This window comes from Asterias rubens, chromosome 2, assembly GCF_902459465.1.
Source record: "Asterias rubens chromosome 2, eAstRub1.3, whole genome shotgun sequence".
Taxonomy (NCBI): Eukaryota; Metazoa; Echinodermata; class Asteroidea; order Forcipulatida; family Asteriidae; genus Asterias; species Asterias rubens.
This window is the reverse complement of record NC_047063.1, coordinates 21,901,821-22,026,935: the sequence shown is the minus strand read 5'-3', so window position 1 is coordinate 22,026,935 and position 125,115 is coordinate 21,901,821. Positions and strand designations below refer to the sequence as shown.

Sequence of the window (125,115 nt, the reverse complement as noted above, 5' to 3'; positions counted from 1 at the left end):
TATTTTTAGTGCATTGGAAATGATTTTGGATTTTGGTCATGTTCAAGTAAAATGACACAAAAGTCGAAGCCTTCTTTCTTCTACTGAAGGTAGAATACATGCACTTTTAAAGCAAACCAACATCACTTCATGGATAAATGCATGTAACTCATACATCTGTAATAATATTCATGACCATACATATATTACATTGGCTAATTTGTTTTTATAACCTGACAACCTTCACAAGAGCGTGACATTTTGCAGGAGAGGGATTTCGAGAATTGATGGGCGATTTGAACAAATTTGGCCTTGGGTTTTCTTCTGGTACATGATGAACATGATGGATTGTATGAAATGACTCCGCTGTTTAAATTACTTGGTTGTACATGTAGAATTGATAAAGAAACAGAATGAATTACTATATTGACAGACTCGTGCTCATTGCTAGATTCCACAGGCCAGAATTTAATAACTGTAAAATGGAGGTTGGTTATTTCAGTGTACAATGTATGTACATGTATTTCTTTTTGCAAATTGAACAATGTACATGTATTTCTTTTTGCAATTTGTGCGTTGTAATGATGGCTGAAACTAGTGTCTAGGTAATTGGTTTGTTGTATGATTGTACTAAACACAGTGTGCACTGTGCACGTTGACTTCATTTACAAACAAATGTCGTGGGAAAAAAAGAAAATACATGTATTTATTTTGTTGCTAGGTCCACATTTTATACCATGTTGTCTGCGTGGTTACATTGAAGTGTTGTAACACTTCATAACATTTCAATTTTGTATATTTTACTGATTAAATTTCTGGTACAAGTTTGATATATTTTGAACTTTGCCCCCCACCTTGATTGTGACTAAACAAAAACCAGCAGGTATTGTTGAATTAATCTGTACAGCTCACAACACCCAGAAATAGACACAAATTCATCGGCTGTTTGTTTTATAATGTATATTTTGGATGATTTTTTTTAACATCCTTGAAAATGTTGGGTAATTTTACTGCAATGTGAATGATGTACAGCGGATCTTTATGTGGAACCAAAAAGAATTTAACTCTGTATGTTTTCATGGAGTGTTCAATATTTTAGAAGGACAATTTTAATAACATTTTATACAATGCTGTCACATTATTCAGAAAGTGTGTGGTTTTGATTAATGTTTGTGGGTTGTTGAAGGTGTCTTAAAAAAACTTGCACGAGTTATATGAATTCAGCTCTCCGTCCAAAAAACAACAACTGCTCCACGACCAAAGTGTTGGGTTGTTATATTGAGTAAATGCCAGTTTAAGTGCAATTAAAGCACAGCATTTTGGTATTTTTTGTTTGTATAGGTGCATGGATGTGTGTGTAGAACCTTGGATTATGTTGACTATGTTAATAGTTTATTAATTACACTTAAACAGCATTTTACACATCAACTTATGGTTTAAATTTTCATGCAGTTTTTTGATTTTTCCCATGTACTGTACATGCATTAAATTTGATAATACATGTCAACACCAAAAACAGTTCTTGTTTGACTTTTCTTGATTTAGATTTATTCATGGCTACTGAGTAATATGGGGTACTTGCACTTGTGATAGATGATGATCGCAGACTCTCCAATGTGCACGTACATGTAACTGCGACGCCCCTTGTCCCCCCCCCCCCTCCCCCAATGTCAGATCACTTCTCTGGAGTAGTGAACGCCATTGATGACAGACAAAAGTCAGACATCAGTGGTACGGTTTGCTTAAAGACACTGAACACTATTGGTAATTATCAAACACCAGTCTTCTCACTTGCTTTATCTCAACATATGCATAAAATAACAAACCTGTGAAAATTTGAGCTCAATCGGTCATCGAAGTTGAGAGATAATAATGAAAGAAAAAACACTCTTGTCACACGGAGTTGTGTGCTTGATTTGGAGACCTCAAATTCTAAATCTGAGGTCTCGAAATCAAATTCGTGGAAAATTACTTCTTTCTTGAAAACTACTCCATTTTAGAGGGAGCCGTTTCTCATAGTGTTTTATACTATCAACCTCTCCCAATTACTTGTTACCAAGTAAGGTTTTATGCTAATAATTATTGCGAGGAATAACCAATAGTGTCTACTGCCTTTAAACATTCTGAAATCAATACAATACAATGGGTTTTTATATAGGGCCATTTCATTTAGACCACAGCGCTTTAAACGAACAATAGCATTGCAGATAATACAACAAATGAACAATAAAGCAATAAACAGAGGTTATAAGAGTTTTTTACTCTTCCACAAGGACAGACGGCCACTTCAAGATGTGGGGGTGGGGGAGTTCTGAGAGAAAGATAACAGCAGGAAGTTTACATAATTGTTATGACATTAAAACTATTCAAGAGTAAAACAAATTTTCTAATATCATGGGAAAACGTTATCTTTATAATTATCACCAATGGTCAATTACTAAAGCAAGGACATTGAAATTCAACATCCTATTTTGCAAAACTTCCAAAACTTCATGGAAAGAGAATCAATGTGAAAATAATGCTCTGCTGCACTCCAATAAGATGACCATTATACTGAATTTATGATTTAATTTTACAAATGTATTCAATACATGATGGATTTTGGTTCTTGGTTGGTGCATGTTTCCTGGGTTTTTCTTTTCAGTTTCCGGATAAATAAGAGAAGACCCACAACAAAAACACAATCACAAAAAATACATTTTGAAGGAAGTCAAACAGCTTATATTTATAAGAATTTGAAAACAAAATGTGCTTGCATTTTCAAAAAGATCTTTGAAATTGATGGTAGCACTAAGCAGCCATTTTGTTCATTTTCAATTCAAGAGGGCAGGGCCAACCGAGGATGAGGGGCACATTTTCACTTGTTTTAAAATAAGAATCGGCGTGTAATGTGATTGTTCCTGTTCCATGGATTGGTAGGCATTGACGACGATCCAAGATGGCGACATCATGCATAATTAACGTGGGCTATTATGTGTATACAATTTATGCATAGTTAGGCGAGCAGTGGCTATTTCTTTAGGGAAGCACACCTCAAGGCATTTCGATACCAGTTTTAATTATAACATTTCAAGGAACCTGTCAGAACCTTCTCCTACTGATACAGTATAAAAGCGCCCAGATTGAAGTCTGCATCACCCTTGTCTGGCTGGCTATACGCGTGATTGGATTTTACAATGTAAAGCCAGATTGGATACTCTCCACGGTATTCGCGTCACAGTCAATTTCCCCTTCGACGGGTCTGACCCGCGTTCAGAATGCATAGAAAAGGGCACATGACAAAGAGTGACTGCAATGCAGTTTTACATTTTCTTGGGTCATTATGTTTTGCCATCCACCAGGGGCTCAGTAGTTGCCCATGTATCAGTTTATTCTACGTTTACGAACTTCGCGCTGCACTGCACGGACCTCGTATGCATATTATTAATTGTTCTGAATTATGAACACTACCTATTTTTTGATAGTAGAAAATGAGAATTTATTTTCAATTAAAACAATTTTTTCGAAATCTTCATTTTCTGCTTGCAGAAATTTGGAATTTACTTTTTGCCAGTGACACGCGGTCGAAAAGTAGACAACCCAAATTTTCAAATTTGTACTAGCAGAAATTTGGATTTTACTTTTTAAATTTCCAATTTTCTACTAAAAGGTAAATTCAAAATTTCTGCTAGCAGAAAATGAAGATTTTGAAAAAAAAAATGGTTTTTCTTGAAAGTAAATTCTCATTTTCTACTATCAAAAAAATGGAAAATGGCGTTGTCCACATTTGGTCCTTCATAATAGTGCAAGTACAAACACGCTCAGCGATAATTTGACGGTCCAGTGTTGTTGAATTTTATCGCCATTGGAGTTCAGTATGTCAATGAATAAAACACATTCCATTCTCATTCCATACATTCAATAAACGTTGTTCATCGATGACTATAAAAACAAAATTGATATATCGTGATACACAAAAAAAAGAATAATGTTTGCCACGACATTTCCTGAACAAAGTATGTCTGCTCAAGGAAGTTATTTTTTGTTGGTAGTTTCCTCAATCTGGGTGTTATTGTTTGAACATGTCTTGACGAGGGGCTGTCCCGGTGTTGGTGAAAACATGGAGGAAGGAAAAGTCCTCCATGGTGAAAACAATACATCGGTCACAATTACTTCAGTTGGGTAGCAACCCAATACAGTACAATTTCTGTGTCTTCCCGATCTCCTGTCCAGCTTCATTTAGGTTACTGACCTCGCCATGGTCAAGTGCACGCATGCACTCTCCATGCACGATACATCATAACATTAACTGCCGGTGCCATAGTAATGGCGTAACTCAGGTATTGGGCTTTCCTTTCAACAAATCATGGATTGTTAAAAATGGGCTTCCCACTCTTTGACTATACAAAAATAACTGAAAATGTTTTGTGTACCATAGAGTAAAAAAATCAAGCAAAACAAAACTTTTTTTTAATTCGAGGTTTCGATAACAAAATAATTGCGTTTACATTGACTTTCGACTGTTAAAGACAGGGTATAAACTTTGATAATTAGATTACTCCACTTGAGTTGATGACCGTAACAACTTGGTAAAAAACGAGCAACGGAGAGCTGTTGATCATCACGTCACAAAGCAAGGAAAACACAATGTTAGACACGACCCCCTTTAAGCTTTTGATAGCGAAAGAAGTAATTTTTCTAGTCTTTCTCAGGCATCTGAAAGCACAGGTGTTTTTGTATTTTTTTTCTTTGATTATTTTCTTGCAACTTCAATGACCAATTGAGCCCAAATTGTGCACAGGTCTGTAATTATTTCATGCATAATGTTTGGATACATAAATCAAGGACATGGTGTTTGACAATTACCAAAAGAATATGCATTTGCATAATAAAAGCATTGTAATAAAACACAATTGGAAAATGCTTAAAATTATAATTTTGTCACACGTGTGCGAGTGTGAATACAATGAGAAATGAAACATAATGGACTTCACAACTTAAGGCAATTCGTCCTTTACTTGACCTCACCCCTCCCATGCATTTGTAACGAGAGTTTGCAATATTTGGGTGTGTCTATGAAACTACATAAATAATTTATCTGCAGGTAGCATAAATATTTCTCCTGTTTTGCAAACAGTCTATTTACCGGAAAATCTTGTTTGTTTAATGACATGTTTATTTTCAGTGTAAAAAGTGTAATCTTTTGACGCCTGTTCAGTACAAATGCATTATGCGGGCAAGTGTTCGAGCAATAGGCCTATTATGTTTTTTAAAAGGAGCTTTCTAAAAATTGTTCTAGAGTAGGTATCTCTTGTATTGAAACAAAGGCCTAGCCTGTTTGCATAAAAAACGAAAGTAGAATTATGCAAGGATAGTCTAGTTTAATTATGCAAATCGTCATCGTTTCTCACTTTCCCATTGTGTTCAAGCAAAGCCACAATATTCATAAGCCATTGTTGTCACTATATGACCCATGAATTAGTTATTAACTGCAAAAAATGTGGATGCGACTGTAATTAGTTAGGAATGCCTGGGTGATGACTGTACACCCGGGCGGGTCGTAATTTTATGCAAAGCCGACCAGGTCCGTGAAAAAACAGACAATGAATAAACATTGGGTGTGTCACAAAAGACTTATGCATGAGGGGATAATGTATAGGCCTAATGGACAGTGTGTCTAATCTAATATGCTGCATAATCGGCTGTAGAACAAGACTTTCACCCGGACAACCGGCATTGGCTTATTGAGAAATAGAAAAGACAATAATATTGTGAACGGCGTAAAATGTTCTACAGGGAATGTATTTGCTTAGAAACAGAGACATGAAGATTAATCGCATAACATTTTAGCTGATATGGGCCGTTTTCGCCACGTTAATTTTTGGGGCTCATAAGCAGGATTTCTGTGTGTTTGCTGTTATGTCGCGTAGGAACGTCCTTATACAAATTAAACAAACTAAAATCCCAAGCTCGAGGAAAAACGATGATTGCTGAAAACGCATTTTCATCCAGTCAGTAAGATTTTGCCCAAGAATCATAGATAATATTTTAGTCAGAATTACATTTAACGTATAGGGAAAATGTTTTGCATAATTTATAGAAAAAAATGTGTTTATTTCAAGGAACTTTGCAGAATATATTTTTAATACATAACTTTGAGAACCTTCTCAGTTTCAAATTTTGGGGCATAAAAAGGGATATGTTTTTAATAACCTCAAGTGAAATGTTTTCTCAAGACGCGTTTTAGCTGGAATGTCTCAGTCCGTTTCCGCAGCGGCTACGGTCAGTACATCTATACGACTGCGCAGCTGTAGGACCCTTGTCGCATGCAATTATGTCCTCTATGCAATACTATCCGGAGGACATTATTGCATATTGTCCGCCCGGACACATTTGCATATGCAATCGTGTCCGTCCTGCAGTGAATTAAACGCCATTGGTCGACGGAATACGTTCGCCATTTTTAATGTTCGGCCGTTGGGTATTTAAATAGGTGCATACAAATTATATTTCCAGAACCACCCAACTCATTAGAGATTTGGTGTTACCGCAAACCTTTCCATCGTATTTCCACCATGCAAAGTTTCAAATCCTACTTAGAAATAGCTGTGGCAAACTTAGAATTAGCTGGTGCAAACTGTTTTTATTACCAATCAACTTACAGGACACTTAAAATGCAGACAAATCGTTAATGGACGTTTCGACCTTACCAGCGTCTTTCTCCAAGGCTAAAACGTTCGAATAATATTGTTGTTATACAAAACTGGCACGTTTGCTTAAGTCATCTTTCATGTCCAGTTCTTTCAATGGCAAGGTGTCTGTAAAGTCACTCATGTTTTTCAACAGGGAGCAGTATCTTTATTATTTGGCTGGCGGATCGTTGTCTGCTGATGGGGCACCTCATAAAAGGGCAAGGCAAAAGGGCGTTTGATGGTGTGGGGATGGTTAATTAAAGTTTGGTTATCAGCTTAAAAACCAACTTCACTTCAATAGAACAATGACCCGCTCTGCCAATTTAAGAAGATACAAAAGGCCATTGTCAACCATATTGCTCTGTGTTACGTAATGTTGCTTTCCGGCGCTCTTTCTGTTTTTTTAGCCGTTGTTTGTCCAGTCTCCCGTCAAAAGAGAGTGGCGCTATTTTTTTAGCGGATCTCTATACCTGTAGCACTAAAAACATCTGATTCCCGTTGATGTCGCGATTATGAAGGGGGCAATAAATGTTCCATCCATCGCTCCCCTGCAACTCTGATGTTAAATAAGCAGCACACGCAGGCCTTCTTTCATGGCGCGACGCATTACATCATAACGTTGCAGAGGTTTGGTAAACAGCAACACCATCACAACGTGCATTTTCTTTTCCGCTATCACGGCTGGATCCACCGCCTCTCATCATGCGCCTTAGCATGGAGGTAGGGTGTCAGATGCAATTGTGTCCGCCATGCAATACTGTCCGCTCCGGACACTTTTGCATATGCAATCGTGTCCGGGGCTATGCAAAAACCGTCCGGTGAACATGTACATGACTGTACATGAGCGCGCATGCACTGAACCTTATGTGATGTACTATATGCAGCAGGTAACCGTTGGTTTCAACTCATTTCTAAGTTTGCAACAGCGTTTATATTGTCATTCAGGATTACCCTGGTATTATTTACGGCAAAGTCGCAGCTATTTGTTGTAAGTAGGTGTTCTCATCGCACTCGCTTAAAAAAGGGCGAGTCAATCATTGTAATCTCACCACACCTACTATTAAAATGATTACTCATTTTGCTCGGCTACTACACCTATACACGCTAATCACCATTGTCAACGATCCGTGACTTTTATGGCTGATATGCTACACGCTGTGTGTGGCGGGAAATTCTGTCTGTAAAATCATAGAGGTAGAAATACATTTATGGCAAATCATGTAGAAATTTCGTCCGACAGCGCCCTCTTTTGAGTCCAACTCGGAGTCCTTCAGACCATGTCAATATTTACCGTATCGAGGAGACACAATGGACACACATGCAAGGCAACAAATTGGCAACACTAGCAATGCCCATTTAAGAAACAAAATGCTTCGGCTTATGCGCAGTGCCAATTCAGAGCCAACCAAGCAAAAACCCTGGTTTTGAAAAGGGCTTTCTAGACTTCTTGCTCTATCATCATAATATCCAATCTACTGACCGTATACAAAGTTGTTATTGCCATAACGTAGGCCTATACTTTCCCTTACTCCTGTTGAGTATTTGTTTCATGAGAATAATTTAATTATAAGTTGGAAACTGCTTACCAAACCAAAAGACCTAGGCATAAATGCAAATATACCTAATTGCCCAATGTTTCGACAGAGAATTTCCCGAAGGATAAAATCTGTAATTTTTAAATTAGAAAATAAACCTACAAATTAATGAATGTATGGATGGAAATGCACATCTCGCTCACAAAAAAGGACATTGCTCTATGGCATAACAAAATGCCACCATCCAAATGAATTGAGCACACCTTCGTCGACATGGTGACAAACAATTCAATTCCATGATGGATTATAAGGTAAACCGTAAACTTCCAGAGCTTGTTTTGGACTGCGGCAGTCACAATCAATAAAGGCTTAAGCACATAAGAAGGGTTGATCGATCACTACTTGATCGCCAGCCTGTTCTTAAACTGTCAATGAGAAGGCTTCTGTTTATTAAAAGCTGACGCGAAGGCAGCCCAAACAAGCTAACAGGTGTCTGTATTAAAATAGGATGACATAATCTCTGGACTGAGCCCATATATTTAGAACAGCCTGCCATTATTATATATTTCTGGACATTAAACCAAGGATACCTCTTAAGTGATGGTCAATAACAAGCTCTAAATATGTACACAAATTAGGTGCTTGCTACACATGCATACCTATAATGTTAACAATTAAAACTTATGCAGTATTAAAGGCAGGGGACACTATTGGTAATTGTCAAAGACTAGCCTTCACAGTTGGTGTATCTCAACATATGCATAAAATAACTAACCTGTGAAAATTTGAGCTCAATCGGTCCTCAAAGTTGCGAGATAATAATGAAAGAAGAAAACACCCTAGTCACACGAAGTTGTGTGCGTTTAGATGGTTGATTTCGAGACCTCAAGTTCTAAACTTGAGGTCTCGAAATCAAATTCGTGGAAAATTACTTCTATCTCGAAAACTACTCCACTTCAGAGGGAGCCGTTTCTCAAAATGTTTTATACTGCCAACCTATCCCCATTACTCTTTACCAAGTGAGGTTTAATGCTAATAATTATTTTGAGTAATTACCAATAGTGTCCACTGCCTTTAAGTTTTAATTATTTATTTTAATGAGGGATTTGGCATAATTCTTGTCTTCTAAAAACACACACACTCACACACCCCAAAGCAAAAATGACAAAACATTTTTATCTCAGGCGTCTGCCCTTGTGATACAACTGAGAATAAAAAGCTGTTAGTTACTTCTGCTAAAACAAAACATAGAAGTATCAACATGAACTATTTCTAGACCACTCCATTAGTATCTGTGAACATAAATGAAAATCACTCAAGCATAGAACTGATAAAATTGGGACCACTTGACATCTCTTCAAATTATACACAAACCTGTATGACATTACATGTATTGCCTATTTTGTAACAATGAGCAAAGTCTCATGCCTGCGCATTGACCTTTTGACATTTCCTTTATTTGCAAACATTGGCCACCATTTTGTATGGATTACATGCAAGTCCCAAAACATTTAAACACGTTTTTAACAAAGATTGAAGCTGCGTCTGAATTGATGACTTCAGGAGTGGCTATGGCTGGAACGCCTAAAATTCTTCAACATTGTTACTGCAGTCAATGGCCATGAGTTATAGCCGTAGCCAAAGGTGCTGTTTGTTTTGGGTAGCACAGTGACATTAATCCATCAGTGATATAGGTAATTTTTTTTATATAATATATACGGCATTTGTATTCAATGTTTATTTACTTTTCATGGTACTATAAAATACTTTGCTAAACAAAACTTTATTGAGTAATTACCAATAGTGTCCACTGCGTTTAACCATGTGTAAATCTCTTTTGTGAGAGTGTTGGAGATGAGAAGAGCCGGTGTGGTCTTGACCTTCCGAACATACTGTTCAACAGTATACTCTGCTCATCTTCATGGGTCACAACAAACCTGCAAGACTTCATTCGCTTGGGTACACTATCGACATTAACCCAAGCAACACCCTGTATAAAGTACAAGTAAAGCCATGCATCTAAACATTACACAATCCAGGGGTTTGATTTCACAAGACTTAAAGACAGTGGACACTATTGGTAATTGTCCAAGACCGCTTTTCTCACTTGGTGTATCTCAACATATGCATAAAATAACAAACCTGTGAAAACTTGAGCTCATTTGGTCGTCGAAGTTCAAGATAATAATGAAAGAAAAAACACCCTGGTCACACAAAGTTGTGTGCTTTCAGATACTTGATTTCGTGACCTCAAATTCTAAACCTGAGGTCTCGAAATAAAATTTGTGGAAAATTAATTCTTTCTCAAAAACTACATCACTTCAGAGGGAGCCGTTTCAATGTTTAATGCTACAAACCTCTCCCCATCACTCGTTACCAAGTGAGGTTTTATGCTGATAATTATTCTGAGTAATTACCAATAGTGTCCACTGCCTTTAAGATTGATCATTAGCAAAGTGTGATGTCACAACACAAATCACTATGGTGTTACCATGGAGATATTGTTATACTGACAAATCATACTAAGATGAATCTTCAGGCTTTGTGAAATCGACGCCAGGACACTGCTAGGCTTACAAGAGAAAGTTTGATTACATTTTTAAATAAACAGTAATCCATTAGCCTGGGCCCAATTTTAATAGAGCTGCTTTAGCAGCAAATATTGCTTAATAATTTTGTATGATTGTACATGCATGCTGGTATCTCGGCTGGTAACATCATTCTGGTAAGCATAATTTTGTTGCGCTTAGACCTGGGCCCAATTTCATGGCTCTGCTTACCACCGAATTCTGCGCTTACGATCACGATTTCCCACTTACGTGCAAGCGCCGAATTTCTGCGCTAGCCTTGTAAGCGTAGAACGCCTAGTAATGTGAAGTACGCATGCGCAGAAGTTAAAATTCGCCGCTAACCCGTGAAATACGCTTGCTGTAAGCACCGATTCTGTGCTTACGGTAAGCAGAGCCATGAAAGTGGGCCCTGCTCTGTAAGGGCCTTGGTCACAATCGGTCATTGAAGTTGCGAGAAAACAATGAAAGAAAAACACCCTTGTTGGACGAATTTGTTTGCTTTCAGATAGGAATAAAAGACTTCTAGCTAGAAGTCTTTAATTATTTTAGTGAGAAATTACCCCTTTCTCAAAAACTACATTACTTCAGAGGAAGTCGGTTCCCACAATGTTTTATACTATCAACGACTCTCCAATGCTCGTTACCAAGTCAGTTTTCAAGTTAGTATTTGCTTTGACCAAACGTGTACCTTCCCTTTAACAGTGACACACATTTTTAAATCGGTGTATTTGTCACCAGTGCCTTGAGTTTTATAACCCCCCCCCCAACCAAGATTTGTTTGAATTACATTGTCCAATCAAAATTATTGAGTCAGGGTGTTCCTTTTCTTATGAAAGAATCAAAAGATTTTGAAGTTTATAGATATTAAATAATCTTGAATAACATAATACATCAGACAGTTTCAAAGTAAGCTGATGACTAGCACAAGTCTATTTTTTCACTCTGCCTAAAAAGCAATTATAGTATTACCTAAAATCAGCGACGAAAATTATCATAGTCATAATACTACCTCTGCAGGTCATCAAATAAAAGCTGTTTTAATGTTCCCGTAAACATGCAAAATGAGTCGTTTGTCGACCCAGGACTTTTTTTTATACATTTGAAAAGAGCATACTATGACTGTAATACGACTGTTGATACCATCTTTGGTTCAAAAGTTGTTTAAGTATAAAGACCAAGAAATGCAAGAGAACAAAACTGAGAAAAAGTAAACAATTTTTTAAAACCATTTTAGGTGTTATTTATCAGGGAAGAAGCTGCCAATGAAAAATAAAATATTTTTGCGTATTCAAATTTACAAAATTTGGTTGTTGAAATATTCACCCCTGTTGGCCTGTTTTGGCTTGTTTTGGCTTGTTTTGGCTTGTTTTGTCTTGTTTTGGCTTGTTTCTCCATACTGATTTTTTTTTTTGACAAATGACTCATTTAGCTTTACCATATTACAATATCAAAAATGTCTGGAATGCACAATTGTCCAGACAGCTTTGAGGAATGACTATATTACGTAAATAACCAAAGATTGCTATATTTATTCTTTTCAATTTAAACCCTTTCTTAAATTATGCTTTAAATACACTTTGATCTCTGATGATGAATTGTGAAGACTTGTTGTCTACTTCTACGCCAATCCCTTGTAAATCTTGTTGAAAGTTCTTGCCAGTCTTTGTTCATCGGAAACTAAAATAAAAAAATTGAAGAAAAAAAAAACACCTATATCAGTACAACCAACCCCCAAAAATCAAAGATTGTGTCTAAGCCTGGGCAACTGGTGCAACTAGTAATGTAGTCGCGACTACTGATTGCTTTGCCAACTCGCGACTACCTGTTTTTCATCCACTCAGTCAATCGTGCCGCCTCGATCACTACAAAAATAGTCGCGACTGCTTTCTACAAAAATAGTCACAACTACCTATTAGGTGAACCAATAACATGGCTCATGACTATTCAAGACATGTTTAATTACGAAAAACAATCAGACATTGATGGTAATCCTTAAATCCTTTCAGCGTGAATTTTACCATTGTACCTGGGGCAAAGCATCTTGGGAATTTAAGAGGTCGGAGACGCAACCATTTGAGGCGCGACTAGCGCGAGAAGTAAATTTCCCTAGGCTTGATTGTTTGATTGTATCTACGACTGATAATTTATCAAAAAACTCTCTCCGCAGATCAGATGAGACATGGAGGTTGACCCTGAATGATTATCATGATTTCTTTCAGTGTCACTCTTCTAGTAATTATCCATCAAGGTTCACCCAGGAAAACAGCTGAGCCATTTTTCCCCCTTTTTTTCTTATTTTTTCCCTGAACCATTGATAAAATTATAAAACATGGGGATTTTGTTTTAAAGTGCCATGATTTAAAAGTTGTAAAAAACAACAACTTTTACCCCTGATTTTGTTTAAAGACCCTGGACACAATTGGTAATTGTCAAAGACCAGTCTTCTCACTTGGTGTATCTCAACATTAATGCATAAAATGAAAAACCTGTGAAAATTTGAGCTCAATTGGTCGTCGAAGTTGCGAGATAATAATGAAAGAAAAACACCCTTGTTACACAAAGTTGTGTGCTTTCAGATGCTTGATTTTGAGACCTCAAAATCTAAATCTGAGGTCTCAAAATCAAATTCATGGAAAATTACTTCTTTCTCGAAAACTACGTCACTTCAGAGGGAGCTGTTTCTCTCAGTGTTTTATACTATCAACATCTCCAATCACTCGTTACAAAGTAAGGTTTTATGCTAGTAATTATTTCATGGCGTTCTATATACCCTCATATTTATTTAGTTGATTTTATCACGGCATGAACAAGAAAGTATTATTATTGTTATTAACTATTATTATTATTGCTTTATTAAAAATCAAACTTGTATCCCATGGGCTAAACTGTGTTTAATATACATAATACACCACAGATTAAAATAATATCAGGGATTAAGAACAAATAAACAATATCAACAGTTTGGGTGTTGGGTTGACAAGAGTTCATCAGTTTGGATGTTGAGTTTATGTTATCGGATTTTGTTGAGTGAGGAAGGATTCTAGCGAAACCACTCGAGGGGGGTTGAGGGTTAATCAATAGAAATCTTCCACATTGTACTAACAGCACCTGAATCAATATTAGAATCATTGGCTTGTATAAAATCTATCGATCTTTAGGAATAAATTTAAGCGTGCAAAGGATATTGTAAATGATTTCCATGGAAACTAACTACATGTATAGACTAGGGCTATTATTATTGCGATTTTGTTTCCTTCATAGGAATAATCAATGTATGTGGGACCAAAGTGGTATAAAAATGTTATAATAAAGCACAAGACATGCAAGGTCTATTATTTGAATTGATACTATAAAGGAGGTGGCTGGGGAATCAATGTTTTATGCACTAGCCAGAATTTGTTAAAGGAACACGTTGCCTTTGGATTGGTCGAGTTGGTCTTTAAAAAGCGTTTGTAATTGTTTGTTATAAAATGCATATGGCTAGAAAGATGTTTTGAAAGTAGAATACAATGATCCACACAAGTTTGCCTTGGAACTGCGTGGTTTTCCTTTTACTTTGAGAACTAACACTCAGGAAAACCACGCAATTTTGGGTGATACTTGTGTGGAATCTTTATAATCGTATGCATTTTATAACAAACGGTTACAAACGCTTTTCAAAGACCAACTCGACCGCTCCAAGGCAACGTGTTCCCTTAAAAGGGTGCCAAATATTGCTGGAAACTTAAAAACTGGGTGTCCAAATTGTTTACTTACAGTACATATTACATGTACATGACAGATAAAACAGGTATCACATAAAACAGGTGTCCAAAAGACTCCTCTGGCTAACACTATGTAGAAAATGATTTTTTGAAAGTATCGGGCGCATGGTGCTAGAAATATACGAGTTTCTTTAGGTCGTCAAAATTGTAAAACCATTGTACACTCTTTCAGGTACATACATGCGATATTGCAGAGTATCTATTTAGTCAATGCAGGTGTTAAATCTCAACATCCTGGCTAAAATCATGATTTAGTAGTAAAGGTCAACATGATTAAGTAAACGCCAATGGCGTAAAGGTCATTTGGATTAAGTGAAAGCCAGTAAGAATAAGTGAAGGTCACAGAGGATTTCATAATCCTCTGCCTCTTAACCCTCCTACTGTCTGACCATTTAATATATCATTCATGTAATTTTAAATTATAGACAAACTTTGCAGCCTGTAAATGTGATGAATGCATCTACACCACACACAGTCAACCCTCCTACTGGTTAACCATTCAATATCATTCACAAGAATTGAATGATAGATAAATTGACGCAGCCTGCAACATTTAGTTGATAGCATCAACTGTGCCCAGATAGTTGTGCATACACACTTGTTCTATCAAACCAAATCCATGATTTTGTTTTTTTTGAGATATCAAGCGGCAGGACTGCCACATCAAGGCAAGGGCTACATTAACTGAGCAAGGCTGTCAACTCGAGTCAACTGCCACCAGGGGCATATTGCCACCTACTCCTGGGGCCGAAACAGGCGTATCCTCTTCACAGTCCATAAGGATGAGGCATGGCATCATCCACAAGGAACCTGGCTGGCAGAGCAGAATGCTCTACCTTCCAACTTTTTACGAAGCAAATGGTTTAAGTGCCTTGCTCAAGGACACAAGTGACATGACCAGTATATGAACCCACACTCTGCTACCGACAGCAACAGAGCTTGGGTCCAGCAATCTACAATGCTGGGCCACGACATGCCACCAATGGTTGAATGGCTACGGCAGGGTTAGAAATTAGCGGTCACCCGATTGCCAAATGTGAGTGAAAATAGCGGCGGGCGAGTGAAAACGCTTTCTCACTAGCCTGCCGGGCGAGTCAAATGTTTGTTCCTTTTCACATATAAATGAGGATGCAGTGACAAAATCCCAAAGAAAACTTTTACTAAAGCTTTGAAAATAATAAGTCTGACAATACTAGATATTTGCTGAATTTAATTTGGCCGCGATCAGGATCTGAATTGCTATCGTAGTAACGCTCATTTCGGAATACACTTACAATCATTGAAAACACGATGGAAAAAACCACATCGTGCCGAGTATGGGAGTATCCTCACAGTACACATTCGCCCACTGGTCCATGCAGTATGCACAGCACATACACAACACGCACAGTCGTTCCAAAGTCCATTCTGACCAACATTCCTGACGCTGTGATTGGCCGTTGATGGCTGTTGATAATTCCATATTCATGATCTTCTTGACTAGACTTCAATGCTGTACACATTAACGAACGGAGTAAAGAATTGCGGCACGTTGTGGCATTATGCCTGCAGACTGTGCACAATTAAATAAATTTAGTTAATAAAAAGATAAAGCCCTCCAAAATCAATTTTAAGGGCTTCACTTCTGTGTTTTTGTTGTATTTTTGTTTTCGTTTCAAAATTTTTGCGGGCGATCGCGAATTTTGGTTGACTCGCCCAGCGGGCTATTGACAATTTTATTTTAAGGGAAACCCCTGTACGGATAGTAGGTCAACTCGACAAGCAAATATTATTGAAAAGAGAAACGTACCTCACCTTCCCAGGCTCTACTCGCCACTACGGCAACACACCAAGTTACTACACTGAAGATTCTGGCAGCCGCTGGCCGTGTCTGGGTACGGACCCTCTAGAATGTTATCACAGTAGAAGAACTCCTCCTGAACGATGCCGTGACAGACCGTTGCCAGCTGGTTGAGTCCAGCCGATGTGACGTTGAGGCATCCTGATAGGTCAAGATGCTTCAGATGAGGGAGCCCTCCATTAGTGGCTAACAATCTACAAAAACGCAAACAAAATGACATTTATTGAAGAAAAAACAAATTTCATATTGACCCAATTCACCTGATCACCAAATAGTGGACTCAATGTTCCTATGTGAAATACACTTAAATGGGAATCAAAGTGTGGTGAAGAGGTTTTCAACTAGTGGTTTAAACCAAACGAGGCCTGGTTCTTGATAATTTTACCGAGACGAAAATTTTACCGGGGTCTCGAAATCAAGCATGTGAAAGCACACAACTTCGTGTGACAAGGGTGTTTTTTCTTTCATTATTATCTCGCAACTTCGACGACCGATTGAGCTCAAATTTTCACAGGTTGGTTATTTTATGTTTATGTTGAGATACACCGAGTGAGAAGACTGGTCTTTGACAATTACCAATAGCGTCCTCGTGTCTTTAAAAACGACCTCACCCAGTCATTGATGCAGAACTCTTGGTAGTGCATTGTATAGCAAATCCAGCATACTCATGTATTCATGATAGACACTATAAACAGGCATGATATTGGTCATTGAAAAAAAAGAGGAATGCTTATCGAGTACAAGGGCTGACCTACATGTACATACGCCATGGGCTTCAGAGGACTTTTAAGTCTATTTAATCAAAGTTTTTCTGATTTTTTCCCAAGGGCAAAAAAATCAGATTAAAGACCTGCTTGAACGAAAATGTCAAGTCGTGAACTTTGCTGAGTTCCACTTAAAATGTTTGCGATGAATAAGGAAATCTAGTCATATGATTATAAATAGGTTTCAATTGTGTAAAAAAACAATAATTTTGTATGCCCTTGTCCAGAGCTTTTCTGCGAGAATTGCGAAAAGCCCCGTTACGTAATCACTCTCAAAACGTCATAAGTAGATAAAGCCGCTTTGTTGCAGCGTGGATGTATAACAAAGCAAGCTCCCACAAATGACGTCAGCGGCATTGTCCTTTGACGCTCTCAACGGCAGAAGTGTTTTTAGGTTTTCAAAAAACCTTTAGGTAGGGGCCTGATTTTTTACTCGATAATTACGAAAAGTTCAGAAGTGTACACATATCAAAATTACATTAAAATGGTGAACAAGTGCATTATAAACAAGTAAAAATACCATTTCTGTTGAAAACATTCCGCTCAGGTAGCTGTTTTAAAAGGTAGATATAAATATCAACCCTGCACGAAACATGGTACAGAATATCTAATACCATCTCACCTTAGCCCATTATCAGTGATCTTATAGCATCCAGCAAGGCTTAGGAACTCCAATTGACTCCGCCCCTCAGTATCATTGCCTTCCTGATTAATAATAATAGTGTCTTTTATTGAGTGGGTGTTGGAGCTACAAGTCCTTGGGGCCACTATGGCACCTCTGTCATTGCTCAAACCACCCTCTGTCCTGTAAGATGTGACATCAGCGTCACACTGAGTCATGTCATGGCGAATCACATCAGCGTCACGCTGGGTCACATCAGCGTCACGCTGGGTCACATCTGCGTCATTCAAGATAACATTTATTCTCTCTCTAGTACTGCTCAGTCTGGTAACAGTACTTGTCGGGTTAGCAATCTCTGATCCATTGACTGTGTGTTTGTGGCACCGCACCATCGGTCGGCCATTTTTGTCGGTCGGTAACTCGTCGCTGGCGTTCATGCCACGGCAATGGCTGTTACATTCACTGCCGGTGCAGGATATCTCATTAGACCTTTTTGTGTTGTCACATTTTGGCTGTTGTTTTTCCATCGGGGGTGCAATAGCAGCCGCGAGTCTCCTCAGAGTGGAGTCGGAGATGCTGGTGGATCCGGCGAGGTTCAGATATTTCAGCTGCCGTCCGGAGCCATTCTTGCCAAATCTAAAACGAGAAAAGTTTTACATTTGTAGCAAACAGACTTTGTGTTTTATTTATTTAGTTGACCAATAATTTCTCTTAGTGTTCGCCTCATTGTGATGTCCCGCTATGTTATTGTTAGTTTAACCCTTAGGCCTTGTCCTAATTTATTGTTTTAAGTTGCGTCTCTCTTTAGCCACTTTAGTTCACATATTCTTCTAATGTTCTGTTTCTTGGGCTTTTTATGTGTGTGCATAAATTTGCTTTCTATTGTATTTAATTTCAATTTTTATTGTAAAGCGCATTGGTCTACTTTGGAAATGCGCTATATAAATCTTGTTTAATAATAATAATAATAATGGAGTCTATTCTGTCCTAGTTAAATATCAATAATACTCTACCTGGCAAGTAGATACACACATTGTGTTACCGCAAACCAAATACATATTGATACCTCACCATGCAATGCCTCAAATCATATACTCATACTGCACTTGTTATGTTAGATCATTTGTGTTTTTGTGTTGTCCAGGTATACGTCCCACAAGCTTAGTCTTTTCTGGCTATGCCCCCATTTCCATTAATCCTCTCACTGTTCTTTGTTATTGGTATTATGATTATCTACTGGAATTGAAATAAATGTCTTAAAGATGCTATGTCAGATTTTTGGCCCGAAACATTAAAAAATTGTTTTTTTTTGAGTGAATGGTGTTTCAAAGAGTATCACCCGCTCTGACGGAAAAAAGTATAACGTTTACTTTTAATGGTCAGGAACCATGACAACAATTTTAAACGTTTCTTATAAAACACATAATAATTGGTCACGTGATATATTGTTGGGATCCCGACAAACACTAATTTTGAGCACTTTATTTCACTGCTACTTATAATTGGCAGACTTTTTCGAGCAATGGCTCAAATGAAAGCTTGTAACTTTCTCGACCCCCATCAAAATACCTTTTTGGGTTCAATCGGCCAAAAATCTGACATAGCATCTTTAAAATGAAAAATTAAACTTATGGAGTGAAATTTGAAACTGACATTAGCAGCTCCTAGACAGGATGGAAGACCTAGGTTGACTTCCTAAGCTGGACACCCATGGTACAGATGAACATACTATTATTCATTCACCACTCTGTACACACATACTCAAACTCACACACACACTGTACGTTTTCCTGTTGGCATCTCACTAACTAAATTAGAAGGTATCAAAGCTAGCATGGATCACATGCAAAATATTTCAGACCGGTATGATGTAAACAATAACAAGGGGAAAACTGTAACCATATAATATAATAATAAAAACAACAACAACAACAATAACATTTTTATAGAGTGCCTAATGCGAGGGTCTCAATGCACTTCACATGTAAAAACAAAAGCAAAAATTTAAGTAAACAGCAAAAGTTAGGCCAAAATACAAATCACAAGAGACAAGTCAGTAAAAATGACACAGTAAAAACACACAAAGCCTAAAAGAAAGGAAACAAAAAAATAATGAAATGCTAGAAGAAAAGATGTGACATGAAATTAAAATGTTAGCAAGCACACACACTGTTTCTTCCTACACCTAAACAACTGGTGCCTATGTTTATGTTTACTTCTTCCTCTGTTGACAAAACTTCAGTTGTAGAATATTTCTAGTATATTTATTATCAACACAATCAAAATGACACAGGTGGCCAAAAGCTAATAGCGATTCAGTGTACAAAGTAAAAAGATAAAAAATTGCATTAAGTCCAAAAAATGCAAAAACACAACAAATCCAAGAGCCAAGTAGTTACAGCCATGCAGCAAATTGAAAAGAACTCAACTTGAGACTAAAAAACAACAACATATACAAACATGAAGCACTTGGATTTTGTTTGGATAGTTGTATATATTTCTTCCAAGGCCAGAAGATCACTCAAAGGGCATTAAAAAAAAATAAAAAAAAGTAAGTTCTAAACAGGCAGAAAAAAACAAGGAAAATAATTCTGTCTTACCCTTTGAAAGCAATATCCGAGACCTTGGTGAGTGACAAATCTAGATGTTTCAAGTTGGGTGTGTTGGCCAGCAATCGGTAAACCTGCATAACATCCAATTTAAAGAAAAAGTACTGGATTTGTAGTTTTTTTAAAACAAAAGAACCCATCAGGGTCAGTATAAATTATTGGCTGACACTGAAAGAGTTGCAAAATCTCTTTACAATGCCGATTGTTTGATTTTAATTAGATGTTACATCAAAACGTAAACATTTTGGATAAGTTTAGATAATTCAAGTATTTGTTTGATTTTGCAAGAACATGTCCCAAATACCTCCAATTTGACATTTTCAATGATTCTTTTAAAACACATATTTGTAGTATGAAAAATTGCACTTTAACAGCAACCAATACATTTCCAGTGCTCTTAATTTGCAAAACAACATTGAAAGAAGATTGAGTAATAGGTATACAGTATATAAGAACACAGCAAGGGTAAATAATAAATAAATAAATGTGAATTATAAAGCTGCATATACATATTTTGATTAAAGGCAGTCGATACTATTGGTAATTACTCAAAATAATTATTAACATAAAACGAGTAATGGGGAGAGGTTGATGGTATAAAACACTGTGAGAAACAGCTCCCTCTGAAGTAACGTAGTTTGAGAAAGAAGTAATTTTCCATGAACTTGATCTAGAGACCTCAGGTTTAGAATTTGTGGTCTCAAAACCAAGCATCTTAAAGCACACAACTTCATGTGACAAGGGTGTTTTTTTCTTTCGTTATTATCTCGCAACTTCGACGACCGATTGAGCTCAAATTTTCACAGGCTTGTTATTTTATGGATAGGTTGAGATACACCAACTGTGACGGCTAGTCTGTGACAATTACTAATAGTGTCCAGTGTCTTTAACAGTTAAAAGCAACATCAACAATAGTTTATGCATATTGAGTTAAACAATACAACTGACTTGCTATCACTGCAACCAGATACATGTACATGTCTGATAACCCTTTAATGAAATGAAAATGAACACAAAATTGAAATCTATCAAAATAATCACCAGGGTATACTGGCAAGCCTGAAATTAAAAGGAGGCCCTGGCCTCTGTTGCCCTTGGCATTGGTGCCACTTCAATAGATTTTCTATTGGAAGTGCCCTTTGCAGAATGAAAATGGCCTTGCCCTCTCAAAGTTCAAATTCCAGGCTTGGCAGGCCGTGTCCAAGTTACTTCTACAATGTTGTTGCTGCTGGCAATGGCAGCAATGGCCATAGCTACAGTCCCTTGTTTTAGGCAAAGCCTTAGTGCTTACACCACAAAGCAAACATGTCTCATTCTTGCCATGCGAGGGGAGCAAGCTGACACTTACCGCTGCATTATTAAGTCCTCTACTCTGCGATAGATTCAATCTCTCCACTCCGTGACCCACCACAGGAATAAGGTATTTAGCGATCCCTTCCAGCATCTTCGTTTCTCGTCGGATACTCGTTACTGATTGGTTGACTGCATGGTTGTTCTTCTCATCGCTGTCCGCTGACGCTTCCGATTCGTCAAAGTCTGCGTCTTCATCTTTGGTCACGTAGATGTCTTCTTCGTCGTCTTCGGGAGGGATGTCTTGGAGTTCGGCGTCCGATTCGTCAAAGTAGAAACTCCAATCACCTGTGAATACAAAGGAGTGTAATGCTCAACTCAATCCTACAGACTCATTACTCTATGATGTTTAAATGATTCTGAATGACATTTCGCCAGTCAGCGTTATGACAAGAGCCCATGGACTGCAGGTCCGAGGTAAGTGATTATTATTGTGTTTTGGGAAGCTCCTTAGGGTTTAGGTAGGGTTAGTGGGTTTAAGTATGGGAACATTTGGGGGACAGCCTTATATCAGGGATGGTATCAGCCCTAACCTTGTGCCCATCTGACTGGGTAGAGATTCTTCCACAATGATCCATCCAGTGCCATTTCATTCCAGTGAGAGGAGACCTGAGCACAGTGACTGAGATCCTTAGGGTTCAGGTAGGAGAAGATCTGAAGGAGAGTCTCCGATGGGAGGCCTGATACCCTGCATGTCACCTTGTCCTCAACGTCCTCTTTCAGTCCATCCACCTTCTCTGCTGGTAAAAATTGTATACAATTGCAAATATCAGAGATGAAACGGCAAGTTGTTATTCAGAAATATTAGTATGGAGAAACAAGCCAAAACGGGGGTGAAATTTTCACAAATATGTTAAAAATGCAAAATTTATCTTATTTTATATTGCCAACTTCCTTTCTGATAAATAACATCAGAAAGGGGTTAATATTTGAATTTGAAGAAAAAGTGCCGCAAAAAGGGGTTAATATTTGAATTGAAAGAAAACGTGCCGCATAAGTTCAATAATCAATATTAATTTTGGTTTTTAACCCATACACCGAGGTGTGTTAGCACTGTATACTCAGTACTTTCCCAGAGTCCTGTGAAAAAAATATCACAGGCATGTTACTCGGGTGGGATTCGAACCCACGACCCTTGCAATTCTAAAGCAGTGTCTTACCAACTAGACTACCGAGATTGCCCAGCTTTGAACGGTAGATAGTCAAGATGGCGACACCCTAATGAGGCAGTTCTTTTTCCCCGATGCAAATTTAACATCTCTTATAATTCAACAATCAACTCATCTTTAAAACCCATTTTTTTTTAAGTATCATTTTGTCTCACCTCTTGGAGTGTCTACCTTGACAACTTTTGAACCAACTGTGGTATCAACATGGGGTTTTAACAGTATGTAAGTAGAGAATGCTCTTTTCAAATGTATAATTTGTTTCTTCTTAAATTACCTAGGTCGACAAATAACTCATTTTACTTGTGAACATTCCTGAAATTGGCTTGTTGGCCTGGGTTCACCCGTTAATCTAGCCCAAGAACCTCCCAGATGTTATTGGAAAAAAAAAAAAAAAAAACGCCAGAATTGAACACAATGCAGATTATTTCTTTCTACCTCCATTTCTTTCTTCCTCCAGCATCGGCATGGTTACATGGCTTTGAACGGTAGATAGTCAAGATGGCGACACCCTAATGAGTTTCTTACCTGAGGTATTCTCATGAGACGACTCCTTGTCTTGTTCGAGGTTATACTTAGTGTGTAGAGAATGCTTCTCAATCACATTATATCGAATCTCTTTCAGCTCGTCATATGTGAAATACTGCATCAATAACGGCTGGAAAAACTGCAGACACAAAAAAAAGACGGGCTAGATTGTAGACTGGTGTCTAGTGGGAATCATAACTAGTAAAACTAACATGGTCGGCCATTAATGGGAGTCAAATTTTTGACTCCCATAAATGGCCGACCGTGTTAGTTCGCGGAGTAAAAGGAAAACCACGCAATTTCGAGGCAAGTTTGTGTGGATCATTGTACATGTATTCTACTTTTAAAACATCTTTCTACCCAAGTGCATTTTATAACAAACGGTTACAAACGCTTTTTATACACCAACTCGTCCGCTCCAAGGCAACTTGTTCCTTTAACCATTCAACACCATCCACTGTAGTTTTAAATGATAGATAAACTATGCCAGCCTGTAATTTGATTGTGTTAATGTAAAGCACTTTGAGGTTTGCATAAAGTGCTCACCAAATCCATTGTTATTATTATTACCACGTGGTGAACGATAAACTTTGTCAGCTAAAATCTGATTTAATTTGGTGAATGCATAGAACATGGTCAACCCTCCTACTGTCTAACCATTCTACATCATTCACTGTGGTTTTGAATGATAAACCATGCCAACCACCCTGCAATCTGATATCATGTAGTGCATGCATCAACACAGGACCCAGTCAACACTCCTACTGTCTGACCGTTCTATAGACCAATCCAGTTGCGCAAGTGCTGGGCGCTGCCATGGGTGCCGCGCGCCACTGCTGCGGTGTCTTTGTGCCCAATTTTGTGCACAAAGACATGATAAAATCGTTTTCCTTTTCACTCGACAATCTATGCAGTTTCCCTGACATGGCTACATGATATAACGATGTACTACATTCTTAATAAATTTTTTAAAGTTAAGCACAAAGTAAAATACTGAAATTCTGACAAAATGTGACGCATTTTAGCGACTTTTAAGCAGTTTACGTGTCTTTTTCCTTAACTCACCTAAGACAATCAACGTTTTCAAGATGATTTGGTTTCTATTTAGATGCAAATATTTGTGGTCAGTGATCTTCATTAGTGTATCATGATGTCCTGGCAAGGAAATTGTGTAAGTCGTTGAGGAAAACATTAAATTTCCATAAAGAGTGAAAAGGACCATGATTTCCTCATGTCTTTGTGCACAAAACTAGGCACATGTACACCGCAGCAGTGGCGCGCGGTGCTCAACAGCTGTGCACCCGGTGCGCGCCTGGATTTGTGTATATCATCCACTGTGATTTTGAATGATAATTATATCAGCCTGCAATATGATACCACATGGTGAATACATCCACACAGGACACCGGTTAACACAATTATTACTGTGCACATTCCAGCCACTTGTTTCAAAAGCATAATTGATCATACATTCATGTAAATTAAACTTTTACTTGGTTTACCATGCAAAGTGTTTTTATTCAGGGGGACATAAGCAAAGATTCAACTCAAGGGTAAGTATACTCAGCTAACCAAGAAAAGATAAATAACTTTTTGATGGGCTCTGTGAAAATGAGTCACAAGGGGGAAAATGAACTTTTGACATATCACACTTTATTATGTCATTTATGTCATTTATCTGACAATAACCCAAACTGGAGAAACAGCCAGTTAAAAAAAAAATCACCTATTAAAGACTAAGGATTAACAAAAAGAACATGTTAAATTCACCTTTATCAATAAAAAAAACATTATTTAAGAAAATTAGAAAATATAGATCCTAGAGTTCTAAGCATAAAACCACATAAAAAAAAAAAAAAAAAAAAAACCCAGCCCCGTACTGAACTGCGAGTTGTGCGACAAGCGACTCATTTTTGTACAGCCCGTCACATTTACGAGACTGAAAGTCAACATCTGAAAACAAGAAATTATAAAGTAGAAAAACTCAAAAATATATCAGAAATAAAAAAGTGCAGGACAGCAAAACAGCAACTGTACCTCCTCCTCCTCCTGCATATGAGGTAGGAAATTCTTGGTGAAGACTTCCAGAGCGTCTTTGATCTGACTCCCGATGGTTCTCATCTCACTGGGTGACTGGAGATGCTCCGTCCTATGACATCCATCCTCCAGGAGCCCTTGCATGTCACTCAGACGGTTGTCCGAATGCACTTTGTACACGGCTTGATTCTCAACCTATAGAAACAAACAACATAACTTTAAAGACTCTGGACACTATTGGTAGTTGTCAAAGACCAGTCTTCTCACTTGCTGTATCTCAACATATGCATAAAATAACAAACCGGTGAAAATTTGAGCTCAATTGGTCGACAAAGTTGCGAGAAATTAATGAAAGAAAAAACACGAAGTTGTGTCCGTTTAGATGGTTGATTTCGAGACCTCAAATTCTAAATCTGAGGTCTTGAAATCAAATTCATGGAAAATTACTTCTTTCTCGAAAACTATGTCACTTCAGAGGGAGCCGTTTCTCACAATGTTTTATACCATCAACCTTTCCCCATTACTCGTCACCAAGTAAGGTTTTATGCTAATAATTATTTGGAGTAATTACCAGCAGTGTCCACTACCTTTAAGTGAAACTTTACATTTAAAGATGTTATTTTAATAAAAGTTATGACACATCATAGAACTTGACCTCGTCCATGTCTGGCTTCTTGTAAACAATAACAAATTTTGCCAGGCTGACAATCAAATCATTCATCCTATGTAGTATCATAAAAACTATGTAAGCTTGCACAAATTTAGGCATGATTGCCACATGTATGGGTCTCCAAAAAATATGAATCCTGATCCCTATTTTAAAGTTTGTTTTATGTTTATTTTTGACAAAGTGTTTGTATCATAAACAAATTAAAACAGTATTTATAAAAAATTTCCTTAGGTATCTTTATTTTCAAGAAACTTGTATAAATATAATTAAAGAGAAGATTTTATTTTTGGTAGAGCAGCCAGATTTGTCTTCTCTGACTATCGAACAACAACTTATGTTACACAGCTTGTAGAACGTTTAAACTGGGATCTACTTCACACTCGCCGTCTGATTCAATAATACACACTGTACTACAAAATTCACTGCAGCTTTGTCAATATTACATTCCCACAGTGCTTTCAACATGCTACCAATATCTCACGACGAGTCGATCACCCACTCAATTCCAACCATTAATGCATACAAATATGCCTTCTTTCCAAGGGCTATGTCAGTTTGGAACAGGCTCCCACCATCTGCTGTCCTACACATAGCTCCATGCGTACAGGTCTTCCAAACATCAGCCATCCCTGCCATCAAAGCAATGCAGCCTCTTAAATTGTCCTTTAAATTCTTTCCTTCTTTTTCTGCACCTGTAAAAAGTGCACCTTTAATCTTTTTTCTTTTGGCACCTTATCCACCTGGCTGTTGACGTCACTTTCCCACCATCCCAGTTTAGCCCAAATGGGGCTGTAAAGGGATTAACTAACCAAGAACCAAGAACCAAGATAAAAATATAGTATTTGTTTGAGTTGTATTATCGTTTTTTTCCCAAGGGCTAAAAATGCACAGTCTACATGTATTGGGCCCTAGGCTCAATTTCTCAGAGCTGCTAGAGCAAAAAAAAACCACACTTTTCTGTTTATCGCAAAAGAGCCGGATACCAGTCATAGATGGTACATAAGAAATTGTATTTTGGCTGGTAGCCATATCTGTAAGCATAATTTTGTTGTGCTTAGCTAATTTTGGTGCTTAAGCAGCTCCATGAAATTTGGCCATGATGACATACATTACACAATCTTGAGTTGCATGAGAAACATAAAAAAACTGAACCATACCTTGAGAAAATCAAGCCTGTGTTTGAGTTTCTGCATAATGCACTCATTCTCAATACACTCATGAGTTTGAAACTCTCTGAATGTCGATCGTAGACTCCAAAGTAACTCCCTCAGGTCAGCATAGTTAGAGAAGTCTGTTACAGTCAACTGTTAGCAAAAAGATGGGAATGAGAAAAACATTGAATGTCATTACGCTGAATGAGAGATCATGGTCTATACAGTACAATGACATGGCTTGGGACAAGTTGTAACGTCATTGGGCACACAAATTTGATTGGCAGGAGGCCGAAGGTTACCAGACTCGGTGCACACTAACGGAGCGAAATGGTCCAACACGTACAATTTTGACTCAAGTCGACAGACTGGTAACCGTTTAAAAAACCATTGTCAAGAGGGGAGTTACGTTATCGCAACTTCTCCTGAAGGTACTTGGGTGTAGAGCTAAAAGAAGTGGAGAGAGTTGCGTACGGGCAGAGTTCAGACAACTCATCCGTTGGAAAACTTGATGGTTTGGACATCTTGAGGGTTGACAGAACTCAACGGATTGGACAACTCGTCGCTGAGACAACTCGACGGATGGCTGATAGTGATAGCTCCGTTAGTGACAATGACATGTTTACACAAATTTCCTGTTAGAGTCTTGTATTTCTGCAGTTCTTGCGTGAACCGTATAATAGCATATAAGGAGACCCAACATGCCCAACATTTCTAGAAGTTGTATGTAGGGACAAAAATTCAACAGAATCAGCCTATTAAGGTTTATCGCTAATAGCAAAATATCAAAAGAGGGCGCTGTTGAACCCACACAATCACAAAGGTATAGGCGTTGCGTGCGCGAGTCGTAGAAACTGCATAGAAACCGCCCCATATTCCTTCCCACAACGCATTGCGGTTCTGAATTGCGATAAACCTTATTATATAACCCTTCAATTCAATTCAATTCAATTTCAATCTTCATTTTAGAATTCAATTAGTTCAAACTTCAATAATAATTGTTCTAAACCCCAAGGTTTATTGCGAAAACAAAATATCAAGAGAGGGCGCTGTTGAACCCACACAAAAGGTATAGGCGTTGCGTGCGCAGTTCGTAGAAACTGCATAGAAACCGCCCCATATTCCTTCCCACAATGCATTGCGTTTCTGAATCGCGATAAACCTTAATATGGTTTAAGGGGTACCGGACACTTCGGCACCTTGCAAACTCGGCACCAGCAAACTCGGCACCTCGCAAACTCGGCACCCACTCGGCACCAAACAAACTCGGCACCGGCCTATTTTGGTCCAACAAACTCGGCACCAAACAAACTCGGCACCGGCCTATTTTGGTCCAACAAACTAGGCACCACCCGAAGAGTAAAGTACTCAAACAAGTTAAGTACGTGTACTTAACACCATAAAAACTGGTTTGAATTTAGTTAGAATAATTAGTAGTTATGCTAGCTTATATGACGTGACCATATAACCGCTTCCGAACTTTCAAAAAATTGGCATCAGAGATTTTTTTCCCGGAAACTTTACGTCCGCAAGTTCAGTTTTTAAAAAGTTGTTTAATATTATTATGCCTCCACGAATTTGTTTTCATGTTGGTGAAAGTGCATTGCTATTTTTTGATGTATTGGGCTTTGAAAATGTTAGCGTTTGGTTGAGAATGACTTTTTGATTTTGAAGGGAGTGTGATTTGGGAGCGTATTTTGCCTACATGGCGGCTGTCGGCCGTAGGGGACTTTTGCCCCACCACACGGCGCGGCGGCAGCGACAGTTCAGTGTGCTCACCCGGTGTTTAGTGGATTCGTGCAATTATCTCAGCAGCCGTAACTAAAGTGGCTTACGATTTGTATTTCTTTGGTATTCTGGTTATTTTGGTTACGAAAATTATTAGCACCCGTTTTTAAAATAATATTTGTTATCTTATTGAATTATTTATTTTAAAAACTACTAGCTCGTATTCCATTCCCGCCTTCCATTCCCGCCTTCTGCCTTAGATCTATTCGGGCTGTGACGTCAGTTGCAAAAGAAACTAAGTCAACCATGAAGTGCACGACAGTCTGTAACAGATTTGATTGATTTACACCATAATTTATTCCTCCATGTTTACACGTACTCTTTATTTTGAATTAAATGTTTTATTTGATCAAAGTTTCGTGTACATGTTCCCAAAAAATAATTGTGAAATTTGACATTGAAATTAAGTATTTTTGACTCAATTAATGTCAAAAACGTCTTGAAAAGGGCGCACTCACTTTGTCAATTTACACAAAATAATGATTAATTATTTGATACAGATCTTTGAAAACGGCGACCTCACTATGACAGTTTAACAAAAAATACATATTAATTATTAGGGATGTATCGTCGAACGTCGAACCTGTCGATAAACACACGGCGAGGATCGGGATTTATTTCAAATTCCAACTGGGTGCCGAGTTTGCAACAGTGGTAGATTGAGCGTTTTCAACTAGGTGCCGAGTTTGTGGGTGCCGAGTTTGCAAGGTGCCGAGGTTGTGGGTGCCGAGTTTGAGAGGTGCCGAGTTTGCTGGTGCAGAGTCTTCAAGGTGCCGAAGTGTCCGGTATTCGTTTTAATGATGCACTACAAGTAGAACTTAGAAGTACAACAATTACAAGCATACATTGAAGACGATGTAGGAAATCCATGACTTAATATCACGCATAATTCTCTCTTTTAAATGAATATGATGAATTATGATGATGACACTTTTGAGTCAAAATTTGACAGACACATGTATTACAGATGAGATGGCAAATAAGTTGTCAATGTAAAAAAAACTTGCAGAGAGAACAACATCAGTCATCACGAAATCATGATGAAATAGTAAATACTTCACATTCAAATAAGTTTTCCTTGGCTTTTTAGCTCTCAACACAGAGTTAAACTTTATTCAGATGAAACTATACAAACCACTATATCTTACCTTGTTTGAATAAATGCGAACAAGTTCTTTCATGCGACTGTGTGGTCCCGAAAAAACATCAACTTCACTTGGAGCGGGCGCCATTGCGGCCAAACGTCCATATTTTGTGGTCTGGTAATTGCCGCATGCTTTATTGTGCCTGATTTATCAATGCACTATGGATCCGGGTATGGACCGTGAGCAGACTGTCTATTGGAAAGTCTGTTGACATCTTTGACGTCATTCTGCAAGAGAGCGATAGTTTGACAACCGCCCTCTTGCGGTAAGGCTCGACACACACACTACACACATGTGCATTGTTTTATACGCGGCCATGGTAACAGAGACCGCGTAGACTTTTCACACACACTCCAGACTGGCAGTAAGTGTTGACTAAAGGTGTGTGACAAATGAGGCAGAAACTTGTTTTTTGAGCATAAAAAACACACAAGTTGCTGGTAAAGAATCCTGATCATAAACAACAATCATGAGCAGGGAATTGTTCGACGTTCAACGCCAGAACTTCTGGACTGAGTCTATCCATAAGGAGGCCTACACCCGCCTGGCATGGCACGAAAAATACAGCAAGGAATTCGCCAGGGAGTCTCGGCAAGGGGTTGCCCGTAAAAACCGCCCAGACATGGTGCCCAAAGTTCACCATTTCCCGACCAAGAAGAACCAGAAGCAACCAGATGCATCACAGAGTCTGGGAGAACTTGCTGCCAAGAAAGAAGCGAAGAAGGCGGACTTGGCAAATATGGACGCGGACGCTCTCCTAGTTGAGATGAGATCAGTCACTCCTCAAGTTAAAACTCAACTGTATAAAGGTTTCAGCAAGGAGGGAACCGGCCGATACGCCTACCTACAAATCAGAAAGCTCAAGAAGCCGGAGACGAAATACGACTTCCCGATAACCAGTTCCTGGGAGTATGGTTGGAGATTAGATGACGTCGTCAAGGAGTTCCGAGCACCAGCATTCGGCCGATCTCGCATTGTCAAAGACTCTTTCTACCGGACCAATGGCATTTTTTAAGTCGTCGAAATACAGAACTTTGTGCCTTTTGAACATTGAAATTCTGATGGAGCAGTGTGATCCCTCAACCAAAGCGTTAAACACTAATAGATTTAATTAAATCATGTTCAAGGGAATAATCTCCCTGTTAATTTATTATTTTGTCAAAATTGTAGCTGTGAATGCGATGTTTTGATGTCACAAATTTTGATGTCACAAAAAAGCAAGGAATAATTCGCCCCAGTTGATTTTTGTTCAACTCCTGCCTAAAATTTGCTGCGAAAACAGCCATGAGACGTCAAAATTTGTACCAGGTTCGCAGGAAGTATGCACCAGGCTAAAGACCGTATCACGAATACCACCTGGATGATTTCGCACAATGGCCAAAAGGCATTGTGGAAAGGAAAAGGGAGCACTGTTGCACCTTTTCCCTTCCCACAGTGCCTTTGTGCCGTTTCAGCAAAGTCAACCAGGCAGTATTTCCGATAAACATTATTCTGGTCTTTTAAAGTAAATAATTTAAGATATCAGAAATTATGTTGATGTAATAAAATAAGACCAGAGAACAGTTTCTTTACACTTAAATTTTAAAAAAGCTAGTTTTATTTCAGTCACTTTACTTTTTTTAAATATTTTGTTTAAATTTCAATGCCTCACAGGTAATTTGATATCCAGCTTATTTTGAGAAATATGAATGTGAAATAGTTCCTTTTGAAATAGCTTAGTTTACAAATTCGAGTTGCTAACAAATTAAATTGTTGTTTTTTATGGATGGTGCAACAAAAAACAAGTTCAAAATTAGCATTGGTCACAAAACGAACCTAATTTCTTAGACCAATTTACATGTGCCTCACTAAGCAGAGCTGAAAAGTACAAAAAAATTATTCTTACCAGAACAGGGTTACCAGCCAAAATACCATGTACCATGTTTGACTGGTATCCTGCTACATCATAAAATTGTCAAGCAATATTTTCTGCAAAAGCAGCGGTATGAAACTAGACCCCGTGGAGATTGGTGGATGCATGTCAAGACAAAACAAACAGAAAAAAAAGGTTATGAACAACCATCAAACTCGCTGGATTAGAAAAGAAGAAAAAATTCAACAGTTAAAAATAGCCATTTGAACTTTTTGAAGAACAATAACTGTAATACCGTCACTTTTTATAGAATTCTAAAAAATAATCATTTATTTTCATTCTCAATGGATCTTTGCTAAGAACAATCAAACCTGATGTAATTTTCCAAAGAACTTTAGACCAATCCATTTTTAAAATGTAAAGACCATAATTTTCTTGTGACAGCAAATACCTGTGCAAAATCTGTAGCAATATTTTTCTGTGCTCAGGAAGTTTTTTGTGCTTACAGGCCCAAATGTTTTACAAACATGTTAAAATTATATTATTTCTTTGACATTCATGAACTGTATATTTTAATGGCACTGTACACTATTGGGTAATTACTCAGTATAATTGTTTAGCATAAAACTTATTTGGTAATGAGCAATGGAGAGCTTTTGATAGTATAAAAATATTGTAAGAAATGGCTCCCTCTGAAGTAACGTACAATGTAGTTTTTGAGAAAGAGGTAATTTCGCGCTCAAATAATAATAGGATTCAGCCTTTTATTATGCATCTGAAAGCACACAAAGTAATGCAACAAGGGTGTTTGTCTTTCATTCTTTCTATATTTGCATTATTTGTTGGCAGCTTATGTCATCTGAGAGGCGAAGGCTGTCGTTATTTAAAGGCAGTGGACACTATTGGTAATTACTCAAAATAACTATTAGCATAAAACCTTTCTTGGTGATGAGTAATGGAGAGAGGTGGTTGGTATAAAACATTGTGAGAAACAACTGCCTATGAAGTGCCGTAGTTTTCGAGAAAGAAGTAATTCTCAACGAATTTGATTTCGGGACCTCAGATATAGAACTTGAGGTCTCGAAATCAACCATCTATACGCACACAACTTCTCGTGTTAAGGATGTTTTTTTCTTTCATTAATAAGTTCGATGACCGATTGAGCTCAAATTTTCACAGGTTTGTTAAATTATGCACATGTTGAGATACACCAACTGTGAAGGCTAGTCTTTGACAATTTCCAATAGTGTCCACTGCCTTTAAGCAGTTTCTTTGGTCTACTGGGCTTACTGGATTGGTCTCTAATTCTTTTATTTTTTAATAAAGAATAATGTCAATCAAGATAAACAATGATTAAACCCTGTATTTTTTTACAGCTTGTTATAACAAAATGATGTAGAATATTAACTTTTACCACAGAATGTAGTTTTTGTCACTAAAAAAAAAAATTTGTTTGAAAGTTGTCATCCGATGAGCCGATTTTCTCATTTATTTTTTTATTTTTTGGCGTCATAGAAAATTGAAGAAAAAAAAACCTGCAAATAGTTTAGTGTGCTGGGCACTGTAAATTTTCTTTTAACTCTTAAAACAAAGTAGTATACCTAAAAAACCGAATTGATTCTGATATCTTAACTTAAACTGTTTTCAATACCATCAAAATCGCTTAGCTGTTTTTGTTAAACTCTGTTGCACCCAAGCCACAGTCCAGCAAAGAGAACATTCACTTGACTTTGTTGGGATTCCAAACAATTTGAAAACAGTAAAATCTCCACCATTTGGTCTTTAAAAGACTGTAAGTGATGTTTTGTAACTCTTTGTTTTTAATTGTTTGTGAAAGTCGGTCTCTTACATTTTAACATGCAGTCTTTTTACCCCATAGAATACAATTTTAAATAAAATTTAAGTCACAGGTGTGAAGAGATTCCAAAGCTGTCAGAGACATTCTGGCGACATGTAGTTTGTTTTGAAGTTGATATGAAGTCCCTTTATCTCAACTTGTTTCTGAAAGATATAATACAATGATAACATTTTGTATTAAATATTACATTGAATAATTGATCATTCAACGAGAAAGCAAAACTCTTCCTTAACTTGTAAATCATGTATATTCGTTGATTATTGATAAGCAGTGACTGTGTGACTTGATGTTCTAATTTCATAAGAATGTAAAATTATAAATATCTTGGAAAATTTTTATAATTTTGATAAACTATTGATTTGATGTGAAAACTACCTTGTTCTGTAATAAATCCGATACCACCGTTTCATATCATAATATTTTAAAAACGTTGTACCAAAATGTATCATTTCTTTTCATTTCATTTATTAATTTGTATTGGGTGGGAAGCCAAGGACTCGTTTATACTAACCAAAAACCCCATGGAGAGAATACAAGGTTTTAGTTTTAGATGTGGGAGGAAAACCCAAGAGAAATTATTCCAGGCATGCCAGGGGGAAACCCACACAGTCAGGTAGGGACTGAAAACCCAATCCACATAGTGACCCCAGTGAGATTCAAAACCGGGGTCATAGAGGTGGAAGGCAAGGAAAGATACCACTACACCAACCTGACCCCCTGTAAAAGCATCTGCTAGAAAGCTTAACAAGTCGTTGGTGATTTGAGGTTGAATTTTTTTCAAAAGCGCATGACGAGTTTTAAAATATGCACAGAATGGAAAAACAAGATATTAAAGAAACAAAACTGGTCACTGTGATTTGGGCGTACATCTATCCCGCCTAATATAGTTACTTATTACATCTAGGCCTAAACCCTGTTGTCATCGGTAATGTTTTGATCTTTTCAGGAGGCAGACATCTCTAACCCTACCTACCTAAGCAAACAAATCTTAAACTGACATGTACGCTACAGATGAAAAACAACGGAAGAAGAAAAAAATAACCACAAACGAACAATCCAAACAATTTACCTTTGTTGCTAGTTGGAGTTACTCCCACTTTCCTCTTGCTAGAATCATTGATGTTGTCTCCTGTAGTTTGACTGACTCTGGGCGAGGTCGCTTCATCGCTGACCTCATTATCCTCATCGCTATAGCAACAAAACATAAACATCTTTTACCACTCACTCTCCGAATTCAAGTAATAGACTCTGCAAGTCTCAAATGTATTCAAACATTGGGACCTATTAAAGTGCACTTAAGTTTATTTCCTTACTGCATAAAGCAATGTACCTGGGTCCACAGTGGTCCCTAAAAAAATGAATACAAGAGAGACTTGCACGATACAGGTTTATTGTTATCCAGAAAAAATAGAGAATTTATCTCATGTAAAGAAAGTTTAACTTGAGATGTGGAAAATACAGGCACAATACTTGGTCCTTGGAAAAAACATTGAAAAATTTTATCAAGCACAAAAGCTGACCTACATGGTGTATGCTTTGATAGACATTTAAGGCTATTCAAACACAAATTTTTTCCAGATTTTTCCAAGAGCAAACAAATTGGCAAATCAGACTTAAAGGAACGTTACAGAATTGGTAAAAAACAAAATCGTGAAAATCAAAGATTTACATAAAACTTACACAGTCTAATGATGATGATAGTTGAAAACATCCCTTGAAATATTTCTGTCTGAAATGTCATATTTGATGAGAAATAAATAATTTAACTTCGCGTTTGGAGTTTATCGCTCAGTGAGCGATTTTCTTAATTTTTACTTTGGCATCAATGCAATGCAAAATTTGTAATCGGTTTTTCACTATTCTCTCGTGACCCAGATGACCGATCGATCTCAAATTTCAACAGGTTTGTCAGTTTATGTATATGGTGGATTACATAAAGTGCTTACACTGCCAGCAACTGTGTTGTTAGCAAAAACCAATTCTGTAATGTTTCTTTAAGTAGGAAGAACATCATGCCTGAAAATACCGTCTAAATTTTCCCAGACAGCTTTAAATGCTAAACTCGGATCTGCAGATTTGGCATGTTCATCATTTTATTGTCAATTTGGTGATGATGGTGGTCGGGGTGGGAGGCGAAGGGGGGGTAAATGACTTTACAGACCTAATACTTCCTGGAGGCATGCGTAAAGAGCTATCATTGGCCAAGTGTCACGCAGAGCGCTTTAAAGTGTGCACGCTTCCATTGTTTGTCATAAAAGGCAAAAAGGCTGTATTTCTTCATGTGTTGACATCATGAAATTCAAATCAAAGTTTGTCTTTGAAAACTTACCTGTCCAGATAGGAGTCTGTGAACAGAGACTTCTCCATGGAATCGTCAAAGTCTGGGATGAGGTAGTATTGTAAGGGATTGCTCCACAGGTCATCACGGATAACCTACAACAACAAAGCAATCTAGAATGAGATACTGTGGTATTGTAAGGGATTGCTCCACAGGTCATCACGGATCAATCTAGAGTGTGGGGTGTCGTGGCCGAGCAATTAAGAGCACCGAATTCAAGCTCTGCTGATTCTGTTCAGCAGTGTGTGGGTTCGAATCCCGGTCGTGACACTTGTGTCCCTGAGCAAGACACTTAACCATTATTGCTTCTCTCGACCGAGGGGTAAATGGGGACCTGTGAGGGCAGAGATGGTTCTTGTGATTGATTTAGCCGAGTAGCGCATTTGTTGCACGAGGCTGTATACTCCCCAGGGAGCTGAGATGGTTTAAGGAGTGAATTAAGGCCCAGTGACCAGGGGTAATAATTTGAAGCGCTTTGAGACACCCATTCGGGAGTGAAAAAGCGCTATATAAACTCAAATATTATAATGAGATACTGTGGTATTGTAAGGGATTGCTCCACAGGTCATTATGGATAACCTACAACAACAAAGCAATCTAGAATGAGACACTGTGGTATTGTAAGGGATTGCTCCACAGGTCATCACGGATAACCTACAACAACAAAGCAATCTAGAATGAGATACTGTGGTATTGTAAGGGATTGCTCCACAGGTCATTACGGATAACCTACAACAACAAAGCAATCTAGAATGAGACACTGTGATATTGTAAGGGATTGCTCCACAGGTCATCACGGATAACCTACAACAACAAAGCAATCTGGTGTGAGATACTGTGGTATTGTAAGGGTTTGCTCCACAGGTCATCACGGATAAACTTACAACAACAAAACAATCTAGAATGAGACACTGTGGTATTGTAAGGGATTGCTCCACAGGTCATCCGAGATAACCTACAACAACAAAGCAATCTGGTGTGAGATACTGTGGTATTGTAAGGGTTTGCTCCACAGGTCATCACGGATAACCTACAACAACAAAACAATCTAGAATGAGACACTGTGGTATTGTAAGGGATTGCTCCACATGTTTGGTATTGTTCTGGTAAGCATAATTGTGTTGTGCTTAGCTACTTTTTGCGCTTAAGCAGCTCTATGACATTGAGGCCTGAGCCCAACTTCATAGAGCTAAGGGCATAACAAAAAAAGTTCAGCACAAAAGATCAAAACAATTGTGCTTACCACATTTAGGTTACCAAACAAAATACCATGGCTTGAATACCATTTGTGACTGGTATAATTGCTAATTTTGGCTTGAAGCAAAAATTTGTTAAGCAATATTTTTGCTTAAGCAGCTCTATGAAATTGGGCTTTGGTCGAAGGCAACAGTCATGTAGTGAGGATATTTGTTTTGAGGTTTTTGTCAAGTTTTATTTGTTTACAGTGGACACTGAACATCAAAACAAATTCATTATAATGTGTACAACAAATAAATTCAGTTCATTACAATCTATCTATTCTTAAAGGCACTGTACACGTTTGGTAGTTACTCAAAATATATATTAGCATAAAACCTTACTTGGTAACGAGCAACAGAGAGCTGTTGATTGTATAAAACATTGTGAAAACGGCTCCCTCTGAAGTAACCTAGTTTTTGAGAAAGAGGTAATTTCTCAGTAAAATATTAAAACACTTCTGGCCAGAAGCCTTTTAGTCCTATCTGAAAGCACACTGTTTTGAACAACAAGGGCGTTTTTTTTTCTTTCAAAATTTTCTTGCAACCTCAATGACCAATTGAGTCAAAATTTTCACAGGTTGTTATTTTATGCATATAATGTTGGGATCCACCAAGTGAAAATACTGTCTTGGCGGACACCTACCAAACGTGTTCAGTCTCTTAAGTTTGGAGATATTTTTGCACAAAAGTTACAAAGGAGATTTTTGATCCTTACATCTGCAATCTCATCATTCCCTGCGTCGAGATGATCACTGAACCACGTAAAGAAACTGAAGCATTTAACTTCCAACTTGGATTTCTTCTTTCTTGGCACTTTCTTGGTGAGGTCCATGCCAGGTTTCCATCGTATGATGTCACACTTACTGGTGGGTTCTCCTGTACAAGTTAAAAAAGAGTATTTTGACAATTTGACATAAAGGCAAAGTTTACTTTTGGTTTCTGCAGCCGTTTGATTGTTTAAACCCTGTATGAATGTAGATGTATACAATAAAAGTGAACTGTGAAAATTTCATTGCAAAAGGTGGTTTTTAAAATATATTCGAAAATCAGGAGTGGTTCAGTCCATGCAGGAAGAAAATTCCTTAATAGGAATACACAGTCTGAGAAGAATTACTGGAGTGACACTTCTCAGATTCAAATTTTGGGGCGTGAAAACTTTTAAACCGCATTACTTCAAGGTGAAATGTTTCTCAAAAGGCTTTATACTTTTTAAAGCTGGTGTACTTCACACCAAGTAAGTTTTTATTGCCATCAGTTTTAGAGAGATTACAACATGTATACCTTCCCTTTTAAAGACAGTGGACACTATTGGTAATGGTCAAAGACCAGTCTGCTCACTTGGTGTATCTCAACGTATGCATAAAATAACAAAACGGTGAAAATTTGAGCTCAATCGGTCGTCAAAGTTGCGAGATAATAACGACAGAAAAAAATACCCTTGTCACACGAAGTTCTGTGCTTTCAGATGCTTGATTTCGTGACCTCAAATTCTAAATCTGAGGTCTCGAAATCAAATTCGTGGAAAATTACTTCTTTCTCAAAAACTACGTCTCTTCAGAGTGAGCCGTTTCTCATAATGTTTTATACTATCAACCTCTCCCCATTACTTGTTACCAAGTGAGGTTTTATGCTAAATAATAATTTTGAGTAATTACCAATAGTGTCGACTGCCTTTAAGGCAGGGTTTACTATAGTCATTATCGCAGACCAGTATCCTCACTTGATGTATCCCAACATAAGCATCACATCTTTTTACATCCACATTACTTTAAAGTGAAATATTTCTCAAAATGCTTTATACTATCGAAAGCTGCTCAAGGCTTCTAACCAAACCTTTTTTATTGACATCCATTTTAAGAGTGATTACCAGATGTATACCTTCCCATTAAAGCCCGGTTCATACATTTGTACTTACTGTGAATGCGAATGCAAAGCGAATTTGACGCCACAACTCCGTTTTCGCAGCGAATGTTTCGCAAGAATCATTCATTACAAATTTGTGACGTCTACATTCACTCTGCATTCACATTCGCAGGAGGTATGAACCACGCTTAGGACACTCTGTGTAGAATAAAGAGGAAAACGGCTTTCCCATTCTTACCGTCTTCAGAGAAACTGAATTCCTTGCAGATGGTTTTATTTTCAAGAAAGGGATTTTCGGCAAAGTGGAATGTGATTCGGAAGCCCGTCTTGAGGTCCTCGTAGTGATCGATGTCGAGCCGTCTCAGATAATGAAGGCATTCTTCATCTTCTTCGTTTAATCGTGGAGCAATCTGAGGATGGTTAACAAACTGATGCAAAAAAAAAATCAAGGGTTAAGGAAAAGTCCCTTAGAATTTTGTTACGAGGTCCAATTATTCTTACAGTAAAAATGCAGCAGGCTTTGAATTTCTTTGATGAATCGGTGAAAATGCATTCAAATTTTAATAATAATAATAATAATAATAATTGTGGCTTCTATATAGCGCACATGCCCGTCACTCAGTGACGCTCCTGGCGCTGTAACATACAATATTTCCTGCAAGATGTGGGACTCGATTGAATTATGAGACCTAATTCTGATAGCACCATGCAATATTTTACAAGGTTCTGTGGGGCAATTTGCTGTCGATTGGACCAGGAACCCCGGGCGAACCCTTTCTCTTTTCAATAAGTGCACTGGGTTCTTTTTCATGCGTTACATAACACATGGGACCAATGGCTTAACGTCCCATCCGAAGGACGAAGCAATGGTGATGTGTCTTGCTTAAGGACACAAGTGTCACGGCTGGGATTCGTACCCACACTCTGCTGATCAGAAACACCAGAGTTTGAATTCGGTGCTCTTAACTGCTCGGCCACGACATTCCAAAGGGATTTTGAAAAGGTATTTTAATTTTCAGGTATAACGAAACACTTTGATTGAGTTTTAACACCATCAGCTCTTTTCACCACAAACCTCTCTAGGTTGTGAGCTGTAAGCAAAAAAAAAAATACCAGTTGATCGTCCGGAGTTGTCCAAAAACACAAGGATGAGGGCCTTTTTATTTTGTATTTTTAAATTTTTTTTCAAGATGGCTGCATAGTATTTCAAATCAAACAGGCCACCAATTCTTCAGTTTGAACCCGACGCAAAACTTATCTTATATTTATTTGTTGCATGAGGACCCGGGTTCAAGCCATTGGACACTTTCGGTAAACAATATTATCCAAAGCCCACACTTCGTGTAGCACAACTTATATTATATTTTATAAATTAACAAACCTGTGAAAATTTATGCTCAATCGGTCATCGGAGTCGGGAAAAAATAACGGGAAAACCCACCCTTGTTTCCGCACGTTTCGCCATGTCATGACATGTGTTTAAAATAAATCCGTAATTCTCGATATCGAGAATTGATATTGTTTTAACGTTTTCTCAAAAAGTAAAGCATTTCATGGAATAATATTTCAAGGGAAGTCTTTCACCATTACCTTCTGTAAACCCTGTAAGTTATTTGTAAATCTGTGAACTTTTAATTTTGTTTCTGTTCCGAAAGTGTATAATGGCTTTAACAGGGTGGGATTATTACACTAAAAAGATTTGGTAGGTAAGGCCTGCACTAATTTTGTTTTATGGAACAGAGGGTTACACGTGTTCGAGAGCATCACGTTAGATTTGGGTAAAACCCCTAGGCAAGTCCTTTTCCATGGTGCTACCACAGGAATGTTTTTGAATCTAGAATGTGCCAGACTTTTAAGATGCTCCCTAAATAATATTCCTATTTACCTCCCATTGCTCTCCGGCAAATTATTTTCCAAACTGGGTATTTAGTAGCTGAATATTTCAAGGATACAGTGCAGATCCAGAAGTTTGGTATTTTCTGAATGAACTCGTTGCGTTTATCGGTGAACGGTTTCCGTAGTCTGTTGTACCTTTCTTCGATGCGTATGATTTCTTCGCTTGCAGATTCGTTCAAGTTCTCAATTTCCCCCTGACAATTGTCGATCTGTTCAAGAATCTCCAGCGTATCGTCCTGCTCGATGGAGTCTTTGTCTCCTCCAGAAATTGAAGGGATGGGTTCCTCGGGCTTTGATGTCGTCGGTGTTTCTGATGGACTCTGTTCCGAGTCTATGATTTTAGCCTGTTTGGAAGGTGATGGACCGTCCATTTTCCTGTTAGTGATTGTCTTTGTTGCTAATCTACGAAAATAAAATTTGATAAATAAAAACTTAGTTTTGTTACAAAATATTCCGCTTTCCCGTCCAAATAGGTAATACTAAAGTAGCTAAAGTTGTAGGCATCACAAAAACTAAGTCAAAAAGAAAAAGTGCCAACTGATATTAATTATTAAATTTAAAATTATTATTTAAACAAATTACCTTGTTTCTTGTTAAAGCCATTGGACCCTTTCGGTAAACAGTATTGTCCAAGGCCCACACTTCGTGTATCACAACTTCTATATCAAATAACAAACCTGTGAAAATTTGGGCTTAATCGGTCATCGGAGTCGGGAGAAAATAACGGGAAAACCCACCCTTGTATCCGCGCGTTTCGCCGTGTCATGACATGTGTTTAAAATAAATCCGTAATTCTCGGATAAAGGGTCCAATGGCTTAAAGCCATTGGACCCTTTCGGTACAGAAAAAAAAAAAAGTTCACATATTTACAAATAACTTACAGGGTTTACAGAAGGTAGTGGTGAAATACTTCTCTTGAAATATTAGTCCATGAAATGCTTTACTTTTTGAGAAATAGGTAAAACAATATCAATTCTCGTTAACGAGAATTACGGATTTATTTTAAACACATGTCATGACACGGCGACACGGTTTTCCAGTTATTTTCTCCCGACTCCGATGACCGATAAAGCCCAAATTTTCACAGGTGTGTTATTTGATATAGAAGTTGTGATACACCTTGGACAATAGGCCTACTGTTTACCGAAAGGGTCCAATGGCTTTAATGTTATATATGAATTATAATTGATTGACTTTCATTCAAGATATTTTGAAAATAATTATTATATCACTTATATATAAGCGTTTTAAATAAGGCAATAGTTCACTAACAATGGATTTTTGTTTTAATTATGTCGCATTTATAAATTACAATCACAATTACCCCTTTTTTTTTTTTTTTTTTTTTTTTTTTTTTTTTATAGAACCAACAAGTATGGCACCCGAACGACCATGACGACTATCACATTAAAAAGACCGACGGTACCTGAACAAAATGTGTTTTTAGTAGGACCACTGATTTCTAAAAAGGCACTCCGTCCGGTTATTTGATATAAACTTAATATCTGGAAATTTCTTCCACATATATTGAAAACATAAATAACATGGATGGTCAATTATTGTCAACAGATAATGATAAGATCGTTCTGCCGGAAGGATTGCAATTCAAGGTAACTCATTAAGTTTTGAATATTAAAACATTAAAATAATTTTGTCTCGTGTGACGTGTGTCAGTTTCCTCATCAAATCCTAAAATTCCTATCCCTCGAATTCGCCTCCAAGTCTTTCATCCAGCTGGTCTAAATACTCAGCCATTTGCATGATCTTACACTTATGATGTTTGTACCGAATTCCTCATTCACTCTTTTTTTCTCCATGAAGAGATTCAACCAGAATCGTACAATCTCCCGTATGTATACGGATTAAAACATTTTGACACTGAGTCAGTGAAGATTATTTTGACGGCAGCGCCGATTCAGTCACAATCCATTTGCCCACGAGAGGGCGCTATATATGCTTAGTGGTCTTATTTTTTGGTGAATTTGAGGATCAGTAAAAATTTATTGAAAGTTAATGTACCCCGCCTCCTCAGATTCAAAAGGTCGAAGTTTTCAAAAGTTCAAAATCATGCAACAAAAGGCCATATCCCTCCTTATTACTAATAATATTAGGTGATTTCATTGTTTCTTTTACCAGTACAAACTTCCCTTTTTATAAAAAAAAAATTGAAAATTAATTTTAACATGAACAGGTGTTTTGTTTAAGATCATTTAACAAACTGACAGGAAAACATATTGTATCGCGAATTTTATGGTGATATTATTACAAAATCATTGTGGCACCCGCTGCTAGTTAAGTGCTAACACAGGATTCAAAGTGCATGCCCCTACCGTGGTCTAGTAGGCCGATATAGTGGAGACCTGCTCTAGTAGGTTCGAATCCTACCAAAGTGATTTTCCTTTGGATTTTTGTCATAGAACTCAGAAAAAAATACTGAGTATTACAGCGCTAAAAAACACCACGGTGTAAGGGTTAAAAAAAGGTAACTGCTCTTTATTGTGACATCCGACTGATACACTAGGTTTAGGGTTATGGTTAGGATTATAGAGTATTAGGCATATAGGGATGTTGGAACATACAACATAGGGGTGTTCCGTACGTACGGCACAGACACTGTGAGAAAACGGGACAAACATTGGGAGCTGCAATATTATTTCACGAAAAGGACGGATTTGAGAGGAATATATGACAACCAAAAAATACCAAATGAAAGAGAATTTAATTGAGATTTTTTTTCTTTCCAGTACTCATCCATTAATATGCCTGGACCTGCACTAGAATCCCATCCAAATGAAATCATCTTTGATGGTTGCGTGTGCCTCCAGGCATCATGTCCACCAGACTGTCCATGCATACAGCGATTCGGGGCAAACTACAACACCAAAGGGCAATTTCTTAAAGGCCCTGGCATCAGCCAGTCACAGCCGATCTTCGAATGCAACAGCAGCTGCCGTTGCGGACAAGAATGCGTCAACAGGGTTGTGCAGAACGGCGTCAAACACAAGCTTGAGGTGTTTCAATCCAACGCTGGGAAAGGTTACGGAGTAAGAGTTTCAGAGACGATACAAAAGGATTGTTTCATTTGCGAGTACGCCGGGGAGATTTTAACGTTAAAGGAAGCAAAGAGACGAACTCTGGCGATGACTGCAGATGATATGAACTTCATTATGATCGTCCGGGAATGTCTCGCCGACGGGAAGGTCATAAGGACTCATATCGATCCGTCAGCGACCGGGAATATCGGACGGTTTATCAATCACTCTTGCGAGCCGAATCTTTATCAAATTGTGGTACGCGTCGATAACGATATACCAAAGGTTGCTCTTTTTACGAGGAGGCCGATTGAGGTTGACGAGGAATTGACGTATAGTTATTGGGGCGACCAGCAACCGACGAGTCTCCTCGATGGGAGGACTTCTGATGATGGGAAGATGAAACCGTGTCTCTGTGGGAGCGATAAATGTCTTGGGTTCTTGCCGTTTAATGAGAGTTTGTACGAGACGGAGTCAAAGTAGGACAAGTATTTGCAAGGGGGCCTACATTAGAGTGCCTCTTACCAAAGAGCAAGGAACTCTATAAAAGCTTTCACCGGGGTGGGGGAGGGATGGGGGTTGGTGGAGAGTGTCATTTGCATTGTTTTAAAATCCAATGAGCCAGGCCCAATTTCATAGCGCTGCTTAATGGTAAGCAAATTTTCGTGCTTACCGTGCAAGCGTAATTCACATGTTAGCAGAAAAAATGGGCAGTCATATTGTGCGTTTACCATTGATTTGCATTATGACGTCATTTGTTTTTGTGCGGTAAGCACCGGAAGGTTAGCATGCCTTTTCTGTGCTTACAGTTAGCAGTGCTATGAAATGGAAATCGCACAGTAAGCAAAATAAATTTGCTGTTAAGCAGCACTATGAAATTGGGCCCTGGTGTGTGGGGGGGGGGGGGGGACTTCCTTAAATCAATCATGCTAATTTAAAACAAGACTACATACTAGGCGTACTTTACAGTGGTGTTGAAAAACCTTCCCCACATCTTTGATTTCCCCCGGCCTCCCCCAAGTCAAAATGTTTGGTTACGCAATTGGTTCTTCACAAAGGCTGCAATAAATATATATTTTCTCTCCCCACAAGACAGGAAATTAACAATTCTCAACTGAAGAGGAAAAAACAGCGCCTGCCTGCAGTCTCTGCAAATTATTTTCAATCATTTTATTGAAAAATTACAATCGGACGAAACAGTGCTGTAGTACCAAGTACAATCTTCAATTACAACCCAAATAAATTTCATAAGAAAATTACACTTTTAGGTTTTGACCAATAAACAAGTTCACCCATGCACAACAATTACGGTGATTGAACCACATACCTCAACATTATAACCTTGTAACCTTTATACAGGCCTATTATAAAATAAAGTTTTCATTGAAAAGTTTCAAGTACTTATGTTTTAAATGATAATATCTTTATACTGTTTGTTTCTCCATGAGCAACCCAGTGCATTATTTCTTTGACCTCTTCTAGATCATGGCTTCAGCAAAAAAAATAAAAAATGTTGAGTAACTTTAGTCAAATAAATCAATCGTTTAACCCTTGGAATCCCCAACTCCAACATTGTGTTTTGTTTGATTTTTTTGGACTGAGGAACTGCACCAGGAAACTGATTATCATGGTTTGTCGATTTCACAAATCACCAAGATTCACCTCAAGATGAGTCGTCAGTATCGCCTTAGCGATTTATATTGTGACATCACACTTTGCTTTGAAATTAAGATTGATTCGCAGTTAGGTTTAATCTTAGCTTTTTGTGAAATCAGCCCCAGCATAGTAGGGTACTACTATAATAAGAATTTAACAGTTTGGGTGTTGTGTCACAATAATATGGTGTTTGACTTTAGCGTGAGAAAAAACTCTAGAAACACTCTTGAGAGTGTTGGGGGTTCTGTCCATTTAAAGGGACACATCAACAACTTTTTGTATTTAATTTTGTTTTATTTTATGCAAATTCGCCCCAAAAAGGCTAAAAGCCACTCTTGGTAATTACAAGGGGCTGGCAGAAGAAAGTATTTTTAAAGATGAAAATAACTGGGGTTAGCTAAAGGTAGGAATTAATATTCCTCTTAATACAGTCTAGATTGTAGGAAGGAGGGAAACATGCACTAGGCAAGGGGTTCCAAACAAAGATATAGAATATAATTCCCAGATCGGTCGCGCGTACATACGCGCCGTTAGCCGTACACTCACATTTCTGGTTCTTCATGGACGCGCTAAAAGGTCACGTGCTGGTGGTAACACACAGAAAATGAACATGGGAGAAAGGCCATAAAGGCCGAGTTATAGTCGGTCGCGCGATGGTCGGGCGTCGGAAATCTCGACGCGCGATCATAAAAAGACACGGTTTTTAGGCCTCAGTCTTAGGATTGCGCGGCGGATCTTTTCTATATCTATGGTTCAAAAGTGGTGCAGCACATGGAATAAAGTTGTTGGAATGGCTCCTTGTTGTACATCTCAGCAAATCAAGAGTGTATGGGTGAGAAGAAGCAGAAAGCCTGGTTGCCACTCAAATACCCCGATAGGAAGAAACCGGGTCGGACACACTGGTGGCACATTTACCATGAAAATATCGCTAAATATCTAGATGGATAAAAAGCTCCCTGAAATCCATTTTGCATAATTATAATTTCACATGAAGAAAAGCAACTCTGAACAAAAGTTTACAATTAATGGCAGGACAAGTTGTTAAATGACTTCATTAAAAGTACATAAGGATACTTGTAATTCTAATCTACTAATTATTCCGCATACAAAATATAAGTTCTATTTATGAGAAAATTGTACAAAACTTTCAAATTAATTTTGTGCATTTTTGTGTCCATTTAAAAATGTTTAACGTTTAATGCGATACATATAATTTATACAATAAAAGGCTGACAATTTAATGATAAAGAGATTTTAAATAGGAATTCCTGTTTGTCACACTAGTGGGTTTTGAATCTAAAACATTGTTTGAAATCACTTGAGTATAAATAGAATAGGTTAGTATTAATTAGTAATTTGATAAATTTTCTGATATATGATTGTTCTTTTTTTTTTAAGGCTGACACTTTAAGACAGTTAAAGAAACATTAGTAATTTGTAACACAAATTTTACTTGTGAAGAATAACATAACAAAAGGCTGAACAAAAACATCTTTAAACAATTGGATATGAATTAAAGGCAGTGGACACTATTGGTAGTTACTCAAAATTCTTATTATCATAAAACCTTTCTTGATTACGAGTAATGGGGAGAGGTTGATAGTATAAAACATTGTGAGAAACAGCTCCCTCTGAAGTGACATAGTTTTCAAGAAAGAAGTATTTTTTCAGGAATTTAATTTTGAAACCTCAGATTTAGAATTTGAGGTCTCTAAATCAAGCATCTGAAAGCACACAACTTCGTGTGACCATGATGTTTTTTCTTTCATTATCATCTCGCAACTTCGATGACCGATTGAGCTCAAATTTTCACAGGTTTGTTATTTTATGCATATGTTGAGATACAGCAAGTGAGAAGACTGGTCTTTGACAATTACCAATAGTGTCCAGTGTCTTTAAAGTTATAATAACACACTCTGGTTGGGATATTGTGCATAATTATTTCATCATTAAAACAAATAGGCAAGGCTCATTGAGCACAGGGCCTGACCAACACATAGTATAAACTCTAAGTTTTTTTTTTTTAAACTTATCTTCCGACATAATTAAAAACAAAAACAAACAAAAAAGAACAACTGGAAATCTGATTAAAATTGGAAGAATGGCATACATCTGATTAGCGTTTGGCATTCTTTTAGTACGAAACAAAACACAAAAAGTCCACAGATTTACATTAAACTTAAACGGTTTAAAGATAATGATGGTAGAAAGCTTCCCTTAAAATATTACTTGCTGTAGTTTTGCTGTAGTTTTGAGAAACAATTTTTTTTTTATTTTGGGGGTTGGACAAAGAATTTAATAAAGTGGGATTCGAACCATCGACCTCTAAATAAACGTGCCAGCGCTCAACCAACTGAGCTATCTAGCCCGCGTTGGCGGTCTCCCTATTTTGTCAATATCTTTGTTCGAGGGTGCCAGTCAGAAGGCATACAACCGTTAACTACCGTGTAGTTAGGGATCACACCCAAATTACAATACAAAAAATATTTTACGCGACTCTCCTAAAAACATTGGTCTGTGATGTTACCATTTTTTTCTCAAAAACTTGACTACTAATGTGGCTGAAACTTCTAAAGATAAATGATATCACATACATCTTCATTCACAATTAGTAGGGATTTATGTCATGGCCAACAAATTGATCTACAAAAGGTATCAAAAAACCCTTTAACCCAAGTTGAGAACTACAACTAATATCTACATTTTGAACAACATTTTAGCAAATCAGCAAAACTGAAGTCCAGGTCCAGTGCGATATAAATTGGCAAAAAAACACCTTATGCCCATGAAACCCGTCGCCATTTGAGTAGGGCGCCCTCGGCATGGTGCTCACTGGCTCGTTAATCTCCACCCTGTACGCGATTAATACTGGATCTTAAAATTCCAAAATAACTATATAAACTCGGACTATTTTGGTAATTTTTAGTTAGTTTGAATTCCCCCCACTTATTATGTTACATAAACGTACACAAAAATACAAACAAATTACACAAGACCCAACTTCCTAAATTGCAACTGTCTCATATTGAGGTTAATTCCAACATAATTGACCTTCAATATGCCGTAAAACAAGATCTGTTTTGTTCTCCGTTTGAAAACATGAATATTAATTATGATAGTATACACAGGAACCACACTTTTTCCCCTTCAAGCCTCATATTGGTTATACATTGATTTCAATGAAAGAGCAATCCAAAATGGCTGCCCAAAGCTCTATGTAAAAGTCCCCCCATCATACTAGGGTTGTGTATAAATTGGTGGCTACAGCTATCGCTATGGCTAGAAGTACAGTACATTACATCCTTATGGCAACACTAAAGCACCAGCCGTCGTTTCCACAAAACTCTTCCTAACTTAGAATTAATCTTGGGACTTTAGGATGAGTTCAGTTCCGTATCTGAAGACATTAGGATGAATTGAACCCATCTTAAGTTAGGATGGGTTACTTGTCCTAACTCGAGATAAGCAGGTCCTAACTCTTTGTGAAATCAACGGCAGTCCTAGCTGTAGCCACCAATTTGAATAGGGTCTAGCATTCAGCGGAGTCATAGGATCCAATGGCCACAGCTGATTGGTTAGCTTCAATCATATGATCCAATGGCCACTGCTGATTGGTCTAGCTGGAGTCATGTAATCCAATGGCCACTGCCGATTGGTCTAGCTGGAGTCATGTGATCCAATGGACACTGCTGATTGGTCTGGCTGGAGTCATGTGATCCAATGGCCTCATGCTAATTGGTCTAGATTCAATCATGTGATCCGATCTTGGATAGTATCCTCATGGCCTCAGTTCGTTGATTAGGATTAAGTTGTTGACTGATGTGCACAATGGAATCCATAGCAATCTCCGGATTGTCTTGAATGATCCTAAAAAAATCAAAAATCAAATCCTTAGAATTAATTCATAGTCAACAGATATTAATTTAAATTTTTTTTTACCATCCACAGACAAGTGGTTAATAACAATGTTTCTGAGTTATAAAGATATCCCAAGAAAGTATACATCAATATAATTTGAGGCATTGCATGGTGAGGTATCAATACATATTTGGCTTGTGGTAACACCGTGTGTGTATCTACTTGCCAGGTACAGTTTGTTCTTCTGTAGTTTTTCGGATTTCTTGGGAGACTTCTCAGTTCTGAAAAGAACTGTCCTGCTTTTTAGCTACTACTTGGGCGGAAGGTAGAAAGTTGACTGGGACTACTACTTTTTTACATTGGGTGTGTTTATACATAATTTAATTACTTGGGTCATACAACTTAATGGATGAGCAATGTATCTGCCTGGAGCAGTCAGCAGCCCTATTGGTTTGTGCCTGGTGTGACAAGGCCCTCAGTGCTATTTTGTAAAGCTACAACGCTTCAGCTGTGACACAACCACAGTTTCTCTTTTTGTTGATAAATCAATGAGTGATGGACATATAACCCTACGTCTATTCAACAAAGGAGTTACTTTCAAGATTCTGATTCAACTTACTGTTTGATGTGCTGTATAACTTGATCTCTCTTGATGGCTTTGATGTTGTCCAAGATGGCCGACTGACTGTCTTCTCTCTCCTGTCTCTCTTGATCCAACAACCAATCAGAGGCAGCTTTGTTGTCCTCCCAGAGATAAGACTGTGAAACAATCAATTTCATTGGATGAATGGCGAGAATTGCATTTTGGATGTTGTCTGTATTTTTGTGAATGGTTTGTGGATGAAATAACATCATTTTGTGCACAAAGAACCTCAAACAAAATAATATTCTCTTTTTAAATCTTTATTATACATTGTTTAGTTTCTGAGTGGATAAAACTAATTCAGTTACTACAGCATCCACTCACTTGTAAAATGGTTAGAGGCGGTACTAGACAAATATTTTATACTTCAATTTGTTGTTGTTCGCTTTAGGACCAGCTGGAGAGGAGAGCCTCTAGACAGGAACTGTGTTTCTTTGAGGCAATCCTTCGGGCTCCAGCTAAGCTTGGGCAAATTCCTTTGTTTACCCGGTTCTACCCGGTTCCAAATTGAGCACCGAACTCACAGGTCCACTCTTTTGAGGAACCAAGTACTCGCTTTTGTCGGTTCCGATTTTGAAAGACCGAGTCCCATTTTTAAAAGACCAAGTTTTTTGAGCGGCTCAATTGTGTGTGTGTGAGCTCGGGACAGGGCTGCTTATGTTTTATATTGAATTTAGTGGAACCAGGTACGACTCAGAACCTAGTTTTCTTTTCAGAACCCGTACTGAGTCCCAGATTTCTGGAACCACCCAAGCTTAGCTTCATCAGCTGTTTCTTTTTCCTTCCTCTGCATTTAAATTGCTCATTGCTGTATCTTTTTAGCTAATTAATGTGCATTATCGTAATTTTTATCTACCCGAGAAATAAAATAAGTTAGATTGGATTATATTATGTTTTAGTCTGGTTGGTAAGACACTGCTCTAGAATTACAAGGGTCATGGGTTCGAATCCCACCCGAGTAACATGCCTGTGACACAGGACTCGGGAAAGTACCGAGTATACAGTGCAAACACACATCGGGGTATGGGTAAAAACCAAAATTAATATATTATTTTTGGCTAAATGTTATTTATGTACAAGTATACAATATAAATTGCCTTGGCTCTCGTGCATACAATACATAAAAAACAATAAATAGTAAATTAAGAAATTATTTATTAAATTAATTATACATATTGTTGTGTAGATACAACTAAATCAACATCACTCACGATGACTGTGTGGATACAATAGACAAAATCAACTACTATGTGTACTCACGTTAACTGTGTGGATACAACTCAATTAACTACTTTGTGTACCACATTGACTGTGTGGATACAACTCAATCAACTACTATGGGTACTCACATTGACTGTGTGGATACAACTCAATTAACTACTTTGTGTACCACATTGACTGTGTGGATACAACTCAATCAACTACTATGGGTACTCACATTGACTGTGTGGATACAACTCAATTAACTACTTTGTGTACTCACATTGACCGTGTGGATACAACTCAATTAACTACTTTGTAAACTCACATTGACTGTGTGGATACAACTCAATCAACTACTTTGTGTACTCACATTGACTGTGTGGATACAACTCAATCAACTACTTTGTGTACTCACATTGACTGTGTGGATACAACTCAATCAACTACTATGGGTACTCACATTGACCGTGTGGATACAACTCAATTAACTACTTTGTAAACTCACATTGACTGTGTGGATACAACTCAATCAACTACTTTGTGTACTCACATTGACTGTGTCGATACAACTCAATCAACTACTTTGTGTACTCACATTGACTGTGTGGATACAACTCAATCAACTACTTTGTGTACTCACATTGACTGTACCCTTGTCTTCTACAAAGATCCTCCTGAGCATAGCAAACACCTCCCCTCTAGACAGCTTCTTGTTCACCTTCTGGATCCGCTCACACATCTTATTCTCAAGGAGTAGACGACGAAGACGCCAGTAGAAGAACTGCCGAGAGGTCTTCCACTGGAGAATGTCCTAGAAGGAGATACAACAAATAATTTCAATTTATAATACCATGTGTCTAAAAAAAAACTATACACTTTTGAAAGGCTGCCGAATAAAAACTATATGATTCAGGAAAAGGTTTATATGTATCGATAGCTTATGGACTCAACTTTCATATGACACCAAAAAGTCACGTACACGAAACAAAATGAAGACCTAATTTATCCCTACCCAATCCCGCAAACAGAAACCTATGGTCTCTTTTGGCTGATTTGAAATAGATTTTCAAACATTTAAATAAAACACCGGTGATGACGTCATCACGACATCATTGCTTTAGGATCATCAGTGCACCAATACCTTTCATCACTGAAAGTGTCATTGCAATTGCTCTTTAGGAACATTGCAAATCAGCACTTATAAAAATTAGTGCTTAAGATGACAAATAAAAAATAAAATAATTTTTTTTTAAAACACAAGCAAGAGCTGTTTCGTACGCTGCGCTACGAAACAGCTAATAACAAACCATTCTTATATAACGCATATCGCCGTGAGGTCCCTATGCGCTGTAAAAGGAAATCAACAATTATTGTACAAAGTAAACAGATATGTTTTTAACCGGGTTTTGAATTGTTCTGATGTCTCAGCCTGTATGGCAACCTCTGGAAAGACTGTTTCATAACTGAACTGCTGCATATTGAAAAGAGCGGGAACCGTACACCGGCTTAGTGTTCAAGGCCCTTAAGGCCTAAGACTCAAAATCCTCCCGAAGACATTTCTGTTCCCCAACCCATCCTAGTTTGTTCGTTTTTTCTTTTTGTTCTCGTCTCCTGTAAAGCGCTGATCTCAGTATACTCCTATATAAATGCTTGGTGTTACTATTATTATGATTATTAACGATCTCCGCTGTACTTACCGAGATGACTTGTTTCTCTTGCATTCTTCCTGCTCTATCGTGGAGGTCAGCAAAGTTCACCGCCACAGTGTGATAGATCGGTAGTAAGTATTCCTCGCGATCCTTCAACTTCTTCTCCAAAGCTGGACAGGAAGAAAATGAGAAATAAGTTCAAGAAATATAATGACACCTGCTTAATTTTTCACCAATAAAAAGAAACTGTTGTAATATTTCAATTAAACCGTTGCGGACACAACCTGGCTTAGACAAGCCCCTTCCTGCTTAAAGAAGGTCACCAGATTCACATGATATGTTAACACTTCTGAAACAAACTAACTACTTCAATTTTTCTCCGGGCATACAGAAAATCATCAAAAATCAGCATGACATGGCTGAGCTTTTTATTGAACTTAAGTTCTGATGGCGTTGGTAATCAGGGAGTGGGTTAGAATCCTGGTCATGACACTAATGTCCCTGTGTAACAACGTTCTTGCCAAGAAAAAATGAGGAGGTCACTAGTCACAGATGATGCATGTAAAATGGTATTTTGGCTGGAAACCTTATTCTGCTAAGCATAACTCAGTTGTGCTTAGGCTACTTTTAGTTCTTAACCAGCTCTATGACATTAGGCCCCCCATTTCTGCTATTTGTTTAGCTACGCAAGTTTGGTCTGTGAAGGGGGTTGAACTCACCAGCCTTTTCTTCTCTGTTTACACCCGGTGCTGCAATCTGACTCAGTAGAGAGATACACGTCGCATCAATCCTTCGCATCAACTTCACTTGGTCCTTCTTGCGGAATTTAATCTCCACGGTACCCTGCGGTTCAAGAACTCCACCCCTGTGTGAAAAAAAAATTAAAAAAATCAAGCTGAGATCAGTAACGAGACTTAAGTTTTCCTAAATAGAAAGGGGGCCTTTAATCTACCGCAAATCCACTATGGACAAGACGCTACATATTTCCTTGACGTTTTTGTCCTTCAGCAAGAAACTTAACCATCATTGCTCGTCCTTTGGACGGGGCCTAACGCAGTTGATCCGGAGTGCTTGGTTATACACATAAAAGAACCCAGTTTCACTTCATTGCTTAGAGAAAGGGTTTGCCATTGTGTTTCAGGTAGTGACTGCTACTCTGCGCCTTGAACACCCAGCAGGGTGGATATGTGCGCATTACAAGTCTTATTATTATTATTCTTACTCTTACAATGTGATACATAAATGTACAAACACAACAAAATGTCTGGAAATAAATATTGATAGGCGCTTTGAGACGCTGTAGAGAAAAGCGCTTTATTACAGAGTTTTTTTATATAGCATGCTATCACACCCCACATTTTATCCTGCAAGGTATATGGAGCTACGTTCTTTTAAAGTTTTAGAGACCTATTTCAGTGTAGAACCATGTAATGGTTGACATGGTGCTGTGGACCAGTATGCTGCCAATCCCTTCTACTTACGATAAGAGCACTGGGTTCTTGTTACATGCATTACACAACACACATGTCCAAAGGTCGGAGCAGTAATGGTTAAGAAGTGTCCTGACCGTGACTCAAACCCACACTCTGCTGATCAGAAACACCAAAGATTAAATCTAACAGTGTTCTTATCCGCTCGACCACTACATGATGCCACCGACATTCTTTCTTTAATTAGACACACAAGGCCTTGTGGGCTGCAATTTGTTTTCCAGAGGCCGTTGCCACCTACTCCGAGGGCTGAAACAGGGATACCCCTTTTACAGTCCATTTGGATGTAGGCTTGGGTATCATCAGTCCGAAGCCTGGCCGGTAGAGCAGAAAGCACTACCTCCCAAATTTTACGTAGCAAATGTCACGACCGGGATTCGAACCCAAACTCTGCTGATCAAACACCAGAGCTTGAATCCGGTGCGCTTACAACCCCTCCGCCATGACACGCCACAAAATGCCACGTTCTGCGCCAGTCTTACCTGCTGTCTTCATCCGCATACATCTCCATGTAGTTTGGATTAATGGTGGAGTCAATCACCACCCAGGATCCTCCTCTCAGTTCACCATGGGGTGGAATGTACACCATCACAGGCTGTCTGTATTCGCACAGGGCGTCCACGATGTACGATCCATACTTCAGCACTTGCTCGTACATGTCTGCAAATAGTCAAATACAGGAGTTTAGAAAAATATATCAAACCAAAATAAAACATCTGCCACTGGTGCTTTTTATGTCAAAGTGTCTTTATAGGGTTTTGATACCTTAAGTAGATCAAGTTTTTGGCCAAGACATGAATCCCTACTTACTGTGCATGAAGATGTGTAATATAATGTTCCTGTAGAAGTTTAAGCTTCATTAGTCGTCACGTTTTTTGAGAAAACGGGTGAAAATCACAGAGAAAGTTGTTCAGGAGAGTCGCGTAAATCTGTTGTACATGCCAAATAATTTTTGTCTCGCTGGGATGAAACTTATGTTTGTGAAATTGTTTTACTCATTTCTCAAAAACTACAGCAGCTCAGCAAGTAATAGTTTAAGCAAAGCTTATTATCATCATTATCTTTTAGTTTAATGTATGACTGTGGACTTCTGTGTTTTGTGTCGTACAAACTGTACCCAAACATAGCGGTGACCCGTTGGTGACCTACATACTGACCTTTCATTCCACCAGAGAATCCTCGCCAGTTAGCAAAGACTATAAGCGGAAGCTGCTCCCGCCCAAAGTCCTTGATTGCCTGTGCTGTCTTGAAGGCCGAGTCAGGGAACCAGACCATACCTGCTTGTGCTATGGACTGAAAGCGCAAAAGGTAAAAGTTTTTTAAATTGAGAGTAGGGAAAAATTGGTTAGAAAAGTGAGGACTTGCATTACAAAGCAGTAAAACTAATATTGTGACACAGCTCAAATATTGTACAATAAAAAACAGGATGTACATTACAACGAAAAGCCATTCCAACAGCTTTATTCTACATACTGCATCTCTTTGTAACTCCTTGCCTGGTGCATGTTTCCATCCATCCTACAATCTAGACTATTTTAGAATTCGAGACAAAATTCGGCCAGACTACTACTTTTGCTTTAGTGGATCAAGGGGACTTCTCGTCATTAACTTCACAACTGTGGAGTGACTTCTTAATATTGGTCTCAACGGTCTTAATGAGGTGAACAAGGATAAACGGTTAATGTGAGAGTAATTAATGTACCTTAGCTTCAGAGTCTGGATTGCCTGGATCTGCTGGTATGTCCACATTGACAGTACGAGTCTCTACAGCAACAACACCTACTGGAATACCACCCAATCTGCATAGTCAACAAATACAACAAGATGAGGGTTACTATACAGTACTTGGATTGGACTATTTGTCTTTGTTTGTCAGTGTCTTTCAAACACAGTGGACACTATTGGTGATTGTCAACGACCAGTCTTCTCACTTGGTGTATCTCAACATATGCATAAAATAACAGACCTGAGAAAATTTGAGCTCAATTGGTCGTCGAAGTTGCGAGACAATAATGAAAGAAAAAACACCCTTGTCACACAAAGTTTTGGGCTTTTAGATGGTGCATTTCGAGACTTCAAATTCTAAATAAGAGGTTTCGAAAACAAATTCTTGGAAATTTACTTCGTTCTAAAAAACTATGTCACTTCAGAGGGAGCCATTTCTCACAATGTTTTTTATTATCAACCTCTCCCCATTACTCGTCACCAAGTAAGGTTTTATTCCAATAATTCTTTTGAGTAATTACCACCAGTGTCCACTGCCTTTAAGGACGCGATGAAAATAAGCCGTGGTTTAAACGGCTTTTTTGGGCTGCCCTTAACTTTGTCATCAGTATACTTTTATGTATTTACTCGGTTTGTTTAATTGTGTATCATCATGTAAAACTATTTACACTTTATGCATGGGATGAAGTCTATTTGAAGACGTCATACAAGTACTAATCAGACTCTAGAGACCACCAAATCAGAAAAATAAATGCACCAAAGATCAATCTTTCCATCACTTCATTTATGACATGATTTTATAGACCCATTGCATATGATGTCACACTCTCAAAAAGGAGGCAGATCATTGGACAATAGCTGTTCTCTGAGCGTAAAAACATGTGCGTGACCTCAGCGTACCTGTAGCGTTGCATGTTATGCAAGGGGGAGCTATTGATTTCTTACACAATACAGAACACGCCTCCGAACAATGCGCGTAATTTGGGGTGTCAACTCTCTTTTGTGCATTTGTGCAGTGTAGGGAGATCTGTGGACAAGGCGCCTCCAGAACATTTAATCCCATGGTCTGAACATCCAAGAAAGACATGATTGTTATCTTTGCTCCTTGTTCCCCACAGATATCCAAAGTTTGCAAGGAGTAGGAGGGTTAACGTATACTTACTTTGCTCGACCGACGACGACAGTTTGAGCCCAAGCCTGAAGTATCTCCATGAAGGAACCCTTGTCAAAGAAACCTGTCTGCCATTCCAATGGATTATCTGAAATAAGTCAAAAAAACCTGTCTACATCAGAGTTTTCTCAAAAACTTTTACGACTCTGTGAAATTCCGTTTCTGATTTTCCTCAAATCCTCATATCTGGGGATTAATCTGTAATCTGATTAGTCCCAAATCTGTATTTTTATTCAGTTTTTGGACTGCGACAAACAGATGTTTTTAACCAGTAATAATAATAATAATCTGCCAAAATACTTTGTTTAGTGTTCTCTCATAGCGGTGGACTGTCGGCCAAATGCTATGCCTAACACCCAAGGACCACTCAAAATTCTGGCCAACTAGTCTTTGTACATGTAGCTACAGTTAAACCACTTCATACTCAAATTACAAGTCCCATGCTAATGACAATGTTGAAAGTAAAGGTTAAAATATTGACTAGTGAAAAAGCTGACGGACCAGTGAAATGACAAGCAAACTGGTCCTGCTGGCCAGAGTCACTGACAAAAGTTGAGGGCAATCCCTACTGCTCTAGGACACTTACATCTAAAGGTTCAACTTCTGATAAATTTGGTACGACTAGCCTAAAGGTGAAAAGCATAGAAACAGAACCCGGAGAACGCTGAGCTTGGCCACCCTCTGTGTCGTCTGTGGACGTGGCGTATCGATACCGCGCAATACGCGTGTATGGCAAAATGATCATCGCGTGAGACCAAGTATGGCAAAATGAGCATCACGTGACACGCGTGTATGGCAAAATGGCAAGATGTCAGTGCACATTGACTGTTTCTAGTGTGTTCATTGGTCAATAATGATGTCATTGAATGGCAAAATAAAAAGTGGCGTAACAAAAAACGGCGTATGCACTTCCATAATAAGGGTCTCACAACAAAACCACGCACACGATGAGACACTCAGCGTTCTCCGGGTTCTATTTCTATAGTAAAAAGAGTGTGGCTAATTTGGGTACAGTATCAAATCCTGTTGGTGGTAGTCAGGGAACTAGACATGGGGGTATTAAGGAAACCAGCCATGGAGTCGGTCTTACCTGGATTCATTCTTCCGGCTAGCATATGTCTGGGATCATAAGGAGCCTTGGTCGGAACAAAGTCAATTTCTCGATCGATGGCATCTATACTTTGCATTATGGGTACACCAGCATCATGGCACTGAAATGATTTAATATAATCAAATTAAATATGAGAGTGCTAAAAGTAAGGCTTTGGGTCTTCGGCCCAAAACAGAATGATCATAAACGGAAGAGGGCGCTAGCCATGCAAGAAAAAGCAAATGATTACGTAATACAAAAATAAAAGTGGGGGGTTCGCATCGCACCCGAGACATACATGTATGTATTTGATATCGAGATGCCTAAAAATAAAAGACAATGACTCTCTTTTTTAACTGCCTCTTTTTGCAGAGCTTACCTTGGGCATATAGGCTAGCCATTTGAGTAGTGTGTAGACACCATCGGAGTCATCTGTTGCAACAGCGTGAGTCACTCCATTGTTATGCATGATTTGGATTCCGCCGAGCTGGTTGTTAGATGTGTACACTTCACGTCCTAAAACCTGTCACAAGTAAAAACGGGAAAAATGATTGTAAACACAAATTCTCGGAATATGAGAACTGTTTGAGTCTGCCTGATGACACATAAGCAGACAAACTCATGAGTTTGCCTTGCTCTAAGCAATGAGAAAGGACCGCGGAAGGAGTTCGAACTTCCCGGCAGTAACAATAGAGATCAATGGCCCTTTGAGCGCGAGGAACGTTGCCGCATTTTACACTGGTAAACTACAGCTCAGTTAAGGCATTCCTTGAAGAATGCCGTGTCTGTTTTCTGATGTTGTTTCGCTGCAAGATATTCCACAATAATGGAGTAGATATTTATCGTAAAATAAGACTTCATCGCATGAACAGTCGAGTACAGTTCACCCACTTGGAACTCCATCCGTGGTCCTTTCTCTATGCTCTGAGCTAAAGAGAATCACGCTTGCAGGGACCCACCAGCGATTGCAGACTCGGGGTAAATGGATACCTATGAGGGCAGAGTTCTTGTGCTTGGTGCACCACAGGGAGCTGAGATGGTTCATGGATTGAAATAAATGGCCTAATGCAGAAAACTTTTTTTCATCCGGCAGATACACAAAAGTGTAAAGTCAGATAAAACTCTGAAGTTTCTCATTCCTGAACTTCATATCTTTCAAGAAAGTCTGAAGGCGTAAAGGGATCGAAGAATAATCGAGAAAACAGGACAAATCCTGAGAACTCACATGCCTGATGGATACAGAGTACAAGATCACGTTTACAAACCTTGTTGAGAGCTCCAGCTCCTGTTAGGATGATGTGGGAGTTCTCAACTTGGACGATACGCTGGCCGAGACGTACCACGTAGGAACCGATGCCAATTGCACGACAAGTCACCTGATAAAAAAAACCCATAGATATATGAGACATACTGCTTTGCCATTCAATTTAAAAAAACAAAAAAACGGTTTGTTTACTTATTGATGAAGGCAATATACTGATCCATTAAGCTCTGCCCCATTGCGTTTTGACCAATCACAACCCATTGCAGAGTTGTGCAGAATGGCATTGGAGAGCCTCACATGTCCTTGCTCACACCTGCGCCGTGGGCAGAGCCTAATGATCGGTGTATTGTTTATTGATGGTAGTTCACCATGACAGGGATACTTCATCTTAGGCCCTGTCCGAATTAGCGGCTACAGCTATGACTTATGTAGGCTAGATTTCCAGGTCATCATGCGATGAATTATAGGAAGTCCTTAGCAACACACTTAGCAACAGTCGCAGCCGTAGCTGAAGCCGCCAATTCAGATACGACCATAGATTCATTGAAATGTACTTTCATTCAAAACCTCTAGTTGGCCATAAATTTGGTAATCACTCCTAGAACTAATGGCCATGAAAAATTACTAATGGCCATGGTTGAAAGTAAGAGCAGTATTTGATAGTGTAAAGTGTTTTGAGAATCAATTCACTTTAAAGTGAAGTGGTTAATGGCTCTGGCATGAACATAAATCAGATTGAATCCTTTAAAGATTTGTCAAAAACTTGATGTATTTAAAATTTAAACTATAAACTATAGTTATTTTTTATTCCTTTGAAAGTTTTCTTTGTAAAGTGGCAGTATAATAATATTAATAATAACAATATCGAAGTCTTATATAGCGCACGTATCTACCGACAAGGCACTCAAGGCACTGAGTATATACAAACTTTTAGAAAGATAGGTTATTGAAGTGATAAATTCTAAGACCCAATTTTGTAGCTCCTTATAAGGGTTTACAAGGTGCTACAAAGTTGCAGTACTCTAGAACCAATACAAAAATCGCATTCTTAATACCACATTTTAGAAATATTATCATTTTAGAAATATTAAGTATGAACTGAGCAGTTAAGAGCACCGAATTCAAACTGGTGTTTCTGATCAGCAGAGTGACACTTGTGTCCTTAAGCAAGACACATAACCATTGCTTTGTCCTTCGGATGGGACGTAAAGCCGTTGGTCCAATGTATTGTGTAAATGCATATAAAAGAACCCAGTGCACTTATCGAAAAGAGAAGGGGTTCGCCCTGGGTGTTCCTGGCAGGATTGGCAGCATATTGTGCCACAGCACCTTGTAAATCATTACATGGTGCTTAAGGATTAGGTCTTATATCTCAAAATTCGCCACACTCCTTGCAGTAATAATACCTGGTGCTTTGTATCCTTTGGCAAAAGGCGCGTTATAAATACAGTTATTATTATTTATTATTACCATATTGAGAGTGATGATCTCTTCATAGGCTTTGGAGGTTCCACCAGCAATCATTCCACTTCCGCTCAGATTCTCAACACCTATACCATCCTCTTGACCTGAAAAACAAAAACAAATGTGTTGTTTTAGAGATCCAAACAAATAGACCGATCCATTAAGCTCTGCCTCATTGCGTATTGACCAATCACAACCCATTGCGCCACCAAAAGTCTGACAAAATAAAGTCTGACATGCGTGCGCGTATGCTTGGCGCGCGCGGCAGAGTTGTGCAGAATGGCATTGGAGAGGCTCACATGTTCTTGCTCACACGTGCGCCGTGGGCGGAGCCTAGTGGATCGGTCTATTGTTAATGGACTCGGCCCAATTTCATGAAGCTTGTCAGCACCAAAAATTGCTTAGCAAAAATAGGTTACTAACCAGAACACCATACGATTACCATTGCTGTCTCTGGTACCCCGTCATTTCTTGCTTAGCTAAGAAATTTGTTCTGCTTAAAAGGCACTGAACATGTTTTGTAATTGTCAAAGACCACTATTCCCACTTGGTGTATCTCAACATATGCATAAAATAACAAGCCTGTGAAAATTTGGACTCAATTGGTCATTGAAGTTGCCAAAATGATGAAAGAAAAAACACCTGTGTTGAACAAAACAGTGTGCTTTCAGATAGGAATAAAAGGCTTCTTGCCAGAAGTATTTTATTATTTTAGTGAGAAACTACCTCTTTCTCAAAAACTACATTACTTCAGAGGGAGTTGTTTCTCATAATGTTTTATACTATCAACAGCTCTCCGTTGCTCGTTACCATGTAAGGTTTTATGCTAATATATATTTTGAGTAATTACCAAACGTGTACAGTGCCTTTAACAGCTTTATTAAGTTGGGACCAGATGCTTCAGCCCTAGCAAAGTCTTCCTCGAAGGCTAAATGATAAATATTTTCAGCAATCTCTGTCTCATTTTGATCAAAGCATGGACAGTGATTCCACTTCACAGTAACACCGTCATAATGCTGGCATAGATTACAGAATACAGAAAATTTAATCTTATTGTAGCTAAACATTTTATCAAGATGTGATTTCTTGTCCAAAATGCATTTTGAATCTTCAAAGAAAGACTGCTGTCAAAAGAAAACCTTCAGGTGTTTTTAAGCAACACAAATCTTTGAAGGCAGTGGTTTCTATTGGTAATTACTCTATTGGTAAAAATGTTCTATTGGTAAAAAATGTTTAGCATAAAAGCTAACTTGGTAACAAGCAATGGAGAGCTGTTGATAGTATAAAACATTGTGAGAAACAGCTCCCTCTGAAGTACTTTGAGACCTCAGCATTAGATTTTGAGGTGCCGAAATCAAGCATCTGAAAGCACACAACTTCGTGTGACAAGGGTGTTTTTCTTCCATTATTACCTCGCAACTTCAACGACCGGTTGAGTTTAAATTTTCACAGGTTTATTATTTTATGCATTATGTTGAAACACATCAAATGAAAAAACTGGTCTTTGACAATTACCAAAGGTGTCCACTGCCTTTAAAATGAACTGTCAACGACACATGATTATCAAAATGACCATTACATTAGTCAGGCACCGAAGGAGCCTAAACACATTTAATGCATCTCACCAATGATGTAAGTGATCTTGTATCTAGACTCCCCATCTTCCTCTATGTGTTCAGCACGTACAGAGTTGAGAGCCAAGAGTTGCTTGTAGTCAGATGGTGTTAGGTACAGATACTTGAAACCCTGTAAAACAAAAAGCAGATGGGAAAATTCTCAAAGGATTTCGGGGAAAAACTTCATCAGTATTCAGTTTCTGGTGTTTCTTTAAAGCAATTGCACAACATCGGTAAACAGTATTGTCCAAAGGCCCACACTTCGTGTATCACAACCTATATAAAAAATAGTCCACCCTTGTTTACGCACAATTCGCCGTGTTATCATGACATGTGTTTAAAATAAATCCGTTATTCTCGTTATCCAGAGTTGAAAATTGTTTTAATGTTTTCTCAAAAAGTAAAGCATTTCATGGAATAATATTTCAAGGGAAGTCTTTCACCATTACCTTCTGTAAATCCTATTTGTAAATCTGTGAACTTTTAATTTTTGTTCTGTTCAGAAAGTGTCCAATGGCTTTAAACTGAAGTTAACTTTATCACTGTAGCTTGTGAGGGCGAGGAAACCTGTATAGAGGGTTGCTTGCTATATAAACCAGAACAAAATAGGGTTAACCCCTACTCTTCCACGCCAAGTGTTCTGGGTTCTTTTGCATGTGCTACAAATCCTAAAACACCATCCCTATGGCTCAATGTCCCATCCTAAGGACAAAGCAATTAGGGTAAAATATCTTGCTGAAGGACACAAGTGCCACAACCGGGATTCGAACCCACACACTGCTGATCAGAAACAACAGAGTTTGAGTCCAGTGCTCTTAATCGCTCAGCCACGACACGCCAACTTTTTATATGATTGAGGTCATTCAACCTGAACGTCAATTGCATTGATATATTTTTATTTCTAACTCAACATTGACTAATAATGCCAAAAAAGAAAAAAAATGTTCACAAATTTGTAAAAAGCCTTTATCCTCCACATTTAAAAATTTCAAGATGTAAAACTCTACCTTGTCTGGTATCTTAGGGTCTTCCCAGGCTATCTTGAACCTTTGTTTGACCTCCTCGGCCAGACCAATCCTTGCTCCACTGTTTGCCGATAGGTAAATGCGAGGAATACCCAGGGATCGTGCCAACTCTGAGGCTTTCTGTTTAGATTTTAAAAAGGGAACAAATAATTATCAAAAAAACTAATCAGGACAAAAAAGGAAGATGAATCAAAATTGGAAGATAAATAATTATGCAAAAAAAACCTGTTAAAGGCCCGACGTTTGACCCTAGCAAGAGCCTTTCTTGAAGGTTTTCTCTTAGCCTTCAAGAAAGACTCTGCTATGGTCGAAACGTCAGGCCATTAACTGTTTTTTCTTTTGCATTTATACCATATGTACTTTTGTTTGGTAAGTTGTTTGCAACAGCTAATTCTATTTTCACCACTTATTTTATATCATACATGTTGACAATATTTGCTCCGAGACAAAATTTAATTTTAAATGCTTAAAAACGCAAGGGGTGACTTCATTCACCATATTTCCCTTCTCTCAATTCATTAAACATTAACTTGTTGCACTTTTAGTACATTTTAGTAGGCAACAGCTAATTTTTAGGTTATGCTAGGTTTTTAGGTTCTGCTAAAATCCAATCAGAATTGTTTTCAAACAAAATCAGGTTTGGAGAAAATATGTCATTAAACTTTCAAGGATATTCGATAATTGTGAATAATAAAAATAATAATAATAATAATAATAACCAGATTTGTATTGCGCCATTCCATCTAGATCATGGCGCTCAGCAACATCAGGCAATGAAAAAACAAAACAATTAAAGAGTCACTGGGAACAGGTGGGTTTTAAAGTGGTTTTTGAATGACGAACCAGAGTCCAGTGGTCGGATGCGAGATGGTATACTGTTCCACAGTTTCAGGCCGGCAGTTTTGAAGGCTTTGTCCGTGTTTGTGTTTTTGGACCTGTGTTGTGACAGCAGCGTATCATCTCAGCATGATCAAAAACCTGATCGACCAGAGACAAACAAATAACAATGTACCTCAAAGAGTTTATCTTCCTCCGGACCGAAAGATCCGATCTTGAATGTGATGTCATTGGAGATGATGATGACATCACGACCTTCTGGATACTCAGGGGTCATGAAGGTGAACTTCCAGGCCACCATGCTGATCTATAAATAGCACAAATAATTGGGTTATTCAAGAAAGTTTGATTTCAGTTATACATTTGGTTTAAAGTAACAACCATGTGTGTATCTACTTGCCAGGAAGATTATGATCTTTTGAGAACTTGTCTTATATAGGATTAGGGGCATTGCATGGTGAGGTATCAATATATACATTGTATTTGGTTTGCAGAAACACCATGTCTGTATCTACTTGCCAGGTAGAGTTTGTTCTTAGAGAACTTGTCTTGCTATATACTCTACTACCGCGAAGTAGATTTTTCTGAATTGGGGAGAATTTCTCAGTTCTGAAAAGAACTATCCTGCTTTTTAACTACTACCCGGACAGAAGGTAGAAAATCGACCGGGACTACTACTCTCACTTAGTGGATCGGGGGGACTTCTCTTTAATAACGCCGCAGAGTTAGTTCTTGATTGGTCTTAACGTTTTGACTAGCTTGCTTTAGTGTCATCGTCGAGAGACTTGATTTTAATTATTTTTAAAAGCACGGGACACCTTCAATAATTTTCAAGCTTGTCAGCACCAAAAATTGCTTAGCAAAAATAGGTTACTAACCAGAACACCATACGATTACCATTGCTGTCTCTGGTACCCCGCCATTTCTTGCTTAGCTAAGAAATTTGTTCTGCTTAAAAGGCACTGAACATGTTTGGCAATTGTCAAAGACCACTATTCCCACTTGGTGTATCTCAACATATGCACAAAATATCAAACCTGTGAATATTTGAACTCAATTAGTCGTCGAAGTTGTGAGATAATAATGGAAAAAAAACCCACCAATGTCACATGAAGTTGTGTGCTTTCAGATGCTTGGAGGTCTCGAAATCAAATTCAAATATTTTAGTGAGAAATCAAATTAAAATATTTAAGTGAGAAAAAACTTCTTTCTCAAAAATGACGTTACTTTAGAGGGAGCCGTTTCTTACAGTGATTTGTACTATCAACATCTCTCCCCATTGATTGCTAACAAGTATGTTTTCATGCTAACAATTATTTTTAGCAATTTTAAAACAAGAGTATCCAGTGCCTTTAAGGGGCAGAACAAAAAGCTAGTTTCCATGTTGGCGAGGACGAATACGATTGAATAGAATTGACTTACTTTATTCTCTCCTTGCATTCTGTTCATGGAGACCAGGCCACCCTGACTGTCGAGTACCAGCTCACTATTGCTAGTCTGGAAACACAAACCATACAAATTAATCAAATGCTCACTACTGCTAGCCTGGAAGCACAAACCACAAAAGTAAATTAATAATAAAATGATATGTTTGACCCAGGGGGTCCAACAATAATGAGCTTCTAGGGGAACCAAAAACTACTCTACGCACCCAGTGTTGGGTAGATACGGCAACAAGTCCTTCTTGAGTGTCGCTCGGACATTGATAGACATCCTGACAGATCAGAGCCTAATTTCTTGGCTCTGCTTACCGTAATCAAATTATTATTATTATTAAGTATTATTGATACAGGGTAGCCCCATCAGTGTAAAAACACTGTTCTCCCTGGGGGCCCTGTAGAAAAGCAAAACACAGAACAAGAGATAAACAAATACATATGTATAAAGAACAACCCCAACAAAAGCAACAACAGCACTCTATACCACCACGAACAAAATCAGAGAAAACAAGGCAACAAAAAGCCAATTATGCAAAATAAATCAATGACTCCGTAAACGCTAGTACCAAGAAGTGAATGAAGTCAAGGTTGGCTTATTGCACTTACCGAAGCAGGGAATTCTGCGCTTCTGTCAAACCTATGTCACGGGTTAGCAGGGAATTTTTAATTTTTTTTCTCCTCCAGAATATCAGAGCATACTGATCGAAACGTCAAGTTGAAATCAACGGTTCTTTTCAGAACCACCCCAACTCATTTAGAGTTAGTCATTACATGGTGTTACCGCTAACCTTTTCATATCGTATTTCCACCATGCAAAGTTTCAAATCTTACTTCGGGAATTTTTGATTCTGCCTGTAAATAGTCTACATTACTGGGCATTCTTCGCCTCTACAGTTAGCGCAGAATTTAGTGCTTGTACGTGAAGAGTGGTGATTTCAAGTCTAGAATTTTGCAGTAAATTTGACTCACCACTTCCTCAGGAATAACTGTATCTTTGTAAACTTTCTTGTGCTCCTTCCAAATCTGACGCAGTTTCTGAAAAACACCAAACAAAGAAGAGAATTATTAAAATCACAAAAGTATGTGCCGTAAAATGAGAATGTGATTATGTGAATGCCTGGCGGTCTGTACCAAAACAAATTTTGTATGGGTTAAAAACCAAAAATTTATATTTTGTATACCCGATAAAAATTTAACATCTAATGTTGCAATACCCGCTGCCAAAACATAGGATTCGAACTGCCTCTAGCTACCGGGCAACCTCGGTAGTCTAGTTGGTAAGACACTGCTCTAGAATTGCAAGGGTCGTGGGTTCAAATCCCACCAGAGTAAAATGCCTGTGATATTTTTTTCACAGGACTCGGGAAAGTACTGAGTATACAGTGCTAACACACATCGGTGTATGGGTAAAAACCAAAAAGATTTATATTCTTTATACCCGATGCAAATTTGCGTTCTAAGAATTTTGTCGGTACCTGTTCAAACATATCAGGGAAGTCGTAAACGTAGGTGGTTCCCATACTCTGGGCTTGGTAGCGTTTATGTTGAAGATGGTCCTTAGTGACATACGGTGTATTGACCAGTCGACCATGGAGGGTTCCTTGCTTCTCAGTGAACGACGTGAACTTCACCTGAATCAATAAATGATATTAATAATAACTATTTATTATATATTGCTTCATCTACGGGCGTCAAAAAGTGCTTATCATTACATATTTTCGGACAGATTTTTTTGTAATTTATTGAATTATGAGACCCATTTATGTAACACCGTGTAAGGGTTAACAAGGTGCGGTGCTGTGGTGCATTGCAGCAGCTACTGCCAGAAACGCCCTGAGGCAAATCCAGTATTACTTTGCCCACTGGCAGAGCCAAACAATTTAATACCATGAAATATTCATCTAGAACTTGGTGTTTGTTGGATTGTCTATCATTTTACTGACATGAGTAATAACACCTATACAAAGGCAGTAACTGTTTGTGATCATGAGACAAAAATTATTTTATTATGTAAAAACGTATTTTCATGACATTGTTTTACTCATTTCTCAAAAACTACAGCACCTCAGCACGTAATGTTTTTTTGTTCGGAAGCAAGTTACAACAGCTTCTTTTATTTGCTTTTGTGGAAAAGTTTAAAATTTACCAACATGAACTGGCAGTACACAATTCTTAACAATATGGAATAGTTATCAAGTATTAGCCATTAAATATGAGGGGGGGAGGGGGGAGGGGGGGCAGGTTCTTTACTGACTTGAAATAGTTATCTAGTAATTACCTGTCCGGTGACGGGGTCCGTTTCTTCTTTATACAGAGTGATCTCCAGACTGAAGCCAGACTCATTCGTGATGAAAATACGAATCGGAATCGACTTCCCAGCCTGCAACCTACAGTACAAACAAACAGAGGAAAAAATATTTCTACATTTTTTCAAAATAAGGCAGACTAGATCATGAGCGTCAACCATGTCAGGCACTCTATTCAAATTGACCCAGCCTCGCTACCATGGGCAGCGCGACGTATCGATGCCTCTCATATCACTAACACCATGAAGGGATGTACTGAGAAACAATGCTCATTGACTCCCAAAAATGACTACTTTGCGTGCAAGCTTGTTTAAAACTTTGAACGCTTGTAGGATGCTTAGTACGTGCATGTGAAAATGCAAGTATTTTAATGCGATTCCATTTCAAATGGTCGCCCAAAACTGCCTTCAGTAAGACATATCACATAATCAAAGAAGAATGAGAAAGGACCAGTAGCTCTTTGACTTGATGCCTCTTTTGTGCATAACCATACTTCAGCGTGGATCGGCCACAGTCCTAATTAAAATGTGCTAGATTCTAGCACATTTGAATGAACCAATTCCAGGGGTAATGAGCGCGCAGAGGTGGAAGGTCCCAGAGGTGGAAGGCGAGGAAAGAAACCACTACGCCAACCCGACCGACCCAACCTATAAATGTTGATGGAGGGAAACCCCAGATAATTTTTCCAGGGAAGCATATGCAGTCAGTCAGGTAGGGTCTGAAACCCCATACCTGTGTCCCCAAGCGGGATTCGAACCGAGGTCCATGAGAAAGAAGGCCCATGGGGGATTCTTGACTTACTTGACAGTCATCTTAAGCTCTGCTTGAAGGACTCTGAGCTTCCACAACCTGTGTCCGTATCTCAGCACCATGGATCTCAGACTGTCGACTACCTTCATCGGGTCCATAAACACGGTCGGCACAAAGTTGAGGAAGATGTGATTGCAATCGGTTCGCTTGGACTGTTTTGGGATGAAAGAAAAAATAGACGTTAACCTGTGAGTTGAATTTCATGGAGTTGCTCAAGCAGACAATAGACCTTATGCGTATGAGTAGGACACCGTCCCAGTGAGGTTAAAAGAATGTTGTTCATTGACCAATCCTGTGTGCACCACATCTTCAAATATGTGCATTTTCCATTTTTAAATCATCTGTTTACTTCTAAGCGTGTAACAATATAAATCTCTACCCATTTATACGTGAAGAGAAGCAGTAAAGCATGTTGCTAAAACTGGGGTTGACCGGGGTTCGAACCTACACCCTGATGACTAAACCACCAGAACTTTAATTCAATGCTCTACACTGCTCGGCCATGACACCCTACATGTATGATGTAGAAATATGTGCGAACGATATGTTTGCCTTTTGACTGTCGGCAACTGTCAAGGCATGTTAATTTTTTGGAATAAAAAGTGCTGAGTAAATGCCAAATACAGGTCTCAAATTGAACACTCGACTGCAGGTCCATGGCCAGTAGTTTTAGTGTTGGGCCAGTAAACTTATGACCAGACAAGTGTGGCGGTCAGAAAGTTATTTCTCATTTTGATTCTGGTCTTGTAAAAAGAATTTTAGTCCCGTAAACATTTTGACCCTCAAGCCTTGTGGTCTTATGGACTTTTCCCTTTATTGGACCCCTATATAGACTTCTCCCCATATTGGATCCCTATAATATGGACTTCTCCCCATATTGGACCCCTATATGGACTTCTCCCCATATTGGATCCCTATAATATGGACTTCTCCCCATATTGGATCCCTATATAGACTTCTCCCCATATTGGATCCCTATATGGACTTCTCCCCATATTGGATCCCCATATGGACTTCTCCCCATATTGGATCCCTATATGGACTTCTCCCCATATTGGATCCCTATATGGACTTCTCCCCATATTGGATCCCTATATTATATCTTTATACGTACATCTGGATGATTGAAAGCCAGTTCCAGTTCATCCAGGGCCTCAAGGAGCATTCTCTCCGACTCATTCTGAAGATATTCAAACGACGCCTCCTTAGTGATCAGATCCGAGTGTCGGATGATGGCTCGGACAAAGAATCGATAGTCTGTCACCTCCTGGTCCTTAGCAACCTATGTACAATTCAAAGAAGTCTGGTTACCATACCTCTATTAATATATTAAGTATTGGTAACACTGCCATGGCGTTACCCAGACATGCCAAAGGGGAGTCTGGGTGTGTTTTTGAACACTCCACTTTGAATTTGGACATGTTCATTTTGAATTTCAGAAAATGTAACTTGGTGGAAATACAATCTAGACCTTTATTAACTTAAAAGAGGCCGCTATAAGATGGTTGCATAGAGTGCAAATATCACTGCCCATTTTAAGTTGGTAAGTGGCAACTGGTGTGCGACAGTTTCAAACTTTAGTGCGGTTCAGTGAGCTAACATATGCAAACAAAATTAACGAACAGTCGAGGTGGGCTGAAGCTACACTATCAGATTTGTTCTCACTTTTAACTATTTAAAAAAAATGTTTTAAACAGAACTGTTTTTATGAGTGGGAATCAAAGTGTGTTGAATCAGTTTTCACTAGTTATTTAAACACAGTTTATGGTAATTTTACCTGACTTGGTCTCTATAAAATGATCAGACACCAGGCCTCAGCCTGTTTAAAAAAGTTTTAAACCTCTCCTCGTACTTTGATTCCCATATTAAAGACTGACCTTGGCTGATCCGAGGTATAGATGCATTCTGTAGTTTGCTCGATCCATGAGCTGCAGATCAAAGTTACTCATTCTGTTGATCTCTAACTGGAAGGCTAGAGCCGGCTCAAGATGACGATAGATTCGATCCTCTTGGAACTGAGACAAACGAGGAGAACATTGGGATTAAAAGAAGTCTTTATGCGTAATGCAGAACGAGGAAAATAGTAGCATCTCAGAACTTCCCTTTAAGGGGAAGTCAAGGTTGGCTCAGTGGTTTCTTCCCCTTTGGGAGACCAGGTTCGAATCCCACCTCAGACCAGGGCCCAAGTTCATGGCTCTACTTACAGCCAAATTCTGCCCTTAAGATCATGATTTCCCGCTTATGTGTAAGCGCCGAATTACTGCGCTAGCCTTGTAGGCGTAGAATGCCTAGTAACTTTGAGTACACACGCGCAGAAACCAAAATTCGCCGCTAACCTTTGAAATACGCTTACCATTAGCACACAATTCCCTGCTTCAGTAAGTGTCGATTCTGTGCTTACAGTCAGCAGAGCCATGTGGAATTGATTTCCAGTCCCTACCTGCTTTACGTCCCATTCGAAAGTCAAATATCACAAGTGTCTCGAACCCACACACTGCTGATCAGAGCTGAGTCCAGTGCGCTTGACCACTCGACAACAATATGACACAGCATTGAAACAAAGCGCCCTCATTGTTTACTTACATCCAGGCGAGCTCTGTATGTGAAATACTTGGGGAAGTCATTCTTGCTCCAGTAGAGGATTGTGATCCTGCGAATATCTCGGCTTAAAAGCTGCTTTTTCTGTTAACGATCACAAGAAAACAAATGAGAAAAGAAACAAAAATGTTGCGTTAATAAATGCATTGATAATTTTGACAAGTTTGTCATTTAGCCTTTGAGATAGACTCTGCTAGGGTCGGAATGTCAGGCCATTAGCTAATTGTTTGCAAGTTTACAAAAATCAGTTGTATCATAAACTTGGGTGTGATCCCTGGTTTTATGCATTTGCCTGGTATCCCACAAACAAAAGTTATTGACAAAGTGGGAGACCACCATCATATAGGTCTACACAGCTCAGTTGGTAGAGTGTCAGCAAGTTAATATGGAGGTCGCAAATCCCACCCTGGTAAATTTGTCTGTGTTCACTCTCAAAATAAAGTTGTTTCAATAATAAAAGTGAATAGAACAGCAGAAGTGCTCTCAGTCGGTGTGATGTTATCTAGAAATTGAAGCCCCAAACGTTGTTCATTTCGTCCGAAAGTACTTACCCTTTCTTGGCAGAAGACGAGGAATTTGTCAGCGACCTGGTTGTCGGTTAGAGTACTATCGTACATGTGGATCGCAACATTCACAATGTGGATTGGCTCTCCCTGGGGACATAACTTATAATAATAATTATTATAATAATAAAAACTAAGAGAAATTTATAAAGCGCCAACAGTTGCAGATTGAGTCAAATGAGTTTAAGAAACAGGGGTGAGAGTCATTACTAACGAAAAAGTCTGAAACTTGGATACAAATTAAAAGGTATGTTGAAATGATGCCATTTCTACTGTTGTGTAACCCCTGGGGTTATAGATTCCAAGGAGCTTTTGGAAACAGTATCCAAAGCACTAGAGAAGTAGACCAATGAACAAAAACTAATGTAATTTGGGGAGAGTGATTTTGATGAATATGTAACTTACGCTTGCTTTTCTGTCTGCTTCGGAGAAACTCGAGAACTTGAATTGTACATCGGCAAACTGATCGATGACATCATCGAAATAACTGAAATGAGTAAAACACCAAATAGACACAAAATCAACAAGTTTATAATAATAATAATAACAATTATACATGTCAATTTATAACGCGCACATATCTGTCTCAATAGAGACACCCAAGGCGCACAATTTTTTTTATTACTTTGTGAATTCTTCGATGAGTGGTAGGCTATTAACAGTTTAGGAGGAATTTCCTACTGGCCAATCAATCAATGAATAAATCAATCAGTCAGTCATTGAAATTCGTTCTGCGGGCCTGAAACTTCAAGAGGCACTGAAATGGTTCCCTTGCCCCTGGACGTTTTCTCGGTGCCCTTTGAAGTGTTCAAACTGAATTTGTTTTTTTCATAGCGGTGCCCTTTACCAAGGAGGACATGCCTTGGTGCCCTCGCCCTTAAAACAGCATTGGGCCTGCTTGCATTCCTATTTATGGTGAACCAATAGTAATAATTATAATAATAAACAACGCTTATAAAGCGCCTTACATCTATGACTGGACCCCAAGGCGCTGTACACATTAAAAAAAGCTGCAAACAAGAGCAAAAAAAACCCAAAGAGCATAAAAGATTTCTAAAAATATAAACCACAAAATGGACCAGCCAATAGTTAAAACCACAAACCGCAAAATTTAAAAAGTTATGGAAAAGCACTACTATAAAAAGATTAGTTAAACTTACAACACTTTAAAAAGGTGTCCATATAGGAAATACACTTACAGTAGGAAGTAGGAATGAACACAGAGGAATATGTGATCACCTATGAGTAAACCTATTAGTAAATTGATCAATAAATCACTCAACAACCGATGAGAGGCTAGAAAATTGATTTTGAGATATCTCTAACATCTAAAGCAAAACTAATCAATCAATCAAGCAAGCAATCATGCAATCACTTACTCACTCACTTACATCACTCGCTCAGTCACTCAATCCCAGCTAATTTTCTAGTTTCTATTTGATAAATTCTGTTTAATTTGTGTGTGTGAAATAAAGAATTTGTTTCGAAAAGTCATAAAAAGTCAATCAATGAATCAATCAATGAATCAATAAGCCACCCAATCACTCAAACAATCAACCAATCAGCCATCTTACTTCTGGAATTCCTCCAATGATGAGAAGGCAGCTATGATACCCATTCGTTGACATGGAGGGATTTCTGATCCGAGCGGATCTTCCCCAAAGCTGGCAGTCCTCTGATGAATGGAATCAGGCATAATCCTGACGATAAGAAAACAAATTTAAAAAAACATTTATACAAACAAATTAATTTGTACAAAATAAAAAATAAATAAAAATTTTTTGATGATAATTGTTCATCACGGTTAGAATGGTGTAGTGGTGTCTTGCCTCGCTTTCTACCTCTACCCCGGATTGAATCTTACCAGAGGGGCACTATGTGGAGTGGGTTTTCAGTCCCTACTTGTTGACTGCGTAGGTTTTCCCTGGAATAATTCTCTGTGGTTTTCCTCCCACATCTAAAACTGAACTTTCTTGCTGTCATCTTCTCTTCTTATTTGGCTCTAATTAGAGCGTTGAGAATATTTATCCAGATCCAGATCCAGATCAAACCAGTTACTTTCTTCAGAGACCAGAAATGGCCCCTGAACATGGATAATGCAGCGTGCTTTACTTCTATGCGTTCACAGACGTGTAACTTGACAGTACAAAACAGTGCTCACTCTTAGGTCATTCTGTTTGGTTTTTTTTCTCCTGGTAAGGATACCATGTGACTAGGGAAACAGACTGGTCCTTTCTATGGGTGCATATTCAACACCATGACTGCATTAGTAGACAGGGGACCAGACAAGATGGCCTAAGTGTTGCACAATCTTACAGAATGGTATAAAAATCGATGGCATCATCAAACCAGCTTTTTTTCACAAACCAGTCAAAAGATTTCATCAATTCATGAAAATGAAAACAAAATCAAAATAAAGTTTAGTATCAACATGAACAAAATAATGTCTTTAATATGCCAACACCTGACACAAACTATAAGCACTATGAGTTTTTTATTTTTTTTTTTTAGTTCAGGAGTTGTTGGAGAAACAAGTACCTGTACTTCCCAATTCTTTCTGAATTAAGAGGTAAATAAAACAAGCAAAATAAACAAGACGGTTGAAGGGTTAATCCATGTAATGTATTAGAAACAATAAGAGGAGACAAACTGGCAAATCAGTTTTTCTTCCACTGCATGTTGTTAGGCAGTTAGCAGTTAATGGCTGAATAAACAGTACATGCGTGTAATTGTCAATACTGCGGCAGCAAAGGCATCTATCTAGTCAATAGATCAGGGTAGGAGTGTAATTGGAAAGCTAAAGACCTTTCTTTTGCAACGTCACAGCCCGAGTTTTTGCCAACCCTGGTTGGAAAACTATGGACAGTCATGAATGCAAATCAAAAACAGACCGCTACAGTTTGTAACAATGTTACAAAAATGTTCAAATATTGTGTTGATTTTGTTGAAAACAAATCAACTAATTATGGAAGGTATTTTATTTCATCGAAAGTCTGCAGAAATTGTGAATTTGGTTTAAATAATCTGTTAACACCCTTGAGTGTTTTACAAACATTTGGCCATCCATGCCAATCAAGGCGGTTTGTTTATCAACAAAAGAAAGGTCTATAGGTGGTGGCAGACTTGAGCCTGGTTCGTAATTCACAAACGAATTACAAATGTTAAGAAAATTTCCTTGCGTCCCAATTGCGGAGTCAATAAGTGCTGCATTATGTGGTAAGCTGGGCCAAGCTTTGCACACTATTTGCCACATGTATGCCTTTCGTCCAGTGCTACCCAGTACATGTCTCCAAAGAAAGTTTAGAAGCAATGAGAAATCTAGAAGAAAAACCTGGGAAACCAACGGCTGGAAAGATCCTGACTAACCACACGCCAGAAAGTGACATAAGAGCTTTTATTTCAACTCGCTAGCTTAAATGGAAAAATGTTCCGACACTTAGACCAACCAGTTAAGACAGGTTATTTTGGAGAAAATACATGTAGGTTTTGGAGACAACGTACATGTACCAACCTCATATCGCTCTTTACCAGGACACTGAATTTTAAAAATGTTTTTTTTTTTTTTTTTTGATAAGAGACCATAAAAATAAAACACAAATGACGTGCAGTATAACAAACAGCGTACTTCACAAAACTGAAATAATAAACACATAATGAAGTTATTATTTTTGGTTTTAACCCCAACACTGGGGTTTCCAAATCGTGATGAAAAAAAAAAAACCCAGAGGCTAAGTGGGTGGGATTTGAATCCACGAGCCCGCATTCCTGAGCAGATAGCTAAACTTTAAGACCACAGAGTTTGCCCAAAGCTCAGTTTAATTTAATTTGTTTTTGCATCCGAAATATATCCATTTTACATCAGTACTATGTCAAAACATCTATTAAAATGTGGTGATTGCTACATCACCAGGCATGCTTGGTCGTCTAGTGTGTAAACATGTACTCTAGAGTTGCGGGTTCGAATCCAACCACAAAAATAAGCCCAAATGTAGGTGGCATGTTTCTTCTTTTTTTTTTAACAGAAATAATGTGAAAGCACAGAGTAATCGGTGCATGGGTAACAAAAAAATATATTATGACAACAGTTTATTAACAAAAAATCATATTTTTATAAACAAAAATAAATAAAAATAAAAAAGAAGAAGTTGTTCATGCCATGCTGCATTTATCAGGCTTGGAATTACATGGAGACCATGGCATCCGTTGCCCTGGTCTTGGCCTTGGTGCCCCTCCAGAAATTTCCCATAGACTTTTGCCTTGCCCTCTCAATCATGAAATTCCAGTTCTGATTGTTATGGCGTATTAGATTTACATGCTGTGAAAAATTTAATAAATTGACAAAGAAATAAATACATATATGAGGAAAAAAAAGAAAAAGAGCATGAAATCAAAATGTGAAATGGAAGGAATTATCTAATCATGCAGAATTCAGGCCTGGGACGTCATTCCTAAAAATGGAAAAACCCGCTTTTTTTCCTCCGGAGAACAAAGTGTAACTGAACATTTATTTAACGCACTATGACCTAGGGGTCAATTTCACGAAGCTGCCAATCACACCAATTTGCCATAAAAGGTAACAGGTTTCGCAAAATGCTTGCAAACCTTGCCTGTGAACCAAACTGCCTGTTTTTGGCAAAGAATCAGCGCTTGCGGAAGCAAGGAATGCTGCGCTTACGTCAAACGTCTTTCACAGGTTAGCAGAGAGTTTGTGCGTTTGCTAGGCTTTCCTTGTTGAAACAGCTAGCGCAGAAATTTGTCGGAAAATGTTGATCGTAAGCAAATAGTTTTGCGGTAAAGCAGAGCCACGGAATGGACCTTTTTCATGAAATATTATGTAAATTGCACATATACATGTAGCGCGTGCGCACTAACAGTTTGGTTGGCAAAAATGAGGGAACATTGCGCTGTTTTGTTAACGGCTAATGGCTGCGTGACACAGACACGATTGTGCATCTGCTTAGTGCACAACTCTATGGCGTTTGCCAACCAATAGGGTCTGTACACATGCGTGAATGTAATTAGCATATTTCATGAAAAGGGTCCATTGGGCCCAGGGCCCAATTTCATAGCGCTGCTTAGCGGCCAATTTTGTGCTTACTGCGTGGCTTCCATTTCAAAGCGCTGCTAACTGTAAGCACACAAAAAGGCATGCTAACCTTCCGGTGCTTACCGCACAAAAATATATGACGTCACAATGCAAATCAACGGTAAACGCGCAATATGGCTGTCCAATTCTTCTGCTACACTGTGAAATACGCTTGCACCTTAGCAACTTTTCTGTTACAGTAAGCACAAAAATTGCTTACCGTTAAGCAGCGCTATGAAATTGGGCCCTGATGACATACCAGGCCTGAAAGTTAACATACTAAAGAGAAAAAAAAACATCTAAATGTATACGCAAGGCTTTAAAAACTTCATGGGAATATGTTTACCTTGTCCTTGGGGAGGTGACAGTACTACCCATCAGGGGGGAAAAAACGTAGTCACAAAAAAATATAATACGTGAGATATTAAGAATCAGCAAACACAGTGTGAATTTATAATGCAAATGTGAACTAAGTAATCAAACGTATTCAAAGGACTTCACACCATGTTTCTGGACATTAAAAAATGTAAAGGGTTTGGGTTCTTTTTGGAAACACATCCTAAGATTTACGTTAAACTCACACAGTTTAAACATAATGATAGAAGAAAGTTTCCCTGAAATTATTACTTGCTCAGGTGCTGTAGTTTTTGAGAAAGTGTCACAAAAATAAGTTTCATCTGAAGTTTAGAATTTTACCAGTTATGGTAAAAGTACAATATCTGGTAAACACAATTTACAATCTAATTAATTTTCATCTCAATAAGACAACAGTTATTTTCGAGACATTGTTTTACTAATTTCTCAAAACCTACAGCACCTCTCAGCAAGTAATATTTGAAGGGAAGCTTTCTATCACCATTATCTTCAAACTGTGTGAGTTTGATGTCAATCTGTGGACATTGTGTTTTGTGTCCTACAAAAAGTACCCAGACCCTTTAAAGGAAAAGTATACCTGTTTTTTTTTAATCCTATACGAATGTAGATGTACACAACAAAACTTGACCTGTGAAAGTTTCATTTCAAAAGGTAGTGGCGATTTGGCAGGAAAATTAACTAGTAAATGGAATACTCAATCTGAGAGACAATGCCACTGTCAGTAACGCTTCAAAGATTCAAATTTTGGGGGATAAACTGATATGTTTTTCCATAACGACATTACTTCAAAGTAAAAAGAATCTACAAAATGCTTTATACTATCGCAAGCTGCTGTTCTTCCAACCAAGTAAGTTTTGACTGCCATCAAGTTTAAGAGTAAATACCTTCAGATGGGACATAAAGCCATTGGTCCCGTGTGTTGTGTAACGCATATAAAAGAACCAAGTGCACTGAAGGGGACGCATATAAAAGAACCCAGTGCACTGAAGGGGTTCGCCCCTGTGTTCCTGGTTTGATTGGCAGCATAATGCGCCACAGCACCTTGTAAACCATTACATGGTGCTATGTTAAGGAGTAGATCTCATTTTTCAAATGCAGTCCCACATACCTTGCAGGAAAATACTGTATCTTAAAAAGTGCCCTGAGCATGCGCGCTGTAAAAGAAGCCACTATTATTTTTAAATGTATAACCTTTAAAGGCACTGGACACTATTGGTAACTGCTCAAACTAATTGTTAACACTAAAATATTTGAATTTGATTTTGAGACCTCAGAATTAGATTTTGAGGTCCTGAAATCAAGCATCTGAAAGCACACAACTTTGTTTGACAAGGGTGTTTTTTCTTCCATTACTATCTCGCAACTTGGGCCGCCAATTGAATCCAAATTTTCACAGGTTTGTTATTTTGTGCATATGTTGAGATACACAAAATGAGAAGACTGGTCTTTGTCAATTACCAATAGTGTCCAGTAGCTTTAAGTCCAAGAATGAGTGGAGCCCCCCCCCCCCCCAACAAAAGTTCAATACCAATGTTTAGTTACAAAACCACAAGTGAGATGAGCAATTTGAGACTCTTGTTGATAACACACTAAATAAGAACCGATTATTATTATTATGTACTTACCTGTTTGGGTGGGAACTGGGCAACATAAATTGGAATTCCAGTACACAGAGTGCGTTCCTGAGTTGAGAATGTTGAAGGCAATTTAGCTCATAGGCGATGTAGGCTCTCCTCACATAAACCTATCAATATAAAGAGTTGTACAAATACATAATAAATCATTGCATTATTTAGGACTTTGAAGGCAGTGGACACTACTGGTAATTACTCAAAATAATTATTATCATAAAACCTTTCTAGATTACGAGTAATGGGGAGAGGTTGATAGTATAAAACATTGTGAGAAACAGTTCCCTCTGAAGTGACGTAGTTTTCGAGAAAGAAGTAATTTTCCACAAATTTGATTTCGAGACCTCAGATTTAGAATTTGAGGTCTCCAAATCAAGCGTCTGAAAGCACACAATTTCGTGTGACCATGGTGCGACAAGGTTTTTTTTCTTTCATTAATATCTCGCAACTTCGACAACCGATTGAGCCCGTTATTTTGTGCATATGTTGAGATACACCAACTGCAAAGACTAGTCTTTGACAATTACCAATAGTGTCTTTAAAGAGGGACTCAAAGGTCAAATTCAGTTATATAGATTTTCAAATCAAGTCCTCCAAACAAGTAGGGGGAGGGGAAGAATCTCACCACATGTTAAAATGGTGTAAAATGCTATTTCCAGCCTAATCAACCAACTAAGAAAAATTCCATAAATCAACTCGTAACCTGTCTGACAGATCTGCATTATTCATTACTCGAGTCAGGAGACCGCGCCTTTTCTGTTGCAACCCCCAAGGATTCTGTTGCAATCCCAAGGATCTGGAACAGCCTTCCTTACAATATCAAACAATCACCTACAATACCGACTTTCAAGACGTCACTTTAATCTTATCTTTTTACAAGAGCCAACTGTTCCCAACATAGCAAAATGGGTAAATATTATTGAGTGGACACCAAGTAATGGTCGCTAATTTGAAGAGGTGTGGGTTCTGAGAAGAGATGGCTGGTCTCCTCTAGAAGAATACACCAAGAGGAACGACTACTTACTTCCAATGCAGCTCTCCTGACCACAGGGTTGCTGTGGAAAAAGAAGCTTGGTAGGACGTCAAAGATGGTTGTCTCAGACATGATGAGTTTCTGACGAGAAAATGAGGAAGAATTGCATTTGAAACAAAGATGTAGAGAAGGAGGAGAGGCCTTGAACCTGATTTAAACTTAACATGTGTTTGAACAAAGACAAACACATTAGAGTGAGATTTGAACCAAGGACATTCTGGTTTAACATGTGCTCTACCAACTGAACTATCCTGCCCTATAATAGTGGCTAGTCATTATGCGTCCTATTGCATGAACACAATTTTTTAAATGCAAAAAAATAGTTAATGGCCTGACGTTTTGACCCTAGCAGAGTCTTTCTCGAAGGCTAAATGACAACGCAACGCACATGCATTTGTACATATATAAGTGACAAATTTTGTCAAACACATCTTAGAAATTGTAATGACAAATGCACTGAAGTTAAAAATCTCAACACTAAAAAATTTTGACTTTTTGTTGAATAAATGTCAGTAAATAAAGAGATTTACAAAATGCCTTGAATTAATTTTGCCTACCTTAAGGCTATCTGGGCAGTACTGATGTCCATACATGTCAATAGCGGACAGGAAAATACTCTCCACTTGGTTATGCCTGAGTTCATACGATGGTTGGTGAGCGGCTATCAGGACCTGGCGAGCTCTAAGAGCGACCTTTGAGTGGTCTTGCTTACTCAGTGTCGTCAGCTCGCCGAGTATCTCGGAGAGTTCTTCAGTGAGTCCTGCCTCACGAGTACTTATGCGCTCCTGAGAAAGTAGCAAAGAAATTTACACAGGTTGGTTTTATTGTATATATCTACATTGTAAGGCAGTGGACACTATTGCTCAATACTCAAAACAATTATTAGCATAAAACCTTACTTGGAAACGAGGAATGGGGAGAGGTTGATGGTATAAAACATTGTAAGAAACAGCTCCATCTGAAGTGGCGTAGTTTTCGAGAAAGAAGTAATTTTCCACAAGTTTGATTTCGAGACCTCATAATAAGATTTTGAGGTCTCAAAATCAAGCATCTGAAAGCACGCAACTTTTTTCTTTCATTATTATTTTGCAACTTCGCCAACCAATTGAGCTTAAATTTTCACAGGTTTGTTATCTTATGCACAGGTTGAGATACACAAAGTGGGAAGACTGGTCTTTGACAATTACCAATAGTGTCCACTGTCTTTAATGTAGCTATTGTATTCCAAGCCGGACAGTATTAAAGACAGACAAACTTACAATGATCTGCACCACCAGCTGATTCTTCTTGGAGATCTGAGAGTGAGAGAAAATACTCCAGACGACTGTCTCCATTTCAGACTTGAACTCGTCCCGTAGGCTCATCACGCACTTGTCGTACGGCCCCTGCTGGAACTTGGTCTCGACGCGCAGATACATGCGTAGAAGATCCTGAACAACCGACTTCATGTGACCGCGGATGCCGTTCCGATACCTGAAGTTGTATAGAAACAGACCGGGGCACATCAATATTAAATTATAAATAATTGGAAAGGTTGATCAACCCTACTCGTAGCCGAGAAGCTGCATTGTGAAGGATGTCGCTACGGCACGACCCGTCCATGGCAAAACAGCCTAGCTCAAAAATGTTGGTTTCTTCACTTCTGGGTAAATTGAGGGCGTTTTTTTTCCATTTCAAAGTTTCACAGCTCTGAGATTTACAACAAGTATATTATGCTTAATGGATTTGCCTCAGTGTTCCTGGTTTGTAAACCATTACATGGTGATATGAAAAGGGAAAAAGGTCTTCAAAAACGTAGCTCCACAATACCTTGCTGGAAAAATACTGAATGTTGGATAATATGAGCTTCACTGATTGATATAATGAGTATTATATAAGAAATCAGTAACCACTGTTATTATTTTATTATTGTTATTTATATGTGCATAATTACCTCTGGACAAGCTGTACAATGCCCTGTGTGTGCATAAAAAATGCGTCCCTCTCGGAGCGTTTTTGTGTAGCAGCATGGCGGTCAACGACATTCGCAATCTGCCCAGAGAAAACATATAGAGCATTAAGGAAGGTAGTGGAACCACTTAATGATAAGATTTTTTTATGAAAACTAGAAGATTGGAACGAATTTACATTCCTGTTAAACCGTTTACCTGTTGGCTTGGGAACTGACACAGGACAGACGTGATGTTGCTTCCGTATGCGTTCAGCTGTCGTCGGATTTCTTTCTCAACCATTGAGGGCAGTCTACCGGACACAGCTGCGATCATCTCTTGCATCTCCAGCAAGGGGAGGGCAGGGTCTCGGATGACAGTCATTAAACGTTCCACAGTCTCCGTCATCTAGAATTTAAAGATACATTTCAGAAATTGAAGGAGATTTTCTTTTAGTGTGTCATGGCTGAGAGGTCTTTAGACTTGTCCCGTCTTCATAAAGGATAAAGACAGGTATTGGTTTTTCAGAATCAGTGATTTCATTGGCGTAAGCTTTAAATATCTGTATTTTAATTGGTCCGAGGTGATGTTCGACAGCTGCACTTTCAGTCGTCATATCTGCGTGCAGTGTATATACTCTTTGTAACATACAAAGGTGACTATGGACGGGGATTAACATAGGCTAACAGCAGATCTCTGGTCTAAGAGGTCTCGTGTTTTGGACTTAACGGTCTGATGGCTACATTTTTAGAGGGTGGGTTGAGACTTGGTCGTGAAACACGTGTACTTCAGCAAGGTCAAATTAATTCTCCTTATCCAGTTGTATTTAGTAATTTGCGAGGTTTTAGATATTATTGTGATGTACTAATCCCTGTATGGTTAATTTGGGTTGTATGTTTGCCATGGGGAGTTGAGAAAGTAAGCAGAGTGGTCCACGTATGCCTGATGAACTGGGGTCATAATGTTGTAAACTGCCTCGATCTAGCTTCTAGGAGCTGTAAAACAACCCTGAATAATTATTCCACTTTTCTATCTTCTGTTGCCGCTTTCCAGGTTGTGTCATAAACTTGGATATGATCCCTGGCTACATGTCAGTTAATGGTTGTAAGGCTTCTGACGGGCATCCACAAACAACGATATTGACAAATTAAGGAGAGCGCCGACGTTGGGGCTAGATAGCTCAGTTGGTAGAGCGCCGGCATATGAATCCGTTCAAATACCAATCAAATGAATTTTCTTTGCTCGAACCAACAAAATCAATGGATTAACTGTAGCGGGTATTTATGAATAATGATCCATGATTGTGATTTACCTTCTTGGTGAAGTGAGGCTCTGGTAGACAGAATCCGTTCATGATGTTCTCCAGAACTTCCCTCGACTTACGGAATATCTGATTCTGATTGAGTCCCTGGAACAGTGGTAATTGCCTTATGGGTAGATCCCCTTCAAATACCTGGGCCTGAAATCATATTTGATACAATACATTTATTTAATCATTACGGGAAAAGCTCCATTACAGAATCTGGACACTATTGATGATTGTCAAAGACAAGTCTTCTCAATTGGTGTATCTCGACATATGCACAAAATAACAAACCTGTGAAAATTTGAACTCCACTGGTCGTTGAAGTTGCGAGAGAATAATGGAAGAAAAAACACCCTTGTAACACAAAGTTGTGTGCTTTTAGATGCTTGATTACAGGACCTCAAAAATCTATTTCTGAGGTCTCAAAATCAAATTTATGGAAAATTACTTCTTTCTCAAAAACTATGTTACTTCAGAGGGAGCTGTTTCTCACAATGTTTTATACTATCAACAGGCCCCCATTGCCTGTGACCAGGTAAGTTCTTATGCTAACAATTATTTTGAGTAGTTACCAATAATGTCCAGTTTCAAGGTTTAGCCACAAAAACTGGGAAAGTATACAACCCTTTTCAGGGAGTGAATGTGTTTAAACTTAATTACTTGGATCATTAAAATTAATGGATGAGCGATTAATGTCTGGGGCATTCAGCAGCACTACTGGGGTATGTATGACCCAATTAATTCCACTGTTTGGAAAAGGAATTACATGGAGATAACAGGTGTAAGTTGCCAGATAAAAAGGATGTGTCTTTTTAGCCTCTTTTATTAATGGAGCATTTGCAGAGTTCCCTTGTTGGGAAGATCACTCTTAACAAACCAACAATCAAATAAAGTGTCCACAACGTCAGAATACGGATAATGAAGAGTTTTACCTTATTGACTCTCGTTGGATCATCGAGTTCAAGCTTAGCCACAACACTTCCTTGATCCAAGACGGCACCAGGACGCTTAACAAAGTGAACACTGTAGGCAGTAAAATGGCATGACATGTATGTTAATGATTATGGATTTACAATTTGGATACACTTTGCCTCGGAAAGTCTCTGGTGAATTTCAAATTAAAAAATTTAAAGGTCTAAAGTCAGAGGGTCATGGAAGGTCACTAGTAGACTCCTCCTTGTTTAACTTCATCAACAAAGACGGGGCTAAAGTGTTTTTTTTATTTCAACTTGGATTCAGGGACCTGGTGAAAACAGCAAGTCCGTACCATCCACTTTCTGGAACTCGTAGACTCATGACCATCTTCATGACCTCGATCTCAGCGTAGGCTTGATCGCTGAAGACATGACCTCCGTCCTCGATGAGGTACTGGATGAGTTTCCCTGCTGAGGAGGATCTTAAGATGGAGGGGTCGTTCTCCTTCTCAAAGACGCAGGTCTGGTTGCCGATGGTGATGCGGTAACTAGGGAATGGGGAAGATGGAGATGTTGATTGATAAGATTTAGGGTTGAAAGATGAAGGGTAGTAGTAGTAGTAGTGGCTTTTTAAATAGCGCTCATTTCCGTCACTCAGTGACGTTTAAGGCGCTTTAAGATTCAGTGTTGTCCTGCAAGGTATGTGGGACTACAGTTAAACTATGAGACCTACTCCTTTAACATAGCACCAGGTAACGGTTTTCAAGGTGCTGTGGCGCAATATGCTGCCAATCAAACCAGGAACACCGGGGAGAACCCCTTCTCTTTTTGACAAGTGCACTGGGTTATTTTATGGGCATTACACAACACAAAGGACCTAAGGCTTTACAATAGTTTAGTGTCTTGCCTAAGGACACAATTGTCATGACTGGGACTCACACACACTCTGCTGATCAGAAACACCAAAGCTTGAATTCAGTGCTCTTATCCTTTCAGCCAGGGTAGGGTTAAGCTACGGGTAAAGTAGAGAATGAGTAAAAAATGAGTATCCAACCTGTCAATCTGCTCCTTGAAGTATGAAGTATAACTACTTCCATCAAACGACACCAGCATTCCACCGTCCGTCATACGATGAACGTCAACCTCTAAGGTAGAGTTGTTAAGACAGAGGAAGTAGCTGCTAGGTCCTTGTCTGGTTACACGGATGATGTACTTGTAGCCCTCGTAGATCATCTCTACTTCCCTTGTGTTGCTCAGCACGTTGGCCGGCAGCACTTGTCCTCTGTAACCAGCAATCGAAGTGTTAAAGGGAATGTATGCGTTCTGTTATCACTCTTAATCTTAAGTACTGAGACAAATTTCCCTTTGATGTAATTTGATTCTGTAGAAAAATATCAGTTTTTATCCCTCAAAGTTTGAGTCTGAGAAATGTTACACCAGTATACTTGTATGCGTTTTGTGACGGGACATATGCATCTTACAAGCTCACTTAGTTTGGTCACCTGTCCCGTCTTGACTCCCTACCCAAAACCCTCCTCCATGGAACAGTTATTTGCAGGCGACGGAGAGGCGAACAAAGGAAGTCTTGGTCTGACAACATCCGAGACTGAGCAGGCCAAAAAAATGCTCCCCTTAAACTCAAGCAAACAAGATCCCTGACAGCAAATGCTTCCAGCACGACGGTCATGGGATGGTTGAAATCAAACCCTTTTGGTTATAATACATTTTGGAATATCAATATAAACCACAAGGGAAACTGACTGGGTAAATTTTGAAATGATTTCTGGGGTTGAACAAAGAATTGACTAGAGTGGGATTCGAACCAATGACCTCCGGATTAACCTGCCGGCGCTCTACCAACTGAGCTATCTAGCCCTATATTGGCGGTGTCCCTATTTTGTCAATATCTTTGTTTTGGCATTGACGCAATATTTGTACCTTTCTAGTGAGGTCTGGTAGTTGGCGAAACTTTCTTTGATTGAGGAATCAGCGATGTGGAGACTTCCGCAGATTACCCCTAGGACGGTGTTTGGTTTCTCGACCTGAACGAAGAAACAAAAAGATATGTTGGTTCTGAAAAGAGCTGTTGACATGGTTTAAATATCTTATACAGTGCTACTCTCAGCATGAAGTGTTTGCTCAAGCGTGTTTGTGTGCATCATGTTACTACTCATTTTTCCCATTACACAGCAAGCACTGAAGTTCAGTACCTACCATGTTATAGCTAAGATAGTGAATGTCAACCTCGATCCCAGGGGTGATGGATCTCTCCGCGCCATTTTTTTCCCAGCATGCCTTGCTCGATCATAACCCCTGGAATTGGCCAATTTAAATGTGCTATATGCTAGCACATTTAAATGAGCCATTAATGAGCGTACATATTCATTATTCAATATTTTCAACACGCGCACGCATGTCTTTCGTCTTAAAGAATGTTTTTGTTTTTAAAAAACATGTTCGTGTCATAAAAAATGCGGGCGTGCACGCAAACTTAAAACTATGCTCACGCACTTGACATCTAATGCATAACCAATTTCCTGAGCCAATCAGCGTTGTTTCCCAGTACATCACTACCAGGGGTTAGTGACGAGAGGTATCGATACGGCGCGCTGCCCATGGTAGCGAGGCTGAGTGAATGTAGGCGCAGAATTCCACGGTAAGCAGAGCAATGAAATTAGGCAAGATCTTACAAGAAAAATAGTAGCTGTTTCTAATTGCTTACCAGCTAAAAAGATCTATGGTATAAGTGCAAGAAATACTTAGTGGCCTGACGTTTCAACCCTAGCAGAGATTTTCTCCAAGGCTAAATTGAAATGTAAGTGCATATAGCCACAATCATGGGGACACTTATTGTTACGAAATACCCAAATGATCAACAGATAAATATTGAGTAACTCTTTGCAGGTCTTGTATTTGACAAAGTCAAGCACTTTTTATTCAGCATTGACATAGCGATTGTTAATTGATAAAGAGATAACATTCAGATAACTGCTGCATCAGTGGTTTTCAAACTGTTGTTCAAAAATGGACACAAACACAAAATGTTTACCAAAGATTGTGGCTGTGCGCATATAAATCTTAACAGTACTTTAACCATCTTCCATTCAAAGCCACAATTTCAATGAAAGAATCACTCTTCTAAAGGTTGTTTATAAGTAGTACGTCTTTGAACGTCTCAATTCCACTGAAAAAGCTATCTTTGTGAGCAATAACTCCCTTAGTTTCTTACCTGGACTTTCTCGGAGATGAGTGCATCCAGCCAGGCGGTGTCAAACTCATTGTTCTGGAAATTCTTAGTCTCCAGAAGCATGACAAGGTACTCAATGGTGGTTCTGAAATCACCTCGGATTGACAACTCCTTCAACGCCACTACCATGTTTCTGAAGGGGAAAAAAGCATAGGGATATTAGGCTATTTTTAAGCACGATTTGAATAATGTCTAATGCAATGACTCTCCTGGGGTGCGTTCCGGTTGCACCAACGTTTATATTCTGTTGGATTGGTAAGAATACTGGTGAAAAATCCGCTCGGCCAAGCTACTTTGGTTTGAGTCACTCTCTGAGTGGATCACTCTCGATTCTCTCCATTCTCCTCAAACTGACTAACCATTCTCCCCTTTTCCAAGGCAATGGACAAACATACTAAAAAATAGTTGTGAGCATAAAACCTTATCTGGTAACAAGCAATGGAGAGCTGTTGATAGTATACAAAATTGTGAGAAACGGCTACCTCTGAAGTAACGTGTAGTTTTCGAGAATGAAATAATTTACCGTGAATTTGATTTCGGCTTTGTGCAACAAGGTTTTTTTTTTCCATTATTATCTCGCAACTTCTACGACCAATTGAGTTCAAATTTTCACAGGTTTGTAATTTTATGCATATGTTGAGATACACCAAGTGAGAATACTGGTCTTTGACAATTACCAAAAGTGTCCACTGGTTTCACTCTCATATATGTCATGCTTTAAATGGTATATTAAAATTCTTAACCTTGGATGTACACTCATCGCGTTTTTATTAATAGTTCATTTCCTATACTTGTTTACATAATTTTTTCTATATATTTTATTACTTGTATTACAAACAGTTGTTGGGAGGCTGGTCCAAAGACCACAGTATTTACTTTGATTTTGTTTCTCCTAGCCCATCTGGAAGTATTTTTGTTTTGTCTTATCGTATTACTGAATAAGTAGAAGTAATAATAACAATAATAATACATGTAATAATAACACCAATATGCTACTCACTCCCGTGCGTCCTCCCTCTCCTCTCCCCATGAGAAGCAATGGCCGAACTGAGAGTCAGCAAACTCATGAAGGCCTCCTGATGCTGCCACGCTGAAGTAACCCCAAACGTTCTTATTACTGTGGAAGTTGAGCTCCGTCACCGTTCCTGAACTAGGCTTGAATCCCTGATGAGCAAAACCAAAAACAAAACAAACATATCAAAAAAACCGTGACTGAGAGCATGTCATGGGTCAAATTATTTTGTATACAAATAATGGACATTTCTTAGTACAATGAAATTTACCTCATCGGGGTTTTCACTTGTGATTCTGCAGGCAATGACGTGACCTTTGGGTTCCGGAAGCACACGAGGACTGAAAGAAAAAATAATGGAAAAAAATACTTTATTTCATTTATTTAATTGTATATTAACAAAATTTCTTATTTTTTTGACCGGCTATTTAATTACAAATTTTGATTTTTTTTTCTGTGTTGCTTTCATATGTTCAGGGGTTCCTTTAGGATTGGACCCGGTAATGCAATTTCTCCTTTTGTATTTAAAGGTTTTATTTTCCGAGTATTTTCTAGATACACTTGTCACATCAAAGTATTTCCATGATAGAATGACACACTTCGGCAAAACTTAGTGGGTCCAGAATGAATCCAACCTTTTAAAAACCCTGGTGATTTCTTTCTTACAGGCAAAATTTATTGATTTACTCGGACGCAAATTATTGAAATTGATTGAAGGAAGCTGATCAACTAATCTGTACTTACTTATCAAAGTCAATGGGTGTGTCATCCCAAGGATTCTCAGAGTACAAAACACGAATATCCTTGATTCTGTGTAGCGGAATTCCCATGGCAACCTGCAAAGGGAAACAAAACGAATGCAATTCAGTCGTATTTAAAAAACTGTCGTCTGAAGAATCGGCTTTGAACCAAGATATAAAGAAACTACACACAAATGTTTCCTTGCGGTAGAGTCAGAAGTAGTTTTATGAGATATCGCCTCCCTTCACAAGGCTGGATGCCCACTTTAAAGTGAGGGCTACACTTGACTGATTTGGGCTGTTGACCCGAATCAACTGTCACCAGGGGCAAGTTGCCACTTACTCCTGGGGCTGAAACAGGGTTACCCCCTTCACAGTCAGTTAGGATGTAGGCATGGGCATCATCCACTAGCCTGGCTGGTACAGCAGTATGCACAATCGTCACAACTTTTTACGAAGCAACAATGGCTAAGTGCCTCAAGGCTACAACTAAACCCACACTCTGCTGCACAGTTCTACATAATCCACTCAGTTGTAAGTTTTTGAAGGGTTTGTCAACTCGCCGGCAAATGATCCCGAAGCTACGAGTGAATCTCACCTGAAACTGCAAGGCCGGCAGATTGACCCCAGCTACCATCTCAGTGCAGGGATGTTCAACTTGAAGACGTGGGTTCAACTCCAGAAAGTAGAAGGAGCTATCATGGTCGTTGTAGAGGTATTCCACTGTCCCTGCACTGACGTAGCCTACCAGCTTGGCGAGCTTGACGGCAGCCTGGTTTAGAGGCAAGAGTTAGAATTCAAAGTAGACAAAAGTTACATCAAATGTTGCAAATTGGTTTTATGATTTTGAAAACAGGGTTGGGGTTGTAAGGTCAACTGTCTGTTGAGAGAGGATTCACGAATATACAGATACACAGATGGAAATACATTAACACTTTCTATGTTCATGTACCGCGAAACAAAGGCATCCGTGTTTTGCATGGACGTTATCATCGGATACGGGAGTTCATACACATACGTTAACAGAAATATATTGCATGGTGAGAATTCCATGGTGAGCAGGGACATGAAGTTTGGCCCTGATAAGGAAGAATATTTTGTGCTTAGATAGTTTGATTCCTTAAGCAGCTCTCTGAAATTAGTCCCTGCTTTTAAAGCAGACAATTTAACTTAAAACAATTTCATGCCAAGCAAAAAATTTGAAGGATGTACATAAGTCACAGATGGTACAGGTGGTTTTATTATTTGATTCTACCTTTTCAAAAACACCAACAATAAAACCATTATCTGTGCATATGGTGATAATTATACAGAATTGAATTGCCTCTAAAGGATTGAGCAGGACACAATATCAGGCAAGATATTTGGTCCTTTGAAAAAAAGTAGGAAAGTTTCATCGAGTACAAGGGCTGACCTTGGGCTCTAATAATTTTTCAGGCCCCAACAATTTTTATAATTTTTCCAAGGGCTGTAATTCGGAAGTAGAAATAATATAATGCTTGCATTATGCACATTTCACTCCACATTAGGACTTCACAAGCAAAATACGAAGCAAATAAGCCATTTGCGAGTTAGATTTGAATAATGTCTGGTACAATGACTCGCTCAGTTAGGATGCACCGCTTACTATTACTCAGACTATCGTGACAGTTGCTACGCCACATGACTAAGGGCAAGCTTTTGCGTAGTTACGTAAAAAGAGACGGTGAACACCCATACACAATTCTGATTGGATGTGTATGGCACAATGGTATCAGTGATTGCTCATCCTGGAGGTTGCTATACAAAAGCTTGCCCCTAATCACGTGGTGTAGCAACTGTCTCGATAGTCTAAGGAATTCAAATACCAGACACTATTCAAATTTAACTCGCAAATGGCTTATTTCTAAAGCAATGAAATACCTTCTCCATCTCTCTGAAGACGCTAGGTTGAGCGACCGTTGCAGGTGCCTCTTCAATGATCTTCTGGTGACGACGCTGGATGGAGCAATCACGACCAAATAAAGAAATAGCGTTGCCATACTTGTCAGCGATCAGTTGAACTTCTAAATGCCTTGCACTGAAAAAAAAAGAAGACATATTTTGAAAATGTCAATTCAGGTCATAGCTTTTAGTTTGACCTTTTTGGTTGAGTGGAACTAGGTCAGATCTTGCAGCTTTTTCCGTCCGTTATAGCATTTGGGTACAAAGATCTTCAAGATCTTCTAACTGGCTATTAATAGAAACCTTCTCAATCAAATTCCTTTAAAGTCCATCATAAAACTTTGATTGAATTTGATGGATTTAGTAGTTTAACCCTTCAACCAACCACTCTTAGCAAGAATCTGTGTTTTGGGCCCAATTTCATAAAGCATGTAAGCACAAAAAAATTGCTAAGCACAGAAAAATCTTGCCTAGCAAAAATAGGTTACCAGCCAATGTACCGAACAGTTACTATTGCTGTGCCTGGTATCACACTCATTTCTTGCTTAGCAAAGGAATTTGCTAAGCAGAACTGCTAATCAGCTTTATGAAATTAGGACCATGGTTCTGATGTTTTATTGCATAACCTTGTCAAAAGAAATGTAACTGTATGTATGCAGGCGCTCCTGGCTAGAGGCATATCAATCTTGTATATCGGAGACCAAATACTTGGGGGTTGAGTAAGACAATACTGTAGAGTAGACAGATGGAGTTGGCAGTTTAGTATTTTTTTGTTAAAACCTTATTCCTCCTTATTTTCTACTTTCCGGATGTGTTTGCCTCCACCACCTTCATATAAAGGTGCATTCAATTAGCTTCCGCGGGGTCTAACCCGATCTGCCCTCGGTACGTTCAAATAGCTTGGACGTCATTCCAGGGCCTCACATGGGTAAGCCCCAAGTGCCCTGCTTGTGGAACAGGTCACTTGAGGCTGGCCCGAGGTACATATGACGTCACCACGAGAGGGTGAGTGATCGTTTGATGAGCTCTTGTCAGGGGCTCACCCGGATGAGCACACAGAGGTCGACACGGGGAAGCTAATCGAACGCACACTGTATGAAAGAAGGCAGACGACTTTCCTTTAAAATAAATTAGCAAAGTCCTCTACCTTCTTTTGTACAAAGACTGGCGATCCTGGTACTTCACTTTGTACTTGTCTAAATAGACTAGCAAAGTCCTCTACCTTTTTTTGTACAATGAGACCAACTTACCTCTTAGCAAGCTTCATGACAAAGACTGGCGATCCTGGTACTTCATTTTGTACTTGTCTAAATAGACTAGCAAAGTCCTCCTTATTTTCTACTTTCCGGATGCCCTTGCCTCCACCACCTTCGGAAGCCTTCACCATAACAGGGAAACCAATGCGCTCAGCTTGCTGGAAAAAAACACCAACAAAACAAACAAATAAAGTTTCTAGTTTTGAGGTATAGTGGCTGAGCGGTTAAGAGCAACAAGCGGTGTCATGGCCGAGTGATTCAGAGCACCGAATTCAAACTCTGGTGTGATCAGCAGAGTGTGGGTTCGAATCCCCCAGCCGTGACACTTGTGTCCTTATGTAAGACACTTAACCATTGCTTCATCCCTTCGGATGGGATGTAAAGCTGTTGGCCCCATGTGTTGTGCAACGCATGTAAAGAACCCATCCCAGTGCACTTATCGAGAAGAGAAGGGGTTCGCCCCGGTGTTCCTGGCTGTGACTGCTGTTTGCGCTGTAGCACCTTGTAAACCATGCTACATAATTGGGTCTCATAATTCATCACTGCAATAACCTATCTTTCTGAAAGTTTGTATACACTCAGCACCTTGAGTACCTTGTTTGGTAGATACGTGCCCAATATAAGACTTTGATGTTATTTATTATAAGACTTCGATATTACAATGCGGGGATCTGGGTTGGAATTACACCCCAGTAAAGAAGTATATAGGTTCAATTTTCCATGACAGAAGTGCCAACGTGTGAAGTGCTGCCATGAGGGCCCAATTTCAAAGAGCTGCTTAAGCAGAAAATTTTGCTAAAACACTGAGCAACAATAAGCAGGATACCAGTCACAGATGCTAAATGTGAAATGGTATTTTATAACTGGTAACCCCTTTCCCGGTAAGCATGATATTCAACAAAATTTATTTCCATTTCATATAATGTGTTCCGGTGTCATACAAAATATTGACTTAAATTAAAACAGAATACACTAATGATACTACATAGTAATAGGAACAGGGCATATTGAACTCGGATGGCTGACAAAGTCGCTGCAAAATCTCAACCCTCTCAAGGCACCTGGGCCTGATGGGATTTCACCAACAGTTTTGCGTTCAACTGCCTCCTCCATCGCCCCACCGCTATTACGTGTGATGAATTTGTCGCTCTTACACGGCTCCCTACCCTTGGACTGGAAATTATCTAATATCACCCCTGTGTTTAAATCTGCCAACCGAACCGACATCAAAAACTATCGTCCAATTGCTTTAACCTCCATTGTCTGCAAAATACTTGAAAGAGCAGTCGCTAACAATATCAATGAACATATTTCTTCTAACTGTCTTGGTAATGATGAACAACATGGATTTACAGCACATAAATCCTGCGTCACCCAGCTCACAAATGCTATTTATGACTGGGCTACAATCATGGACAAACCCCGTCCACCTCGCATAGACATTGCTTTCCTGGACTTTAGCAAGGCATTTGATGTTATGCCTCATCACACAATCCTCAATAAACTGGCAGAGAACTTTAACATCCGTGGTCAAACTTGGTATTGGCTGAAAGCATTTTTGACTGGCCGGTTCCAGCGGGTTATGTACCAGGGAGCTTTATCGTCCATGTCTCCGGTTACATCTGGAGTCCCTCAGGGAAGTGTCCTCGGTCCCCTCCTGTTTAACTTATTCATCAGTGACATCTCCCATTCCCTCAATTCCAAGTGTTTGCTCTTTGCTGATGACACCCTCATCTATAGACCTATCCACTCCCCTGCAGATGAACTTTCCTTGCAAGCTGACCTTGATGCCATCGACTTGTGGAGTGTGGCCAATGGGATGAAAATAAACACCAATAAGTCTATGATTATGCATATGACCAGATCTACAAAAACACTAGCCCTTCCAGAGTACTCTATTCATGGATCCTCCCTCAAAATAACTGCCACCTACAAATACCTTGGAGTCGTGATCAATCATAACCTCACTTGGTCTGACCATGTCAACAGTGTTGTCTCCAAGGCAAATAGGACTCTAGGTTTCATCTGGCATACGGCAGGTGGAACATCCCCAACCGCATTAATGTCCCTTTACATATCCCTTGTATTACCTATTCTTGAGTATGGGCTGCCTGCATGGTGCCCATATACTACAACACTTTCAGCAAAACTTGAACGTGTCCAAAGGAGAGCTACGAGGATGTTCCTTAGGCAACAACGAGGTGCAATGTCATACGAGGACAGACTCAAAACTCTAAACTGGCAAACGCTTGAATCCAGACGACAAAGACTCATTGTGCAATTCACCACTTGTTGTTTATTTGGTTTAATTAATTGTCACATCATCAACTTGAATACCTCTGTCAATACCCGACACACCGATACACTCGTATTCAACCATTTGTATGCTAGAACCCTCAGCCTAAAAAACACTTCAGTTCATTCTTTCCCTCGTGTTTGGAGCGGTCTGCCAACAAATATCTGCAACTCCCTCACCCTCGATTCATACAATTGTTTTAAAAGATACCTGTGTCAGCACTTCCAGAACCTGTAGAGTTTTTCCAAATTGTTTTTAATTTATCTGTTGATAAAGATTGGCCCTTTTCTTAATTTCTATATTTTTATTTCCTCATTTGTTCATTGTTTTTAGGTCAGCTTTTTTTAAACTCAAATGTGCACTTCCAAATAATCTTGCTACATATAAATAGGTTTTTCTTAACATATACATATTTATTTTGTTCTTAATATTTATTATATTTTCCAAAGTTTATCTTTACTGTTTTTAAATGTTTGTTAAAGATTCTATTCCTATTTTAAGATTGGATTGATAGGCTTTCGAGTCACAGTGGTTAGGTTCACTTTTATTAATCCTGGCCATCTTAGAATGGGCTTGTCCTGTCTGTTTTTATAATTGTCTTGCTTGATTGCCAGTGCTCTGTCTCACTCAATCATTGGTTTACAATTGTTCTAGATGTCTTAAGTTTACATTCATTGTTTCTTATACTGTTATATTTCTTTATTTATTTATTATTTCAATATTGTATCTTGTACTGTTTGTTGAAATCTTGGCCGAATAAATAATAATAATAATAATAATAATATTACTGTGCTTAGCTGCTTGTGCTTAAAAGCAGCTCTATGAAATTGAGCCCAGGTGCAAATTGCTTAAGCACGAAAATAGCTTGTTATTTCATACATGTTACTGGCAAAAATTTCATGTCGTATATATTGCTTGTGACTGGTATTTAAGCTGTTGTTTAGTTAGCATAACAATTGAGTGGAGTCTTGGCCGGTAATCTGATTTTACTATAGCAAGGAATTTTGTGCTTAAGCAAAATTTAGTTCTTAAGCAGCTCTCTGAAATTGGGCCCTGAACCCAATTATACAAAGCTTTTCAGCTGCTTAAAATACAGCTGAAACTCCAACTTTTTTAAGCAGGGAACCAGTCACAAGCAATATACAGTTAGTTTTTGAAAATTTGCGAAGAAAAACTGGTACCTTCAAAGCGTCCTCCACATCATTGACACATCCCTTCTGATAAATGTCAGGTGGGACTGTAATGATGTTACCGCTCCGAGCATCCTCTTCAGTCCAACTAATGGACAAGGCATCTCCGCTCCAGGGCAACGTGGGCACGTTGGCACTCTGGGCGACGATAGACGAGGCAATTTTATCACCTAGAGCCCACATGGCCTTCTCAGAGGGACCTAGGAGAAGAAGAGTTAAGACTTAAAGAGCCTGGACACTATTGGTAATTGTCAAAGACCATCCTTCTCACTTGGTGTATCTTAGCATATGCATAAAGTAACAAACCTGTGAACATTTGAACTCAAATTGGTCTTCAAAGTTGGGAGATAATAATGAAAGAAAAAAGCACCTTGTCACACAAAGTTGTGTGCTTTCAGATGCATGATTTCGAGACCTCAAATTATAAATCTGCTCAGGTCTCAAAATCAAATACACTGAAAATCACTTCTTTCTCGAAAAATGTTTTATACTATCAACCTCTCCCCATTACTCGTTACCAAGTAAGGTTTTATGCTCATACTTTTTTTGAGTAATTACTAATAGTGTCCACTGCCTTTAAAGGGAAGGTATCTGTTTGGTTATCGCTCCGTAAATTAATGGTAACACAAACTTACTTGATTTGGGCTTAAACAAATTAACTAGAGTGGGACTTGAACCTCCTGACTAACGTGCCGGCGCTATACCAATACCAACTATGCTACCTAGCCCTGGCGGTCTCCCAATTTTGTCAATATCTTTGTCCAGGGGTGCCAAACAAATTTACTGGTATAGAAAGTACAGCACCTTTCGATAGTTAAAAGCAACTTGAGAATCATTTCACTTCAAAAACAAAAATCAGTTTTTATTCCCCCAGTTTTTTTATCTGAGAAAACGTGTCTGAGATTGTCCATTCCATTTACAGAGGATTCTTTCTACATAGACATAATAACTCAAGATTGTTTGCAATATCTCACAAGCGCTACCACCTACTCCGCGGTAGTAGAATAAAGAAAGACAGTTTTCTAAGAACAAATTCTACCTGGCAAGTAGATACACACATGGTGTTACCACAAACCAAATATTATTAATAAGTTACTCACTAGAGCAAGCTAGTCGAAACGTTGAGACCAATTTAAGAACTGATTCCAGTACAGTTAATTACGATCCTATAAGCTAAAGTAGTAGTCCCAGCCTATTTTCTATACAATCCGCCCAGGTAGTACATGCAGTTAAAAAGCAGGACAGTTCTTTTCAGAACTGAGAAGTCTCCCGAACACCCGAACAATCTACTCCGCATTAGTAGAATAAAGAAAGACAGTTCTCTAAGAACAAATTCTACCTGGCAAGTAGATACACACATGGTGTTACCACAAACCAAATATTATTAATAAGTTACTCACTAGAGCAAGCTAGTCGAAACGTTGAGACCAATTTAAGAACTGATTCCAGTACAGTTAATTACGATCCTATAAGCTAAAGTAGTAGTCCCAGCCTATTTTCTATACAATCCGCCCGGGTAGTACATGCAGTTAAAAAGCAGGACACTTCTTTTCAGAACTGAGAAGTCTCCCGAACACCCGAACAATCTACTCCGCATTAGTAGAATAAAGAAAGACAGTTCTCTAAGAACAAACTCTACCTGGCAAGTAGATACACACATGGTGTTACCACATACCAAATTAATGAATATACTCACAAATCATAAATTACTCACCAATGAAAGCGATATTAGTCTTGTGGAGCATCTCGGGCAGTTTAGGGTACTCCGAGGCGTGTCCCCACCCCGCCCACACTGCATCCACCTGCTCTCTCTTAGCAATATCAAGAATCAGTTCCACATTAGCATAGTTGTTGTTATTAGAACCCCCTGGTACTGGTACGTAGTGGTCAGCGTGCTTGATGTACTCTGTGGAGTGAAGAAACCCTCATTATTTCACAAACACCAAACATTATAACAACAAGAAAGTGATATCAACTCGGCTTTTAGTCAATTTGGCTTCACTTCCGCTACAGGGTATATATGTACTTTTTGTAGGACAAAAAATACAATGTCCACAGATTGACATTGTTTTACTCATTTCTCAAAAACTACAGCACCTCAGCAACTAATATTTTAAGGAACGCTTTCTACTATCATTATCTTCAAACTGTGTAAGTTTAATGTAAATCTGTTGACATTGGGTTTTGTGTTACAAAAAGTACCCAAATCCTTAACGTAACATTCCTTTTTTCAAAAAGCAGTAATGATTAATTTCCTTGCTTTAAGGACACAATAGTGTCATGACTGGGACTTGAGCCCACACTTTGCTGATCAGAAACACCAGAGCTAATGTTGGCGCTCTTATCCGCTCGGACACAACAGAATTTAATGACCTTATAGTTCAGTGCCGAAAGAAATTTCATAAAAATTTGAAAGGTGTGTCTGCAAACCCAAACCTTTTCACTCACCAGCATTAGCCGTCAGATCCTCTGGTGTTACCATGACAACAAAACGTATGGCTCTATCACTGCGGAACACCTCGAAGGCCCATCGTCTGATGGAACGCATGCACTTGACTGCTGCAATGCCATTGTTAGCAATCAGAACCTGGTGGGAGTTTTGAAACACGTTAAATTTATTTATAATAAATTTCTGGTAATATAACGAAGGATGCCTCATAAGTGAACTTGATCACTGCAGATCGCAAGCCTGAAGAAATTGTAAACAAAGTGCTTACTATGTGAACCAGATATTCCTTCTCTTCCACGATAAGTGTTTTGGGTTCTTTTAAATGCACTGCCGATCGGGGTATACAGGACCTACTGTATTGGATGTGTTTACAAACAAGACGATAGAAAATAAGCCCGGTTCATACTTGCAAATGTGATATGAATTTTGACGTCTAAAATTCGCAATAGTTGAGATAGGGTCAACTCCTGCGAAACATTGGCAGCGAAACAGCCCTGTGACGTCAACATTTTCTTCACATTTGCAGGAAGAATAAACCGAGCTTTAGTTGCCTCTCCCAGTAAACAATGATGTACTATCCATTTAGTCTAAACACTTCCTGCGTCTAATGATCAAAGACAAAGACAAAGAACCCCAAATTACCTTATTGATGACATAGTCTCCTCCAAACTTCTTGACAAACTCGGTGGGCGTGGCAACAGAGAAATCCTTGCTGTCACGCTTTCCTTGTCTCCATTCGCTCTTACTGATTGGCTGATTGCCAAGGTCGACCAAGTTCATGCCAGACATAGTGTGGCGAAAGCTGTTAAACGCAAAGAGCCATTATTTAAACCATACATAAAAACAGATAGTTAATGTTAAGATGCGTGCTTATTGACTTGAACATAATTACACAATCCTGAACTACACGGGAGGAAAGAATCAATTGACTCAATTTCCTGATGTCATCTTCACAATAATCTTGGTTGCACTATTTTGGGAGTCAATGACACTGACTCCTATACAAAGGGTGTAGGGTAAATTTAGGCAATACAGCGGTCAAGTTTACCTGGGCCCAATTTCATAAAGCCTGTAAGCACAAGAACCTGCTAAGCAAAGGAAAATCTTGCTTAGCAAAAACAAAATACCAGCAAACATTCGATAAAGTTTACATTGTTGTGAATTTTTTTTTATTACGCAGTACTTTTTGCTGAACAGTTTTGTAAAATTGGGCTTTGTGTTGACTCCCAAATGATTATAAGGCACAGCTGCTGGGTGTGATTTGCGTTCAAGGGATCAAATACACAGAAATAAAACTGAACATTGTTTTTGATTTGGGGTCATGACCATGAAGAGCTTGTCACTGGGGATTGTGTCATGAATGACGTTGTCACCGGTGATTATGTCATGAATGACGTGTCACCGGTGATGATGTCATGAATGACGTTTTCACCGGTGATTATGTCATGAATGACGTTGTGGTTTTGTTAGTAACAATAAATTGGTGTCACATTAAGGTTATTTTTGACATCAGAATTAAAGTGTGGGTGAAACTAAACTTGTCAACTTCAGGTGGAAAACAAATTTGTGAAAAAGAAGAACAAGAGGTGAAACTTCTGAACAAAGCCGTACCAGTGTGAAACATGAAAGAATTTCTTTGTAGGTTTTTCTATTGATAAAAAAAAACAATTTTATATAAAAAATTCAAAAAGTTTAAGTTACATTTTCTTCTTCATTTTGTGACCAATAGGGCTTCACAAACTGTTTATGTTTTCTTTAAAATGCTGGAAGGAAAAGGGGTTGGTAAGTGGGTGTGGGAAAAAGAGTTCATTTTAAGATTGTTTTTATGTGTCATTGAGCAATTTCCCTTGTATAGAAGAGCAAAATGCTTCACTAAATGTTTATAATTGCTACCAAAAACAGGATTTGCTACTCATATTAGCATTCTGTGTGTACAAAATAATTCCCGTCTAAATTTATTGCTCACAAAAAATCCTGGACGAAATCGTTCTCTGCATTGTATGCCAATCAAGAAATAAAGTTTAATGACCAAAAAGAAATTGATCTGCCAGAAAATGTCTGGCATTGGGATACTAATAATAATGTGGTAAATCACAGTTATCCATAAAACCAATCAAGGCACCTAGACAACAATAAAACAAAATGGATTTGTACTGGTTGATGTACTATGTAGATAGTACTTACTCATCGAATGATGACCTTTTTTGGCTTAATAATGAAGCAGGGCATGGCTGGTGGTGTTGCAGGGACTGACAACTGTAGGATCAAGTAAAACAAAGGGCACCATACACACACAGGCAAACACAATAAGACTCAGGTAAAAAAAAAACAGCAATCTCTACACATTCTTCTGGAACATAAAGACTACATAAGGTTTGGACTCGATTGTGAACCTTTGTTGCATCGTAAAGAATTTTGTTCAACAAAACGTTCCGCTTGGATGGACATTTTGGGATTTTCCATTTGTGTGATTCCAGTTCCTGTTAGTTGTACAAATCATGCAAATAAAACCTTGGTAGAACCGGAATCTACTTAAAGTGGCTGTGTCGTCATCCTTAAAGCAGGTCTGTGGCAACACAAGGAATAACTAACTCTCACCCAGTTACTGCACCGGCATTGAGGAGCACCATCCATATGATACAAAGGGAGGGCTCTTGCAGTAACTTGGCGAGTGTTCATAATTCTAAAAAATACAGCCACAAGCCTGCTTTCATCATACACTGCCCCTTTAAGACGTTAATATCAAATGTTTGAACTCATCCCATTGATCGTTTTTATAAGGAAACAATTCAGATAAATTTCAGTGAAAATCATGAAAAGAATGAAAATGGTAGTTGATTTTGATTTTGATTGAGCATGAGTTTGTTTTTCTTTGGTTGGTTGGACCCAAACACCATGATTATTGATTAAAAGATGATCAAAGATGATTGAGAGTCATGGTAACAAGAGGTTCACCTAGAGGTAAAGACAGAAACAAAAGATACATCAACTTCTCTACTAACATTTCTACACAAATTCTATAGACTCCGTGCAAGTAACATCAATATCTTTTGCTGGATATAAAAAAGGGTCCAATTGGGGGGGGGGGGGGTACCCATACTTCTTTTTTAGTCACTAAACATGTCACAGTTCCATTGAGCTGCTTAAAATAAAAAGCGCAAAAACTGTGTGGTATTTTTGACCCAAAACTTTTGATGTTTGGCAGGCCACTGAAATGAAACAAGGTCTTCAGAATGTTTTCTACTTAGTCAGTTAGTGTTTATCTTGGTTTTAAAAGCGGCTTTAGCCCCTCTGTGCAATCTGGAACATTCTATATGGTTTTCTATTGATGTTTTTTCTTCCAAAAAGAGGAATGCAACATGTATGATGCCTCTGCATGCAAGGAGTCTATAGAAACACATGAGATAATATATTGATTATAACATACACACACAATAGTTTCCCATTCCTATCAAAGCTAGTTTTCACCAATTTATATAAAAGCATGAACTTTGAAACCCATGTCATACATTTTTTTCAGGCCATTGAACAATACACATACCTTTACGTACACATTTTCCGTAGTCATGAAACAATCAGTCAAAATTATCAGCAAGGATTTTAACAGAGCAAACAGGTCAAAAAAACAAATATGGTGTGATCTCCAAAGAACTACATTAACCATTCAAACAGCGCAAGGTCATTCAAGAATCATGCAATAGGTTACCATCTGACCATGAATACAACACAACTCTATTCTATGGGAGGGGATTGGAGAATAGAGGCTTTTGTCCAAACCTAGGCTTAGAATCTTGCTTCATCTTGGGCTCCGTCATCAATTCATGAGCAGGTGTTAATTTTGGTGCATTTGAACAGTGTTTTAAAGGCAGTGGACTCTATTGGTAACTGCTCAAAATAATTGTTAGCATAAAACCTTACTTGGTAACGAGTAATGGGGTGCTGTTGATAATATAAAACATTGTGAGAAACAGCTCCCTCTGAGTGAAGTACTTTTCGAGAAAGAAGTAATTTTCCACGAATTTGATTTCAAGACCTCAGAATTAGATTTGAGGTCTCAAAATCAAGCATCTGAAAGCACACAACCTCGTGTGACAAGGGCTTTTTTCTTTCATAGTTATCTCGCAACTTCAATGACCAATTGAGCTCAAATTTTCACAGGTTTGTTATTTTATGCATATTTTTATGTTCAAATACACCAAGTGAGAAGACTTGTCATTGACAATTACCAATAGTGTTCTGTTTCTTTAAATGGAGGGTATGTCTTTGATATCTACTCCAAAAAATGAATTGCCATAAAAACTTACTTGCGATTTAGAAGTACTGCAGCTGCTAATTTTATATTATTTTGAGAAACAGTTCCCTTCTGAGGAATGTGGTTTCATTTCAATCAGAGAAACCTTTAGCTGCATGAAATGTCTCTCAGATTGTGTGTTCCCAAAGTTGCAGTTTATTCTTCTTGCGCGCACAGTTTTCTTGCAAGGACAGTCCTCAAATGAGCAAAAAAATAATCAGGCTACCAGTCACCAGGCATGTGGAAAGGTATTTTGACTGATTTGATTACTTTTATTCTGGTAAACGTAATTTTTCTGTCCTGAGCTGCTTTTTGTGCTTGAATTCTATGAAATTGGGCTCTAAGCTGGAGCCTAAGCAAAGGTTTGGAAAAAGCCCTGGCAGGTTTTCAGAGTCACATTCATGCATCCCACATTCACACTGGAAAAGTTTGGAATTTGAGAGACTTTTTAAAAGCAACAGTTAAGTAGTGCATAGTGCATCGTGACATAGTTTGTACTGAAAGTTTTCTGATCACATTGTCTCAATGAAACTTTGCAATAGTGCTGTGTCAATAATATTAGTGTTTTGTTTAAAAATAAAATTGTTTTTGTGTAGGGAGGGGGTCACACTAGTGAATAGTAACAGAGTCGTCAATATTAACTCTATTTTGGTTGTTACGTGTTATAACTTACCGTGACCGCTTGGTGTCAACGCCTTTAGCCTTCTCCTCTTGATTTGTAAACACGGGGCTTTCCCCTTCATTGCTCATCGGATCCTGACCACTTATCATGTCTTCGTCTATGGGGTCCTCTGACAAACTGAATACAACACGCTTCAGGCTCTCCTTTCGTGGTTTCCCCTTTTCATTGGTGGATGAAGTGGCACCATTAGTGCCATTGGTGGGCGAGGCAGTGCCATTAGTGCCGTTCTTCACTGCCTTTGTGGCATCAACGTTAGTTTCGGCATTACTGCTCGACATGATGAACGGAATTTGGAACAGTCACTGGTTGAAAAATTTCTGCATTTTATCTCATGAAGACTTGCTAGTTTTTCTGAAAGACAAAAAAACTCAACATCATTAGTTACAGAACAAATAGCTGTGACAAAGTTGCATACATCATGTCTGATAGTGGTAGCGCACAGAGGCAATTTGGAGCCCATGGAGGCCCTCGATGCCCCGGTACAAGTAAGGCCTAGGCGACTATTGAAATTTACTACATGTACCCGACACCGGTCACAACTAATTTTTAATTCCTAAGATGCATTGCGGCATATTGTTTGTCGCAGGCACAATAATTTTTTGTTGTTGAAAGGATTGAAAGATTTGTGTCACTGATGTTGATGTTTCGTAAATAAATTATACTGGCGTGAAAAGTCATGAGTCAACACAATTGGATCACTCACCAAGCAAAGGGGCGGGACCAATTGTGGCGGCACGATTAACTGTGTAGTTGAAAAAAGGTAGTAGTGACCCAACTCAGCTATCAATAGTTGCGACTTTGACAATAGACGCACTACTTGCTCAGGCTTACTACTGACTATTGCCTCGATGCCCCTTAAAATGTTACAGTAAATACTTAACTTTTCTCAGATTGAAGTGCCCAAGTATAAACTACTTTGCTCTTACAAGAACAAAGTGTCAGGTCTGAGTGACCCCCAAGATGTCACCATTGTAGACTGTTCCAGGCTGTGTGGAATAGCCACAACAATGGATACTCCCCAAAACAAGAGCCATACCATTGCTTCTCAGGCCGTGTCCGAAACGGCGACTTCGGCTACAGCTACGGCTAGATCGCGCGCGTCTGCCTATTCTTCAACACTGGTAGACGCGCTGATCTAGACGTAGCTGTAGCCGAAGTCGTCGTTTCGGACACGGCCTCAGCTTCAATTGTTTGAATGGCTGAAAAGCTAGTCAAGTATGTAGTCCCTTATGCTTACATTTAAATCTGTTTTGCACCCAACAACGTTGAGTTCCCCTGCGGAAGTTTCAGGAGGAAAACCTACCAAGTACCAACAAGCAGAACGTACAATACAAGTACCTCAAAGTCTTTCGTTCTGCACAACGTCCAGTAATTTTAATCTATGCAAAGCTTTAAGTTGATGTGTTCATAGATTTATAAAAGATTTATCAGATAAATTGATCATACCGCATGGTACAGAGCAAACAATATAGTATCAGCTGATTATTCATTGTGCAAGTCCAGCTGTACACTGTACGTTGAAAGTTGAATTGCCAGAAAGTGGTGTGGTACTGGTTCAGACAAGCAATTATAAAAAAATAACAAGCAGTATTATTTATTTATTTATTTATATAAGTGCATGTTTAGCGACGCGTTTTACAATTTTCTTGTTTTCCTGTTTATTACTAGTCTTTTCTGTTTATTAAAACATCTTCCCAATATACTACCAGTATGAGTGTTGTATTTATCCATAGACATATTAGTAGTCAAAACCTCAATACTACAACAATAGTACACCTTCCATTTAAATCACACTGACTGAAAAAAATAAAGAAATTAAAACACAGCAAATACTTGTTCAGTTATCATCATTAAACTTAAAGGATGCATTTGTACGATCAAATAGAGGAAGGTATATTAGTTATGATGGCGGAGCCATACATAGGACCGGAGGAGTGGATGCTTTGCATTATCCGGCTCATAGCCAACCAAGCCCACACACCTCCGGCGGGGACAGCCCCTGATTTCCGGGCCGTATTGTCTCCACCAACACAAAACAAACGTGGACTCAGTAAAACAGCTAACTTCGAACACCATTTTCCATACAGCAGTTTAATCTAAAGCTTACCTTACTTTGCAGATGCACAAGGAAATAAGTGTCGGTCGTGAATCAGGTGTCAAACAACCGTCTAATATTCAAGCTTTTTGGACAAGATAATAAATTCTGACTGTTCTGCTCGCTCAGCTCCACTCCAGGGTCTAACTCGTTGATTAATATATTGTGTGTGGAGTGTCAGGCCAGAAACAGCAAAACATACGATATGACGTCACGAACCGGATATGATTACCGACGGCTGATGCATGTTTGCACGCATAGCAGAAGTCACAACGTCAACATGTGCACAAAACTACTTGGGTGACTGTACCTAATACTGACATAAAATAGTTTATGTGGTATATTCTTTGAAAAACTTCCGGGATGTACAGTGTGGAAAGTAGAAAGTTTGTCCACTGTGCGCACGGATGCGGTGCATGGATAGCTAGTGATGCGTGGCCGGCGGTCTTTTTAGTGGATTTTAGTTTTCCAAGAATGGCAATTATGGTAGATCCGTGTTTGGTGCACAGAATAACGAGCATCGGTCAGTGCATGTCCTTACTCTATGGTCAGTGGCTTGTAAAGTCTCCATGGTATTGGTTTACATCTCTACGTAAAAAATTTCTGTAAGAGATTCCTAAAACCTTTATTTTGACATGAACAGAGAATACACAAACAACTCCCCCCTGCCCCCTTGAAAAAAAAAATATATATGATGATGAGTAATATTTCATCCATTTTTGATAATCTAATCTATTTTGACCACCAGAAACATTGAAGCAAAACCATAAATATTAACTTCATAAAAAAGTTCATCGCACTGATAAATGGGTGCATTTTTGGTAATATTTTCATTGTCAAAGATTGCAGTTTACACTTTACATGTATACCAACACAAGCAATATCAGTATTTTAACAATGAAAGAAAAACACCCTCGTTTCATAGAATTGGATACTTTCAAATGCTCAAGAAAGGTTTCATGCCTGAAGCATTTCTCATATTCAAATTTTGTTGGTAAAAGTTACCTTTCAACAGCTCTCTTGTGCTCTTACCCCAAGTAAGTTTTTACGTATACATTGCCTTTAATAGTTGAAGTCATTGAAAAATAACATTCTGAGCTCACAAAATCACAGATAATTTTTTTTAATGTAAGTTGAAAAGACCCCTCCCCATTTTCACCCTTGAAACACCACCGAAAACACATTATTCACTTATCATACAGGCTGCTATTGGGTTTAAAACCCGTTAAACCTAAAAACCACAACACACAGAAGACACAGTACATTTTGGAATTTCAGGTATTTATTCTGATCTCAAACTAGTCAAAGAAATAAATATAAATCATGACAATTTATCAGTGAAACGATTGCAGGATGCCAAATAGATACACCTACTTCAAATCACATAAAAAAAATCATTATTTCTGATCAATTTTACTAAAGAAAAACTAACAGATTTTGAAATTATTTCATAAACATAATTCATTGATAAAACAATCTTAGCAAAACAACTACATAAAGTTACAAAATAAAGACTCCACTCAGCTTCAAATGTCATTTATTATTAATAAGCAATTTTGATATAATGGTTCACCCATTCCTACTAGGGCACTATTAGGTTTGGGTTAATTTGATTGTAATAAAACACCCAAACCAAAAGTCCACCATATCTATATTCATGAAAGAAGTTCATCAGGCTGGTAAAATATCAACTTAACAAATGAATTTTCTATGAAACACAGCCAAATACTCACGTAGTTTCATTACAAGTCTTGGCCTTGGTGCCTCTTCAAATCAATTCCCATAGACTTACAGGTTTTCCAAAGGAATTGGAAGCAACTGGAAGCACCAATTGCAAATTGAAAATGGCCTTGCCCTCTCAAAGATGAAATTTCGGTAAGGTAGTCAAATAAAGACAAAACTGAAGTCAGAAAGTTGTCCTGTTCATGTAAACTCAATATCCAGGATGCCATAAATCTCCAAGACCCAAAGTGAAAGAGTATGACACTTGAGGGCGCACTTCCATTTAACCAAGGACAAAACAGCATCATTCAAATCTAATCCATGCCTGACTTATTAAGGTGGTTATCGCTACAAACAAATTGAGGTAATATACTGGTAAAGTTATGGAACATTTCTAGCAAACATTGTATGAACTTTACGGTGACACACTTGATGATTGATGATCACCAGAACCAAAAACATATATTAATATCAGCAAATGTAATTCAAATAACTTGACTGATCTGTTAAAGGGAAGGTACACTGTTGGTAAATGTCAAAGACCAATGTTCTCACTTGGTGTATCTCAACATATGCATAAAATTAAAAACCTGTGATAATTTGAGCTCAATTGGTCATCGGAGTTGGGAGAAACTGATGAAAGTAAAAACACCCATGTTGGACGAATTTGTGCGCTTTCAGATAGGAATAAAAGACTTCTAGCTAGAAGTCTTTTGTTATTTTAGTGAGAAATTACCTCCATTTCAAAGTCTATGCCATTTCTCACAATGTTTTATACTATCAACTGCTCTCCACTGCTCGTTACCAAGTCAGTTTTTAAGTCAATATTTGTTTCGAGTAATTACCAAACGTGTACCTTCCCTTTAAAGAACTTGTGTACCTATCATACATCAAACTTTAAATTTTAATGAAGGCTGCCTACAATCAACTCAAGTTTTTCTCGAACAAATCCAAAACTAAATTCATCTGACAATACAAAGTATGACATTTTTACACAAAAAGTTATAACTAAGGTCTCACTTGAAAAACAAAAAACCACACAAACAAAAACAACTTTTGTTTAAACTTTACTTATTACTAATTGATCCCTGAATTGTCAGTTTAAAACATGAAATTTGCAATTACTTATCAAGAAAAAAAACTTAGTTGAATGATAGAGAAAGCTTGCATACATTTCAAGGAGAAAATAAAGATGTGAATTGATCTTAGATTAATTTTAAGGGGGACTAAATAATTCACTTGGCTTCTGGGCAGAGTATGGATAAAGCACTGGGTCGTTTATCTAAAGGCTGGCCACACAAATTTCCAAGATTGACTAACTTATACTTTTAGAAGTCTAAACCTCTTCGTAAAGGTTCAGCAACCACAAAAGAGGAGGAGATAATGATGGTTTTGTCAAAGAAATGATTCGCTCCACTGAAACTTCTGAGATATACAAGAAATGATCTCATGGGGAATGTGGAGTGTGGATTTTTTTTTTTAAACAGCAGAAAAAAACAACAACAGTGGAATTGCCAAGTGTGTCGCAACAAAAAATATGTTAGGTACAGGATAAAGGATAGAGGAAAACACATAAGTCTTTTATACTTGCATGGTGATTGCTTTTGTCATCTTTCCCAAAATACTTCCCCTTGCACAACGTGCAGCGCACTCAAATGTGCATATCCTGTCCTCATTTTGATAGTCACTCATGCACAAACACGCATAAAAGACTTGACCCCCAAAATGATGGAAATGGTAGGCGGATTGGTGATATTTTGGAGCAGTCAGAACACCGCTTAACCACTATATCTGCTCAGCAAAAACAATAGCAGGGATTTGGCCACAAACAATGTAAGACGTGGCTGGTAAGACTGTATCTGATTTGCTTACCATTTTAAAGGTTAGCACTTATGACAGGACACAGTTTTAATAATAATAATAATTTGGGGGGCTAATCATCCTTACTTGCAGTTAAGAGCTGACGCGGCTACAACGTGTTCGAGAAGCAGGCATGCAAGGGCGCCTTTGGCTGCCAGCCACATCAACCCATTATGACCGCGGAGCACAGCCCCGATCGAAAGTGTTAAGATCCAGTGAAAACTGGATGGTCTGGAAAACCCTCGTGGCACAACAGAGAACCAACGCACAAATCAACTCACATATGGCACTGGCCGGGAATTGAACCGGGGTCACCTTGGTGAGAGGCGAGCGCTTTACGCACACGCCAACCATGCCAGTCCACCCATGTTTTAAATTCCCTCAGGGCGTTGACCAATGATTTTAAACTTCATTTATTTGAGACAATTTACATCAACTACGTGTATGAAACTACTTCTAACTCAATACTTAAAATAACCTAATTAAGTGTTTTTAAAAAAGAAATCCAGACAAACCAGAGCCTAATTTACTGACACCATAAATAAATCTACAACTTACATTGCGAGATCTGATAAATAATGATGGGTCATTCCTAAAAAAAAAAAAATCCATATTTACAAAAGTTGCCAACAATAAATAGTAAAGGCCATTTTTAGAAGATGGAAAACTTGTTCCAATCCCATATTGTACATTCTGGAATGGAAGTAGAAAGTGTCAATTACATAATATTAATAAAAGGGAGGTTTAGCTGCACGTTACGCGAGCAAAAACGTGAGCGTGAACGTCATCAAAGCTCACGTTTTAAGCATACATGAAATTACAATTTCTCAAGTCAGGTACAGAAGTGCAGACGTCAAACGCGAGCATGAAGTAAGCCCAAAGTGGTGACATCACCTAGAAATTACACAATTTGTTTACGTTCACGTTCATGTTTTTGCTCGCGTAACGTGCCGCTTGACCTTGCTAACAACAGTTAACTTGAACTTGAATATAGCGTTCAACTATGACAATTTTATTACAATTGAAAGCATTGTTCAGACCCTTCACAGGCCTGATACTTCACAGAGGCAACGGAGGCGATTGCCTCCGTTGCCCCTTGTCATTGCCTTGGTGCCCTTGAAATGCTCCAGTAGAATTTTACAATTTCCTCATAGGGTGCCCTTTGACAAAGAGAAATTGCCTTGGTGCCCTTGCCCTTTCAAAAACGTAGCATACAGCCCTGCCTTCAATCTCTTAAAGGGAACATACAACCTTATTATTTTAGAAAAATAAATTTATTCCAATAATTGAACTTGTCAAATTTGTTTTCTTAAATTTCGCCCCCAAAAAGCTATTTATTGCTGTTTTTTTAATCAAAAATTTGTTGTCATTTTGTGTAAACAATTAAGTGCGTTTGGTAGAGCTTGTAGCGGGTTTGACTTTAAAGGCAGGGTAGACTACTGGTAATTGTCAAAGACCAGTATCCTAACTCGGTGCATCCCAAAGTATTTGTGCATAAAACAGCAAACCTGTGAAAGTTTATGCTCAACTGGCCAACTAAGTTGCAAGAACATAATGAAAAAAAAACACACCCTTGTTGCACAGAATGTGCTTCCAGATACAGCGAAAATTTTGTTCACAAAAAATGTCGTTGGTGAAAAATTACCCTTTTTTCTAAACAGTTTTAGAGAAAGAGGAAATGTAGTTCAACATTACTTAAAAGGGGGTTGTTCCTAACATTTAAAAAATATATCAACAGCTCTCCAATGCTCTGAAAAAAGTAAGTTCGTGATGCTTAAATTAATTTGTTCAGTAGAGTACCCTCCCTTTAAATTAAATGACATTGGATCATCTAGTCAGTAATCAAAAGGTGTACCTTCCCTTTAAGTTTGATTTGAAGCTTTGCTTAAGATGCAATAGACCTTTATCATTGTGCAGCTATCTTGAATTTGTCCCATTGATGTCAACGTTACCAAACCAAGGCTGGTAGAACAAAATAGTCTGGTGCCTATTTTGCAGAATGATTACTACATGTAGCATACATTATTATTATTCAATACGAGGAACATGACCAAGATGGAGGCAGCATGATAAAGTTCTAAACGTGGTAGTTGAGTTAAATAGCAGTAAGTTCAAGTGGTATTTTTGAAAAACTAACTCTCATAATGAGTGTAGTCCACACAGTCCCACAAAATTGACCCCGAGCTTGAGCCCAAGCAGACAGTTCAGGGTTCTCCACAGGGTTAAATTTTGTCCCGGCGCAAACCAATCCTGCTCGATCGTCAAAATTGCGCAAACCATTATCTGCACAATCGTCAAATTGCGCAAATTATTACTGCAAGATAAGCCAATTGCGCAAACCATACATGGGCCTGTCCAAAACAGCTTAAGGAGAAACTGTGATTTCTGAAAGCTCCAAAGTTACTACAAGCAGGGCAGGGTCCATTTTAGACTGTGTGTATGCGGTTAGCAGTACACAATAGATTCACAGGCAATTTTCCCATAGGCAGAGAGTAGCTACAAGTGACGACAGTGCAAGGGTTTGCACTTAAATGTTTGAAATACAAGCCAGAGCAGCTATCTAGCCATTTCACTATTCCATCAGCCTTTTTACTGATTCAAATTTCATATAAAATAGGGATGCTTTTCAAAACTGTACAAGCCAGCCAGACCATTTTTGGAGAGTATTATATAAAAGGTCCTCAGGTGTTTTAACTAGAATTTGGCCAGGAAAAACAATGTTGTCAGTTGATGACCTGGGAGTTATTCCACGCATGCACTCAAACTGTCAAGACCATAGGAATAAATAATGAGCCGTTAAAAAAACACTACCTTGATGTGGCTATAAAGCTCTGAAAAACACCAAGGATTTCTTCTTCATCTTAAAGTTTCCGGTATAAACATAACTTTTAAAAAAGAAGTTAAATTTCATTCCTGCAATTTTCAACGAGTCATTAATTTACAACATGGTTGAGAATTATGATAAGCACAAAGTACCCGCTGAGATCAATGACGAATGTGGACCCAATTTCATAGCACTGCTTAACAGTAAGCAAGTTTTAGTGCAAACTGTAGCAGAAAAAAATGCCTCACCGTAAGTGTAGTTCACAGGTTAGCAAGACAAATGGGCTACTATCTTGCGCGTTCACCATTGATTTGAGGTCACAGCTTGTGTTTTACCATTTATTACAATATACTATGCCAAACAGCATTTCGGTAATTGCAACCAACGAGAGTTTAAAGGTTACAACCAAAACAGTCCAATTTTGGTTTTCATGACCAAGTCTGATTTCATTACAATACTTATGCAGAAAATCTTTGATAATCCTTCCATATGGTCACATTTCACCTTGCCACAAGATGGTATGCACACACTGAACTAACCCATGCCAAACTGTTTTCTTTTTCAATGGTTTTTTATATATGGTCCATTAGTGCTCCAGATTGCCACAGGAACAAAACATACCTAAGGTTAAGAAACTTATCTCAAATTCCAATGCACTTAAGAACAGCTGTTGGCTTCTCCAGTTTACCACTCTCATTGAAGCACTTTGGGCAAAGGCTTTACTCTCTACATCAGCATGTGTGTGCCTCAAAATACAACTGTTCTGGCATGGTGAGGTATGGATTGGTTTTGTCAAAAAATTTGTTGGGCCCTATTTCATAAAGCTGTTAAGCAGAAAATTCTGCACAGCAAATTTGCTAAGCCAGTCACAGTAATGGTAACTGTGATCTGGCTGGTACAATATTTTCACTAGGCAAGCTTTTTTTGTGTGTGCTACTAGCAAGCTTTTGTGCTTACAGGTTTTATGAAATTAGTAAGTAAAGCAACATGGTAACCTTTGCTTTTCAATGAAAAAAGCAGGGCACCATTGGAACCAAGCCAGTGCATGGCATTTGGAACTGTAAACTGTTTCTGGTTAACAAGATTTTTCTGCGGAAAGCCAACTTTTATTCTCAATGAAATTTTGTCCGATCCTTCAAAATCTTTCATAATCTTGTCAACTCTTGAATGCAACCATCTCTTTACAACACCATCCCCTTGTAACCTCACAATAAATACAAAAACTTATGAAAATCGGGTCCTCTGAAATAGTACACTGAGTTGCGAGTACGGAGCGCCCATTTGCTTTCCTCTCAGACAAAAAACAGACCGAAAAAAATTGTCTGGCCCATTTTTGTTAAGACTGCAATCTTCATTACGTAAACGAGGAGCTAGACAAAGATGGTGTGATGAAAGTGCATAGCCTGACTGTACCGCACCGACTGTGTACTACGACTCCCCCGTCTCCATCTTAGTCTCCACTCCAGTCACTTTGTCGGCCTGCTGCGCATCGTTGTTGTCCTCCTGCTCCGTCGCCTCTTTGTTCTCTTTGTTCTCTTTGTTCTCCAGAGACTCGTCCTCCTCTTCGTCTTGCTCGGAGTTGGGATAGTACATCTTGTGTCTCATGTGCCAGGCGATGCTGACGCAGGCTGATACCGTCTTGAATTGATGCACCACGTTGCGGGGAATGAAGTAGATGTCGTTGTCGCGGAGTTTGATGCGGGCGTAGCGGACGCCGTCTCGTCTTAGCTGATTCAGCTTGGCATCCTCTATCCACTGAATACACTACAAAACCAAGCAAAACTCTAAATGAAAATCGCTACAAAACTTTTTGATGATAAAACATAAATTAAAGAAATGACAAACAGATGCTACTGCTTCCCAGTGAATCTTTTGAAACTGCGAGACACAATTCCCCAATCTGTATTTCAAGAGCTAGTCTTCACTTTCTTTTTAATTTATTTATATACAGTTGTCTTTAACACTCACGCTCTTGGTAATGTAGCATTAGATTGAATTGTAATTAAACTCTGGTTACCCTTGCACCCGAGTCGCATGCGTAATCGAATGCTTGATGTATTTGTCTCAAAAAAAAACATGTGGTTTTGGAATGAAAATAACAATACGGAATGACAGATTTCACATCATTTAATTTCTTCTGGTTGTGAAGTCAGGGACTCTCAGAAAAGCAAACTTAATCACTGTACTAGCAAAGAAGCCAATGGAGAGAAGACAAAGAGACAAAAAAGGAAGCTTTTGTTTAAGATGTGGAAGCAAAACCATAGAAAAATTATACCAGGGGGAAAAAACCTAGCAATTTGCAACCTCATTGGTTTTAGAAACTTCTATTACTGCAATTTGGAAACTCCAAATTTTGGTCACAGCTATTCACATCAAACTAACCTGAGAAACAGGAGGTTCATGTAAGTCCAGTTGAAGGCCTTCAACGACGTCAAAGAAGTTGGCTGCTGAGAAAGCGACAACATCCTTCACATCTCGGTCGGGACCACTGAAATAAAAAAATATATGAAAAGAATTGTAATTTTACAAAGAGATCCATTAAATATATATTGTTTTAAATCCTAAAAGCCACTAGCAATCCTCATAGATTTAATCTAATTGTTCTAATGAGTTGTATTGATTGAAGGATTAGAAAACCGATTGTGCTTAGTGTTTGGGCAAGGCATACCACAGGCCTGTGAGCGGGTCATGAAAAAAAACCCGGAAAATTGTTGTCCGGATTTTGGGCCAAAATTACGAACGTAATAAAAGGCTTTAATTAAAAACTGAAGCGTAGACAACACATTCACAGAAACAGTAGGCCACAATTCTTACATGTAACAATGTGTTGTGCATCCTCATTTTCAATATATTTTTGTAGCATTCCTTTAGAAATAAATCCACAAGCGCGATGAGTCCTCGTCGTCGACTGCCATATTTTTATTTTGTGCATTACTTGTCGCAAAAAAATTACTCTGTACACACAACGTACATACGGACGTCGCATGGGGGGGGGGGGAAACCATGTGTGCCTAATCTTGTCTCAAGGTGTTGGCTTTTTAGTAAAGCGCCCTCTGTTGGTGCAATTGAATAATGACGTTGAAGTACATGTAAAATAGACATCGCGCTGAACGAAAAATTAACAACGACTCAAATGAAAGACCAAGACGGAGCATTTTACTGGGTCTAGCCCCCGACTCATTATGTCAAAATCAAATCAAAGCGCAATTAAAGTGCTTCCCGATTCCAGGTACGTGCTGCTTGACGATCTATTTTGGATGTAAAAAAAGAAGATAAACACGGAACGGGAAAAAGCGGAGCTCAAAAGAAAAACAAGGAGGAAAAAAAAGCGGAACCCACGAAAAATGCGGACTGGGAAAATAAAAAAGAGCGGAAATCCGCTTTAAAGCGGAGACTTCACAGGCCTTATACCACCATGATCAGAATCTAGTAGTTTGAGACAGCTTGGTGTTTGACCATGGAGGAAGGTGATACATACCCTACCCCTAGTTGGACCAAGGATAATGCTTTGCATGGGGCCCGACGTACCACAAAAAAACCATAAAAACAACAGTTTGTTGAGTGACAGTGTTGAGGTATTATTTTGCAGGGGTGAAACTTGACGTAAGTGAACATTCCTAAAAAATGGCTTGATGGCATCAACCCTTATTCTTCAACCGAAACATCCAAGATGTTACAAATTCAGGTTTTACTCATTGCATTACTAGAAGTACCAATCAACTGGTTTGGACACAATGTGGCCTATTTCTTCCCCCCCTTTATATGACTTTTCTCCCTTGTTGAAGTCTTTCCAAAATAAGGTAAAGGCTATGTGAAATTGTATGACAATTCAGTGCACATTTTGAGCTACAAGCTCTCTGATCTTGTGATTTTAATCCCCTCAAATTCAAGCCCTGCTAGTAGCCTAGGGGAATAACCTAGTCTTTAACCGTTTGTGATCTGCGTGCTTCATTTCCCTTTCAACCACAACCCCAACCTCTCAACTCTATTCCCAAATTTAGAACAACATTTGAATACTGACCCTTCATCACCAGCATGTACTGCTTTCAGGAGGCCCACAGCCGCTGTGGTCATTCGCTCGAACCCTTGACCGATGTGATCGGCATGACATCTCGTTCTATCTTCAACTAATATCTCACGTGGTTCCGACGCTCTGGGTAGGTACTGCAAGTTTCGTAACTCGTTGACTGCCGCTCTATAATTTCAAAAAGGAGATTTTTAGGTGTGTTCTTCATAAGATAATCATTACAGTTCTTACTTTAAGCTGGCGATCCAAATCAACACATTAACACTCAATCTAAATATAACTTTTACAGCGTCTGGTTCTCTGACCATGATACGATACAATACGATTATGTGTAATGTGATCATGAAAAGTACAGGAGCTTAAAAGCTATTTATTTTGGTTTGTGTGTTAGCACTGTATACTCAGTACTTTCCCGAGTCCTGTGAAAAAATATCACAGGCATGTTCCTCCGGTGGGATTCGAACCCATGACCCATGCAATTCTACCGCAACGATATATAATGTAGTGTAACTAGTTAAATCTGCATCGTGAATAAAGAATATGAATAAAGCTTAGAAACCTCTAAACCATTTATTCACTTTTCTAAAACTATAAAGCATATTAAAGCCATTGGACACTTTTGGTAAACAGTATTGTCCAAAGGCCCACACTTCGTGTATCACAACTTATATATATATATAAAATAACAAACCTGTGAAAATTTAGGCTCAATCGGTCATCGGAGTCGGGAGAAAATAACGGGAAAACCCTACCTTGTTTTCGCACATTTCGCCGTGTCATGACATGTGTTTACTATAAATCCGTAATTCTCGTAGTCGAGAATTGATAATTGTTTTCTCAAAAAGTAAAGCATTTCATTAAATAATATTTCAAGAGAAGTCTTTTACCATTACCTTCTGTAAACCCTGTAAGTTATTTGTAAATCTGTAAACTTTTTTTTTTTTTTCTGTTCCGAAAGTGTATAATGGCTTTAAGATAAAAGACTTTAGCAAAAAACAAATTCAATTGGATTAAAGATATGTAGCCGTTTTATCTCCCTGCTATTCAGGCCCATGTAAATTAACCAAGGCTGTAAGGGAAAATATTCTTACAAAAAAAACCTTTTAAGTTAGGTTTCCATGAAGAAGGCTAATACATGTAAGAAACTCTTGCTAAATAAGGGCCTACACGAAGAAAACATTCAAGATGAAAATAACACAGGGGAGCTGAAGGTACAATGTAGCATATCGATAATGTAGGATGGAAGGAAGCAACATAAGGCAAAGAGTTCCAAAGAGATGCAGTACGAGAAATAAACAGGGTGTTGTGGTGGAACATTGTTCTATCAGCAAAGTATGTGGGTGAGAACCAGCAGAAAGTCTGGTTGAACGCACAAACACCTCATACAATAGGAGAATGAGTACATTCAGCTATACTGACTGGCTGTATTGATGTACAAGTAAAACAAAAGCTATCTGATTAAGCTCACCTTCTCCTGAAGACCATCGGAGCATACTGATCGAAACGCTGAGTCATTAATCACCGATTCGTTACAGAACAAACAATACTCACAAGAGATTGTCATATGGTATTATTGCAAACCTCTTTTAGATACTTACACCATGCATTGTTTCAAATCCTACTTAACCTCACCTTCGCTTTTTCATGGGTGATTTTGGCATGTCAGCAGTTGGTACCATCTGCTCCCCAGGTCGCACCCATAAGATTGGCCCATCGTTACTCTCTGTCCGTTTGTTCATCTTGACCACGGACGCTGGTCCCCAAGGCATCACATACTTCAAAAATGGATCCTGCTCAAGAAGGTCCACAAAATCCTCAAAGAAGTCGCCAACTTCCTCGTTGACCGTCCCTACCAGGCTCATCTGAAGTAATGGCCCCGATCGGTATGTTCCGTGGCGATATGTCCGTCGGATCTCTTTGCGGAACTCCGGCATGGTCGTGGAGAGAATGTCCGACTTACCCATCAATTGGCTCTTGACGATGGTGTTGGGATGGTGTGTTGAAAAGTAGTCAATAAGGTCCGGGAGATAAGCTGCCGATCCATGGACGATTCCCATGACATGATTGGCTACACCAGGCTGGCTCTCTCCGTACACGTTCTCGAAATACACCTTAACAAATCGTTCCATCTCATCACAGTGAAGGTGTTCGATTTCATCAGAGTAAACGTGTAACACCGAAGCGCCCCCGTTCGGCTGGCGTTCAATGTGCATGTACCTTCCAAACTCACCATCGATGGTACCGTTTGTGTGCGCATCAGTCTTTTTTAGAAGGCGATCTCTGTCTGGTAACTCTGAGGACGTTTGTCTGTGGGTTGTAATTGGGGTATCTACATCGGGCACAGGAACGTAGCTCAACCGTTCTCGATGGTGGTGGTGGTGATGATGGTGGTGGTGATGCCTTTTATGCTTCTTAGGCTTTCTCTCATAGTCTTCTTTCTTTATATGTAATTTTAATTTCGGACAGCCGTCATTTTTCACAATCCGAGGCGACAGGCACATGTTGTTACTTTGTTTACCATCACCTGACACAAGTAAAAGAAACATTCGTAGTAATATAAAATAATAATAATAATAATAATAATAATAATAATATCGAAGTCTTATATAGGGCACGTATCTACCAAACAAGGTACTCAAGGCGCTGAGTATATACAAACTTTCAGAAAGATAGGTTATTGCAGTGATGAATTCTGAGACCCAATTATTTAGCACCTTATAAGTGTTTACAAGGTGCTACGGCGCATTAAGCAGCCACAACCAGTAAACACCGGGGCAAACCCCTTCTCTTTTCGATAAGTGCAATGGCTTCTTTTACATGCAACACAACACATGGGACCAACGGCTTTACGTCCCATCCGAAGGACGAAGCAATGGTTAAGTGTCTTGCTCAAGGACACAGTGTCACGGATGGGGATTCGAACCCACACTCTGCTGATCAGAAACACCAGAGTTTGAATTCGGTGCTCTTAACCGCTCGGCCACGACACTTCCAATAAGAGAAATAAACTGTGTCAAAATGTAATTTTAAGGTTTACACAGTAATTTTTGGCAATATAATTAGCAACCTAATTCACTTTGTTTAGAGAAGTGAAATAGGTTGATTGTTTGCCCCAAATTATGTATATACAGAACTCTATACGTATTTAAAATGATTTTACCTTGAATGTCAGTTCGAGTTGGAACAGAGTATAAGTTTCCCAGCAAAGGGCTTAAACATATAATATTCAGAAAAACAATACATACAATACATCTATTTAGTACTTTTAACCAGAAAGCTAAATAAACGATAAACTAAAAAGAAAATCATACATTTTAATTACCAAAAGTTAGCGGTCGCACTAAATACCGACAACTCACGACCCCTCACGACAACAATTTTTAAAACGCACTTTAACAGAACATTTGACGAAATTCAACCGTTAAATATGTGCACAAGAGTCACATGCATCTAAACCACTTTCAAACTGTTGAAAAATTTGTATTTTTAACTGTAAAAAAGGTGTTTTTACCCCGAATTTAGTAATGAACGGAAATATTCGCCATGTTGTCTTCCGACGTACTTGGACGATTCTATTACACCGCAGGGGGCAAGGTAATTTCTGAGGGCTGAGTTTTATTTTTCGTTTTGGTTTTAGTTGATGTTTTCTTTCTTGTTAGTAACTAAGCCACCACTCTGGAATTTAAAGTTTAAAAGGGAAACTTAAATATAATATAGTTTTAAACGCCATGAAATACATTTAAAAAAAGGTAAATAATCATCTTGCATATTGTATCACCCCTGCAGTATAATACTGAATCGTCCAAGTGCATCAAAAGACAACATGGCGGATATTACCGTTCGTTACTAAATTCGGGTAAAAAAAACACCTTTTTTACAATTAAAAATACAATTTTTTCAACAGTTTGAAAATGACTTGGATGCATATGACTCTTGTGCATACATTTTACCGTTGACTTTTATGTTCAAATGTTCTGTTAATAAAGTGCATTTAAAAATTGTTGTTGTGAGTTGTCATGAGGGGTCGTGAGTTGTCAGTATTTAGTGCGACCCAAAGTTAGTAATAGTATTGTATTCGGATAACTTTTCGTAAGGCGCCACCACTTTTTCCCTCATTTTTACAAAAAGGGATCTCTCATTCGGGAATCAGGTAGATAGGCCTACAATCTAAAGTATATTATTTCATATCAAATGAAAAAGTGGTGGCGCTATATGGAAAATTTTCCTTTTATAAAATTATACACCCAGTTAGATTTTATATTTATCGACCAAACCATTATTATGATTTTAATTAATATGAACCTTTAGCATTAACAAGTGTAAAGGTGACAGTTGATTGGGGATGCGACATTTAAATGTTAAGTAAAAATGGGCCAGGTGGCAAATTAATTTTGACAGTGATCAACATTAACATTCAATTCAACACTGACAGTTTAACTTTTATTTAAAAATCATACAAAATGTTGCACAATTGTTGTTACCTGCAGCTGGGGTAAACACCGGTAAAGATGTAGGTGAATTGCCGTTCATTACTGCTGGACTTTCATCTGATGCACGACCCGGAGAATACGACCGTGTTCGGACGATTTTCACGGCACATGGTGTGGTGGAAACTTCGGACTCGCTCGTGCTTGAATAACGCTGTCTGTAGTCGCTGTAAACCTCCTCTAAATATCCAGAACTCGAAAGCCGTCGATAATCATGTTGTACCCGTCTTCTCTTCCCGATTTCTGGACTCGTGGGTGATAATTCTACCGTCGAATCTTGGGCTGTGCTTACCTCGTTTTGAAATTTCGCAAAAATGTTGTTTTCGGAGTCGTTTTTGTCGTCGACAACGTGCGTTGTTTGTGAATCGTCAGCCACTAAGGCGGCCATATTGCATGTATGAAAATTACCCGGATGTTTGTTTTCAAAGGATTTAATAATTACGGTGTCCAAAACGGTACACTCAATATAAAAGAAACACTATCACAAAAACATTTATGAGATCGTTTGACCACATTTTCTTGTGACCCAAATCTTCAAATTGTTGAAAAACATCTTGAATTTTACAAACTGAACAACAAAATGAACAAAATAGTTGCTTTTATTAAAAATGCAAAACGGTCATAATAATGTTTGTACCGAAGATGCCCTGTAGCGGACTGCATAACTAAAAAAAAATTACTTTCATTTTTTTTTCTGCGGTTGGCGTCCAAGTGTTTTGTTCATTTTTTTTTAAAGGGCATACATTGCTGCACATTTTTTTGTAGTCAAGTGTTGATGTTCCATTCAAATGAAAATGTAATTAAAAACCACATAAAATACAAAACCTTCTAGATTTGCAAATCGGTCTCACAAAAAACAAAAATTAAATTAAATTAAATATTAACATGTTGGCGGGCCTCATCATCAACCTTCGTCCTTGGACGGAATGGTAGAAGCAGCTTTGATGAAATGGTGCCAGGTTGCTTTAATCCCTCATGAGTTGTTGGGTCTCGTTTTGATTAAGATTTGTGTCTTTGGTGATGTTGGCTGGCCTAGCCATGTAGGCTAAAAAGTATTATGATCATAAACAAGAAGTAATTATTATGAAAATAAGATGGGAAAATAAAGCAAACAAAAGCATCAAATTTCTTTACAAACCAGACATCTAAAATGTCACTTTTATTAATAACTTCTCTACATTTTATGGAATAAATTTACAAATTAAGTGCGCGGGTGTAGGGACACTTCTTTTAGGACAGGCTTAAGTGAGGCTTTGGATGACCCCCGTAATTATACACTCCACTAGCCTGAACGTCTGACGTCATTCTTCGAGGCTCGTAAAACAGTCGATGAGGGCGCGATTCTAGTTCTGAAAGTTGCATTTTGTTATAGACCTTTTCGCAAATACTGGGGCGCGCGCGTAAAGCTTGGAATTAGGTGCATTGTGGTCTAGCTGGTATCCAAATTTGATCCATATCTATCCCACAATGCACCTCATTCAACAGTCTGCGCTTGCGCATTGGTATCTGCGATAAGGTCTAGTGTGTAGGCAACATGGCTAAACCAAAGCGTCTAAAAATAAATGTAACAAATAATGGCATGAAAGTCTCTGGCAACGATAGATCTATAGGGTGAGAACATCCTCAATTAAGCCATGGAGGGAAACCTCCATGATTAAAGATGCTATTTCAGATTTTTGGCCCCAAACATTAAAAAATAGATTTTTTGAGTGAATGGTATTTCAAAGAGTATCACCCGCTCTATCGAAACTTAAGTTTAACTTTTACTTTTAATGGTCAGGAACCGTGACAAAAATTTAAAACGTTTCTTATAAAACACATAAGAATTGGTCACGTGATATATTGTCGGGATCCTGACAAAAACGACAAAAACTAATTTTGAGCACTTTATTTCACTGCTATTAATAATTGGCGGACTTTTTCGAGCAATGGCTCAAATAAAAGCTTGTAACTTTCTCGACCCCATCAAAATACCTATTGAATTTTAAATCAATTTTTTTGGGGTCAAATCGGCCAAAAATCTGACATAGCATCTTTAAAGGCAGTGGACACTATTGGTAGTTGTCAAAGACTAGCCGTCACAGTTGGTGTATCTCAACATATGCATACAATAATTAACCTGTGAAAATTTAAGCTCAATCTTTCATCAAAGTTGCGAGATAATAATGAAAGAAGAAAACAGCCTTGTCACACGAAGTTGTGTGCGTTTAGATGGTTGATTTCGAAACCTCAAGTTCTAAATCTGAGGTTCCGAAATCAAATTCGTGGAAAATTACTTCTTTCTCGAAAACTATGGCACTTCAGAGGGAGCCGTTTCTCACAATGTTTTATACCATCAACCTCTCCCCATTACTCGTCACCAAGAAAGGTTTTATGCTAATAAATATTTTGATGATTTGGGTACTTTTTGTAACACAAAACTCAATGTCCACAGATTTACAATAAAGGGAAGGTACACTGTTGGTAATTGTTAAAGACCAGTCTTCTCACTTGGTGTATCTCAACATATGCATAAAATATATAACAAATGTGAAAATTTGAACTCAATTGGTCATCGGAGTTGGGAGAAAATGATGAAAGAAAAACACCCTTGTTGGACGAATATGTGTGCTTTCAGATAGGAATAAAAGACTTCTAGCTAGAAGTATTTTATTATTTTAGTGAGAAATCACCTCTTTCTCAAAAACTACGCTACTTCGAAGGGAGTCGTTTCCAACAATGTTTTATACTATCATCAGCTTTCCAATGCTAGTTACCAAGTCAGTTTTTAAGTTAATATTTGTTTCCCTTTAAACTTAAACCGTTTGAAGATAATGATAGTAGGAAGCGTACCTTAAAATATTAGTTGCTGAGGGGCTGTAGCTTTTGAGAAATGAGTAAAACAATGTCATGAAAAATACGTTTTTACATGATGAAATAATTTTCGTCTCATGATCAGTGAGACGAAAATTATTTTCCTGACATTGTTTTACTCATTTATCAAAAACTACAGCACCTCAGCAAGTAATATTTTCAGGGAAGCTTTCTACGACCATTATCTTCGAACTGTAAAAGTTTAGTGTAAATCTGTTGACTTTGTGGGTTTTTTTTCGTACAAAAAAAGTACCTAGACCCTTTAAAGCCATTATACACTTTCGGTCAACAGTATTGTCCAAGTCCCACACTTCGTGTATCACAACTTATATATAAAATAACAATCCTGTGGAAATTTAGGCTCAATCGGATATCGGAGTCGGGAGAAAATAACGAGAAAACCCACTCCTGTTTTCGCGCGTTTCGCCGTGTCATGACATGTGTTTATAACAAATCCGTAATTCTCGCTAACGAGAATTTATATTGTTTTACCGTTTTCTCAAAAAGTAAAGCATTTCATGGACTAATATTTCAAGAGAAGTCTTTCACCATTATTTTCTGTAAACCCTGTAAATTATTTGTAAAAGTCAAATTTTTGACTCCCATAAATGGCCGACCGTGTTAGTTCGCAAAGTAAAAGGAAAACCACGCAATTTCGAGGCAAATAATGTGTGGACTATTGTATTATACTTTTAAAATATCTTTCTAACCATGCATTTTATAACAAACGGTTACACACGCTTTTTATAGACCAACTCGTCCGATCCAAGACAACGTGTTCCTTTAAGGTGCGGCTCAAAAATGTTACTTTTATAAATATTACACACAGTAGATGACTCACATCAAGTGAACATGTATCGTTTTATTCCTCTCCATTACAGTAAATAAAGAATCTTTGTACAAAAAGTACAAGCCGTTTCACCTCGCCTTATTTAACCCGGGTCCAGTTACAAACATCACAAAAACTTTAAAATCATTAATCTATACATTTATTTACAGATGAAGGTTGAAACAGTAAACGTTACATATCAAAGAATGGCCAGTAAAAAGAGAGATTTTATAGAAAGAGAGATTAACAGCAACATTATTTAAAAATACTAGTAAAAACATATAAACGTTTCCAGTGGTTCATCCGATGGCATGAACTACGGCTATTTCATGTTCCACCCAAAACCGAGACACTCAGTCGCATATGGACTTCATTATAGTCTAGAC

The 125,115-nt window shown here is 38.4% G+C and overlaps 6 protein-coding genes across 15 annotated transcripts; 2 read left to right on the top strand and 4 right to left on the bottom strand.

Annotated features, from left to right (window-relative positions):
- Window positions 1-11,480: 11,480 nt before the first annotated feature.
- LOC117306993 (F-box/LRR-repeat protein 5-like) lies at window positions 11,481-30,295 on the bottom strand. 3 transcript variants are annotated; one of them, XM_033791608.1, is made up of 10 exons: window positions 30,193-30,295; window positions 27,263-27,409; window positions 25,436-25,630; window positions 23,399-23,537; window positions 22,238-22,444; window positions 21,703-21,992; window positions 20,346-20,428; window positions 17,746-18,381; window positions 16,309-16,553; window positions 11,481-12,432 (listed from the first exon to the last, which is right to left on the bottom strand). In XM_033791608.1, exons 1-9 carry the CDS (start codon window positions 30,274-30,276, stop codon window positions 16,325-16,327), a joined length of 2,010 nt encoding a protein of 669 aa, XP_033647499.1. In that variant the 5' UTR covers window positions 30,277-30,295; the 3' UTR covers window positions 11,481-12,432; window positions 16,309-16,324. The 3 variants fall into 3 exon arrangements, with proteins under 3 accessions (XP_033647499.1, XP_033647498.1, XP_033647500.1); XM_033791607.1 differs by having other exon boundaries at window positions 16,314-16,553; XM_033791609.1 differs by having other exon boundaries at window positions 16,314-16,553; window positions 22,238-22,441.
- Window positions 30,296-30,518: 223 nt separating this feature from the next.
- LOC117303126 (protein ATP6V1FNB-like) lies at window positions 30,519-32,694 on the top strand. Its single transcript, XM_033787228.1, has one exon. It carries the CDS (start codon window positions 30,659-30,661, stop codon window positions 31,202-31,204), a length of 546 nt encoding a protein of 181 aa, XP_033643119.1. The 5' UTR covers window positions 30,519-30,658; the 3' UTR covers window positions 31,205-32,694.
- Window positions 32,695-33,238: 544 nt separating this feature from the next.
- On the bottom strand, window positions 33,239-44,019 carry LOC117307257 (protein SET-like). 4 transcript variants are annotated; one of them, XM_033791953.1, is made up of 7 exons: window positions 44,004-44,019; window positions 41,291-41,636; window positions 39,577-39,766; window positions 38,191-38,351; window positions 36,229-36,332; window positions 34,969-35,087; window positions 33,239-34,042 (listed from the first exon to the last, which is right to left on the bottom strand). In XM_033791953.1, the coding sequence occupies exons 2-7, from the start codon at window positions 41,603-41,605 to the stop codon at window positions 34,032-34,034; spliced, it is 900 nt and encodes a 299-aa protein (XP_033647844.1). In that variant the 5' UTR covers window positions 41,606-41,636; window positions 44,004-44,019; the 3' UTR covers window positions 33,239-34,031. The 4 variants fall into 4 exon arrangements, with proteins under 4 accessions (XP_033647844.1, XP_033647843.1, XP_033647841.1 ...); XM_033791952.1 differs by lacking the exon at window positions 44,004-44,019 and adding an exon at window positions 43,565-43,588; XM_033791950.1 differs by lacking the exon at window positions 44,004-44,019 and adding an exon at window positions 43,004-43,157.
- Window positions 42,650-45,073, top strand: LOC117307259 (histone-lysine N-methyltransferase SETMAR-like). 3 transcript variants are annotated; one of them, XM_033791954.1, is made up of 2 exons: window positions 42,650-42,844; window positions 43,979-45,073. In XM_033791954.1, the coding sequence occupies exons 1-2, from the start codon at window positions 42,779-42,781 to the stop codon at window positions 44,747-44,749; spliced, it is 837 nt and encodes a 278-aa protein (XP_033647845.1). In that variant the 5' UTR covers window positions 42,650-42,778; the 3' UTR covers window positions 44,750-45,073. The 3 variants fall into 3 exon arrangements, with proteins under 3 accessions (XP_033647845.1, XP_033647846.1, XP_033647847.1); XM_033791955.1 differs by lacking the exon at window positions 42,650-42,844 and adding an exon at window positions 43,223-43,345; XM_033791956.1 differs by lacking the exon at window positions 42,650-42,844 and adding an exon at window positions 43,686-43,716.
- Window positions 45,074-49,379: 4,306 nt separating this feature from the next.
- LOC117303593 (acetyl-CoA carboxylase-like) lies at window positions 49,380-106,275 on the bottom strand. 3 transcript variants are annotated; one of them, XM_033787802.1, is made up of 53 exons: window positions 106,140-106,275; window positions 104,024-104,383; window positions 101,244-101,315; window positions 99,702-99,861; window positions 99,059-99,197; window positions 98,325-98,516; window positions 96,602-96,810; window positions 93,119-93,282; window positions 91,848-92,004; window positions 90,544-90,717; window positions 89,950-90,041; window positions 89,477-89,546; window positions 89,194-89,357; window positions 88,176-88,326; window positions 86,885-86,988; window positions 86,001-86,228; window positions 85,300-85,494; window positions 84,965-85,055; window positions 84,039-84,185; window positions 82,946-83,134; window positions 82,732-82,829; window positions 82,058-82,271; window positions 81,356-81,583; window positions 80,790-80,879; window positions 79,760-79,878; window positions 78,106-78,129; window positions 74,248-74,373; window positions 73,079-73,160; window positions 72,662-72,775; window positions 72,096-72,194; window positions 71,390-71,527; window positions 70,627-70,794; window positions 69,504-69,664; window positions 68,675-68,783; window positions 67,872-68,027; window positions 67,366-67,431; window positions 66,380-66,454; window positions 65,133-65,264; window positions 64,103-64,240; window positions 63,105-63,225; window positions 61,486-61,583; window positions 60,017-60,127; window positions 59,131-59,274; window positions 58,752-58,872; window positions 57,653-57,749; window positions 56,468-56,564; window positions 55,923-56,058; window positions 55,248-55,425; window positions 53,995-54,140; window positions 53,324-53,445; window positions 52,267-52,437; window positions 50,400-50,539; window positions 49,380-49,789 (listed from the first exon to the last, which is right to left on the bottom strand). In XM_033787802.1, the coding sequence occupies exons 2-53, from the start codon at window positions 104,308-104,310 to the stop codon at window positions 49,669-49,671; spliced, it is 7,125 nt and encodes a 2,374-aa protein (XP_033643693.1). In that variant the 5' UTR covers window positions 104,311-104,383; window positions 106,140-106,275; the 3' UTR covers window positions 49,380-49,668. The 3 variants fall into 3 exon arrangements, with proteins under 3 accessions (XP_033643693.1, XP_033643702.1, XP_033643711.1); XM_033787811.1 differs by having other exon boundaries at window positions 72,662-72,763; XM_033787820.1 differs by lacking the exon at window positions 101,244-101,315.
- A 4,569-nt stretch (window positions 106,276-110,844) lies between these two features.
- On the bottom strand, window positions 110,845-121,435 carry LOC117306790 (lysine-specific demethylase RSBN1L-like). Its single transcript, XM_033791300.1, has 5 exons — window positions 121,042-121,435; window positions 118,193-119,084; window positions 116,555-116,728; window positions 114,916-115,021; window positions 110,845-114,297 (listed from the first exon to the last, which is right to left on the bottom strand). The coding sequence occupies exons 1-5, from the start codon at window positions 121,433-121,435 to the stop codon at window positions 113,962-113,964; spliced, it is 1,902 nt and encodes a 633-aa protein (XP_033647191.1). The 3' UTR covers window positions 110,845-113,961.
- Window positions 121,436-125,115: the final 3,680 nt, after the last annotated feature.

Coding starts and splice junctions, on each gene's coding strand:
- LOC117306993 (XM_033791608.1), bottom strand. CDS start 30,276: ATGGCGCCCGCTCCAAGTGAAGTTGATGTTTTTTCGGGACCACACAGT. Junction 22,445..23,398: donor GTCTCATGAGAATACCTCAG/GTAAGAAACTCA, acceptor AATTTTTACCAG/CAGAGAAGGTGGATGGACTG. Junction 20,429..21,702: donor GAGGACTTAATAATGCAGCG/GTAAGTGTCAGC, acceptor GATGTTATGCAG/GTTTACCGATTGCTGGCCAA.
- LOC117303126 (XM_033787228.1), top strand. CDS start 30,659: ATGAGCAGGGAATTGTTCGACGTTCAACGCCAGAACTTCTGGACTGAG.
- LOC117307257 (XM_033791953.1), bottom strand. CDS start 41,605: ATGGACGGTCCATCACCTTCCAAACAGGCTAAAATCATAGACTCGGAA. Junction 38,352..39,576: donor ATTCAGTTTCTCTGAAGACG/GTAAGAATGGGA, acceptor TAACTTGTACAG/GAGAACCCACCAGTAAGTGT. Junction 36,333..38,190: donor GGAATGATGAGATTGCAGAT/GTAAGGATCAAA, acceptor TTGTTGTTGTAG/GTTATCCGTGATGACCTGTG.
- LOC117307259 (XM_033791954.1), top strand. CDS start 42,779: ATGGATGGTCAATTATTGTCAACAGATAATGATAAGATCGTTCTGCCG. Junction 42,845..43,978: donor CGGAAGGATTGCAATTCAAG/GTAACTCATTAA, acceptor TTTTCTTTCCAG/TACTCATCCATTAATATGCC.
- LOC117303593 (XM_033787802.1), bottom strand. CDS start 104,310: ATGTCGAGCAGTAATGCCGAAACTAACGTTGATGCCACAAAGGCAGTG. Junction 90,718..91,847: donor TCTTCAGAGAGATGGAGAAG/GTATTTCATTGC, acceptor CCTCTAAACCAG/GCTGCCGTCAAGCTCGCCAA. Junction 82,272..82,731: donor ATTGTACAGCTTGTCCAGAG/GTAATTATGCAC, acceptor ATACAACTTCAG/GTATCGGAACGGCATCCGCG.
- LOC117306790 (XM_033791300.1), bottom strand. CDS start 121,435: ATGGCCGCCTTAGTGGCTGACGATTCACAAACAACGCACGTTGTCGAC. Junction 119,085..121,041: donor GGTGTTTACCCCAGCTGCAG/GTAACAACAATT, acceptor TACTTGTGTCAG/GTGATGGTAAACAAAGTAAC. Junction 114,298..114,915: donor ATGAACCTCCTGTTTCTCAG/GTTAGTTTGATG, acceptor TTGGTTTTGTAG/TGTATTCAGTGGATAGAGGA.